Raw genomic sequence first — 144,179 nt, 5'->3', positions numbered from 1 at the left:
TATCCTGACCACTCACGTCAGGAAGGTTTTTTTTTCCCTGAACGTTAGAGAATGTGTGGAGCCTATAAGGTCACACCGACAGTCGAAATTACTGACATTCGGTGATTACCGTGGAGCTGGTCAGTGAGGGACATTGTCAGTGATGGGACTCTGCTCAGTGATTGACTGAAGGGTTTAATGTTTCCTGAAATATCCGAGTGAGAGTAATACCCCCCAGACCCGCGGTTTGAATCACTTTGTTCATCAATTTGTCTGTTTGTGTTTAGAATTGTGGGCAATAAACTGGGAGATTCAGGAGTGAAACTGGCGTCTGCGGCTCTGATGAACCCGGAGTGTAAAATACTGAAACTGGAGTAAGTACCAGAATGTGGCAGATTGTGTTTACAGTCGCTGGGTGTCTGACACTGAACATTAATGTGATCAGTAATTGTGTTACTGATAAACACTGGGGATTTGTGCCATCTCCTGTCTCTCTTTTGTCCTTCGCCCTCACTCTCTCTCATCTCCAGGCTGACCAATGTCGGTCTCACAGATTCTGGGGCCGATGATCTCGTCTCCGCTCTCAGTACAAACCCATCACTAACGGATCTGAGACTGGAATCAAACTCTCTGTCAGACTGATCTGTCCCCGCTCTCCGCCGCCTCATACTGACCCGCCCGAGTCTGGAGTGGATCCAGTGAGTGTTCGTGTTAATGTTCAATGTGCTATAATATCAGCGGATCCGCAGGTTTTCTGGTGATATTTGTCTGTGAGTGTTGTTGAAACATTAACCCTGGTCCCCTGTTACTGACACTGTTGTCTGAACTGTTTATTTCATCTTTGTTCTTCCATCTGTTTCAGACTTGACGAGTAATCAATTCAGTGAGACTGGGAAGGAGGAACTGAAGTTTTGCCCGGATACCAGAGCCGGAGGTCTTTTGTGACTGTGAACTTCCGAATGTGTGAAAAATTCTCATCGACGGGACGGGGACATTTTGGCCGACTTCCTGGCATCGCCTTTAATGGCCGCCTTACCCTTTAAGGGCCACGCTTCAGGTAATTCCCAACTTCTGAAACGACGCCGGCTGCGGCTGAGCACTCTGTGACGTAAGAGGAGGTCCCGCACCTACGTGACTCCGCCGCCTGTCCGGTGACGCTGCATCCGCCGTGTTGTTTGCTCTCGGGAGATCAGGCGGAATTTCACACACAGGAAGAGCCCGGGGGGCCGGTGCTCAGACTGAGAAACCAGTATCCGGTTGTGGGATTATCCGGGGAGAGAATCTTTTTGCGCACTTTGGGCAGAGGACGCTGCATTCGACAGTCTGGCCAATATAATGACGTTAAATTGGCAAATCCCTCGGCAGTGACCCTGGATCAGCAGCGATCTCGGACACGGCCCTGAAGTCTGATTTTCTGACCGCCGGTTCCCGGATGCGGAGTGTCGGTGAGAAATGGGACTGAGGATTCAAACTATCACTCGTTGTCGCCGGACAGTTAATTGTGTGTGACTGTGGGGGAATCGGGGGCAGTTTATTCATTCCCGCTCGTCCACGCGCTCTCCTTGCTCCCTCGCTCACTCTCCTTTCTCCCTCGCCCTCTCTCCTTTCTCTCTCGCCCACTCTCCTTGCTCCCTCGCCCACTCTCCTTGCTCCCTCGCCCACTCTCCTTGCTCCCTCGCCCACTCTTCTTGCTCCCTAGCCCACTGTCCTTTCTCCCTCGCCCACTCTCCTTGCTCCCTCGCCCACTCTCCTTTCTCTCTCGCCCACTCTCCTTGCTCCCTCGCCCACTCTCCTTGCTCCCTCGCCCACTCTCCTTTATCCCTCGCCCACTCTCCTTTCTACCTCGCCCACTGTCCTTTCTCCCTCGCCCACTCTCCTTTCTCTCTCGCCCACTCTCCTTGCTCCCTCGCCCACTCTCCTTTCTCCCTCGCCCACTCTCCTTGCTCCCTCGCCCACTGTCCTTTCTCCCTCGCCCACTCTCCTTTCTCTCTCGCCCACTCTCCTTGCTCCCTCGCCCACTCTCCTTGCTCCCTCGCCCACTGTCCTTTCTCCCTCGCCCACTCTCCTTGCTCCCTCGCCCACTCTCCTTTCTCCCTCGCCCACTCTCCTTTCTCCCTCGCCCACTCTCCTTTCTCCCTCGTCCACTCTCCTTTCTCCCTCGCCCACTCTCCTTTCTCCCTCGCCCACTCTCCTTTCTCCCTCGCCCACTCTCCTTGCTCCCTCGCCCACTCTCTTTGCTACCTCGCCCACTCTCCTTGCTCCCTCGTCCACTCTCCTTGCTCCCTCGCCCACACCTTGCTCCCTCGCCCACTCTCCTTGCTCCCTCGCCCACTCTCCTTGCTCCCTCGCCCACTCTCCTTGCTCCCTCGCCCACTGTCCTTTCTCCCTCGCCCACTCTCCTTGCTCCCTCGCCCACTCTCCTTTCTCCCTCGCCCACTCTCCTTGCTCCCTCGCCCACTCTCCTTTCTCCCTCGCCCACTCTCCTTTCTCCCTCGCCCACTCTCCTTTCTCCCTCGTCCACTCTCCTTTCTCCCTCGCCCACTCTCCTTTCTCTCTCGCCCACTCTCCTTGCTCCCTCGCCCACTCTCCTTGCTCCCTCGCCCACTCTCCTTTATCCCTCGCCCACTCTCCTTTCTACCTCGCCCACTGTCCTTTCTCCCTCGCCCACTCTCCTTTCTCTCTCGCCCACTCTCCTTGCTCCCTCGCCCACTCTCCTTGCTCCCTCGCCCACTCTCCTTGCTCCCTCGCCCACTGTCCTTTCTCCCTCGCCCACTGTCCTTTCTCCCTCGCCCACTCTCCTTGCTCCCTCGCCCACTCTCCTTGTTCCCTCGCCCACTCTCCTTGCTCCCTCGCCCACTGTCCTTTCTCCCTCGCCCACTGTCCTTTCTCCCTCGCCCACTCTCCTTGCTCCCTCGCCCACTCTCCTTGCTCCCTCGCCCACTCTCCTTGCTCCCTCGCCCACTGTCCTTTCTCCCTCGCCCACTCTCCTTGCTCCCTCGCCCACTCTCCTTTCTCCCTCGCCCACTCTCCTTTCTCCCTCGCCCACTCTCCTTTCTCCCTCGTCCACTCTCCTTTCTCCCTCGCCCACTCTCCTTTCTCCCTCGCCCACTCTCCTTTCTCCCTCGTCCACTCTCCTTGCTCCCTCGCCCACACCTTGCTCCCTCGCCCACTCTCTTTGCTACCTCGTCCACTCTCCTTGCTCCCTCGCCCACTCTCCTTGCTCCCTCGCCCACTCTCCTTTCTCTCTCGCCCACTCTCCTTGCTCCCTCGCCCACTCTCCTTGCTCCCTCGCCCACTCTCCTTTATCCCTCGCCCACTCTCCTTTCTACCTCGCCCACTGTCCTTTCTCCCTCGCCCACTCTCCTTTCTCTCTCGCCCACTCTCCTTGCTCCCTCGCCCACTCTCCTTGCTCCCTCGCCCACTCTCCTTGCTCCCTCGCCCACTGTCCTTTCTCCCTCGCCCACTCTCCTTGCTCCCTCGCCCACTCTCCTTTCTCCCTCGCCCACTCTCCTTGCTCCCTCGCCCACTGTCCTTTCTCCCTCGCCCACTCTCCTTGCTCCCTCGCCCACTCTCCTTTCTCCCTCGCCCACTCTCCTTTCTCCCTCGCCCACTCTCCTTTCTCCCTCGTCCACTCTCCTTTCTCCCTCGCCCACTCTCCTTTCTCTCTCGCCCACTCTCCTTGCTCCCTCGCCCACTCTCCTTGCTCCCTCGCCCACTCTCCTTTATCCCTCGCCCACTCTCCTTTCTACCTCGCCCACTGTCCTTTCTCCCTCGCCCACTCTCCTTTCTCTCTCGCCCACTCTCCTTGCTCCCTCGCCCACTCTCCTTGCTCCCTCGCCCACTCTCCTTGCTCCCTCGCCCACTGTCCTTTCTCCCTCGCCCACTGTCCTTTCTCCCTCGCCCACTCTCCTTGCTCCCTCGCCCACTCTCCTTGCTCCCTCGCCCACTCTCCTTGCTCCCTCGCCCACTGTCCTTTCTCCCTCGCCCACTCTCCTTGCTCCCTCGCCCACTCTCCTTTCTCCCTCGCCCACTCTCCTTTCTCCCTCGCCCACTCTCCTTTCTCCCTCGTCCACTCTCCTTTCTCCCTCGCCCACTCTCCTTTCTCCCTCGCCCACTCTCCTTTCTCCCTCGCCCACTCTCCTTGCTCCCTCGCCCACTCTCTTTGCTACCTCGCCCACTCTCCTTGCTCCCTCGTCCACTCTCCTTGCTCCCTCGCCCACACCTTGCTCCCTCGCCCACTCTCTTTGCTACCTCGTCCACTCTCCTTGCTCCCTCGCCCACTCTCCTTGCTCCCTCGCCCACTCTCCTTGCTCCCTCGCCCACTCTCCTTTCTCCCTCGCCCACTCTCCTTGCTCCCTCGCCCACTCTCCTTTCTCCCTCGCCCACTCTCCTTTCTCTCTCACCCACTCTCCTTGCTCTCTCGCCCACTCTCCTTGCTCCCTCGCCGACTCTCCTTGCTCCCTCGCCCACACCTTGCTCCCTCGCCCACTCTCTTTGCTACCTCGTCCACTCTCCTTGCTCCCTCGCCCACTCTCCTTGCTCCCTCGTCCACTCTCCTTTCTCGCTCGCCCACTCTCCTTTCTTCTTCGCCCATCCTCCTTGCTCCCTCGCCCACTCTCCTTACCCGCCTCATCCAAGCGCATCTGTGCGCCGACCCTCCGGTTCCACCCCGGCCCCTCCATGTTCCATCTAAACATCTCTAAGATTGCCCACATGCATCTGTCTCAACCGACATCCCCTGCAGTGAATCCGAGGCACCCACCGCAGTCTGTTTTGAAAAAAATACGCAAACTGTCACATCTCCTTTGAATAATTCCATTTTATCTTAAATTTCTGACCCCTGCTATTTGACATTGCAAAAGATATACCCACCGTCCACTCCAGGTGTGCCTGAAAACCCTCTATTAGATCAACCCTCCAAGCTTGCCCGAAGCTCTCGTTATAGCGCATGCACTTTGATCCAAGGCTGTATCCTGCTAAATTTCGTCTGCATCCTCCGCAAAGTCGCGACATCTTTCCTGCATCTCCTCCTTCCGCAGCCGGTCTTGGGACCGTCCATGACGGAATTGTTTAAAATCAGCTCCTGAGCAGCGACGGTGCCTGGGCCCTCAGATGAGAAGTCCGGTGTTCCGCGGTGTGAGCTCGCCCATCTCTGCAAAAACAACGGACACGAGCGCCACCCACTGGCCGAACAGCGATGGTGCGTCTGCAATCGAAGTCCTGAGCGCCCATTACTGTCAGGCTGGGAGAGAAATTAGCGAACTGGTCTTCACCGCAAGAAACCGAGCGTTTAATGCTTTCCTTTCCCTCTAAGCTCTGTTCGCTTGAATGTTTGGGAACTACCGACCTACTTCAGAGTCTCTCTCTCCGCGCTTGGCCATATTCGAAGGAAGTGATAGGTGACGCCATTTTTAAGCTCTGACCTGAGAATCACCTTTCTGAGATAGCGGCCACATCCGGATTTCAGCCACACCGGTTAGTCTCCCGATACGGTGACACCATCCGAACTCCGAGACACTGCAGGCCAGTCATGATATGTGCACTACTGCGACCCCTAGCGCGTCAAGCGAGGGTGACAGCGATAAAACAAAAAGACGGACAGATATGCCATGTGAAGGGAGTGAATTCACCCAGGATTGAAGGTGAAACTGTTGGTGGATTGGTGGATAACTGTTTGTCAGGTTGGAGGTTGGTGACTAGCGGGGTGCCTCAGGGATCCGTATTGGGTCCAATGTTGTTTGTCATATACATTAATGATCTGGATGATGGGTTGGTAAATTGGATTAGTAAGTATGGAGATGATTCTAAGATATGTGGCGCTGTGGATAATGAAGTAGGTTTTCAAAGCTTGCAGGGAGATTTAGGCCATTTAGAAGAGTGGGCTGAAAGATGGCAGATGGAGTCTAATGCTAATAAGTGTGAGTTGCTACATTTTGGTATGAATAAACCAAATAGGACATACTTCGTAAAAGGTGCATTGAGGAATGCAGCAAAACAGAGTGATCTCGGAATAATGGTGCATAGTTCCCTGAATGTGGAATCTCACGTGGACCTGGTGATGAAGAAAGCTGTTGGTATGCTGGCCTTTGTAAAACACAACATTGAGTTTAAGAGTTGGGATGTAACGTTAAGATTCTACAAGGCATTGGTAAGGCCATATTTGGAGTATTGTGTACAGATCTGGTCACCGAATTATAGGAAAAATAACAACAAAATAGACAGAGAAGATTTACTAGAATGTTACCTGGGTTTCACCACCCAGTTACAGGGAAAGACCTAACAAAGTACGGCTTTATTCTTTGGAGCGTAGAAGGTTGAGGGGGACTTGATCGAGGTGTTTAAAATAATGGGAAGATAGATCGAGTTGACGTGGATAGGTTTTTTCCATTGAGAGTAGGGGAGATTCAATCAAGAGGACATGATATGAGAGTTAGGAGGCAAAAGTTTAAGGGTAACACGAGGGGGAATTTCTTTACTCAGAGACTGGTCGCTGTGTGGAACGAGCTTCCAGTAGAAGTGGTAGAGGCAGGTTCGGTATTGTCATTTAAAGGAAAATTGGATAGGTATATGGACAGGAAAGGAATGGAGGGTTATGCGCTGAGTACAGGTCTGTGGGACTAGGTGTGAGTGAGCATTCGGCATGGATTAGAAGGGCCGAGATGGCCTGTTTCCATACTGTAATTGTTATATGGTTATCGATATTGTTAATCAATACATTAGCAAGCTAACACCAATGGTGGCAGTTCCAACAACAATTGATCAGTTGATTGGCAATCTCCTGAGAGACATTCAGTGCTCAGCCGACTCTGTCGCTGTAAATGAAGAACTGAAAGTGTTTCAAACATTTAAATCGTCATTGTCTACACCTGAATTAAGATTCACTGCTACAGATAAACCACTTATCCGAGACGTTAACGATAAACACAGGATGGAAGTGACACAGGAAAATATAGTCTGAGACCCTGTTTCCATTTATGTTGCGGAAATCTACAATCCAACACAATACAGCTTGATATCTTCCTGAATGAACACTAGGGGGCAGCATCAACCCCTCCTTGGACGCCGCAGCACATATTCTCCCGAGGTAGCGCACCAAATCTATGGCAGTTTCTTCTTCTGCCAGAGATTTCATTCTGCACAGTGATGGCCCCTCAATGATTGAAAGAGTAATTTCAATGGCTGGAGTGGGCTGCTGTTTCCGGATGTGAAATAGTGACTTCAGGAAACATGGTTCCCGTTACCTCAGTGCAACGGGCAGAACTAAAGACAGGGTCGGAACTCCAATCAAGAACGGCCAAGCAGAACAAGAACTCATAAGTGACACAAAACTGCCGTCAGAAATTGACAGTCAAAAGCCACTCCAAAAAGAATAATGCGGAGTGGCGTGGAAATGACTCCGCGGGTAAGGGTGAGAAACGTGTAGCACGGGGAGGGGTAAACGATGGTAGGGTCCTCATTATTAACTGTATGTTAACTGCATATATAAAATGGCTTCTCTGCAGGGTTATAATGAAGTGTTTTTTTTTGTGGGTAACTGATGAGGTAATGCTCTGTTTAGTCGGAATGTTTGGGTTATAATTGATAACGCAGCAACGAACCGACGGTACCAAAGTTGTTCCATTGCCAACACCCCATAAGCTTTCTTAACTACCCTGTCTACCTGGGAGGTAACTTTCAGGGATCTGTGGGCATGTCCCCTGCCGCTTCTCCACACTACCTGGTAGCCCGCCATTTACTTTGTACTCTGCCTTGGAGTTTGTCCTTCCGAAGTGCACACCTCACACTTCCCCGGGTTGAACTCGGGTCCCCCTTTGATCAGCTACTGTTGGTGAAGCTGCGTGCGAGGATTCGCAGGACAGCGGGAAGATCGACGACACCTGTTTACTGGCGTTCCCCCTGTCGTGGATTTCGCCTTGGGTTACAAATATCTCCCTCAACACAACAGAAACAGCTCTGCATTGGAACTGAACCGAACTTTCTAACATCCCATCGTCAGACTGTAACTTTTACCAGCTGAGCTTGTCTTTGTTTGGCGAACTTTATCTGTACTCCTATGTCCGCATAATGCTGCTAACCTTTGATTACCTGGTTAATTTACTATATTTAGCAGTTACTAATAAAATAGTGACTGTTAACCGCAAACTAAAGTGCGTCCTATTGCTGCTGATAGTTTTACAGGGTTGCGAGCATGTAACAGGTACTCTCCCCAGGGTTGCGTGTACCTAACACCACGCAAACGACCGCCGCCGCGCTTGGCACAGCCTTCCTTTAACTTGCTCCAGCTAACCAATCCCAGAGGCCGGCTGGTCGCTGGTCGGAGCTCTTCTTCGTGAATTGCCCCGAAACTCTGGCTTTGAAAATCTCCATCGCCGCCCCTCTTAGGCGCTCCCTGCCGCAGATTGTACAACACGAACCGCTCTCTCCACTCGCCCCCTCTCTCCACTGAGCCCGACCTCTCCTCCCGCAAACTCCGCCCCTCGTCCCTAACGCGCCCCCTCCTCCCACGAACCCCGCCCTCTATTTCCTCTCATCCCGCCCACCTCACACACCCCGCCCTCTCATCCCACTGACACCATCCACACCTCGCAGTGATTCCCCTCCACACGCCACCTCGAACCGCGCCCCCTCCCCTTGTCTCCGTGTCCGCCTCCCTCCGATTGGATCTCCGTCAGACTGTAGTTCAGCGGCCCGCGGACTTCCGAAATTATACATTCCCCCTCCGACATCCGCACTAGCTGCCCCGCAGCGTTGCCCCCGCCCCCAGCATCCGAAAGAGGGGATGGTTATAGACGACCAGACGACCAATCGGATCAATGCGTTTTATTAGCGAAAAGATTCTGCGTCGAGCAGCTGACGGTTCAGGTGGCCTCAGCGAGCTGGAGAGGTGGGACTGATGGTATTCCGGGAGCGCGGGACGTGTCGGTGAGTTGGCGGGGGGGAGGTGGGTGTGTAGGGTCTCGGGGAGGTGGGAGTGTGTCTGGGATCTGTGGACAGGAAGAACCAAACCCCGCATTAAACAGTGGGTAGCTGAAGGGTGTCCCAACTACCCCGTGACGAGCTTTGTAGGGAGGGAGGGGAATATTCCCGAGGGGTGGGCCGCAAGCACAGCGAGGGGTTGGCATCGGTCAGGAAACTCTCGTTTCTCAGACCAAAGGTTCCAGCGGAGCACAGTTACTGAAGTTTTCCTGGATCGCCACCAGAACTGGCAGTTTGTTACTGGGTACGAACACCTCCATGTGGACGAAGTTGTTGGGGTTTCCAATATCGAACTGTGGGCAGGGTCACTCGGTTAGTCATGGGAGTCCCGTCCGCTAACCCCCTTCCCACTGCCACCTCCGTGATCCGCGCTCTCGCGAGACTTCCCTCCACATCCCCGCCACTTCATCCCTCGCTGCTCCCCTCTCCGACTCCTTCAAGCCCTCCTCCACTACACACCTCCCCGACTCCTTCAACCCTCCCTCCCCTACACACCTCCCCGACTCCATCACCGCTTCCTCCCCTACACCCCTCCCCGTCTCTATCACCCCTCCCTACCCTACACTACCGTCCCGTTTTAATCGTCCCTCCCTCCTCCACATCCCTCACCGTCTTTGATAATCCTAACCTCCCTTACACCTCTCCCCGTCTCCGTCACCCCCTCCCTCCCCTAAACCCCTCTCCCACACCGTCACACGCTCCGTCCCCTGCACTTCTCCCCGTCTCTGACCCACCCCGTCCACTTCACTGTCATCCCCCTCTCTCCCCTCTAACCCTCCCGGTCTCCGTCACCTCCTACCTCCCCTGAACCACTCCTCGTCTCGTCACCCCCTCCAGCTCCTACATCTCCTGAAATCTCCGTCATGCACTCGCTCCGCTACGTCCGTCCCCATCTACATCTTACTCTCTCTCCCCAACCCCATCTACGTCCCTGGCAGACCTCCTGGTCTCCATTCCCCTCCCACCCCTCCCCGTCTCCATTCCCCTCCCACACCCTCCTGGTCTCCATTCTCTTCCCACCCCTCCCCGTCTCCATTCCCCTGCCACACACTCCTGGTCTCCATTCCCCTCCCACCCTTCCCCGTCTCCATTCCCCTGCCACACGCTCCTGGTCTCCATTCTCCTCCCACACCTCCCCGTCTCCAATCCCCTCCTACACCCTTCCGATTTCTATTCCCCTCCCACCCCTCCCCGTCTCCATTCCCCTCCCACCCCTCCCGTCTCCATTCCCCTGCCAGAGCTGCTCCCTTCCCGTCTATGTTAATCCTAACCTGCCCTACACCTCTCCCCTCCCACCCCCTCCCGGACTCCATTCCTCTCCCAGCTCCTCCGGGTCTCCATTTCCCTCCCAGCCCCTCCTGGTCTCCAATCCCCTCCCGTCCTCATTCCACTCCCACCCTCTCCTGGTCTCCATTCCCCTCCCACCGTCTCCCGGTCTCCTTTCCCCTCCCACACCCTGCCGGTCTCCTTTCCCCTCCCACCCTCTCCCGGTCTCCATTCCCCTCTCACCCTCTCCCGGTCTCCTTTCCCCTCCCACCCTCTCCCGGTCTCCATTCCCCGCCGACCCTCTCCCGGTCTCCATTCCCCTCTCATCCTCTCCCGGTCTCCATTCCCCTCCCACCCTCTCCCGGTCTCCTTTCCCCTCACACCCTCTCCCAGACTCCATTCCCCTCCCACCCTCTCCCGGTCTCCTTTCCCCTCCTACCCCCTCCCGGTCTCCACTCCCCTCCCACATTCTCCCGGTCTGCATTCCCCTCCCACTCTCTCCCGGTCTCCATTCCCCTCCCACCCCCTGCCGGTCTCCATTCCCCTCCCACCCCCTCCCGATCTCCATTCTCCTCTCACCCCTCCCCGTCTCCAATCCCCTCCTATACCCTTCCGATTTCTATTCCCCTCCCACCCCTCCCCGTCTCCATTCCCCTCCGACCCTCTCCCGGTCTCCTTTCCCCTCCCACCCCCTCCCGGTCTCCATTCCCCTCCCACATTCTCCCGGTCATTCCCCTCCCACTCGCTCCCGGTCTTCTTTCCCCTCCCACCCCCTCCCGGTCTCCATTCCCCTCCCACCCTCTCCCGGTCTCCATTCCCATCCCACCCCCTCCCGGTCTCCTTTCCCCTCCCACCCCCTCCCGGTCTCCATTCCCCTCCCACACTCTCCCAGTCTCCATTCCCCTCCCACCCCCTCCCGGTCTCCATTCCCCTCCCACCCCCTCCCGGTCTCCTTTCCCCTCCCACCCCCTCCCGGTCTTCATTCCCATCCCACCCTCTCCCAGTTTCCTTTCCCCTCCACACACTCACGGTCTTCATTCCCCTCCCACCCTCTCCCGGTCTTCTTTCCCCTCCCACCCCCTCCCGGTCTCCATTCCCCTCCCACCCCCTCCCGGTCTCCATTCCCCTCCCACCCTCTCCCGGTCTCCTTTCCCCTCCCACATTCTCCCGGTCTCCATTCCCCTCCCACTCGCACCCGGTCTCCATTTCCCTCCCACCCTCTCCGGGTCTCCTTTCCCCTCCCACCCCCTCCCGGTCTCCATTCCCCTCCCACACTCTCCCGGTCTCCATTCCCCTCCCACCCCCTCCCGGTCTCCATTCCCCTCCCACCCCCTCCCGGTCTCCTTTCCCCTCCCACCCCCTCCCGGTCTTCATTCCCCTCCCACCCTCTCCCGGTCTCCTTTCCCCTCCCACCCTCTCCCGGTATCCTTTCCCCTCCCACCCACTCACGGTCTTCATTCCCGTCCCACCCTCTCCCGGTCTCCATTCCCCTCCCACCCCCTCCCGGTCACCATTCCACTCCCACCCTCTCCCGGTCTCCTTTCCCCTCCCACCCCCTCCTGGTCTTCATTCCCCTCCCACCCTCTCCCGGTCTGCATTCCCCTCCCACTCTCTCCCGGTCTCCATTCCCCTCCCACCCTCTCCCGGTCTCATTTACCCTCCCACCCCCTGCCGGTCTCCATTCCCCTCCCACCCCCTCCCGGTCTCCATTCCCCTCCCACCCCCTCCCGGTCTCCATTCTCCTCTCACCCCTCCCCGTCTCCAATCCCCTCCTATACACTTCCGATTTCTATTCCCCTCCCACCCCTCCCCGTCTCCATTCCCCTCCCACCCACTCCCGGTCTCCATTCCCCTCCGACCCTCTCCCGGTCTCCTTTCCCCTCCCACCCCCTCCCGGTCTCCATTCCCCTCCCACCCCCTCCCGGTCTCCTTTCCCCTCCCACCCCCTCCCGGTCTCCATTCCCCTCCCACACTCTCCCAGTCTCCATTCCCCTCCCACCCCCTCCCGGTCTCCATTCCCCTCCCACCCCCTCCCGGTCTCCTTTCCCCTCCCACCCCCTCCCGGTCTTCATTCCCCTCCCACCCTCTCCCGGTTTCCTTTCCCCTCCCACCCACTCACGGTCTTCATTCCCCTCCCACCCTCTCCCGGTCTTCTTTCCCCTCCCACCCCCTCCCGGTTTCCTTTCCCCTCCCACATTCTCCCGGTCTCCATTCCCCTCCCACTCGCTCCCGGTCTCCATTTCCCTCCCACCCTCTCCCGGTCTCCTTTCCCCTCCCACCCCCTCCCGGTCTCCATTCCCCTCCCACCCAATCCCGGTCTCCATTCCCCGCCCACCCCCTCCCTGTCTCCTTTCCCCTCCCACCCCCTCCCGGTCTCCATTCCCCTCCCACACTCTCCCGGTCGCCATTCCCCTCCCACCCCCTCCCGGTCTCCATTCCCCTCCCACCCCTTCCCGGTCTCCTTTCCCCTCCCACCCCCTCCCGGTCTTCATTCCCCTCCCACCCTCTCCCGGTCTCCTTTCCCCTCCCACCCTCTCCCGGTCTCCTTTCCCCTCCCACCCACTCACGGTCTTCATTCCCCTCCCACCCTCTCCCGGACTCCATTCCCCTCCCACCCCCTCCCGGTCTCCATTCCACTGCCACCCTCTCCCGGTCTCCTTTCCCCTCCCACCCCCTCCTGGTCTTCATTCCCCTCCCACCCACTCCCGGTCTCCATTCCCCTCACAGCCCCTCCCGGTCTTCATTCCCCTCCCACCCCCACCCGGTCTCCATTCCCCTCCCAGCCCCTCCCGGTCTCCTTTCCCCTCCCACCCTCTCCTGGTCTCCATTCCCCTCCCACTCTCTCCCGGTCTCCATTCCCCTCCCACCCTCTCCCGGTCTCATTTACCCTCCCACCCCCTGCCGGTCTCCATTCCCCTCCCACCCTCTCCCGGTCTCCATTCCCCTCCCACCCACTCCCGGTCTCCATTCTCCTCTCACCCCTCCCCGTCTCCAATCCCCTCCTATACCCTTCCGATTTCTATTCCCGTCCCATCCCTCCCCGTCTCCATTCCCCTCCCACCCACTCCCGGTCTCCATTCCCCTCCGACCCTCTCCCGGTCTCCTTTCCCCTCCCACCCCCTCCCGGTCTCCATTCCCCTCCCACATTCTCCCGGTCTCCATTCCCCTCCCACTCGCTCCCGGTCTCCATTTCCCTCCCACCCTCTCCCGGTCTCCTTTCCCCTCCCACCCCCTCCCGGTCTTCATTCCCCTCCCACCCTCTCCCGGTCTCCTTTCCCCTCCCACCCACTCACGGTCTTCATTCCCCTCCCAACCTCTCCCGGTCTTCTTTCCCCTCCCACCCCCTCCCGGTCTCCATTCCCCTCCCCCCCCCCCTCCCGGTCTCCATTCCCCTCCCATCCCTCCCCGTCTCCATTCCCCTCCCACCCACTCCCGGTCTCCATTCCCCTCCGACCCTCTCCCGGTCTCCTTTCCCCTCCCACCCCCTCCCGGTCTCCATTCCCCTCCCACATTCTCCCGGTCTCCATTCCCCTCCCACTCGCTCCCGGTCTCCATTTCCCTCCCACCCTCTCCCGGTCTCCTTTCCCCTCCCACCCCCTCCCGGTCTTCATTCCCCTCCCACCCTCTCCCGGTCTCCTTTCCCCTCCCACCCACTCACGGTCTTCATTCCCCTCCCAACCTCTCCCGGTCTTCTTTCCCCTCCCACCCCCTCCCGGTCTCCATTCCCCTCCCCCCCCCCTCCCGGTCTCCATTCCCCTCCCACCCCGTCCCGGTCTCCATTCCCCTCCCACCCTCTCCCGGTCTCCTTTCCCCTCCCACCCCCTCCCGGTCTCCATTCCTCTCCCACCCTCTCCCGGTATCCATTCCCCTCCCACCCCCTACCGGTCTCCATTCCTCTCCCACCCTCTCCCGGTCTCCATTCCCCTCCCACCCCATCCCGTTCTCCTTTCCCCTCCCACCCCCTCCCGGTCTCCATTCCCCTCCCACACTCTCCCGGTCTCCATTCCCCTCCCACCCCTTCCCGGTCTCCATTCCCCTCCCACCCCCTCCCGGTCTCCATTCCTCTCCCACCCTCTCCCGGTCTCCATTCCCCTCCCACACCCTCCCGGTCTCCTTTCCCCTCCCACCCCCTCCCGGTCTCCATTCCCCTCCCACACTCTCCCGGTCTCCATTCCCCTCCCACCCCCTCCCGGTCTCCATTCCCCTCCCACCCCCTCCCGGTCTCCTTTCCCCTCCCACCCCCTCCCGGTCTCCATTCCCCTCCCACACTCTCCCGGTCTCCATTCCCCTCCCACCCCCTCCCGGTCTCCATTCCCCTCCCACCCCCTCCCGGTCTCCTTTCCCCTCCCACCCTCTCCCGGTCTCCTTTCCCCTCCCACACCCTCCCGGTCTTCATTCCCCTCCCACCCTCTCCCGGTCTTCTTTCCCCTCCCACCCCCTCCCGGTCTCCATTCCCCTCCCACCCCCTCCCGGTCTCCATTCCCCTACCACCCTCTCCCGGTCTCCATTCCCCTCCCACCCTCTCCCGGTCTCCTATCCCCTCCCACCCTCTCCCGGTCTCCATTCCCCTCCCACCCTCTCCCTGTCTCCATACCCCTCCCACCCTCTCCCGGTTTCCATTCCCCTCCCACCCTCTCCCGGTTTCCATTCCCCTCCCACCCCCTCCCGGTCTCCATTCCTCTCCCACCCCCTCCCGGTCTCCATTAGCCTCCCACCCTCATCCGGTCTCCATTCCCCTCCCACCCTCTCCCGGTCTCCTTTCCCCTCACACCCTCTACCAGTCTCCATTCCCCTCCCACCCTCTCCCGGTCTCCATTCCCCTCCCACCCCCTCCCGGTCTCCATTCCTCTCCCACCCTCTCCCGGTCTCCATTCCCCTCCCACCCCCTCCCGGTCTCCTTTCCCCTCCCACCCCCTCCCGGTCTCCATTCCCCTCCCACACTCTCCCGGTCTCCATTCCCCTCCCACCCCCTCCCGGTCTCCATTCCCCTCCCACCCCCTCCCGGTCTCCTTTCCCCTCCCACCCCCTCCCGGTCTCCATTCCCCTCCCACACCCTCCCGGTCTTCTTTCCCCTCCCACCCCCTCCCGGTCTCCATTCCCCTCCCACCCCCTCCCGGTCTCCATTCCCCTACCACCCTCTCCCGGTCTCCATTCCCCTCCCACCCTCTCCCGGTCTCCTTTCCCCTCCCACCCCCTCCCGGTCTCCATTCCCCTCCCACCCTCTCCCGGTCTCCTATCCCCTCCCACCCTCTCCCGGTTTCCATTCCCCTCCCACCCCCTCCCGGTCTCCATTAGCCTCCCACCCTCATCCGGTCTCCATTCCCCTCCCACCCTCTCCCGGTCTCCTTTCCCCTCACACCCTCTACCAGTCTCCATTCCCCTCCCACCCTCTCCCGGTCTCCATTCCCCTCCCACCCTCTCCCGGTCTCTATTCCCCTCCCAGCCTCTCCCGGTCTCCTTTCCCCTCACACCCTCTACCAGTCTCCATTCCCCTCCCACCCTCTCCCGGTCTCCATTCCCCTCCCACCCTCTCCCGGTCTCCATTCCCCTCCCACCCCTGCTCCCTTCCGGCTTCTGTGTGAATACTCGACCTTGATCAGCAGAAGTTTCCCCAGCATGATGGTCTGGTCCTGCTCACGGTACTTTTTCGCGACGAATATCTGCTCTGAGGCGTGGATGTGACTCTCCGCGTCGGATTTCACCTGGACAGGAACAACACAATCTTCTGTATCTCCCGGGGAGGACAGAGCGGGACGAGGAAGGGTGTCCGGAAGCGAGTGGCGGTACCATTTCTTTTTTACTTCTCCCCACCCAAAATTTCTCCGCTTTTCCTCGTTCCGTCTCTCGCATTTCCCCACCTCGTACCCGTACTCCCCACTCTTCCTCGTCTCTCTCTGATCTATCATTTTATCGTCACTCCATCTCCCTCTTCCCCCCTCTCAGCCTCCCCTGCTCTCTCACCCCCTCACCGTCTCTCTCTTCCTCCTCTCTCCACCTCCCCTGCTCTCTCACCCCCCTCACCGTCTCCCTTTTCCCTCTCCGATTCCGCTGCTCTCTCACCCCCTCACCGTCTCCCTCTTCCCCCTCTCTTCGATTTCCCTGCTTTCTCACCACGCTTCAACGTCTCTCTCTCCTACCGCTCTCTCCCCCACCCCTGCTCTTTCCCCCTCTTTCTGTGTGCCTCTATAATCGTTACCCTGGCCGGGCTTTTCTACATCTCTGTCGCTTCGTCACTGATCTTTCTCCCCTTCTCCTGCCCTGTCCTTCGCCTCACTCTCTGTTCCCTCATTCCACGTTCCCTGCTCGTTCTCACACTTTTCCCGTCTCGCTCTCGCTCTTCTCCCGCTCCCCGTCTGTATCCGTCTACAATCTCTCCAATTCCCCTGCTGGAACTCTCACCTTTTATCCGTGTCTCTACCTTCTCTCTCTCCCTCTCACTCTCTCTCTCTCTCTCGCTCGCGCACTCTACTTCTCGCTCTTTCCTTCTCTCTCCCTCTCCGTGCTCGAAAATTCCTCTGCCCTCCCTCCCCTATCTCGCCTGGCTCCCTGGCTCTCTGCCTCTCACGTTTCTCTGTTTTCCCTGCTCTTTCTCCCCGTATCGCTGTCTCTCTCCCGCATGTCCCCACTTCCCCTACTCTTTCTCCACCCTCCCACCTCTCCCCACTTCCCCTGATCTATCCCCTCCCTCTCCCCGTCTCTCTCTCCCTCCCCCTCTCTCTCTACCTCCCCCCCTCTCTCTCCCCCACTCTGTTCGATCTCCAATTACCCCGCTATTCTCCCTCTCTCCACTCCTGGCTCCTCCTCCTTCCACCTCCCTTTCTCCTATATGCCCCCCGCATTCCGTTTCGTTCTCCAATTTTCCTCCCGCCCTCTAATCCAAACACTCACTCTCCCCCTTCTCCTCCTCCTTCCTTCCCTCTCTCGTCCCCCTCCCTTTCCCATCCTCCTTTCTTCCGTCTCCCTCTACCTCCCTCCCCACCCCTGTACCGACGCCCTCCCCTCTCCTCTCCCATATATCGCCCCTTCACAATTTTCCCGCACTCTTCCCCTTCATCCAGCCTCCGCCCTGTCACTGTCGCCATTATCCCCCCCCCGGTCCTACGCTCAATCCTCTCCTCTCCCTGCTCCAAATGGACTTCCACTGTCTATTCCGTACCTCTACTTCTCTACCCGTCTCTCGCACACATATATATATCTACTTCCCGCTCTTTCCTTCTCTCTCCCTCTCCGTGCTCGAAAATTCCTCTGCCCTCCTTCCCCTATCTCGCCTGGAGATATATATATATATATCACTATTTTGTTCACTTTCTCACCCCGCCTCTCTCTTCCTTCCCCCCGAGGAGGGCAGTTTAAGGGGTGTGGGAGTGGGGAGGACTGTGCTCCTGGTTCTGGAAGAGTTTGGAACAAGCCTCATCTGCGACCTTATGGACCTCTGTCGTGGCCGGCTGTTCTTTTGTCCACACTGGTGCCATCTCTCTCTCTCTCTGTTGCACTTGTTCGTTCGCTGACACTCTCTCTCTCACTCTCTCTCTCGCCACGTCAGGGCCGCTTTTAAAGATCTGGCCCCTCCCTCCACCCCTCCGACATGTCCCTCCCCCCGCTCAGCTATTCCCCGCCCCGTTTTGCCCTCTCTCGGGCTCTTGCCCTCCGCTTGGGGCATGGAACCTGACCCCGGCCCCTTACGGATGTGACCTACTTACGGGAAAGGTGTGCAGAGCATAGGGAACATTCACAGAGATGCTCCTGGGTCTGCGGGGCCTCTGGTTTCAGGAAACATTGAATGGGACAGGATTCTAATGAACGTAGAAGATTGAGAGGGGATTTGATGGAGGTTCACTGGCTTTATCCGCTGTGGTTGGGTGGGACTGCAAACAGTGATCAAAGGTTAAGGGTGAAAGGTGAGAAGTTTAAGGGAATTATGAAGGGGAACGCCTTCACTCAGAAGGTCGTGAGAGTGTGGAATGATCTGCGAGCACGACTGGTCCGTGCGAGCTCGATTCCAACGTTTAGGCGATGTTTGCACAGGTACACGGATAGGAGGCTTCTGGGGGCCTATGATCCAGCTGCAGCGGGCTGGGAAAATGGTTTCCGCATGGGCCAGATGGGCCGAAGGGCGTCCCTGTAAGTCGTGTTTCTCTGTGACTCTATGAGTAGAGTCCCAGAGCCACCAAGCGCCTCTCCTCTGCAAACTTTGCATCAAAGCCATCGATCCCGTCATCCAAATCACTGGCATTATAACGTGAAACGAATCGGTCCCAACAGAGACCCCCCTGGAACAACCCGAGTCACCGGCAGCCAACTAGAAGAAGTTCCCTTTCTCCCCCACACTCTGCCTCCTGCCAATCAGCCAGTATTTGTCCCGTGCCAGTACCTTTCCTGTAAAACCACCGGGTCTTAACTTGTTATGCAGCCTCCTGTGCGGCACCTTGTCAAGGGCCTTCTGAAAATTCAACCACACAACATCCGCCGACTCCCCAATGTCTATCATGCTTGTTATTTCTTCAAATAATTCCAAAAGATACGTCAGGCAGGGTTTTCCCTCGAGGAAACCATGCTGACAGAGACCTATTATATCACGCGCCCCCAAGTACACGGAGACCAGCTACTCCGAAACCACCTACTTAACAACAGAGTCATAGAACACAGAACACAGAATAGTACAGCACATTACAATGTTGTGCCCACTCTCAAACCCTGCCTCCCATATAACCAACCGCCTTAAATTCTTCCAGATACCTGTCCAGTAGTCTCTTAAACTTCACTAGTGTATCTGCCTCCACCACTGAATCAGGCAGTGCAGTCCATGCAACAACCACTCTCTGAGTGAAAAACCTTCCTCTAATATCCCCCTTGAACTTCCCTCCCCTTACCTTAAAGCCACGTCCTCTTGTACTGAGCAGTGGTGCCCTGGGGAAGAGGCGCTGACTGTCCACTCTGTGTATTCCTCATAATATCTTGTACACCTCTATCATGTCTCCTCTCATCCTCCTTCTCTCCAAAGAGTAAAGCCCGTGCTCCCTTCATCTCTGATCATAATCCATACTCTCTAAACCAGGCAAAATCCTGGTAAATCTCCTCTGTACCCTTTCCAATGCTTCCACATCCTTCCTATAGTGAGGCGACCAGAACTGGACACAGTACTCCACCTGTGGCCTAACCAGAGTTTTATGGAGCTGCAATATTACAGCGCGTCTCTTAAACTCTATCCCTTGACTTATGAAAGCTAACACCCCATCAGCTTTCTTAACAGGCCCTTCGGCCCACAATGTTGTGCCGACCCTCAAACCCTGCCTCCCATATAAACCCCCACCTTAAGGTCCTCCAGATACCTGTCCAGTAGTCCAAACACTGAGGTCAAACTAAATAGCCTGTAATTTTCTTTCTTCAATATCACCAAAGTGTGCTCACCGAAGGAGGGTGCAGAGGGTGTAGATAGATGCCTGAAGGTTTTTATTCTCCACTCGGTGAGGGTCAGCCCAGAAGCAGAGGAAACGGCTAAAGGGGAAGATTGGAAGATATACGGGCAACGTGACTTGGGAATTCCCCATTAAAAGGGCAGGACGGGCTGCCGGGGCGAAGTGGTGACTCTGGGCTCGGTGTCGATCGTTCACGGACACGGATGGTTCAGCCGAAGAATCTTTGATATCCTTTTTTTTAAAAAAAAGGTAACCAAAACTGAAACTAGGAATACGTTGGTTCATCACAAGCTGGAATGCAGAACACGATATCTGCCGGAAAGATAAGTGCAGGTGAAACAGTTTGAAGAAGTTGCGGGTCATTTCCACAGTGGGATGCTAAAGGGGGCACTGAATTTCCGTTCTACAGACCGACAAACACAAGGCGGATAATTTTACCACTGACCACCTATTAACGCCGCCACTCTATCATAGTCCCAAACCGAACTACACATCGACAATTCCCAACCTCATGCCCCTACACCGCCCCCCACCCCAATTCCGGGCAACGCACCCGGTTATACTGAACTTCCCCGCCCCTGACCCTCAGCAACACCGAATGATCTTCAGGACCCTGACCCACTCCGCAAATGTTCCAACACATATGTAATTCCAACACAAAGCCAGACCCGATCCCTCCCCCACCCTCGCCTTGTACACACAAGCCTATGACGGCACCTGGCACCCCGCACACTCTTAATCATTTTAAGAATTAATGAGGAGAGGTCACAGGAAAGGCAAATGGGTTTGAACTATGTACTCAGATCGACACGCACGCGAGGGCTAATTTCCCCCACTGACCAGGAAACAGAAATGTCCAGAATTGACCCAGTAACTCCGTGTACAAAAATGCATATGGTAAAATATCTGCACACAACGGGTAGTGCGGAGCGTTACATTCTGCGTAGCGGGAATGATATTCCGAAGGAACATTTCATTCCGTGCACCGGAGATCGCGGCGTAATAAGGCAATTGGCAAGGGACAAGAAGGAGAAGTTCGGTTCAAAGTTCAAAGTACATTTTGGTATCAGAGTGCATACATGACATCACAGGCAAGCTTAAGATTCTCTCCTCTTGGGCATATAACCATATAACAATTACAGCTCAGAAACAAGCCATCTCGGCCCTTCTAGTCCGTGCCGAACGCTTACTCTCACCTAGTCCCACCGACCTGCACTCAGACAATAACCTCCATTCCTTTCCTGTCCATATGCCTATCCAATTTTACTTAAAATGACAATACCGAACCTGCCTCTACCACTTCTACTGGAAGCTCATTTCACACAGCTACCACTCTCTGAGTAAAGAAGTTCCACCTCGTGTTACCCTTAAACTTTTGCCCTCTAACTTTCAACACATGTCCTCTTGTTTGAATCTCCCCTACGCTCAAAGGAAAAAGCCTATTCATCCAACTCTATCTATCACGCTTATAATTTTAAATATCTCTATCAAATCCCCCCTCAACCTTCTGCGCTCCAAAGAATAAAGACCTAACTTGTTCAACCTTTCCCAATAACTTCGGTGCTGAAACCCAGGTAACATTCTAGTAAATATTCGCTGTACTCAGTCTATTTTGTTGACATCTTTCCTATAATTCGGTGACCAGAACTGTACACAATTCTCCAAATCCGGCCTTACCAATGCCTTCTAGAATTTCTCTTCCTCTCTCTCTCTCTCTCTCTCTCTCTCTCTCTCTCTCTCTCTCTCCCTCCCTCTCTCTCTCTCTCTCTCTCTCTCTCTCTCTCCCTCTCTCTCTCTCCTTTACTGTCTCTCCCTCTCTCCTCTCTCCCTCTCTCCCCCCTCTCTCCCTCTCTCCCTCTCTCTCTCCCCTCTCCCTCTCTTTCTCTCTCTCTCTCTCTCTCAGTCTACAACCTGTTCCTTGTTGTAGTTGTTACACCACTCTGGCAGATTCTCAGCCCGCAACGGTGGTGTCATCAGCGATCTTGTCTCTAGTGTTGGTGTTGTACTTAGCCGCACAGTTGTTGTTTCCTGGCAAACGTGCTCTTGATAACTGAGGAACTTTCGAAAGCAGGAACAGACCATAAGACCGTAACACAAAGGAGCAAAAGTCGGCCATTCGGCCCATCGACTCTGATTCGCCATTTGACCATGCGCTGATCCAATCTCCCCTTCAGTCCCATTCTCCCCGCCATCTCACCATAACCTTTGATGCCCTAGAGCGTGTACATATTTATCTCAGAATAAATACGAAAGGTAGCGGGTTCAGAGAACCATGGTCTACGACGGGCGTTTAGGGACCAGGTGAGGACGATGAAGGAGGCGCAGAGGAATCATGGGTAGAAAGAAGTGGAAGAGGCGCTTCGGCTGGAGTAGTGAGAGCGGTTTGGAGCCTCTTATACAAGAAAGGTTGTATCGACACTGGAGAGGGTTCAAAGGGCGTCTCCGAAATTGATTCAGGGTTTGTCAGGCTTAAGATATGATGGCAGTTGTTTTTTTTTGTTGTGGGCCTGTACTTACTGGAATACAGAAGGAGGGCGGCGTCTCATTGAAACACATCGGATGTTGAAAGACAAAAAAAGAGTAGAACAGTTGAGGATGTGGGTACAGCACATGCCTGATCTGCAACTGCTCTCAAAATTTCACATTTGAATGCCTCTCTCCCACAAAGCACAACTTTGCTAAGGAACAGCACACCCCATTCCACACACCAGCCAGGTCCTTACTGACCTGAAATGAGATGAGTCGAGGGATAGCTTTTCAGAGTCGCGGGGTAATGATGCTGCTCAATAAAACTCTGGTCAGGCCACACTTGGAGTAATGTGTCTGGTTCTGGTCGCCTCACTAGAGGAAGAATGTGGAAGCATTGGAAAGGGTACAGAGGAGATTTACCAGGATGCTACCTGGTTCAGAGAGTATGGATTATGATCAGAGATTAAGGGAGCCAGGGTTTACTCTTTGGAGAGAAGGAGGCTGAGAGGAGACATGATTGAGGTGTACAAGATATTAAGAGGAATAGACAGAGTGGACAGCCAGCGCCTCTTCCCCAGGGCACCACTGCTCAGTACAAGAGGACATGGCTTTCAGGTAACGGGAGGGAAGTTCAAGGGGGATATTAGAGGAAGGTTTTTCACTCAGAGAGTGGTTGGTGCGTGGAATGGACAGCCTCAGTCAGTGATGGAGGCAGACACACTAGTGAAGTTTAAGAGACTACTAGACAGGTATATGGAGGAATTTAAGATGGAGTGTTACATGGGAGGCCGGGTTTGAGGGTCGGCACAACATTGTGGGCCGAAGGGCCTGTAATGAGCTGTACTATTCTATGTTCTATGACCCCCATCAAAACTGGCCTTTGTCCTAATTGGAATCTCAATCCGAGGACTAGACCTGCCTTTTTCGCATATTATTATTATTGCAACTAATGGTATCGAAATTACTGGATGCAAGGAGTCCCTCTGCATCAACTTCCGTCACCAGCCCTGTCGTATTACCGAAAAGCAGATCAAGTCAGCACGCTCCCTCCTTGGAACTTCTGTGTTCTAATTAAGAAAGTTTCCCTAAATTCATCTGACAAACTCTGTCCCAGCTAGGTAGTTTACAAGTTGGGAGTCCCAATCAATTTGTGGAAAGTCAAAATCATCCCCTACCACGAACTTATTTTTTCCCGTAACACTCTGAGATCCCTCCCCCTAATTGTTCTCCTAAATAAAGCGGACTGCCGGTTGACGGAGTGTGTGATGGGACGGTGTGGAGGGAGATTCACTCTCTGTCTGACCCTGGGAGCGTGTTAAGGGACGGTGAGGAGTGAGATTCGCTCTGTGTCTGACCCCGGGAGTGTGTGATCGGACGGTGTGGAGGGAGACTCACTCTGTGTCTGACCCCGGGAGTGTGTGATGGGACGGTGTGGAGGGAGATTCACGCTGTGCCTGACCCCGGGAGTGTGTGTTGGGACGGTGAGGAGGGAGCTTCACTCTGTGTCTGACCCCGGGAGAGTGTGATGGGACGGTGTGGAGGGAGATTCACTCTGTGTCTGACCCCGGGAGTGTGTGTTGGGACGGTGAGGAGGGAGCTTCACTCTGTGTCTGACCCCGGGAGAGTGTGATGGGACGGTGTGGAGGGAGATTCACGCTGTGCCTGACCCCGGGAGTGTGTGATGGGACGGTGCGGAGGGAGATTCACTCTGGGTCTGACCCCGGGAGTGTGTGATTGGACGGTGTGGAGGGAGATTCACTCGGTGACTGAACCCGGGAGTGTGTGATGGGACGGTGTGGAGGGAGATTCACCCTGGGTCTGACCCCGGGAGTGTGTGATGGGACGGTGTGGAGGGAGATTCACTCTGTGTCTGACCCCTGGAGTGTGTGCTGGGACGTTGTGAAGGGAGATTCACTCTGTGTCCGACCCCGGGAGTGTGTGATGGGACGGTGCAAGGGAGATTCACTCCGTGTCTGACCCCGGGAGTGTATGATTGGACGGTGTGGAGGGAGATTCGCTCTATGTCTGACCCCGGGAGTGTGTGATGGGACGGTGTGGAGGGAGGTTCACACTGTGTCTGACCCCTTCTTTATTCCTGACCCTTTTTTTTAATTACAAAATCCTTTATTACAAATTTCTGTGCTATACAATATATACAAAACAGTGGGAAACACAACTACTGCACTACAAATAGACAATAGACATTACACCAGAATGTTGCCATCCCTATCTACGATGGCATTTACACCCCCCGGAGCCCAACGGTCTCGAAACTCCTCCAAGGCCGCTGTGGACTGCGCGTGTTCCTTTTCAATAGTTACCCGGGCACGAACATACCCCCTAAACATCGCCAGCCAGCCTGCCCGGGGAGATCCTCCCGCCACCCCTTTCCAAGACCCTCGGATGGCGGATTTCGCCAGCCCCAGGAGCAAGTTGACTAGGACATCCTCATCCCTCCATGCCCCCTTCCTTACTGGATGACCATATATAAACAGGGTTGGACTAAAATGCAGCCAGAAGGCGAGAAGCAGCCCACGCAAATATGCAAAAAGAGGCTGCAGCCTCTCACACTCCATGTACATGTGGTACACGGTCTCCTCCAGCCCGCAGAAGTGGCATGTGGGTGGGAAGTCCATGTACAAACTGAAAAACTTACTGCAGGGCACCGCCCTATGCAGTACCCTCCAGCCGAGATCCCCCAGGTGCATGGGAAGAACCCCGGCGTAAAGGGACTTCCAGTGGGGACCCTCCTCACCTCTGGGTGGAAGGACTGACCGCCATGGCGTGTCGGGACGGTGCACAAGGGCAAGGAAGTGGAGAATGTGGAGTAGCAGCCCATACAGATACCTCCTACTTGCATCCCTGAATGGGACAGTGGGTATCGATGAGAGACGGCTCAATTTGTGTGGACACGGCTCCCGGAGAAGATTGCGGGGTCTGGGCCCGACCAGCAGCTCGGCCTGAGTCGGTCCACACAACTGAGCCGCACCGACAGCCACTGAGGTAGGGCAAGGGCCGGCCAGGACCCCGCCCTCCGCCTGAGGAGGGAATTCCCGGCCTGAGGCGACCATGTTCCAGACTCTCAGTAGGTCCTGATAGAAGCCGGGCAGACTCCGCAAAGCAGCACGGCTGACGCCCGCCAGTGGTAGCCTCATGTCTTCCGGAGGAAGAAAGTCGCCAACACGTGCCACCTGGGAGGGTGCTCGGCGTACAGGAATCTCTGCAGAGTCCTGAGGCGGAGTGCCGCCAGCTGCGTTCGGACGCACACCAGCGACTGTCCGCCCTCTCCCACTGGGAGACTCAAGACCGCTGCAGAGACCCAGTGTTTCCTGTTGCCCCAGAAGAAGTCCACTAATTTCCTCTGCACTCTTGCAACAAACGGGGCAGGAGGGGCCAAGGTGACCATCCGATACCACAACATGGAGGCCACCAGCTGGTTTATGACCACAACCCTCCCTCCATAGGAAAGCACCCTGAGAAGGCCTGACCAGCGCCCCAGCAGGGCCATGACTTTCATCTCCAGGTCCTGCCAGTTCACCAGCCAGGTTTCCCCAGAAGGACTCAGGTAGACTCCCAGATAGAGGAGACGCCTAGTACTCCACTCAAAAGCTCTCATCTCCTCCGGCAGGGAGTCCACCTGCCACTGACCCACTAAGAGTCCGGAACATTTCGCCCAGTTGATCCTGGCGGAGGATGCCGCCAAGAAATCATCTTGGCACTCGCGCATCCTCCGCAGGTCATTGGGATCTGTCATCATGAGGAGTACATCATCGGCGTAGGCCGAGAGGACGACCTCCATGTCCGGTTCACGCAGAACCAGACCTGTCAGTCTTCGCCGTAGGAGGCTCAGGAATGGCTCGACACAGATCGCATACATTTGACAGGACATGGGGCATCCCTGACGTACTCCTCTCCTGAAGGCAATGGGTAATGCCAGTGATCCATTGACCTTAACGAGGCACTCTACGACAGAGTAGAGGAGCCGAACTCGGGCCACAAAGTGTGGTCCGAGCCCAAAGGCCTGCAGAGTGCCCACCAGGAAACTGTGGTCTACCCGGTCAAACGCCTTCTCCTGGTCAAGAGAAAGAAACGCTGCCGGGGTCCCAGTCTCCTGGTACAGGTGGATCAGGTCCCGTACTAGGTGGACATTGTCCTGGATGGAGCGGCCCGGGACTGTGTAAGATTGGTCAGGATGAATCACCTGTCTCAGTACTGAACCAAGACGGTTGGCCATTGCCCGGGCGAAGATCTTGTAGTCCGCGCACAAGAGGGAGACCGGGCGCCAGTTCTTTAGCAGGCGAAGGTCTCCCTTCTTGGGCAGCAGGACCACGACAGCTCTCCGCCATGAAAGGGGCAATTCCCCGGTGGCTAGGCTCTCCCCTAGAACAAGGCTGTAATCGACCCACAGGACATCCCAAAAAGCCTGATAAAACTCCACACTCAGACCATCTAAGCCAGGGGATTGACCCCGGGAGTGTGTTATGGGACGGTGTGGAGGGAGATTCACTCTATGTCTGACCCCGGGAGTGTGTTATGGGACGGTGTGGAGGGAGATTCACTCTATGTCTGACCCCGGGAGTGTGTGATCGGACGGTGTGGAGGGAGATTCACTCTATGTCTGACCCCGGGAGTGTGTGCTTGGACAGTGTGGAGGGAGATTCACTCTATGTCTGACCCCGGGAGTGTGTTATGGGACGGTGTGGAGGGAGATTCACTCTATGTCTGACCCCGGGAGTGTGTTATGGGACGGTGTGGAGGGAGATTCACTCTGTCTGACCCCTTTTTTTTTATTACAAAATCCTTTATTACAAATTTCGGTGCTATACAATATATACAAAACAGTGGCAAACACAATTACTGCACTGCAAATAGACAATAGACATTACACCAGAATGTTGCCATCTCTATCCACGATGGCATTTACACCCCGCGGAGTCCAACGGTCTCGAAACTCCTCCAAGGCCACTGTGGACTGCGCGTGTTCCTTTTCAATAGTTACCCGAGCACGAACATACCCCCTAAACATTGCCAGGCAGTCTGCCCGGAGAGATCCTCCCGCCACCCGTTTCCAAGACCCTCGGATGGCGGATTTCGCCAGCCCCAGGAGCAAGTTGACTAGGACATCCTCATCCCTCCATGCCCCCTTCCTTACTGGATGACCATATATAAACAGGGTGGGACTAAAATGCAGCCAGAAGGCGAGAAGCAGCCCACGCAAATATGCAAAAAGAGGCTGCAGCCTCACACAGTCCATGTACATGTGGTACACGGTCTCCTCCAGCCCGCAGAAGTGGCATGCGGGTGGGAAGTCCATGTACAAACTGAAAAACTTATTGCAGGGCACTGCCCTATGCAGTACCCTCCAGCCGAGATCCCCCAGGTGCATGGGAAGAACCACGGCGTAAAGGGACTTCCAGTGGGGACCCTCCTCACCTCTGGGTGGAAGGACCGACCGCCATGGCGTGTCGGGACGGTGTACAAGGGCAAGGAAGTGGAGGATGTGGAGTAGCAGCCCATACAGATACCTCCTACTTGCATCCCTGAATGGGACTGTGGGTATCGATGAGAGACGGCTCAAGTTGTGCGGACACGGCTCCCGGAGAAGATTGCGGGGTCTGGGCCCGACCAGCAGCTCGGCCTGAGTCGGTCCACACAACTGAGCCGCACCGACAGCCACTGAGGTAGGGCAAGGGCCGGCCAGGACCCCGCCCTCCGCCTGAGGAGGGGATTCCCGGCCTGAGGTGACCATGTTCCAGACTCTCAGTAGGTCCTGATAGAAGCCGGGCAGACTCCGCAAAGCAGTACGGCTGACACCCGCCGGTGGTAGCCGCATGTCTTCATGAAGACAGCAGCCCCTCCGGAGGAAGAAAGTCGCCAACACGTGCCACCTGGGAGGGTGCTCGGCGTACAGGAATCTCTGCAGAGTCCTGAGGCGGAGAGCCGCCAGCTGCGTTCGGACGCGCACCAGCGACTGTCCGCCCTCTCCCACTGGGAGACTCAAGACCGCTGCAGAGACCCAGTGTTTCCTGTTGCCCCAGAAGAAGTCCACTAATTTCCTCTGCAGTCTTGCAACAAACGGGGCAGGAGGGGCCAAGGTGACCATCCGATACCACAACATGGAGGCCACCATCTGGTTTATGACCACCACCCTGCCTCGATAGGAAAGCACCCTGAGAAGGCCTGACCAGCGCCCCAGCCGGGCCATGACTTTCATTTCCAGGTCCTGCCAGTTCGCCAGCCAGGTCTCCCCAGAAGGACTCAGGTAGACTCCCAGATAGAGGAGACGCCGAGTACTCCACTCAAAAGCTCTCATCTCCTCCGGCAGGGAGTCCACCTGCCACTGACCCACTAAGAGTCCGGAACATTTCGCCCAGTGGATCCTGGCGGAGGATGCTGCCGAGAAAATGTCTTGGCACTCGCGCATCCTCCGCAGGTCATTGGGATCTGTCATCATGAGGAGTACATCATCGGCGTAGGCCGAGAGGACGACCTCCATGTCCGGTTCACGCAGAACCAGACCTGTCAGCCTTCGCCGTAGGAGGCTCAGGAATGGCTCGACACAGATCGCGTACAATTGACAGGACATGGGGCATCCCTGACGTACTCCTCTCCTGAAGGGAATGGGTGCTGCCAGTGATCCATTGACCTTAACAAGGCACTCTGCGGCAGAGTAGAGGAGCCGAACTCGGGCCACAAAGTGTGGTCCGAGCCCAAAGGCCTGCAGAGTGCCCACCAGGAAACTGTGGTCTACCCGGTCAAACGCCTTCTCCTGGTCAAGAGAAAGAAACGCTGCCGGGGTCCCAGTCTCCTGGTACAGGTGGATCAGGTCCCGTACTAGGTGGACATTGTCCTGGATGGAGCGGCCCGGGACTGTGTAAGATTGGTCAGGATGAATCACCTGTCTCAGTACTGAACCAAGACGGTTGGCCATTGCCCGGGCGAAGATCTTGTAGTCCGCGCACAAGAGGGAGACCGGGCGCCAGTTCTTTAGCAGGCGAAGGTCTCCCTTCTTGGGCAGCAGGACCACGACAGCTCTCCGCCATGAAAGGGGCAATTCCCCGTTGGCTAGGCTCTCCCCTAGAACAAGGCTGTAATCGACCCACAGGACATCCCAAAAAGCCTGATAAAACTCCACACTCAGACCATCTAAGCCAGGGGATTGACCCCGGGAGTGTGTTATGGGACGGTGTGGAGGGAGATTAACTCTGTCTGACACCGGGAGTGTGAGATGGAACAGAAACCTCAAATAAAACTCGAGTCTGACACAAGTCAGGAAGATACGGTGGTTTATTGATTTTTTATGAGATATATCAATGAAACAATGTGTGAGCTGCTAACGTGCGGGAATAAATAATCTGCTGACAGTCACACACAATTAACTGACCGGCGACAAGGGGTGACCGGTTGAATAATAACCAGTCCCGTTTCTCACCGTCACTCTGCATCGGGGAACTGATTATAAAATTATAAAACTGATAATAAAATCACACTTCGGGGCCGTGTCCGGGATCGCTGCAGATCCAGGGTCACTGCCGAGGGATTTGTCCATTTAACATCATTATATCGGCCAGGCTGCCGAATGCACCGTCCTCAGCAAAGGGGGCAAAAGGATTCTCTCCCGGGACCATCCCCCCCCCCCACCCCGGGACACCGGTGTCCCAGACTGAGCCCCGGACCCCGGGCTCTTCCTGTCCGGGTAATTCCCCGGGGAGTCACGTGGGGAGTCTCCAACACGCACTTCCGGCGGAAGCTGCCCCGCCGGACAACAGGCGGAAACACGTCACTGCAGGACCGCTGCGAGCGACGCACACAGCGCGAGGCCCGAGCCGGTTCCGTTAAAACCGTTGGGAATCAGTCCCGGCGCGCGGCCGTTAAAGGTAAGGGCGGGAGTTAAAGGGGAGGGCGGGGAGTCGGCCAAATGTCCCCATCCCGCGGGCGGGGATGTTCACACATTCAGATCCACTGTCAGTCCGGGTCTGGGTTCCTGTAGAGATCTCAGTTCCTTCAACCCGGTCTCACTGAACCGATTCCCCACATTCAGATGTTCACAGATCCACCATCAGTCCGGGTCTGGGTTCCTGTAGAGATCTCAGTTCCTTCATCCCGGTCTCACTGAACCGATTCACCACATTCAGATGTTCACAGATCCACTCTCAGTCCGGGTCTGGGTTCCTCCAGAGATCTCAGTTCCTTCATCCCGGTCTCACTGAACCGATTCACCACATTCAGATGTTCACAGATCCACTCTCAGTCCGGGTCTGGGTTCCTGTAGAGATCTCAGTTCCTTCATCCCGGTCTCACTGAACCGATTCCCCACATTCAGATGTTCACAGATCCACCATCAGTCCGGGTCTGGGTTCCTGTAGAGATCTCAGTTCCTTCATCCCGGTCTCACTGAACCGATTCACCACATTCAGATGTTCACAGATCCACCATCAGTCCGGGTCTGGGTTCCTGTAGAGATCTCAGTTCCTTCATCCCGGTCTCACTGAACCGATTCACCACATTCAGATGTTCACAGATCCACTCTCAGTCCGGGTCTGGGTTCCTGTAGAGATCTCAGTTCCTTCATCCCGGTCTCACTGAACCGATTCCCCACATTCAGATGTTCACAGATCCACCATCAGTCCGGGTCTGGGTTCCTGTAGAGATCTCAGTTCCTTCATCCCGGTCTCACTGAACCGATTCACCACATTCAGATGTTCACAGATCCACTCTCAGTCCGGGTCTGGGTTCCTGTAGAGATCTCAGTTCCTTCCTCCCGGTCTCACTGAACCGATTCACCACATTCAGATGTTCACAGATCCACTCTCAGTCCGGGTCTGGGTTCCTGTAGAGATCTCAGTTCCTTCATCCCGGTCTCACTGAACCGATTCACCACATTCAGATGTTCACAGATCCACTCTCAGTCCGGGTCTGGGTTCCTGTAGAGATCTCAGTTCCTTCATCCCGGTCTCACTGAACCGATTCACCACATTCAGATGTTCACAGATCCACTCTCAGTCCGGGTCTGGGTTCCTGTAGAGATCTCAGTTCCTTCATCCCGGTCTCACTGAACCGATTCACCACATTCAGATGTTCACAGATCCACTCTCAGTCCGGGTCTGGGTTCCTGTAGAGATCTCAGTTCCTTCATCCCGGTCTCACTGAACCGATTCACCACATTCAGATGTTCACAGATCTACTCCCTGTCCGGGTCTGGGTTCCTGTAGAGATCCCAGTTCCTTCATCCGGGTCCAACTGAACCGATTCACCACATTCAGATGTTCACAGATCCACCATCAGTCCGGGTCTGGGTTCCTGTAGAGATCTCAGTTCCTTCTCCCCGGTCTCACTGAACGGATTCCCCGCCAGCCTGAAACAGATGGGAGAATAAAGATGAAATAAACAGATCACACAACAGTGTCAGTAACAGGGGACCGGGGTTAATGTTTCAACAACACTCACAGACAAATATCACCAGAAAACCCACGGATCCGCTGATATTTTATCACATTGAACATTAACACAAACACTCACCGGATCAGCTTCAGACTCGGGTGGGTCAGTATGAGGCGGCGGAGAGCGGGGACAGATCGGTCTGTCAGAGAGTTTGATCCCAGGTTCAGTTCCGTCAGTGATGGTTTTGTACTGAGAGCGGAGACGAGATCCTCGGCACCAGAATCTGTGAGACCGACATACCTCAGCCTGGAGATGAGAGAGAGTGAGGGTGAAGGACACAGAGAGACAGGAGACGGTACAAATCCCCAGTGTTTATCAGTAACACAATTACTGATCACATTAATGTTCAGTGTCAGACACCCAGTGACTGTAAACACAATCTCCCACAGTCTGGTACTTACCACAGTTTCTGTATTTTACACTCCGGGTTCCTCAGAGCCGCAGACACCAGTTTCACTCCTGAATCCCCCAGTTTATTACGACTCAGGTTCAGATCAGTCAGTGATGGGTTTGTACTGAGAGCGGAGACGAGATCCTCGGCACCAGAATCTGTGAGACCGACACGGATCAGCCTGGAGATGAGAGAGAGTGAGGGTGAAGGACACAGAGAGACAGGAGACGGTACAAATCCCCAGTGTTTATCAGTAACACAATTACTGATCACATTAATGTTCAGTGTCAGACACCCAGTGACTGTAAACACAATCTCCCACAGTCTGGTACTTACCACAGTCTCTGTATTTTACACTCCGGGTTCCTCAGAGCCGCAGACACCAGTTTCACTCCTGAATCCCCCAGTTTATTATCGTTCAGTCTAAACACAAACAGACAAATTGATGAACATTGTGATTAAAATCGTCCGTCTGAGGGCATTTCTCTCACCCGGATATTTCAGGGAACATTAAACCCTTCAGTAATTCACTGATCATAGATCCCATCACTGTCAATGTCCCTCACTGCCCAGCTCCAATGAATTCACCGAATGTCAGTAATTTCGTCTGTCGGTGTGACCCTGTAAACTCCACATATTCTCTCTCATTCCCTAATGGTTAGAAAAGTGTTCCTGACGTGAGACAGTCGGAAAGGGCAGGTGTGAAGGGGAGAAGTCAAACAGTGAGGAAGATTTGAGAATCGGGAAATGTCGATGGGAGATGGAGGAAGAGACATCACCTAAGGTAAAGGATGGAAAGACACAGAAGGAAGCGGATGTGGAAGAAAGATCCCAGTAGAGGAGGGGGATGAGGAAGAGAAATCCCACAAGAGGAAGGGGGATGGGTCAGAGAGATCCCACACGAGGAAGGGGGATGAGGAAGAGAAATCCAACAGGAGGAAGGGGGATGGGTCAGAGAGATCCCACACGAGGAAGGGGGATGAGGAAGAGAAATCCCACAGGAGGAAGGGGCACGGGGGAGGGAGATACCACAGGAGGAAGGGGGATAGGTCAGAGAGATCCCACAGGAGAAAGGGGGACGGGGGAGGGGGATCCCACAGGGGGAAGGGGGACGGGGCAGAGAGATCCCACAGGAGAAAGGGGAACGGGGTAGAGGGATCCCACAGGAGGAAGGGGGACGGGGGAGGGGGATCCCACAGGGGGAAGGGGGACGGGGCAGAGAGATCCCACAGGAGAAAGGGGAACGGGGTAGAGGGATCCCACAGGAGAAAGGGGGACGGGGGAGGGAGATACAACAGGAGGAAGGGGGACGGGGGAGGGGGAACCCACAGGGGAAGGGGGACGGAGCAGAGAGATCCCACAGGAGGAAGGGGGATGGGGGAGGGAGATCCCACAGGAGGAAGGGGGATGGGGGAGGGAGATCCCACAGGAGGAAGTGGGACGGGGGAGTGAGATCCCACAGGAGGAAGGGGGACGGGGGAGAAAAATCCCACAGGGGGGAAGGTGGACGTGGCAGAGAGATCCAACAGGTGGACGGATGACGGGGCAGAGAGATCCCACAGGAAGAAGGGGGACGGTAGAGAGGGATCCCACAGGGGGGAAGGGGACGGGGGAGAGAGATCCCACAAGGGTGAAGGGGGACACGGGAGGGGGATCCCACAGGGAGAAGGGGGACGGGGCAGAGAGATCCCACAGGAGAAAGGGGAACTGGGGAGGGGGATACCACAGGAGGAAGGGGGACGGGGGAGGGGGATCCCACAGGGGGAAGGGGGACGGAGCAGGGAGATCCCACAGGAGGAAGGGGGATGGGTCAGAGATATCCCACAGGAGAAAGGGGGACGGGGGAGGGAGATACCACAGGAGGAAGGGGGACGGGGGTGGGGGATCCCACAGGGAGGAAGGGGGACGGAGCAGAGAGATCCCACAGGAGGAAGGGGGATGGCGGAAGGAGATACCACAGGAGGAAAGGGGACGGGGGGGGGGGTGAGATACCACAGGAGAAAGGGGGACGGGGGAGGGGGATCCCACAGGAGGAAGGGGGATGGGGGAGGGAGATACCACAGGAGGAAGGGGGACGGGGGAGGGAGATACCACAGGAGAAAGGGGGACGGGGGAGGGGATCCCACAGGAGGAAGGGGGACGAGGAAGGGAGATACCACAGGAGAAAGGGGGACTGGGGAGTGAAATCCCACAGGGGGAAGGGGGACGGGGGAGGGAGATACCACACGAGGAAGGGAGATGGGGGAGGGGGATCCCACACGAGGTAGGGGGACGGGGGAGAGTGATCCCACAGGAGGAAGGGGGACGGGGGAGGCAAAACCCACAGGAGGAAGGGGGACACGGGAGTCAGATCCCACAGGGGGAAGGAGGACGGTAGAGAGGGATCCCACAGGGGGGAAGGGGGAGGCGGGTTGGCGAACCCATAGTGGTGAAGGGGACGGGGGTGCGAGATCCCACAGGGGAAGGTGAACGGGGGAGGATCCAACAGGTGGACGGACGGGGCAGAGAGATCCCATAGGAGGAAGGGGGACGGGTAAGAGAGATCCCACAGGAGGAAGGGGGACGGTGTAGAGAGATCCCACAGGAGGAAGTGGGACGGGGGAGAGAGATCCCACAGGAGGAAGGGGGACGGGGGAGAGAAATCCCACAGGGGGGAAGGTGGACGTGGCAGAGAGATCCAACAGGTGGACGGATGACGGGGCAGAGAGATCCCACAGGAAGAAGGGGGACGTGGGAGGGAGATCCCACAGGGGGAATGAGGACGGTAGAGAGGGATCCCACAGGGGGGAAGGGGGACACGGGAGGGAGATCCCACAGGTGGGAAGGTGGACAGGAGAATGAGATCCCACAGGGGGAAGGGGAGAGTGGAGAGGGATCCCACAGGGGTGAAGAGGGACGCGGGAGGGAGATTCCACTGGGGGGAAGGGGGTCCCAAAAGCGGGAAGTGAGATGGGGAAGAGTGATCCCACAGGGGTGAAGGGGGACGGGGGAGGTAGATCCGACAGGAGGAAGGGGGACGGAGCAGAGAGATCCCACAGGAGGAAGGGGGATGGGGGAGGGATTTACCACAGGAGGAAGGGGGACGGGGGGGGTGAGATACCACAGGAGAAAGGGGGATGGGGGAGGGGGATCCCACAGGAGGAAGGGGGACGGGGGAGGGAGATACCACAGGAGGAAGGGGGACGGGGGAGGGAGATACCACAGGAGAAAGGGGGACGGGGGAGGTAGATCCGACAGGAGGAAGGGGGACGGGGGAGGGTGATCCCACAGGAGGACGGGGGAGAGGGATCCCACAGGGTGGAAGGGGGACGGGGAGAGGGATCCCAAAGGAAAAAGGGGCACGGGGGAGGAAGTTGCCACAAGAGGAACGGGGACGGGGGAGGGGGATCCCACAGGTGGACGGGAGACAGGGCAGAGAGATCCCACACGAGGAAGGGGGACGGGGAAGAGAGATCCCACAGGAGGAAGGGGGACTGAGAAGAGAGATCCCTAAGGAGTAAGGGGGACGGGGGAGGGTGATCCCACTGGAGGAAGGGGGGCGGGGGAGAGGGATCCCACAGGGGGGTAGGTGGACGGGGAAGGGGATCCCACACGGTGGAAGGGGGAGGCGGGAGGGAGAACCCACAGGGAGGAAGAGGGACGGGGGAGCAGGATCCCACAGGGGGAAGGGGGACTGTGGAGCGGGATTCCACAGGGGTGAAGGGGGACACGGGAGGGAGAACCCACAGGGGGGAAGGGGGACGGGGATCCCAAAATGTGGAAGGGGGAAGGGGAGGGGGATCCCACACGGGGGAATTGGGACGGGGCAGAGAGATCCCACAGGAGGAAGGGGGGACTGGGAAGAGAGATCCCACAGGGGGAAGGGGGACGGGGGAGAGGGATCCCACTGGGGGAAGGGGGACGGGGGGAGGGTGATCCCACAGGGGGAAGGGGGACTGGGCAGAGAGATCCCACAGGAGAAAGGGAAACGGGGGAGGGAGATACCACAGGAGGAAGGGGGACGGAGGAGGGGGATCCCACAGGAGGACGGGGGAGAGGGATCCCACAGGGTGGAAGGGGGACGGGGAGAGGGATCGCAAAGGAAAAAGGGGCACGGGGGAGGAAGTTGCCACAAGAGGAAGGGGACGGGGACGGGAGGGGGATCCCACAGGTGGACGGGAGACAGGGCAGAGATATCCCACACGAGGAAGGGGGACGGGGAGGAGTGATCCCACAGGAGGAAGGGGGACTGGGAAGAGAGATCCCTAAGGAGAAGGGGGACGGGGGAGGGTGATCCCACTGGAGGAAGGGGGGGCGGGGGAGAGGGATCCCACAGGGGGCTTGGTGGACGGGGAAGGGGATCCCACACGGTGGAAGGGGGAGGCGGGAGGGAGAACCCACAGGGAGGAAGAGGGACGGGGGAGCAGGATCCCACAGGGGGAAGGGGGACTGTGGAGAGGGATTCCACAGGGGTGAAGGGGGACACGGGAGGGAGATCCCACAGGGGGGGAAGGGGGACGGGGATCCCAAAATGTGGAAGGGGGAAGGGGAGGGGGATCCCACAGGGGGGAAGGTGGACGGGGGAGGGGGATCCCACACGGGGGAAGTGGGACGGGGCAGAGAGATCCCACAGGAGGAAGGGGGACTGGGAAGAGAGATCCCACAGGGGGGACGGGGGAGAGGGATCCCAAAGGGGGATGGGGGAGAGGGATCACACAGGAGGAAGTGGGACGGGGGAGTGAGAACCCACAGGTGGACGGGGGACAGGGCAGAGAGATCCCACTGGAGGAAGGGGGACGTGGGAGGGCGATCCCACAGGTGAACAGGGGGCTCGGGGGTCAGATCCCACAGAGGGCTGGGGGACGGTGGAGAGGGATCCCAGTGGGGGGAGGGGGAGGCGGGAGGTAGAACCCACAGGGGGAAGGGGGACGTTGGAGAGGGATTCCACAGGGGTGAAGGGGGACACTGGGGGGAGATCCCACAGGGGGGAAGGGGGACAGGGATCCCAAAAGGGGGAAGGGGAGGGGGATCCTACATGGGGGAAGGGGGACGGGGCAGAGAGATCCCACAGGAGGTTGGGGGACGGGGACAAGAGATCCCACAGCAGGTTGGGAGACGGGGACGAGAGATCCCACGGTAGGAACGGAGACGGGGCAGAGAGATCCCACAGGAGGATGGGTGACGGGGCAGAGAGATCCCACAGGATGTTGGGGGACGGGGACGATAGATCCCACAGGAGAATGGGGGACGGGGAAGAGAGATCCCACGGTAGGAAGGGGGATGTGGCAGAGAGATATCACAGGAGGAAGGGGGACAAGGGTGTCAGATCCCAAAGGGGGAAGGTGGACGTGGCAGAGAGATCCAACAGGTGGACGGATGACGGGGCAGAGAGATCCCACAGGAAGAAGGGGGACTTGGGAGGGAGATCCCACAGGGGGGAAGGGGACGGGGGAGAGAGATCCCACAGGGCGGAAGGGGACGGGGGAGCGAGATCCCACAAGGGTGAAGGGGGACACGGGAGGGAGATCCCACAGGGGGGAAGGTGGACGGGAGAATGAGATCCCACAGGGGGAAGGGGAGAGTGGAGAGGGATCCCACAGGGGTGAAGAGGGACGCGGGAGGGAGATTCCACTGGGGGGAAGGGGGTCCCAAAAGCGGGAAGTGAGATGGGGAAGAGTGATCCCACAGGGGTGAAGGGGGACGGGGGAGGTAGATCCGGCAGGAGGAAGGGGGACGGAGCAGACAGATCCTACAGGAAGGGGGATGGGGGAGGGATTTACCACAGGAGGAAGGGGGACGGGGGGGGTGAGATACCACAGGAGAAAGGGGGACGGGGGAGGGGGATCCCACAGGAGGAAGGGGGACGGGGGAGGGAGATACCACAGGAGAAAGGGGGACGGGGGAGGTAGATCCGACAGGAGGAAGGGGGACGGGGGAGGGTGATCCCACAGGAGGACGGGGGAGAGGGATCCCACAGGGTGGAAGGGGGACGGGGAGAGGGATCCCAAAGGAAAAAGGGGCACGGGGGAGGAAGTTGCCACAAGAGGAAGGGGGACGGGGGAGGGGGATCCCACAGGTGGACGGGAGACAGGGCAGAGAGATCCCACACGAGGAAGGGGGACGGGGAAGAGAGATCCCACAGGAGGAAGGGGGACTGAGAAGAGAGATCCCTAAGGAGGAAGGGGGACGGGGGAGGGTGATCCCACTGGAGGAAGGGGGGCGGGGGAGAGGGATCCCACAGGGGGGTTGGTGGACGGGGAAGGGGATCCCACACGGTGGAAGGGGGAGGCGGGAGGGAGAACCCACAGGGAGTATGAGGGACGGGGGAGCAGGATCCCACAGGGGGAAGGGGGACTGTGGAGAGGGATTCCACAGGGGTGAAGGGGGACACGGGAGGGAGATCCCACAGGGGGGGAAGGGGGACGGGGATCCCAAAATGTGGAAGGGGGAAGGGGAGGGGCTCCCACAGGGGGGAAGGTGGACGGGGGAGGGGGATCCCACACGGGGGAAGTGGGACGGGGCAGAGAGATCCCACAGGAGGAAGGGGGACTGGGAAGAGAGATCCCACAGGGGGGACGGGGGAGAGGGATCCCACAGGAGGAAGGGGGACGGGGGAGAGAGATCCCACAGGAGGAAGGGGGACGGGGGAGGGGAGATACCACAGGATAAAGGGGGACGGGGCAGAGAGATCCCACTGGAGGAAGGGGGACGTGGGAGGGCGATACCACAGGAGGAAGGGGGACGGGGGAGGGGGATCCCACAGGAGGAAGGGGGACGGGGGAGGGGGATCAAACAGGAGGAAGGGGGACGGGGGAGGGAGATCCCACAGGAGGAAGGGGGACGGGGGAGGGAGATCCCACAGGAGGAAGGTGGACGGGGTGGGAGATACCACAGGAGAAAGGGGGACGGGGGAGAGGGATCCCACAGGAGGAAGGGGGACGGGGGAGGGAGATACCACAGGAGGAAGGGGGACGGGGGAGGGAGATACCACAGGAGGAAGGGGGACGGGTGAGGGGGATCCCACAGCGGGAAGGGGGACGGGGGAGTGAGATCCCACAGGAAGAAGGGGGACGGTGTAGAGAGATCCCACAGGAGGAAGGGGGACTGGGGAGTGAAATCCCACAGGGGGAAGGGGGACGGGGGAGGGAGATACCACACGAGGAAGGGGGACGGGGTGTGAGATCCCCCAGGAGGAAGGGGGACGGGGAAGAGAAATCCCACAGGAGGAAGGGGGACGTGGGAGGCAAAACCCACAGGAGGAAGGGGGACACGGGAGTCAGATCCCACAGGGGGAAGGAGGACGGTAGAGAGGGATCCCACAGGGGGGAAGGGGGAGGCGGGTTGGAGAACCCATAGTGGTGAAGGGGACGGGGGTGCGAGATCCCACAGGGGAAGGTGAACGGGGGAGGATCCAACAGGTGGACGGACGGGGTAGAGAGATCCCATAGGAGGAAGGGGGACGGGTAAGAGAGATCCCACAGGAGGAAGGGGGACGGTGTAGAGAGATCCCACAGGAGGAAGTGGGACGGGGGAGAGAGATCCCACAGGAGGAAGGGGGACGGGGAGAGAAATCCCACAGGGGGGAAGGTGGACGTGGCAGAGAGATCAAACAGGTGGACGGATGACGGGGCAGAGAGATCCCACGGGAAGAAGGGGGACGTGGGAGGGAGATCCCACAGGGGGAATGAGGACGGTAGAGAGGGATCCCACAGGGGGGAAGGGGACGGGGGAGAGAGATCCCACAGGGCGGAAGGGGACGGGAGAGCGAGATCCCACAAGGGTGAAGGGGGACACGGGAGGGAGATCCCACAGGTGGGAAGGTGGACGGGAGAATGAGATCCCACAGGGGGAAGGGGAGAGTGGAGAGGGATCCCACAGGGGTGAAGAGGGACGCGGGAGGGAGATTCCACTGGGGGGAAGGGGGTCCCAAAAGCGGGAAGTGAGATGGGGAAGAGTGATCCCACAGGGGTGAAGGGGGACGGGGGAGGTAGATCCGACAGGAGGAAGGGGGACGGAGCAGAGAGATCCCACAGGAGGAAGGGGGATGGGGGAGGGATTTACCACAGGAGAAAGGGGGACGGGGGAGGGGGATCCCACAGGAGGAAGGGGGACGGGGGAGGGAGATACCACAGGAGGAAGGGGGACGGGGGAGGGAGATACCACAGGAGAAAGGGGGACGGGGGAGGTAGATCCGACAGGAGGAAGGGGGACGGGGGAGGGTGATCCCACAGGAGGACGGGGGAGAGTGATCCCACAGGGTGGAAGGGGGACGGGGAGAGGGATCCCAAAGGAAAAAGGGGCACGGGGGAGGAAGTTGCCACAAGAGGAACGGGGACGGGGGAGGGGGATCCCACAGGTGGACGGGAGACAGGGCAGAGAGATCCCACACGAGGAAGTGGGACGGGGAAGAGAGATCCCACAGGAGGAAGGGGGACTGAGAAGAGAGATCCCTAAGGAGGAAGGGGGACGGGGGAGGGTGATCCCACTGGAGGAAGGGGGGCGGGGGAGAGGGATCCCACAGGGGGGTAGGTGGACGGGGAAGGGGATCCCACACGGTGGAAGGGGGAGGCGGGAGGGAGAACCCACAGGGAGGAAGAGGGACGGGGGAGCAGGATCCCACAGGGGGAAGGGGGACTGTGGAGCGGGATTCCACAGGGGTGAAGGGGGACACGGGAGGGAGAACCCACAGGGGGGAAGGGGGACGGGGATCCCAAAATGTGGAAGGGGGAAGGGGAGGGGGATCCCACAGGGGGGAAGGTGGACGGCGGAGGGGGATCCCACACGGGGGAATTGGGACGGGGCAGAGAAATCCCACAGGAGGAAGGGGGACTGGGAAGAGAGATCCCACAGGGGGAAGGGGGACGGGGGAGAGGGATCCCACTGGGGGAAGGGGGACGGGGGAGAGGGATCCCACAGGAGGAAGTGGGACAGGGGAGGGAGATACCACAGGAGGAAGGGGGACGGGGGAGGGGGATCCCACAGGGGGAAGGGGGACGGGGCAGAGAGATCCCACAGGAGAAAGGGAAACGGGGGAGGGAGATACCACAGGAGGAAGGGGGACGGGGGAGGGGGATCCCACAGGAGGACGGGGGAGAGGGATCCCACAGGGTGGAAGGGGTACGGGGAGAGGGATCGCAAAGGAAAAAGGGGCACGGGGGAGGAAGTTGCCACAAGAGGAAGGGGGACGGTGGAGGGGGGATCCCACAGGTGGACGGGAGACAGGGCAGAGATATCCCACACGAGGAAGGGGGACGGGGAGGAGTGATCCCACAGGAGGAAGGGGGACTGGGAAGAGAGATCCCTAAGGAGAAGGGGGACGGGGGAGGGTGATCCCACTGGAGGAAGGGGGGCGGGGGAGAGGGATCCCACAGGGGGGTTGGTGGACGGGGAAGGGGATCCCACACGGTGGAAGGGGGAGGCGGGAGGGAGAACCCGCAGGGTGGAAGAGGGACGGGGGAGCAGGATCCCACAGGGGGAAGGGGGACTGTGGAGAGGGATTCCACAGGGGTGAAGGGGGACACGGGAGGGAGATCCCACAGGGGGGGAAGGGGGACGGGGATCCCAAAATGTGGAAGGGGGAAGGGGAGGGGGATCCCACAGGGGGGAAGCTGGACGGGGGAGGGGGATCCCACACGGGGGAAGTGGGACGGGGCAGAGAGATCCCACAGGAGGAAGGGGGACTGAGAAGAGAGATCCCACAGGAGGGACGGGGGAGAGGGATCCCAAAGGGGGAAGGGGGACGGGGGAGAGGGATCACACAGGAGGAAGCGGGACGGGGGAGTGAGAACCCACAGGTGGACGGGGGACAGGGCAGAGAGATCCCACTGGAGGAAGGGGGACGTGGGAGGGCGATCCCACAGGTGAACAGGGGGCTCGGGGGTCAGATCCCACCGAGGGCTGGGGGACGGTGGAGAGGGATCCCAGTGGGGGGAGGGGGAGGCGGGAGGTAGAACCCACAGGGGGAAGGGGGACGTTGGAGAGGGATTCCACAGGGGTGAAGGGGGACACTGGGGGGAGATCCCACAGGGGGGAAGGGGGACAGGGATCCCAAAAGGGGGAAGGGGAGGGGGATCCTACATGGGGGAAGGGGGACGGGGCAGAGAGATCCCACAGGAGGTTGGGGGACGGGGACAAGAGATCCCACAGCAGGTTGGGAGACGGGGACGAGAGATCCCACGGTAGGAACGGAGACGGGGCAGAGAGATCCCACAGGAGGATGGGTGACGGGGCAGAGAGATCCCACAGGATGTTGGGGGACGGGGACGATAGATTCCCACAGGAGAATGGGGGACGGGGAAGAGAGATCCCACGGTAGGAAAGGGGATGTGGCAGAGAGATATCACAGGAGGAAGGGGGACAAGGGTGTCAGATCCCAAAGGGGAAGGGGGACGAGGGAGAGGGACCCCACAGGAGGAAGGGGGATGGGGGAGGAAGATCTCACAGTCGGAAGGGGGACGGGGGATGGAGATCCCACAGGAGGAAGGGGGACACGGGAGTCAGATCCCACACGGGGATGGGGATGGGGGAGGAAGATCTCACAGTCGGAAGGGGGACGGGGGAGGGAGATCCCACAGGAGGAAGGGGGACATGGGAGGACGATCCCACAGGAGGAAGGGGGACACTGGAGTCAGATCCCACACGGGGATTGGGACGGGGGAGAGGGATTCCACAGGGGTGAAGGGGGACACAGGTGGGAGATCCCACAGGGGGGAATGGGGAGGCGGGAGTGAGAACCCAGAGGGGGGAAGTGGGACGGGGGAGCAAGATCCCACAGGGGAAGGGGGACAGTAGAGATGGATTCCACAGGGGTGATTGGGGACGGGGAAGACAAAACGGGAAAGGGGAAAGGGGGAGGAATATCCCACGGGGGGAAGGTGGACGGTGCAGAGAGATCCCACAGGAGGAAGGGGGTCGGGGCAGAGAGATCCCACAGGAGGATGTGGGACGGGGGGGCAAGATCCCACAGGGGGAAGGGGGACAGTAGAGATGGATTCAACAGGGGTGATTGGGGACGGGGATCACAAAATGGGAAAGGGGAAAGGGGGAGGGATATCCCACGGGGGGAAGGTGGACGTGGGAGGGGGATCCCACAGGGGGAAGGGGGACGGGGCAGAGAGATCCCACAGGAGAAAGGGAAACGGGGGAGGGAGATACCACAGGAGGAAGGGGGACGGGGGAGGGGGATCCCACAGGAGGACGGGGGAGAGGGATCCCATAGGGTGGAAGGGGTACGGGGAGAGGGATCGCAAAGGAAAAAGGGGCACGGGGGAGGAAGTTGCCACAAGAGGAAGGGGGACGGGGGAGGGGGATCCCACAGGTGGACGGGAGACAGGGCAGAGATATCCCACACGAGGAAGGGGGACGGGGAGGAGTGATCCCACAGGAGGAAGGGGGACTGGGAAGAGAGATCCCTAAGGAGAAGGGGGACGGGGGAGGGTGATCCCACTGGAGGAAGGGGGGCAGGGGAGAGGGATCCCACAGGGGGGTTGGTGGACGGGGAAGGGGATCCCACACGGTGGAAGGGGGAGGCGGGAGGGAGAACCCGCAGGGTGGAAGAGGGACGGGGGAGCAGGATCCCACAGGGGAAGGGGGACTGTGGAGAGGGATTCCACAGGGGTGAAGGGGGACACGGGAGGGAGATCCCACAGGGGGGGAAGGGGGACGGGGATCCCAAAATGTGGAAGGGGGAAGGGGAGGGGGATCCCACAGGGGGGAAGCTGGACGGGGGAGGGGGATCCCACACGGGGGAAGTGGGACGGGGCAGAGAGATCCCACAGGAGGAAGGGGGACTGAGAAGAGAGATCCCACAGGAGGGACGGGGGAGAGGGATCCCAAAGGGGGAAGGGGGACGGGGGAGAGGGATCACACAGGAGGAAGTGGGACGGGGGAGTGAGAACCCACAGGTGGACGGGGGACAGGGCAGAGAGATCCCACTGGAGGAAGGGGGACGTGGGAGGGCGATCCCACAGGTGAACAGGGGGCTCGGGGGTCAGATCCCACCGAGGGCTGGGGGACGGTGGAGAGGGATCCCAGTGGGGGGAGGGGGAGGCGGGAGGTAGAACCCACAGGGGGAAGGGGGACGTTGGAGAGGGATTCCACAGGGGTGAAGGGGGACACTGGGGGGAGATCCCACAGGGGGGAAGGGGGACAGGGATCCCAAAAGGGGGAAGGGGAGGGGGATCCTACATGGGGGAAGGGGGACGGGGCAGAGAGATCCCACAGGAGGTTGGGGGACGGGGACAAGAGATCCCACAGCAGGTTGGGAGACGGGGACGAGAGATCCCACGGTAGGAACGGAGACGGGGCAGAGAGATCCCACAGGAGGATGGGTGACGGGGCAGAGAGATCCCACAGGATGTTGGGGGACGGGGACGATAGATCCCACAGGAGAATGGGGGACGGGGAAGAGAGATCCCACGGTAGGAAGGGGGATGTGGCAGAGAGATATCACAGGAGGAAGGGGGACAAGGGTGTCAGATCCCAAAGGGGGAAGGGGGACGAGGGAGAGGGATCCCACAGGAGGAAGGGGGATGGGGGAGGAAGATCTCACAGTCGGAAGGGGGACGGGGGATGGAGATCCCACAGGAGGAAGGGGGACACGGGAGTCAGATCCCACACGGGGATGGGGATGGGGGAGGAAGATCTCACAGTCGGAAGGGGGACGGGGGAGGGAGATCCCACAGGAGGAAGGGGGACATGGGAGGACGATCCCACAGGAGGAAGGGGGACACTGGAGTCAGATCCCACACGGGGATTGGGACGGGGGAGAGGGATTCCACAGGGGTGAAGGGGGACACAGGTGGGAGATCCCACAGGGGGGAATGGGGAGGCGGGAGTGAGAACCCAGAGGGGGGAAGTGGGACGGGGGAGCAAGATCCCACAGGGGGAAGGGGGACAGTAGAGATGGATTCCACAGGGGTGATTGGGGACGGGGAAGACAAAACGGGAAAGGGGAAAGGGGGAGGAATATCCCACGGGGGGAAGGTGGACGGTGCAGAGAGATCCCACAGGAGGAAGGGGGACGGGGCAGAGAGATCCCACAGGAGGATGTGGGACGGGGGGGCAAGATCCCACAGGGGGAAGGGGGACAGTAGAGATGGATTCAACAGGGGTGATTGGGGACGGGGATCACAAAATGGGAAAGGGGAAAGGGGGAGGGATATCCCACGGGGGGAAGGTGGACGTGGGAGGGGGATCCCACAGGGGGGAAGGGGGACGGGGCAGAGAGATCCCACAGGAGGATTGGGGACGGGGAAGAGAGATCCCACGGTAGGAAGGGGGATGTGGCAGAGAGATATCACAGGAGGAAGGGGGACAGGAGAGGCAGATCCCACAGGGGGTAAGGTGGACGGGGCACGAAGAGCACGCAGGTGGAAAGGGGGAGAGAGATCCCACAGGAGGGAAGGGGGAAAGTGGCAGAGAGATCCCACAGGGGAATGAGGGAGGGGGATCCCACGGGAGTAAAGGGGTCGGGGGTGGGAGATCCCACAGCTGGACGGGGGACGTGGCAGAGAGTTCCCACAGGAGGAAGGGGGACGTGGGAGGGAGATCCCACAGGGGGGAAGAGGGACGGGATCCGAAAATGGGGAAGGGGGAAGGGGAGGGGGATCCCACAGTGGGGAAGGTGGACGGGGGAGGGGGATCCCACAGCGGGGAAGGGGTACGGGGCAGAGAGATCCCACAGGAAGAAGGGGGACGGTGAAGATAGATCCCACAGGAGGAAGGGAGATGGGGCAGAGAGATCCCACAGGTGGATGTGGGACGGGGATGAGAGATCCCACGGTAGGAATGGGAATGTGGCAGAGAGATCCCACAGGAGGAAGGGGGACTTTGGTAGGGAGATCCCACAGGAGGGAAGGGGGACGGGGGAGAGGGATCCCACAGGGGGAAGAGGGATGGTGGAAGGGGATCCCACATGGGGGAAGTTGGACGGGGGAGGGGGGATCCCACAGGGTGGAAGGGGGACGGGGAAGAGAGATCCCACAGGAGGAAGGGGGACAGGGGAGGGAGATCCCACAGGAGGAAGGGGGACTTTGGTAGGGATATCCCACAGGAGGGAAGGGGGAATGTGGGAGAGAGATCCCACAGGAGGGAAAGGGGTACCGGGGAGGGAGATCCCCCAGGTAGGAAGAGGGACGGGGGAGGGGGATCCCACAGGTGGGAAGGGGGACAGCCGAGGGAGATCCCACAGTTGTGAAGGGAGACGGGTTAGGAAGATCCCACTGGAGGGGTGACCGGGGAGGGAGAGCCCACAGGAGGGAATGGGTACGGGGGAGAGAGTCCCACAGGATGGGATATGGGGGAGAGTGAGCCCCCAGGAGGGAAGGGGCACAGGGGTCAGAGATCCCACAGGGGGGAAGCGGCGCGGGGAAGAGAGATGCCACAGGAGAATGGGGGACGGGGAAGAGATATCCCACGGTAGGAAGGGGGATGTGGCAGTGAGATATCACAGGAGGAAGGGGGACAGGGTAGGCAGATCCCACAGGGGGAAGGGGAACGGGGGAGAGGGATCCCACAGGGGGAAGGGGGACGGGGGATGGAGATCCCACAGGAGGAAGGGGGACACGGGAGTCAGATCCCACACGGGGATGGGGATGGGGGAGGAAGATCTCACAGTCGGAAGGGGGACGGGGGAGGGAGATCCCACAGGAGGAAGGGGGACATGGGAGGACGATCCCACAGGAGGAAGGGGGACACTGGAGTCACATCCCACACGGGGATTGGGACGGGGGAGAGGGATTCCACAGGGGTGAAGGGGGACACAGGAGGGAGATCCCACAGGGGGGAATGGGGAGGCGGGAGTGAGAACCCAGAGGGGGGAAGTGGGACGGGGGAGCAAGATCCCACAGGGGGAAGGGGGACAGTAGAGATGGATTCCACAGGGGTGATTGGGGACGGGGAAGACAAAACGGGAAAGGGGAAAGGGGGAGGAATATCCCACGGGGGGAAGGTGGACGGTGCAGAGAGATCCCACAGGAGGAAGGGGGACGGGGCAGAGAGATCCCACAGGAGGATGTGGGACGGGGGGGCAAGATCCCACAGGGGGAAGGGGGACAGTAGAGATGGATTCAACAGGGGTGATTGGGGACGGGGATCACAAAATGGGAAAGGGGAAAGGGGGAGGGATATCCCACGGGGGGAAGGTGGACGTGGGAGGGGGATCCCACAGGGGGGAAGGGGGACGGGGCAGAGAGATCCCACAGGAGGATTGGGGACGGGGAAGAGAGATCCCACGGTAGGAAGGGGGATGTGGCAGAGAGATATCACAGGAGGAAGGGGGACAGGAGAGGCAGATCCCACAGGGGGTAAGGTGGACGGGGCACGAAGAGCACGCAGGTGGAAAGGGGGAGAGAGATCCCACAGGAGGGAAGGGGGAAAGTGGCAGAGAGATCCCACAGGGGAATGAGGGAGGGGGATCCCACGGGAGTAAAGGGGTCGGGGGTGGGAGATCCCACAGCTGGACGGGGGACGTGGCAGAGAGTTCCCACAGGAGGAAGGGGGACGTGGGAGGGAGATCCCACAGGGGGGAAGAGGGACGGGATCCGAAAATGGGGAAGGGGGAAGGGGAGGGGGATCCCACAGTGGGGAAGGTGGACGGGGGAGGGGGATCCCACAGCGGGGAAGGGGTACGGGGCAGAGAGATCCCACAGGAAGAAGGGGGACGGTGAAGATAGATCCCACAGGAGGAAGGGAGATGGGGCAGAGAGATCCCACAGGTGGATGTGGGACGGGGATGAGAGATCCCACGGTAGGAATGGGAATGTGGGAGAGAGATCCCACAGGAGAGAAGGGGGACTGGTAGGGAGATCCCACAGGAGGGAAGGGGGACGGGGGAGAGGGATCCCACAGGGGGAAGAGGGATGGTGGAAGGGGATCCCACATGGGGGAAGTTGGACGGGGGAGGGGGATCCCACAGGTTGGAAGGGGGACGGGGAAGAGAGATCCCACAGGAGGAAGGGGGACAGGGGAGGGAGATCCCACAGGAGGAAGGGGGACTTTGGTAGGGATATCCCACAGGAGGGAAGGGGGAATGTGGGAGAGAGATCCCACAGGAGGGAAAGGGGGTACCGGGGAGGGAGATCCCCCAGGTAGGAAGAGGGACGGGGGAGGGGGATCCCACAGGTGGGAAGGGGGACAGCCGAGGGAGATCCCACAGTTGTGAAGGGAGACGGGTTAGGAAGATCCCACTGGAGGGGTGACCGGGGAGGGAGAGCCCACAGGAGGGAATGGGTACGGGGGAGAGAGTCCCACAGGATGGGATATGGGGGAGAGTGAGCCCCCAGGAGGGAAGGGGCACAGGGGTCAGAGATCCCACAGGGGGGAAGCGGCGCGGGGAAGAGAGATGCCACAGGAGAATGGGGGACGGGGAAGAGATATCCCACGGTAGGAAGGGGGATGTGGCAGTGAGATATCACAGGAGGAAGGGGGACAGGGTAGGCAGATCCCAGAGGGGGAAGGGGAACGGGGGAGAGGGATCCCACAGGGGGAAGGGGGACGGGGGATGGAGATCTCACAGAGGGGAAGGGGGACGGGCGAGAGGGATCCCACAGGAGGAAGGGGGACGGGGGTGTGGGATCCCACAGGAGTAAGGGGGACGGGGGAGGAAGATCCCAAAGGAAAAAGGGGCACGGGGGAGGAAGATCCCACAGGAGGAAGGGCGACGGGGGAGGAAGATCCCACAGGAGGAAGGGGGACGGGGGAGGGAGATCCAACAGGTGGACGGGGGACGGAGCAGAGAGATCCCACAGGAGGAAGTAGGACGTGGGAGGGAGATCCCAAAGGAGGAAGGGGGACACGGGAGTCAGATCCCACAGGGGGAAGGAGGACGGTAGAGAGGGATTCCACAGGGCGGAAGGGGGAGGCAGGAGGGAGAACCCACAGGGGGGAAGGGGGACGGGGGAGGGAGATCACACAGGAGGAAGGGGTACGGGGAAAAGTGATCCCACAGGAGGAAGGCGGACGGGGAAGAGAAATCCCACAGGGGGGAAAGTGGATGGGGGAGGGGGATCCCACAGGAGGAAGGGGGACGTGGCAGAGAGATCCCACAAGAAGAAGTTGGACGTGGGAGGGAGATCCCTCAGGAGAAAGGGGGACACGGGAGTCAGATCCCACAGGGGAGAAGGGGGCAGGAGGGAGAACCCACAAGTGGGAAGGGGGACGGGGGAGAGAGATCCCACAGGGGGGAACGGGACGGGGGAGCGAGATCCCACAGGGGGGAAGGGGTATCCCAAAAGGGGGAAGTGAGATGGGGAAGAGTGATCTCACAGGGGGAAAGGGGGACAGGGGAGCAAGATCCCACAGGGGGAAGGGGGACGGTGGAGAGGGATTCCACAGGGGTGAAGGGGGACACGGGAGGGAGATCCCACAGGGGTGAAGGGGGACGGGATCGCAAGTGATCGCAAGGGAGGTTGGTGTACGGGGACGAGAGATTCCACAGGAGAAAGGGGGACGGGGCAGAGAGATGCCACAGGAGACTGGGGGACGTGGAAGAGAGATCCCACGGTAGGGAGGGAGATGTGGCAGAGAGTTCCCACAGGAGGAAGGGGGACAGGGGAGAGGGATCCCACAGGGTTGAAGGTGGACGGGGGACGGAGAGCCCGCAGGTGAGAAGTGGGAGAGTGATCCCACAGGAGGAAGGGGGACGAGGGAGAGGGGTCCCACAGGGGGGAAGGGGGACGGGTGAGTGGGATACCTCAGGGGGAAGGGGAACGAGGGAGGTGGGTCCCACAGGGGGAAGGGGGACGGCGCCGAGGGATCCCACAGGGTTAAGAGGGACGGAGCAGAGAGTTCCCGCAGGAGGAAGGGGGGCGGGGGACGAAGATCGCACAGTCGGAAGGGGGACGGTGGAGAGGGATCCCACAGGGGGGAAGGGGGAGGCGGAGGCAAGATTCCACAGGGGGAAGGGGGGGCGGGAGGGAGAACCCACAGGGAGGAAGAGGGACAGGGGAGCAAGATCCCACAGGGGGAAGGGGGACAGTAGAGAGGGATTCCACAGGGGTGAAGGGGGATGGGGGAGGGAGATACCACAGGAGGAAGGGGGACGGGACAGAGAAATCCCACAGGAGGATGGGGGACGGGGAAGTGAGATCCCACGGTAGGAAGGGGGATGTGGCAGAGAGATCCCACAGGAGGAAGGGGGACAGAGAAGAATGCTCCCACAGGGTTGAAGGTGGACGGGGGACGGAGAGAAAGTGGAGAGTGATCCCACAGGAAGGGGGATGTGGGATGGAGATCCCACAGGAGGAAGGGGGACGGGGGAGGGAGATACCCGCAGGAGGAAGGGGGACGGGGGGAGGGAGATACCACAGGAGGAAGGGGGACGGGGGAGGGTGATCCCACAGGGAGGAAGGGGGACGAGGGAGATGGGTCCCACAGGGGGAAGGGGGACGGCGCCGAGGATCCCACAGGGTTATGAGGGACGGAGCAGAGAGTTCCCGCAGGAGGAAGGGGGGCGGGGGACGAAGATCGCACAGTCGGAAGGGGGACGGTGGAGAGGGATCCCACAGGGGGGAAGGGGGAGGCGGAGGCAAGATTCCACAGGGGGAAGGGGGGGCGGGAGGGAGAACCCACAGGGAGGAAGAGGGACAGGGGAGCAAGATCCCACAGGGGGAAGGGGGACAGTAGAGAGGGATTCCACAGGGGTGAAGGGGGATGGGGGAGGGAGATACCACAGGAGGAAGGGGGACGGGACAGAGAAATCCCACAGGAGGATGGGGGACGGGGAAGTGAGATCCCACGGTAGGAAGGGGGACGGTGGAGAGGGATCCCACAGGGGGGAAGGGGGGAGGCGGAGGCAAGATTCCACAGGGGGAAGGGGGGGCGGGAGGGAGAACCCACAGGGAGGAAGAGGGACAGGGGAGCAAGATCCCCACAGGGGGAAGGGGGACAGTAGAGAGGGATTCCACAGGGTTGAAGGTGGACGGGGGACGGAGAGAAAGTGGAGAGTGATCCCACAGGAAGGGGGATGTGGGATGGAGATCCCACAGGAGGAAGGGGGACGGGGGAGGGAGATACCGCAGGAGGAAGGGGGACGGGGGAGGGAGATACCACAGGAGGAAGGGGGACGGGGGAGGGTGATCCCACAGGGAGGAAGGGGGACGAGGGAGATGGGTCCCACAGGGGGAAGGGGGACGGCGCCGAGGGATCCCACAGGGTTAAGAGGGACGGAGCAGAGAGTTCCCACAGGAGGAAGGGGGACACAGGAGTCAGATTCCACACCGCGAAGAGGGGACGGTGGAGAGGGATCCCACAGGGGGGGGAAGGGGGAGGCGGTAAGGAGATCCCACAGGGGGGAAGGGGGACGGCGGAGGCAAGATTCCACAGGGGAAGGGGACAGTAGAGAGGATTCCACAGGGGTGAAGGGGGACGGGTATCCCTAAATGGGGAAGGGAGAAGGGGGAGGGGGATCCCACAGGGGGGGAAGGGGGACGGGACAGAGAAATCCCACAGGAGGATGGGGGGACGGGGAAGTGAGATCCCATGGTATGAAGGGGGATGTGGCAGAGAGATCCCACAGGAGGAAGGGGGGACAGGGGAGGCAGATCCCACAGGGGAAGGGGGACGGGGGACGGAGAGCACGCAGGAGGGAAGGGGGAGAGAGATCCCACTGGAGGAAGGGGGACGAGGGAGAGTGATCCCACAGGGGGGAAGGTGGACGGGGGAGTGGGATCACACAGGGGTGAAGGTGATCGGGGGAGGGGGATCCCACAGGTGGACGGGGGACGGGGCAGAGAGATCCCACAGGAGGAAGGGGGACACGGGGTTTAGATCCCACAGGGGGATGGGCGGCGGTGGGGAGGTATCCCACAGGGCGAAGGGGGAGTCGGGAGGGAGAACCCACAGGGGGGAAGGTGGACGGGGGGAGCAGGATCCTACGGGGGAAGGGGGACGGTGGAGAGGGATTCCACAGGGGTGAAGGGGGACACGGAAGGGAGATCCACAGGGAGCAAGGGGGACGGGGATCCCAAAATGGGGAAGGGGGAAGGAGGAGGGTGATCCCACAGGGGGGAATCGGTACGTGGCAGAGAGATCCCACTGGAAGAAGGGGGACGGGGAAGAGTGATCCCATAGGAGGAAGGGAGATGGGGCAGAGAGATCCACAGGAGGATTTGGGACGGGGATGAGAGATCCCACGGTAGGAAGGGGGATGTGGCAGAGAGATCCCACAGGAGAGAAGGGGGACTTTGGTAGGGAGATCCCAGAGGAGGGAAGGGGGAATGTGGGAGAGAGATCCCACAGGAGGGAAAGGGGGTACCGGGGAGGGAGATACCCCCAGGTGGGAAGAGGGACGGGGGAGGGGGATCCCACAGGTGGGAAGGGGGACAGCCGAGGGAGATCCCACAGTTGTGAAGGGAGACGGGTTAGGAAGATCCCACTGGAGGGGTGACCGGGGAGGGAGAGCCCACAGGAGGGAATGGGTACGGGGGAGAGAGTCCCACAGGATGGGATATGGGGGAGAGGTGAGCCCCCAGGAGGGAAGGGGCACAGGGGTCAGAGATCCCACAGGGGGGAAGCGGCGCGGGGAAGAGAGATGCCACAGGAGAATGGGGGACGGGGGAAGAGATATCCCACGGTAGGAAGGGGATGTGGCAGTGAGATATCACAGGAGGAAGGGGGACAGGGTAGGCAGATCCCACAGGGGGAAGGGGGAACGGGGGAGAGGGATCCCACAGGGGGAAGGGGGACGGGGGAGGGAGATCTCACTGAGGGGAAGGGGGACGGGCGAGAGGGATCCCACAGGAGGAAGGGGGACGGGGGTGTGGGATCCCACAGGAGTAAGGGGGACGGGGGAGGAAGATCCCAAAGGAAAAAGGGGCACGGGGGAGGAAGATCCCACAGGAGGAAGGGCGACGGGGGAGGGAGATCCAACAGGTGGACGGGGGACGGAGCAGAGAGATCCCACAGGAGGAAGTAGGACGTGGGAGGGAGATCCCAAAGGAGGAAGGGGGACACGGGAGTCAGATCCCACAGGGGGAAGGAGGACGGTAGAGAGGGATTCCACAGGGCGGAAGGGGGAGGCAGGAGGGAGAACCCACAGGGGGGAAGGGGGACGGGGGGAGGGAGATCACACAGGAGGAAGGGGTACGAGGAAAAGTGATCCCACAGGAGGAAGGCGGACGGGGAAGAGAAATCCCACAGGGGGGAAAGTGGATGGGGGAGGGGGATCCCACAGGAGGAAGGGGGACGTGGCAGAGAGATCCCACAAGAAGAAGTTGGACGTGGGAGGGAGATCCCTCAGGAGAAAGGGGGACACGGGAGTCAGATCCCACAGGGGAGAAGGGGGGCAGGAGGGAGAACCCACAAGGGGGAAGGGGGACGGGGGAGAGAGATCCCACAGGGGGGAACGGGACGGGGGAGCGAGATCCCACAGGGGGGAAGGGGTATCCCAAAAGGGGGAAGTGAGATGGGGAAGAGTGATCTCACAGGGGGAAAGGGGGGACAGGGGAGCAAGATCCCACAGGGGGAAGGGGGACGGTGGAGAGGGATTCCACAGGGGTGAAGGGGGGACACGGGAGGGAGATCCCACAGGGGTGAAGGGGGACGGGATCGCAAGTGATCGCAAGGGAGGTTGGTGTACGGGGACGAGAGATTCCACAGGAGAAAGGGGGACGGGGCAGAGAGATGTCACAGGAGACTGGGGGACGTGGAAGAGAGATCCCACGGTAGGGAGGGAGATGTGGCAGAGAGTTCCCACAGGAGGAGGAAGGGGGACAGGGGAGAGGGATCCCACAGGGTTGAAGGTGGACGGGGGACGGAGAGCCCGCAGGTGAGAAGTGGGAGAGTGATCCCACAGGAGGAAGGGGGACGAGGGAGAGGGGTCCCACAGGGGGGAAGGGGACGGGTGATTGGGATACCTCAGGGGGGGGAAGGGGAACGAGGGAGGTGGGTCCCACAGGGGGAAGGGGGGACGGCGCCGAGGGATCCCACAGGGTTAAGAGGGACGGAGCAGAGAGTTCCCGCAGGAGGAAGGGGGGCGGGGGACGAAGATCGCACAGTCGGAAGGGGGACGGTGGAGAGGGATCCCACAGGGGGGAAGGGGGAGGCGGAGGCAAGATTCCACAGGGGGAAGGGGGGGGCGGGAGGGAGAACCCACAGGAGGAAGAGGGACAGGGGAGCAAGATCCCACAGGGGGAAGGGGGACAGTAGAGAGGGATTCCACAGGGGTGAAGGGGGATGGGGGAGGGAGATACCACAGGAGGAAGGGGGACGGGACAGAGAAATCCCACAGGAGGATGGGGGACGGGGAAGTGAGATCCCACGGTAGGAAGGGGGACGGTGGAGAGGGATCCCACAGGGGGGAAGGGGGAGGCGGAGGCAAGATTCCACAGGGGGAAGGGGGGGCGGGAGGGAGAACCCACAGGGAGGAAGAGGGACAGGGGAGCAAGATCCCACAGGGGGAAGGGGGACAGTAGAGAGGGATTCCACAGGGTTGAAGGTGGACGGGGGACGGAGAGAAAGTGGAGAGTGATCCCACAGGAAGGGGGATGTGGGATGGAGATCCCACAGGAGGAAGGGGGACGGGGGAGGGAGATACCGCAGGAGGAAGGGGGACGGGGGAGGGAGATACCACAGGAGGAAGGGGGGACGGGGGAGGGTGATCCCACAGGGAGGAAGGGGGACGAGGGAGATGGGTCCCACAGGGGGAAGGGGGACGGCGCCGAGGGATCCCACAGGGTTAAGAGGGGACGGAGCAGAGAGTTCCCACAGGAGGAAGGGGGGACACAGGAGTCAGATTCCACACCGCGAAGGGGGACGGTGGAGAGGGATCCCACAGGGGGGAAGGGGGAGGCGGTAGGGAGATCCCACAGGGGGGAAGGGGGACGGCGGAGGCAAGATTCCACAGGGGGAAGGGGACAGTAGAGAGGGATTCCACAGGGGTGAAGGGGGACGGGTATCCCTAAATGGGGAAGGGAGAAGGGGGAGGGGGATCCCACAGGGGGGAAGGGGGACGGGACAGAGAAATCCCACAGGAGGATGGGGGGACGGGGAAGTGAGATCCCATGGTAGGAAGGGGGATGTGGCAGAGAGATCCCACAGGAGGAAGGGGGACAGGGGAGGCAGATCCCACAGGGGAAGGGGGGACGGGGGACGGAGAGCACGCAGGAGGGAAGGGGGAGAGAGATCCCACTGGAGGAAGGGGGACGAGGGAGAGTGATCCCACAGGGGGGAATGTGGACGGGGGAGTGGGATCACACAGGGGTGAAGGTGATCGGGGGAGGGGGATCCCACAGGTGGACGGGGGACGGGGCAGAGAGATCCCACAGGAGGAAGGGGGACACGGGGTTTAGATCCCACAGGGGGATGGGCGGCGGTGGGGAGGGATCCCACAGGGGCGAAGGGGGAGTCGGGAGGGAGAACCCACAGGGGGGAAGGTGGACGGGGGGAGCAGGATCCTACGGGGGAAGGGGGGACGGTGGAGAGGGATTCCACAGGGGTGAAGGGGGACACGGAAGGGAGATCCCACAGGGGGCAAGGGGGACGGGGATCCCAAAATGGGGAAGGGGGGAAGGAGGAGGGGGATCCCACAGGGGGGAATCGGTACGTGGCAGAGAGATCCCACTGGAAGAAGGGGGACGGGGAAGAGTGATCCCATAGGAGGAAGGGAGATGGGGCAGAGAGATCCCACAGGAGGATTTGGGACGGGGATGAGAGATCCCACGGTAGAAGGGGGATGTGGCAGAGAGATCCCACAGGAGAGAAGGGGGACTTTGGTAGGGAGATCCCAGAGGAGGGAAGGGGGAATGTGGGAGAGAGATCCCACAGGAGGGAAAGGGGTACCGGGGAGGGAGATACCCCCAGGTGGGAAGAGGGACGGGGGAGGGGGATCCCACAGTTGGGAAGGGGGGGCGGCCGAGGGAGATCCCACAGGAAGGAAGGGGGATGGCCGAGGAAGATCCCACAGTTGGGAAGGGGGACGGGTTAGGAAGATCCCACTGGAGGGACGTGTGACCGGGGAGGAGAGCCCACAGGAGGGAAGGGGTACGGGGGAGAGAGATCCCACAGGAAGGAAGGGATATGAGGGAGGGTGAGCCCCCAGGAGGGAAGAGACACAGGGTTGAGAGATCCCACAGGGGGGGGAAGGTGGACGGGGGAGAGGGTCCCCACAGGGGGGAAGGTGGACGGGCGAGGGCGATCCCAAGGGATGAAGGGGGACTCGGGTGGAGATCCCACGGGAGGGAAGGGGGACGGGGGAGTGTGAGCCCTCAGGAGGGTAGCCGGACGGGGAAGGGAGATCCCACGGTAGGAAGGGGGATGTGGCAGAGAGATCCCACAGGAGGAAGGGGGACGGGGAAGAGAGATCCCATGGTAGGAAGGGGGATGTGCCAGAGAGATATCACAGCAGGAAGGGGGACAGGGGAGGCAGATCCCACAGGGGTGAAGGTGGACGGGGGAGAGGGATCCCACAGGGGGGAAGGGGGACGGGGGAGGGAGATCCCACAAGAAGGAAGTGGGACGGGGTGGGAGTGCCCATAGGAGTGAAGGGGGACGGTGTAGGGAGATCCCACAGGGGGAAGGGGGGACGGGGGAGGGAGATCCCACAAGAAGGAAGGGGGACGATGTAGGGAGATCCCACAGGAGGGATGGGGGACGGTGTAGGAGATCCCACAGGAGGACGGGGAACGGGGGAGGGGGAGACCACAGGAGGGAAGAGGACAGGGGTGGGAGACCCACAGGAGGGAAGGGGGACTGGGAGGGAGAGCCCACAGGAGGGAAGGGACACGGGGGAGGGAGAGCCCACAGGAGGGACGGGGGATGGGGCAGAGACAACCCTCAGGAGGAATGAAGACGGGGAACGGAGATCCCACAGGAGGAAGACGGAAGGGGGAGCGAGATCGCGCAGGAGGAAGGGGGATGGGGGAGAGAGTTCCCGCAGGAGGAATGGAGAAGGGCGAAAGAGATAACACAGGAGGAAGGGGGATGAGGGTGCGAGATCCCACAGGAGGAAGGGGGGACGGGGGAGAGGCATCCCACAGGGGGGATGGTGGACGGAGCAGAGAGATCCCACAGGAGGAAGGGAACGGGGGCCGAGGGATCCCACAGGGTTAAGGGGGACCGGGCACAGAGATCCCACAGGAGGAAGAGGGACGGAGCAGAGAGATCCACAGGAGGAAGGGGGACGGAGCAAAGAGATCCTACAGGAGGAAGGGAACGGGGCCGAGGGATCCCACAGGGTTAAGGGGGACGGGGCACAGAGATCCCACAGGAGGAAGAGGGACGGAGCAGAGAGATCCCACAGGAGGAAGGGGGATGGTGGAGGGTGATCACACAGGAGGAAGGGGGACGGGGGAGCGGGATCCCACAGGAGGAAGGGGGATGGGGAAGAAAGGTCCCACAGGGGGGAATGGGGAAGTGAGATCCAACAGGAGGAATGGAGTTGGTGAAGAGAGATATCTCAGAATTAATGCGGATGGAAAATACAGATCCCACAGGAGGAATGGAGTTGGTGAAGAGAGATATCTCAGAATTAATGCGGATGGAAAATACAGATCCCACAGGAGGTCTGATGATGGGAACAGAGGCCCAACAGGAGGTATGTGGATGAAGAGAGATGGTACATTTTGAATGGGGCATAGGGTAGAGATCGCACGGGAGGATGTGGGAAGGGGAAGAGATATCCCACAGGAGGAAGGGGGACGGGGGAGGCAGATCCCACAGTGGGAAGGGGGATGGGGGAGGGTTACCACGGGGGGAAGGGGGACGGGGGAGGGAGAGCCCACAGGAGGGAAGGTGACGGGGGAGGGAGATCCCACAGGAGGGAAGGTGACGGGGGAGGGAGATCCCACAGGTGGGAAGGGGAACGGGGTAGGGAGATCCCACAGGGAAGGGGGATGGGGGAGTGGGATCCCACAGGTGGGAAGGGGGACACGGGTTGGAGACACACAGGTGGGAAGGTGGACCGGGGGAGGGAGAGCCCACAGGAAGGAAGGGGGACGGCCGAGGGGAGATCCCACAGTTGGGAAGGGGAACGGGTTAGGAAGATCCCACAGGAGGGACGGGTGACCGGGGAGGGAGAGCCCACAGAAGGGAAGGGGTACGGGGGAGAGAGATCCCACCAGAGGGAAGGGATACGGGGGAGGGTGAGCCCCCAGGAGGGAAGTGGCACGAGGGAGAGAGATCCCACAGGGGGGAAGAGGTACGGGGGTGGGGTATCCCACAGGAGGAAGCGGGGGCGGGGGAGGGGGATCCCACGGGGGGGGAGGGGCGCGGGAGGTGGATCCCACATGAGGAAGGGAGAGGGGGGTGGGAGATCACACAGGAGGGAATTGGGACGGGGGAAGGAGATCCCACAGGAGGACGGGGAACGGGGGAGGGAGAGACCACAGGAAGGAAGGAGGACACGGATGGGAGACCCACAGGAGGAAAGTGGGACCGGGGAGGGAGAGTCCATAGGAGGGAAGGGGGAGGGGGGTGGGAGAGCCCATAGGAGGGACGGGGGAAGGGGCAGAGAGAACCCTCAGGAGGAATGAAGAGGGTGTACGGAGATCCCACAGGAGGAAGGGGGATGGTGGAGAGAGATTCCGCAGGGGGAAGGGGGAGCGAGGTCCCGCAGGAGGAAGAGGGATGGGGGAGAGAGATCCCACTGGAGGAAGGGGGATTGGGAACAGAGGCCCAACAGCAGGAAGCGGGATGCGGAAGAGAGATACCTCAGGATGAATGTGTATGGAAAAGACAGATCCCACAGGAGGAAGGGGGATGCGGCAGAGAGATCCCACAGGAGGAAGGGGGATGGGGGAGAGAGATTCCACAGGAGGAAGGAGCATGGGGAAGTGAGATCCGACAGGAAGAGAGGGCAAAGGAGCTGAGGACTCACAGGAGGAAGGGGTTAGGAAAGAGAGATCTCTCGGAAGGAAGGGGGATCGGGAAGAGAGATCCCACTAGAGGAAGGGGGATTGGGAACAGAGGCCCAACAGCAGGAAGCAGGATGCAGAAGAGAGATACCTCAGGATACCTCAGGAAAAGACAGATCCCAAAGGAGGAAGGGGGATGTGGAAGAGAGATCCCACGAAAGGAAGGGGGATTGGGGAGGGAGATCCCACAGGAGGAAGGGGGATGCTGAGGAGAGATCCAACAGCAGAAAGGGGGAGTGGAAACAGAGAGCCCAGAGAATGAATGGGGGATGGGAACGTGAGATCCCACAGGTGGTTTGCTACCCGTGCCACGTGCTGGTGAGGCTAGAAATAATGCAGCTAAATACGTGGCTGAGGGGATGGTACATGATGGAGGGGTTCATGTTTCTGGACAATTGGGCTTTTTCCAGGGGAGGTGAGACCAGTTCGAATTGGGCAGTTTGCACCTGAACTGGAGGGGAACTAACATCCTTATCGGTAGGCTAGCAAGTTCTGCTCTGGGGGTTTTAAACAAGGTAGCAGGGGGACGGGCAGAGTTTTAGAGCAGATAGTGATGTGGAGGAGGATAATGGTCATGCGAGGACTGCCTGTTTCGACAGATATCAATGGTTTGTACGTGATAGAAATGTTCTCAGGTGCATCTATTTCAATGCAAGGAGTATAGTGTGTAAGGCAGATGAGTTTAGGGCGTGGATTGGCACATGATGATCTCGACATTATTGCTATTAGTAAGACTTGGTTTGCAGGAGGGGCAGGACTGGCAGCTTCATGTTCCGAGGTTATGTTGTTTCAGACGTGATAGAGGGGGAGGGATGAAAGGGGGAGGAGTGGCATTACTCGTCAGGGGAATCTCACAGCTGTGTGCAGACGGGACAGCCCGGAGGGCTCGTCTACAGAAGCCGTATGGGTGGAGCTGAGGAACGGGAAAGCTGTGACCACACTAATAGGGTATTATTATATACGGCCCAATCGGAGGAGCAAGTCTGTTGAGAGTTAGCACACCAATGTAAGAAACAGAAATTTGTAATCGTAGGGGATTTTAACTTCCCACATATTGACCTGGACTCCCACTCTGTGAAAGGGTTAGATGGCGTGGAGTTTGTCAAATGTGTTCAGGAAAGTTTTCTAAATCAATATATTGAGGTACCAACAAGAGAGGGTGCAGTACCTGATCTATTAGGGAATCAGACAGGTCAGGTGACAGAAGTATGTGTCAGCGAACATTTTGGGTCCAGTGACCATAATGTCATTAGTTTCAAGATAATTATGGATAAGGATAGGACTGGTCTACCAGTTAAGGTTTTGAATTGGAGAAGGGTCAATTTGGTGGAAATGAGAGAGGATCTGGGAAGAGTGGATTGAGATAAGTTTTTTTCTGGCAGTGATGTATTCAGTAAGTGGAGTTACTGAACTGCGCTTACATCCTGAGTTTGCATGTTACTGCCAGGATTAAAGGCAAAGTTAACAGGGATAGGGAACCTTGTTTTTCAAGGGATATTGGCGATCTGGTTAAGTAGGTGTTTAGCAGGTACAGGCAACAAGGAACAAATGAGATACTTGAAGAGTATAGAGAATGTAAGGGAATACTAAAGAAGGAAATCAGGAAGGCAAAAAGAAGACATGAGGTTGTGTTGGCAGATAATGTGAAGGTAAACCCGAAGGGTTTCTACAAGTATATTAAGAGTAAAAGGATAGTAAAGGACAAAATTGGTCCCCTAGAAGATCAGAGTGGTTGTCTATGTGTGGAGCATCATGAGATGGGGAAGATCTTAAACAGTTTTTTGCATCAGTGTCTACTTAGAAAACTGGCATAGTGGATATGGAATTAAAGGAAACAAACAGTAGTGTCATGGAATGCGGCCAGTGAGTGAGTGGGCCAGTGAAGGAGTGGAAATATGAGGCTTTGACTTGAGAGATTCTGGCAGTTTTGGCAATTGGACTGTGCAAATCAAGACAACCAAGATTTGAATAGCTCAGACTCAGCAGAAAACAGCTGATTATCCAAGCAGTTTGAAAAGCTCGAACAAATAAATAGAGGGGTAGCTCAAGCTGAGCGGCCCGTGGAAAGTGGTCAGTGAGTGAGTGGAGATTTGAGGCTTTGACAGGTCTTTACAATGCCTCCTGAGACGGTGATGTGCCTCTCCTGTGAGATGAGGCAGTCTTGGGGGAAATCCCCTCTCCTGCAGAGTCACATCTGCCAGAAGTGCTTGCGGCTGGGCGATCTGGAAGACCGTGTGAGGAATCCGGAGCCGTAGCTGGATGACCTTCGACTCATAAGGGAGAATGAGGCTGCCATAGATGAGAGCTACAGGGGGGGTAGTCACACCTAGGCTGCCGGAAGCAGGTCGTTGGGTGACAGTCCCAGGCGGGAAAGCGAAGGAGAGTAGACAGGTAGTGCAGAGCACCCGTGTAGCCATTCCCCTGAATAATAAGTTTACCGTCCTGGATACTGTTGGTGAGGACGACCGACCAGGTGTGAGCCACGGTGGCAGGGCCTCTGGCACTGAGTCTGACCCTGTGGTGTAGAAGGGTGGGACGGAGTGGAGGAGAGCTGTCGTCATTGGAGACTCTATAGTCAGGGGAGCAGAGAGGAGATTTTTTGGATGTGAGAAGGAAACCCGCGTGGTTTGTTGCCTCCCGGGTACCAGGGTCCAGGTTGTCTCTAACAGGGTGCGTGACATCCTGGTACGAGAGGGAAAGCAACAAGAAGTCGTGATACATATTTGTACCAACGACATAGGCAGGAAGAGGGATGAGGTCCTGAAGTGTGAGTTTCGGGAACTAGGCAGAAGGCCGAAGAAGAGGACCTCAAGGGTGGTGTTCTCAGGATTGTTGCCAGTACTACGTGATAGTGAGGGTAAGAATTGGATGAGATGGCAGTTGAATGCGTGGCTGAGGAGTTGCTGCAGGGGACGGGGTTTTAGATTTTTGGACAACTGGGATCTCTTCTGGGGAAGGTGGGACCTGTTGCACCTGAACTCTAGGGGGAGCAATATCCTTGCTGGTAGGTTTGCTAGCATGGTTCGGGAGGGTGTAAACTAATTTGCAAGGGGGATGGGACCCAGAGCGATAGAGCAGTGAAAAAAGTGCATGGAGTAAAGCCAGATCTGACACAGAGAGAGGTTTTGAGGAAAGGGCAGCAGAATAAAGGGTATAAATGCAGTAAGGTTGAAGGGCTAAAGTGCGTGTACTTCAATGCAAGAAGAATCAGGAACAAAGGTGATGAACTGAGAGCTTGGATACATATGGAATTATGATGTAGTGGCCATTACGGAGACTTGGTGGCACCAGGACAGGAATGGATTCTCAATATTCCTGGATTTCAGTGCTTTCAAAGGGATAGAGAGGGGGGGAAAAGGGCAGGACGGGTGGCATTACTGGTCAGGAATACTATTACAGCTACAGAAAGGGTGGGTAATATAGCAGGATCCTCTTTTGATTCAGTATGGGTGGAAGTCAGGTACAGGAAGCAAGCAGTTATTCTACCAGGGTATTCTACAGGCCCCCAGGTTGCAGCAGAGATACCGAGGAGCAGATTGGGAGGCAGATTTTGGAAAGGTGCAAAAATAACAGGGTTGTTATCATGGGTGACTTTAACTTCCCTAATATTGATTGGCACTTGATTAGTTCCAAGGGTTTAGATGGGGCAGAGTTTGTTAAGTGTGTCCTAGATGGATTCCTGTCTCAGTATGTTGACAAGCCGACGAGGGGGAATGCCATACCAGATCTAGTATTAGGTAACGAACCGGGTCAGGTCAGAGATCTGTCAGTGGGTGAGCGTCTGGGGGACAGTGACCACCGCTCCCTGGCCTTTAGCATTATCATGAAAAAGGATAGAATCAGAGAGGACAGGACAATTTTTAATTGGGGAAGGGCAAATTATGAGGCTATAAGACTAGAACTTGCGGGTGTGAATTGGGATGATGGTTTTGCAGGGAAATGTACTCTGAACATGTGGTCGATGTTTAAGGATCTCTTGCAGGATGTTAGGGATTAATTTGTCCAGCTGAGGAAGATAACGAATGGTAGGGTGAAGAAACCATGGGTTACAAGTGAAGTGGAAAATCTAGTCAGGTGGAAGAAGGCAGCGTACACGAGGTTTAGGATGCAAGGATCAGATGGGTCTATTGAGGAATATAGGGTAGCAAGAAAGGAGTTTAAGAAGGGGCTGATAAGAGCAAGAAGGGGGCATGAGAAGGCCTTGGCGAGTAGGGTAAAGGAAAACCCCGAGGCATTCTTCAATTATGTGAGGAACAATAGGATGACAGGAATGATGGTAGGACCGATTAGAGATAAAAGTGGGAAGATGTGCCTGGAGGCTTAGGAAGTGAGCGAGGTTCTCAATGAATACTTCGCTTTGGTATTCACCAATGAAAGGGAACTTGATGACGGTGAGGACAATATGAGTGAGGTTGATGTTCTGGAGCATGTTGATATTAAAGGAGAGGAGGTGTTGGAGTTGTTAAAATACATTAGGACGGATAAGTCCCCGGGGCCTGCCGGAATATTCCCCAGGCTGATCCACGAGGCAAGGGAAGAGATTGCTGAACCTCTGGCTAGGATCTTTATGTTCTCGTTGTCCAGGGGAATGGTACGGGAGGATTGGAGGGAGGCGAATGCTGTCCCCTTGTTCAAAAAAGGTAGTATGGATAGTCCAGGTAATTATAGATCAGTGAGCCTTACATCTGTGGTGGGAAAGCTGTTGAAAAGGATTCTTAGAGATAGGATCTATTGGCATTCAGAGAATCATGGTCTGATCAGGGACAGTCAGCATGGCTTTGTGAAGGGCAGATCGTGCCTAAGAAGCCTGATAGAGTTTTTTGAGGAGGTGACCAGGCTTATAGATGAGGGTAGTGCAGTGGATGTGATCTATAAGGATTTTAGTAAGCATTTGACAAGGTTCCACACGGTAGGCTTATTCAGAAAGTCAGAAGGCATTGGATCCAGGGAAGTTTGGCCAGGTTGATTCAGAATTGGCTTGCCTGCAGAAGGCAGATGGTCATGGTGGAGGTAGAACAATCAGATTGGAGGGTTGTGGCTAGTGGAGTCCCGCAAGGATCTGTTCTGGGACCTCTTCTTTTTGTGATTTTTATTAACGACATGGATGTGGGGGTAGAAGGGTGGGTTGGCAAGTTTGCAGACAACACAAAGGTTGGTGGTGTTGTAGACAGTGTAGGCGATTGTCGAAGATTGCAGAGAGACATTGATAGGATGCAGAAGTGGGCTGAGAAGTGGCAGATGGAGTTCAACCCAGAGAAGTGTGAGGTGGTACACTTCCGAAGGACAAACTCCAAGGCAAAGTACAAAGTAAATGGCAGGATAGTTGGTAGTGTGGAGGAGCAGAGAGATCAGGGGATACATGTCCACAGATCCCTGAAAGTTGCCTCACAGGTAGATCGGGTAGTTAAAAAAGTTTATGGGGTGTTAGCTTTCATAAGTCAAGGGATAGAGTTTTAGAGACGCGATGTAATGATGCAGCTCTATAAAACTCTAGTTAGGCCACACTTGGAGTACTGTGTCCAGTTCTGGTCACCTCGCTATAGGAAGGATGTGGAAGCATTGGAAAGGGTACAGAGGACATTTTTCAGGATGCTGCCTGGTTTAGAGAGTATGGATTATGATCAGAGATTAAGGGAGCCAGGGTTTACTCTTTGTAGAGAAGGAGGATGAGAGGAGACATGATTGTGGTGTGCAAGATATTAAGAGGAATAGACAGAGTGGACAGCCAGCGCTTCTTCTCCAGGGCACCACTGCTCAGTACAAGAGGACATGGCTTTAGGGTAAGGGGAGGGAAGTTCAAAGAGGATATTAGAGGAAGGTTTTTCACTCAGAGAGTGGTTGGTGCGTGGAATGCACTGCCTGAGTCAGTGGTGGAGGCAGATACACTAGTGAAGATTAAGAGACAACTAGACAGGCATATGGAGGAATTTAAGGAGGGGGGTTATATGGCAGGCAGGTTTTGAGGGTCGGCACAACATTGTGGGCCGAAGGGCCTGTAATGTGCTGTACTATTCTATGTTTTATGGAACATATAGAGATTAAAGAGGAGGAGGTGCTTACTGCCTTACAGCAAATAAAGGTAAATAAATCCCCCAGGCCTGACATGATATTTTCTCAGACCTTGAGACAGACTAGTGCAGAAATTGCAGGCGTCCTGGCAGAAATAATTAAAATGTCCTTCGCCACAAGAGCGGTGCCGGAGGATTGGAGGGTAGCTCATGTTGTTCCGTTGTTTGAAAAAGTCTCCAAAAGTGCACCAGGTAATTACAGGCCAGTGAGCCTAACATCGGTGTTAGGTAAATTATTGGAAGGTGTTCTGAGAGATCGGATATACAAGGATTTGGACAACCAAGGGCTGATTAAAGATAGTCAGCATGGCTTTGTTCATGGCAGATCGTGTTTAATGAATCCTGTAGTGTTTTTCGAGGAGGTTACCAAGAATGCACATGAAGGAATGGCTGTGGATGTTGTCTACATGAACTTTAGTAAGGCTTTTGACAAGTCCCACATGGGAGGTTAGTTCAGAAGGTTCAGACAGTAGGTATCCATGGAAAGGTTGTAGATTGGATTCCAAATTGGCTGTGTGTGAGAAGACAGAGTCTTAGTGGATCATTGCTTCTCAGACTGGAGGCCTGTGACTAGTGGTGTGTCTCAGGGATCTGTGCTGGGACCATTGTTGTTTGTTGTCTATTTCAATGATCTAGATGATAGTGTGATAAATTGGATCAGCAAGTTTGCTGATGACACTAAGATGGAGGCGTTGTGGACAGCGAGGAAAACTTTCAAAGCTTGCAGAGAGATCTGGACCAATTGGCAAAATGGTCCAGAAAATGGCAGATGGAAATGAATGCAGACAAGTGTGTGGTGTTCCATTTTGTAAGGACAAATCAAGGTAGGACATAGACAGTAAATGGTAGGACACTGAGGAATGCGCAGGAAGAAAGGGATCTGGGAGTTCAGATACATAATTCCCTGAAAGTGGCGTCACTGGGAGACAGGGTTGTAAAGAAGGCTTTTGGCATCCGGGCATTCATAAATCAAAGTTGAGTATAGGAGTTGGAAAGTTATGGTGAGGTTGTATAAGACATTGGTGAGGCCAAATTTGGAGCATTGTGTGCAGTTCTGGTCACTGAACTATAGGACCGATATCGGTAAGACTGAAAGTGTGCAGAAAAGATCTGCGAGGATGTTGCCGGCTCTTCAGGAGTTGAGTTACAAGGAAAGATTGAACAGGTTAGGACTTTATTCCTTCGAGCGCAGAAGAGTGAGGGGAGATTTGATAGAAGTTTACAGAATTACGAGGGTTATAGACAGGGTAGATGCGAATGGGCTCTTTCCACACGGATTAGGAGAGATAAATTACAAAAGGACTTTGCTTCGGGGTGAAAGGGGAAATGTTTAGGGGGAACGTCCTCACTCAGAGAGTTGTGAGAATGCGGAACGAGCTGCCATCTGATGTGGAAAAAGCGGACACACTCTTTGGTTTTAAGAATAAATCTGATAGATGCATGGATGGGAGAGGTCTGAAGGGTTATGGACAGTGTGTAGGTCAATGGGAATAGCGGATTAAAGTTTTGGCACAGAGCAGATGGGCCGAATGGCTTGTTTTCTGTGCTGTAGTGTTCTATGATTTTACGATTCTATGAAGGAATATGGAGAGGTCAGTTCCCACAGGAGGAAGGGGGGTGGGGAAGAGAGATCCCACAGGAGGAAGGGGGAAGGGGGAGAGAGATCCCACAGGAGGAAGGGGGATGGGGAAGAGAGACCCCATAGGAGGAAGCGGAATGGGGAAGAGAGATCCGACAGGAGGAAGGGGCATGGGGAAGAAAGATCCCACAGAAAGGGGGGGGGGGAAGACATTCCACTGGAGGATGAAGAAAGGGTAATAGAGAGCCCACAGGAGGATTGGGGATGGGGAAGAGATCCCTAAGAATCGAAGGGGGATTGGGATGAAAAGTCCCAAGGGTAAACGATAATCCTACAAGACGAGAGGATGCAGAACATTTTTGTACGTGTGTGTTGTGTCTGAACAGAGACCCAGAGGAGATGCGGCCTCGCTCTCTGTGTATCTGGTAGCGAGCAAAGTCACAAACAGGAAAGGACAGGGAGGACAATCTCACAATGGCATTTCTTTCCTTCTCACTGGGACAGTCTGCAGACGGCCTCTTGTCCCTCACCGGGAAGGGGATGTGAATCTTTGACCCACCTCCTGCAGTCAGTGTCGGTCTGGGTGACAGTAACAGTGAGAAGGAACATTGTCAATGGACGTGTCACAGGCAGCAGGAAACACGGCCATTCCTGTGATTTACTACCATTAAACCAATGGCCGTTGTTCACTGATCTAATGAAGTCTGCAACATCCCTTCACAAGGAACCACAGTACCCTCCTGTCCTTGGGGAATTACTGACTGATCCCCTGGGCATTTGTCACAATTCTTCACAATCTGATTTATCACAGTTTAACCCAAATCTCTTTACATTGAAATTAAACAACAGAACAGTTTCACAGTTCAGAGTGAGAGATAAATCAAGTTACCTCAGCTCCTGGCACTTGTGCAGCCCGGGACCCAGCCGCTGGATTCCTTCACACTGAATGTGGCAGCCCTCCAGGTCGAGATGTTTTATTGTATCGCAGTGTCCGATGACATGAGACAGGACCGCGCAGTCAATCGGGTTCACCGTCATTCCACGGAATGAAAGTGTTTTCACAGATCCCAGTGCGTCCTGAGCCAGTCCACGATTCTGAGACTCAAACAGGTAGTGCAATGTGTTCAGGAGGCTCCTTTTACCAGCTTCACTCCCCGTGTTTCCACTCTGGCGTTTAACTTCCTCCTTCACCCAGTCAATCACCCGGCAGGTTGTTTCATGAGGAAATGGACCCAGAATCTCCTCCAGGCCCCGAGCTGTCATTGGGTTGGAGAGACCAGCAACAAAACGGAAAAATACCTCAAATTGTCCATCTCTCCTGTTGTGTGTATCAGTCAGGAATTTCTGGATTTCCCTGGGATGTATAGTCAGGAATTGTGCGACTGCAGCTACAAACTCTTGGATGGTGAGGTGTGGGAATGTGTACACCACGCTCCAGGCAGAATCCTCTCTCTCCAAAAGCTCCATCAGGAACCCGGACAGGAACTGGGAAGGCTGCAGACTGTAGCTGACCAAATCTCCATCTGTAAACACAATCTTCTTCTCGGACACTCCTCTGAAGGCCATCTGACCAACCCTGAGAAACACATCACGGGGTCTCTCAATCTCACGGCCGTGGTTTTTCAGGATGTTATAAATATAGTAGGAGTACAGTTGGGTGATGGTCTTGGGAACTCGCTGTGGGTCCCTGACTCTTTGTGTGAAGAAGGGGCCCAGTGCCAGAGCGAGGATCCAGCAGTAGGAGGGGTTGTAGCTCATGGTGTACAGGATCTCGTTCTCCTTCACATAATTGAAAACAACTTCCGCCACCGTCTGATCTTCAAAATGTCTGATGAAATATTCCTTCCGTTCCTCATCAACAAATCCCAGGATTTCAGCCCAGACACTGATATTCGCCTTTTCCAACAAATGTAACTCAGTGGGACGGGTGGTCACCAGCACTGAACACCCTGGGAGCAGCTTGCCCTGGATTAAACTGTACACAATGTCAGACACTTCACACCACCACTCGGGATCTGGGCACTGGTGCTTTGGTTCTGTATCTCTCCGACTGTCCGCAAAATCGATTTTGTGTTTGAATTCATCCAAACCATCAAATATAAACAGTAATCCCTCTGGGTTCTTCCAGACTTCTCTCAGGATATTCCCAAAGTAAGGATACTGATCCAGAATCAGTTCCTTCAGGTTTATTCGACAGTCAATACTGTTTAAATCTCGGAATTTGAAACTGAAGACAAACTGGAATTGTTGGTATATTTTCCCCGTGGCCCAGTCATAAACAATCTTTTGTACCATCGTAGTTTTCCCGATCCCCGGGACTCCGGCCACTGCTGCTGAACTCCCAGATTTGGATTTACTCCGGGAAAAGCTGCTCTGGAATAACTGATCAGTCCGGATTTTTTCCAGCTGTCTGCGGAGTTGTTCCTCTCTATAATCCTCATGGTCTCTGCCTCTTGCCAGCAGCTCATGTTCCACCAGTGTCCGATCTCGAACAGTAGAAATGACCGTGAGCTCAGCGTATCGATCAGCCAGCTGGAAAACCTTCACCTTCTCCGTCATCAGGATCCTGTTCACTCTCAGTGTTTCAGTTTGTGCCCGCAGAGTCTCCTTGTGTTTCTGTTGAACATCTTCCATGGGAACAGAGAACATATTCAAAACGTTAAATGGCTTATCTGACAAAGAACTTTATAACGGTATTTCAGCATTCAGTGTTTGAGATTACATGAATAAATTCACTGCTTCCATGGATATTAGGACAGAAAGTTAAATTCTGTTCACAGACACGGAACTGACAGCAATGGATGTCCCTGAAAATGTCCAATCCTCATGTTCTGGTTCTAGTAATTTGTGAAGGTGAACATTCCCCTGATTGCACTTTCTGAGGAAGCTTAAGCAAGCATCACTTCCCAATAACATCTTAACTACATTCTACAGAGGCGTGGTGAGAGTGTGCTGACCTTTTGCATCACAACCTGGTACTCCAGCTGCAGTGCTGCCGACATAAAAGCCTTGCAGGGGGTGGTTAGGGGAGTGGAGAAGGTTATTAGGGTCTCCCTACCTTCTTCCAAGACCTCTTTCAACGTCGATGCCTCCAGAAGTCACGGTACATCATTAAAAACCTCTCACACCCTCTCCATGAACTGTTTGTTCTTCCGCCATCAGGTAAACGTTACAGGAGCATCTAAACTAAAACCACAAGGCTACTAAACAGCTTCCTCCCACAGGCAGTCAGACTGCTAAATAGCTGCTCTATCTGACTCTGCTTTCTCCACTTTTAACTTGCACCGGACACTTATAACTTGATTTAAAGCAACATGTGGCTGTTGTGTTTTATTATTTATTGTTGTGTTTATTATTTAGTGTTGTGTTTGTTATGTTATGATTGCACTGCTTCTGGGAACCGCTGTCTCATTCTACCCTGCAGAGCTGATGTACGGTTGGAACGACAATAAAGTTTTTGAATCTTGAATATCCTATTGCAATCCTGACTGCACCTCCCGTTATAACAACATTTCACTATATTTAAAGCATTGTTTGACTCATTAACAGACGATGTTAATGTTGATCTGGTGTGGAACTATGGAGAGCAGGTCACTGTGCATTTTGGCAAGGCTGCACACTGGGGAGTCACAGGTGTCCACTGCTCGCATCAAAACAGGAGCAGAATACGCGGGAAATACTCAAGTCGGGCAGCGTCTGGGGGAGAATCACAGTGAAGTTGCGGATCGATAACCCATCGGAATGACAGAGATGAAAATGGGTAGTTTTCAATCGCAGTGATGGAGGATTGGTGGAAAGGAATCTCTGTTAATGGAAGAAGCCACAAGGGTCTGTCTCAGTGATGCACATTGTGTCTGTGGGAGAGGGCGGTGAAGTCTTGGCAACTGCTACTCATCAATCTTGCTGTGGGGGTATGGGGCTCTGTCTAATGAGGCCTCCGTCTGTCAGAGTCGACCATGGATGTCCTGCCCCTGCAAGCCGGGACTCTCCGATATGGAGAGGAAGCTTCTGCCGAAGTAGCAAGCTCCCTCTCTCCATGCATCTGATGTGCACAGAAGACTGACACAGCTTGGCACCAGAGGTGTCGCAGGAGATGCCAGTCTGCGTTGAACACCATTTAACACTGACTCAGGAACTCCAGCTCCAGGCTTTCCCACTGGGTTTACTCCCAAACTCTTCCCCATGAGGGGTTACAGTTACAAGGCAGTGGAGTTTTGAGATCAGAGTTTTCTTGTTCCTGGGTGAGCTGTCAATCACAGCCAACAAGCCCCATCTGCCCAAAGTGACTGGTTGTAAGGCACCAGTAACCCACCTCTGCCTCTTCTCCTGTCAGAACAAACGCTTCCACCGGGATTAGTGGCTAAATCTCACGTGAAGACCAGGAGCTGGACAGAGGCTACTCGCCACTGGGAGCATTTAATAGGTCCTGGCAGCTCATCCGCACTGTCACCCCCCCTACCCCCCGGTTATAACAATCTTAAGCAACCGAGGGGCGATGTATTATTGACAATGAATCGGTAAATTGGTTTATTATTGTGACATGCACCACTGTAAAATGGAAAACTTTTCTGCATGCGATCCAAATAGATCATTACATCACATCGGTGCAATGAGGTTGTACAAGGAAAAATGGAACAGAATAGTTCAGGGAAACAGTGTTTCAGTTGCCGAGAAAATGCAGTGCAGGCAGACGATAAGGTAGAAGGCCAAAGCATCATTGGGAGGTCAGCGTTGAGTTTTTTTGGGACTATGTTCCTAAACTGTAGAATTCAACAGCTTAAACTACAGTACTGTGCAGAAGTCTGAGGTGTATATTAGGACTGACACATTCTGTCTTTTGTTTTCTAGTTTGCACTTTATCCCGTTGTGATGCGGTTTGAACGGCATCGTCTGGATGAAAGGTGCTTTATAAATAAGTCATTATTATTATTATTATTATTATTATTATTATTATCATCATCATCATCTTAGCCTAAACTGGTAAAACTTGAGGTACAGGCATAGCCAAGCACACTCATGTCTCAATTGATAGGAGATTTCAGACTATTCTCGTGGTGTATAGTGTTATGGCTTTTCGAAGATTTACACGAGTATCGCCGTGTGGGCCTAATTTATTAACACTATTCTGTAAAGCCTTTAGGATGATACCAGTTATCGATATTACGATTGGGATAAATAATACCCTGTTCGTGTTCCAGTCTTTCATTTTGCCCTTTCAATTCAATATATTTCTGGTATATTTTTTTTTACTAATTCATTTCTGTAAGTTATGTGTGTTTGGAATGGCTATATATATTTAAAAGGTTGCTTTTGCTTGTTTATCCTATCTGAAATAATGTTCGGATGCAGTATGATATGAAGGACTCTAACTCCAAAAGTGGAAGAGGCTTGTATATTTAGTAAATTATGGGGTTTTTCATCAGTTGTAGTTTAAGCAATGTTTTTGTGAATGTTGTTCGCCATTTTATTTTGCTTGTGCAAGTGATGAGATTCAGTTGAACTGCAGGATCTTTTAAAGTCGGATTGTTTGTAGTTTCTCTTATAATTTTCAGCATATACGGTCTTGGACCTATTGGTCGTTTATTCTGTATTATTGATAACTACGTGTGTCAACAACCTTGTCCTGTATTGCTACAATGATCCCTTCTATTTCTGGGAAGAAGTCTCCAACTGTGAGACAGGAGCTCGACACTTCCTTGTCGACATCTATGTCAATAGAGCTAATTGTGGATTTCAGAAAAGGCAAGATGAGGGAGCACGACACACCAGTCCTCACAGAGGGATCTGATGTGGAAAGAGTGAGCAATTCCAAATTCCTGGCTGTCAATATCTCCGACTATCTAACCTGGACCCAATATATCGATGCAGCTACAGAGAAGGCACAACAGTGGCAATATTTCATCAGGAGTTCTCAACATCACTTGAATATTTCTACAGGTGTAACTTGCAGAGCATTGTAACTGTCTGCATCACCGTCTGGTTCATGGGGAACGGAGTAAGGTGCACACTCAACGATTCAGGAGCAACTTCTCCTCTACCATGCAGTTTCCGAATGGACATTGAACCCATCGATACTGCCTCACTAATCTCTTTTTAAATTTCTATTTCTGCACTACTTATTTAGTTTAATATTTCATATAATCACACAGACATGCACAGCTATATATGTTCAACTTCCAGGCCCTGAAGCCACTTCGCTGCTCAGCCAGATCCACCGTCTGACAGGCCACATGTCTCGCATGGATAACTCCAGGTTACCGAAAGCAGTACACTACGGAGAACTCTCTCAGGGCAAGAGAGATCGTGGTGCCCCGCGCAGGAGGTACAAGGGCCAAATTAAGCAGAGGCTCTCTCAGGCAAATATGGAGGTCAACGAGTGGCAGCCGCTGATCCACGGAAAAGCCAAGAATTTTGAGGAACCCCGAAGAGCGAGTGCTGAAAAGAAGAGGGGATACAAGAAGATTCCAACTACCCAAGCGCCTGCATCCCAGCTGTCCCTCTGTCCCAACTGCTCACGAGTCCACAGATCCAGAATTGGCCCCTACCGTCACCAACAATCGTGTCGTCATCCAGTACCACCCCACCCCCTCACACACACACACACACACACACACACACACACACACACACACACACACACACACACACACACACACACACACACACGCACGCACACACACACACACACACCTATTTGGGAAGAGAACAGGATTTAGGGTATGCTTCATGATCATTAATGCTTGGTGGAACCCCGGAATGTCCATGCCCTCAAACCCTTTTGTTCCCCGGATCTGGAGTACCTGGTGCTGCTGTGTAAACCTTTCCGGCTGCCAAGGGAGTTCCCGGCTGTTATTATCACAGCTGTGTAATAACAACATCCCCCGGTTGTGTGTTATTGTCACAAAGGGGAGATGATTTCCTTCAGGAATCGGTCAGGACTTCCCAAACCACAAAATTTGTAACAACAGTTCCGTGTGAACAGCACTTGCCGTGTGACCGACTGCTTACATTGCCGGTGATCAGCAGGAGCTCAAGAAATTCAGCTCCGATCTGTGCAAAGTCATCCAGGCAGCGAAACGACAATACAGAGATCGTATTCAGGCACAGCTCTCCACCAACAACACACACAGCTTATGGCAAGCTCTGCACCCCAATGCAGACTTCAGAGCTAAGTGCAGTGGTGCTGCCAACATCGCTGCCTGTCTCCCAGAGGATCTAAGTCTCTTTACGCTCGGTTCGATATCGCCAACACTGAGACCCCGAGGAGAGCCGACAAAGCGACCTGCACATTGGTCATCTCTGAGGCTGAAGTTCGCAGGTGTTTCCAACGAGTGGACAGTCGCAAGCCTGCGGGACCGGACGGCGTCCCAGGGCGGGTACTCAGGATGCGCGCGGCACAACTGGCAGGTGTATTTACGGATATTTTTAATCTCACCCTCTCCTAGTGTAGAGTTCCCTCCTGCTTCAAATCATCCACCATTGTTCCTGTACCTAAAACAACTAAGGCAACATGTCTGAACGTCTGGCGTCCTGTCGCACTCACCTCAATAATAAGCAAATGCTTTGAGAGACTGGTCAACGACTACATCTGCAGCTTGTTACCACCCACACTGGACCCCCTACAATTCCCCTACCGACACAACCGATCAACAGATGACACAACAGCCACTGCTCTGCACACCTCCTTAAACATCTGGAGAAGAGGGATGCTTGTGTGAGAATGATGTTATTAGACTACAGTTCAGCATTCAATACCATCATTCCCTCCAGGCTTGACAAGAAGCTCAGAGACCTCGGCCTTCACCCTGCCGTGTGCAGCTGGGTCCTGGACTTCCTGTCAGATCACCAGCAAGTGGTAAGAGTGGGCTCCCTCACCTCTGCCCCTCTGACCCTCAACACAGGAGCCGCTCAGGGCTGTGTCCTAAGCTCCCTCCTTTACTCTCTGTATGCGCATGACTGTGTCGCTACCCACAGCTCCAAACTGCTAATTAAATTTGCTGAGGATACTATATTTATTGGCCAAATCTCAAATAATAACGAGGCAGCCTACACAGAAGAAGTCATCACCCTGACACAGTGGTGTCAAGAAAACAACTTCTCCCTCAATGTCGCAAAAACAAAGGAGCTGGATGCAATGTTGCAAAGACAAGAGGAATGGAGACGGGCCAACCCCTATTGACATCAATGGATCTGGGGTTGAGAGAGTGAACAGCTTCAAATACCTCGGCATTCACATCACTGAGGACCTCACATGGTCTGTACACATCAATTGTGTGGTGAAAAAAGGCACAACAGCACCTCTTTCACCTCAGATAGAACCATAGAACATTACAGCACAGAAACAGGCCTTTTGGCCCTTCTTGGCTGTGCTGAGCCATTTTCCTGCTTAGTCCCACTGACCTGCACCTGGCCCATATCCCTCCATACACCTCTCATCCATATACCTGTCCGAGTTTTTCTTAAATGTCAGAAGTCAGCCCGCATCCACAACTTCATCTGGCAGCTCGTTCCACACTCCCACTACTCTCTGTGTGAAGAAGGAACTTCCCCAACGTTCCCTTTAAACTTTTCTCCCTTCACCCTTAACCCATGACCTCTGGGTTTTTTTTCTCCCCTAGCCTCAGTTGAAAAAGCCTGCTTGTATTCCCTCTATCTATACCCATCATATCTATACACCTCTATCAAATCACCTCTCATTCTCCTACGTGCCAGGGAATAAAGTCCTAACCTATTCAAACTTTCCCTGTAACTCAGTTTCTCAAGTCCCGGCAACATCTTTGTAAACCTTCTCTGCACTCTTTCAACCTTATTAATATCCTTCCTGTAATTAGGTGACCAAAACTGCATACAATACTCCGCATTCGGTCTCAACAATGTCTTATACAACCTCACTATTACATTCCAACTCTTATACTCAGTACTTTGATTTATAAAGGCCAATGTACCAAAAGCTCTCTTTACGACCCCATCTACTTGTGAAGCCACTTTTAGGGAATTATGTATCTACTCCCAGTTCCCTCTGTTCTACTGCCCTCCCCAGTGTCCTAATATTTACCTTGTATGTTCTCACTTGGTTTGACCTTCCGAAGTGCAATACCTCACTCTTGTCTGCATTAAACTCCATCTGCCGTTTTTCAGCCCATTTTTCCAGCAGGTCGAAATCCCCTGCAAGCTTTGAAAACTTCCCTCACTGTCCACTACACCTCCAATCTTTGTATCATCAGTGAATTTGCTGATCCAATTTGCCACATTCTCATCCAGATCATTGAGATAGATGACAAATAACAATGGACCCAGCACTGATCCCTGTGGCACACCACTAGTCACAGGCCTCCACTCAGAGTAGCAATCCTCCACTACCACTCTCTGGCTTCTTCCACTGAACCAATGTCTAATCCAATTTACTACCTCTCCATGTATACCTAGCGACTGAATCTTCCTAACTAACCTCCCATGCGGGACCTTGTCAAAGGCCTTACTGAAGTCCATGTATACAACATCCACTGCCTTCCCTTCATCCACTTTCCTGATAACTTCCTCGATAAACTCTAATAGATTGGTTAAACATGACCTACCATGCACAAAGCCATACTGACATTTTCGAATAAGTCCCTGCCTATCCAAATACCTGGAGACCCTATCTTTTAGTATTCCTTCCAATAATTTACCTACTACGGATGTCAAACTTACCGGCCTATAAATTCACTGCCTACATTTTGAGCCTTTTTTAAACAACGGAACTACATGAGATATCCTCCAATCTTTTGGCACCTGACCCATGGATTTCGACATTTTAAATATTTCTGCCAAGGCCACTGAAATTTCAACATTAGTCTCCTTCATAGTCCAAGGGAATACCCTGGCAAATCCTGGGGATTTATCTGCTCTGATTTGCCTCAAGACAGCAAGCAGCTCCTCCTCTGTAATCTGTATAAGTTCCATGACCTCCCAACTTGTTTGCCTTGTTTCTTTAGACTCCATTCCAGTTTCCTTAGTAATTACGGATGCAAAATACCCATTTAATATCTCTCCCATTTCTTCCGGTTCCATTCATAGCCGACAACTCTGATCTTCAAGAGGATCAATTTTATCCCTTACTATCCTTTTGCTCTTAAAATACCTGTAGAAGCTCTTAGGATTATCCTTCACCCTGACTGCCAAAGCAACCTCATGTCTTCTTTTAGCCCTCCTGATTTCTTTCTTAATTATTTTCTTACTCTGTTTATACTCCTCAAGCATCTTATTTCCTCCCTGTTTCCTATACATGTCATACATCTCTCTCTTCTTCTTTATCAGAGTTCCAATATCCCTCGATGGCCAAGGCTCCTTATCCTTATTCATGTTGCCTTTAACCCTGACAGGAACATGCAAACTCTTAACTCTCAAAATGTCTCCTTTGAAGGTCTCCCACTTACCAATCACAATCTTGCCAGAGAACATCCTGTCCCAATCTACGATTTTTAGATCTCTTCTCATTTCTTCAAATTTGGCCCTTTTCAGGTTTAGAACGTCAACCTGAGGACCAGATCTATCTTTATCCATGATCAATTTGAAACTAATGACGTTATGATCACTGGAACGAAAGTGTTCCCCTACACTCACTTCTGTCACCTGCCCTAACCCATTTCCTAATAGGAGATCTAATATTGCATTCTCCCTAGTTGGTACATCTATATATTGATTTAGAAAACTTTCCTGAACCCATTTTACAAACTCTAACCCATCTAGATGTTTAACAGTATGGGAGTCCCAATCAATGTGTGGAAAATCAAAATCCCCTACAATCACAAATTTCTGTCTCCTGCAGTTGTCTGTTATCTCTTTGCAGATTTGCTCCTCCAATGCTCGATGACTATTGGGTAGCCCATAATACAACCCTATTAATGTGGTCATGCCTTCCTGTTTCTCAGCTCCACCCATATGGCCTCAGTAGACAAGCCCTCTAATCTGTCCTGCCGAAGCACTGCTGTAATATTTTCCCTGACTAGCAAAGCCACCACTCACCCTTCATCTCTCTGCCTCTATCACGTCTGAAACATCAGAACCCTGGAACACTGAGCTGCCAGTCCTGCCCCTCCTGTAGCCAAGTTTCAGTAATGGCTATGATGTCATAACTCCATGTGTCAATCCAGGCCCTCAGCTCGTCTGCCTTTCCCACAATACTCCACGCTTTGAAATAGACACACCTCAGAAGATTATTACCAGCACACACAACCTTGCTATTTGTGACTTTGCATGAACTACCAACATCATTTATTTTTACCCCTGTTGCACTATCTACCTTGGCACTCTAGTTCCCATCTAGTTTAAACCCTCCCCAATAAAACTAGCAAACTAGTATATTGGTGTCCTTGTAGTTCAGGTGTAACCCGTCTCTCTTGTACAGGTCCCACCTGCCCCTGAAGAGGTCCTGATGATCTAGAAATCTGAAACCCTGCCCCCGACACCAGTTTCTCAGCCACGTGTTCATCTGCCAGAGCATCGCACTCTTACCCTCACTGGCACGTGGCACAGGCAGCAATCCGGAGATTACTACCCTCTATGTCCTGTTTTTCAACTTCCTACCAAGCTCTCTGTCCTCACTCTTCAGGACATCCTGACTATTTCTACCTATGTCATTGGTACCGATGTGTACCAAGACATCTGGCTGATCACCCTCCCACCTCAGAATGCTGTGCAGGCGATCAGGGACATCCCTGACCATGGCACCCGGGAGGCAACAAACCATCCGGGAGTCTCTGTCACAACCACAGTATCTCCAGTCTGTACCCCTGACTATGGAGTCCCCTATCACTACCTCTCTCCTCTTCCTCCTCCCTCCATTCTGCACTGCAGAACCAGACTCAGAGCCAGAGATCCAGCTGCCGCAGCTTGTCCCAGGTAAGCCTCCCCCCCAACAGTATCCAAATTGGTATACCTATTTTGGAGGGGAATGGCCACATAAGAACCCTGCATTAACTGCCCTTTCCCCTTCACTCGCCTGACGGTAACACAATTATCTGTGCCCTGTTTCTTAGGTGTAACTACCTCCTGGAAGCTACTATCTATAATCTGCTCAGTCTTTCGAATGATCCGGAGGTCATCCAGCTCCTGCTCCAGTTCCCTAACGCGGTCTGTTAGGAGCTGCAGCTGGATGCGCTTCTTGCAGGTATCGTTGTCAGGGACACTGGAGGTCTCCCTGACTTCCCACATCCTGCAAGAGGAGCATTCCAACATCCTGCCTGGCATATTCTCTAGTCTGAACAAAACAAAAGAAGAAAAACAGAAAAACAGATCGTTGAGATGGTTGAGGACGTTTGGGATGGGCTCCTAAATGCTAACGATTTTCTATAGGGGCATAATTTTGTGCATCCTGACTGGCTGCATCACTGCCTGGTATGGGAACTGTACTTCTGTCAATCGCAGGACTCTGCAGAGAGTGGTGCGGACAGCCCAGTGCATCTATAGATGTGAACCTCCTACTATTCAGGTCATTTCAGAGAGAAGGGGTAAAAAGTGCCCGAAGGATCATTCTGAACCCAAGTCTCACCAAGCACAAACTGTTCCAGCTGCTACCATCCGAGAAATGGTACCGCAGCGTAAAAGCCAGGACCAACAGGCTTCGTGACAGCTTCTTCCACCAGGCCATCAGACTGATTAATTCATGCTGAATCAGTTCTATTTCCACAATTGTATACATAAATACAGACTCACTGCACACACTATACCGTAATCGTGCTGCTGGAGCAGAAAAACAATTTTCACGACATGTGTCCATGATATTAACCCTGATCCAGAAAATTTTTATCTGGCTGCTGTTTCATTTTTTTAGATCTGTTATTCATCATCCTCAAACTGTCCTCGTTCATATCAATCTGAGTGCGCTCCAGTGCACATGGCGTTTTCCAGTAATTATTATTTAAGTTCTTATTTTTTTGCATATTTTCCAGATCTGTTTCAGACCAGGATAATTTACCAAAATTACACATCAATATGGGCACAGTGAGTGTTTCCTACCTTCGTTATATTTTTACTGTTCAGCTCTGTTTGGCAGATTTTCTTGATCCTTGATGTAAATTCAAAGTTTGTTCAGCCTAGCAGTAAATTCAGATTTTCTTCAGCCTTGAAGTAAATTTTGTTGGAAGGTTTTCCTTTATCACACGATGATCTATCTTCTTTGCTTATTGATATCCTAAATATCCGTTTCATATTCTGTTGCATTGCATCCTGATGCTCTGTTTGATATTCTACCGGCTCGATTGCACCATTCTTTATGTTAGATGTTCTGTACTTTTCTAGTCTAAAGTTCATGCTTATATATTTGGAAATTAGTTCCAGTATTTGAATTGTTTGTTTCAGCCTTACTGATGCAAGAGCAAATAATTTCAAATCCTCAATGTATAGCTGTGTCAAGGTATAATTCATATTTTTTTCTGATTAGATACCTGATTTTTGTCTGTTTCAGTAAATTATGAGTGGGCTTAAAGCTAGACAAAACCGCAGTGGGCTTAGTGAGTCGCTCTGGAAAATCCCTCCATTTATTTTGATAGTGGTCGTTGTTCCTCTGTGGTTGTTAATAGGACGATTATTTTACGCGAATGCTTCATCAGTTGCAGAAATTTCACAAGCATTGTATGAATTTTATATATATTTGGAACTTCTCTTAAACACACGAGGAACAGAACCAGATGTGTTTTTTTTCTGATTGACAATATAACACTGAAAGTTTTCTGCTTTCCACAGCGTTTGAAATAGAATTACATAATCTGCTATCTGTTGTTCAAACCCGAACGGTATTCTGTCTGCTCTCCTGTGAGTATATTGTGGTTATCTAAGTTGTTATCTGAGTTGATATTAGTTACGAGATGTACGATGCTATAATTTTAGATATAAAATTATCTTATTATTATTAAGAGCCAATACAGAGGCTCATACAGAATATTAACATGCTTGAGAACTGTGGGGAATTGTCCTGTCTGCCGGGGACACAAACTGGGAGAAATGTCTTGGCTGGCGGGTGGTGAATCTGTGAAATTATTGTCATAGACGGCTGAGGAAGACACTTCATTGGATATATTTAAAATGCAGGTCGATATGTTCCTGATTAGGAAGAGCGTCAACGTTTACTGGGATAATGGGGTAGAGAGGAATTGAAGAGCAAATCACTGAGCCGAATGGCTTAATTCTGCTACTAGGTCTTATGGTTTTAGGGAGCATCTGGAGTATTGTGTTCACTTCTGATTGTCCAGCTCTTGGAAGGGTTGGAGAGGGTGCAGAACAGGTTCTTCAGGGTGTTGCCTGGGTTCGGTGACATGTGCTACAAGGAGAGGTTTGAGAAACTTGGTTTGTTTATTCTGGAGTTAGAATAGAAATCTGACTGAGGTGTACAAGTTTGAGAGATAAGAGTTTGGGTTGACAGCCTGTATTTTGTTTTTTTTTACATATGACTGGTGTCTAATACCAGAGGGCATTTGGTTAAGGTGAGATGGGGTAAATTTACAGCAGTTGTGGGTAGATTTTTAACAGAGTTCTGGGTGCCTGGAATTTACTGTCTGGGTCAACATGGCTTTGTGAAGGGAAGGTCGTGCCTCACGAGGCTAATTGAGTTTTTGAAGAGGTAACAAAAAACAATTGATGAAGGTACGGTAGTAGATGTGGTCTACATGGATTTTGGCAAGGCACTTGACAAGGTCCCTCATGAGAGACTCATCCAGAAAGTCATGAGGCACGGGATAAGTGGAACCTTGGCTGTTTGGATAAATAGTTGGCTTACAGGAAGAAAGCAGAGGGTAGTAGTGGAAGGAAAGTATTCTGCCTGGAGGTCGGTGACTAGTGGAGTGCCGCAGGGATCTGTCCTGGGACCCCTGCTATTTGTGATTTTTATAAATGACCTGGATGTAGAGGTGGAAGAATGGGTGAGCGAATTTGTGGATGACATGAAGGTTGGAGGAGTTGTGGATGGAGCTGCAGGTTGTCGAAGGTTACAAGAGGATATAGACAGGGTGCAGATTTGGGCAGAAAAGTGGCAGATGGGGTTCAATCCGGATAAGTGTGAGGTGATGCATTTTGGAAGGACAAACCAGAATGTTGAGTACAAGTTTAATTGTTGGTTACTTAAGAGTGTGGATGAACAGAGTGACCTTGGGGTTCAAATCCATACATCCCTTAAGGTCGCTGCACGGGTTGATAGGATAGTTAAGAACTCTTATGGGATGCTAGGCTTTATTAATAGGGGGATTGATTTCAAGAATAGAGAGGCCAAGTTGCAAATCTACAAATCTCTGGTGAGACCGCACTTAGTATTGTGTTCAATTCCAGTCACCTCATTATAGGAAGGATGTGGAAGCTATGGAGAGGGTGCAGAGGAGATTTACCAGGATGTCGCCTGGTTTGGAGAACAGGTCATGTGAAGCAAGGTTAGCAGAGCTGGGACTTTTCTCTTTGGAGCGTAGAAGGATGAGAGGGCACTTGATAGAGGTCTAAAGAGTTATGAGAGGCATAGATGGGGTGGATTGCTAGAACCTGTTTCCCAGGGCACCAATAGCAAACACTAGAGGGCATATGTACAAAGTTAAGGGAGGAAAGTTTAGGGGAGACATCAGGGGTAAGTTTTTTACAAAGGGTTGTGGGTGCCTGGAACAACGTGCCAGGGATGGTGGTGGAGGCTAAAACATTAAGGGTATTTAAGAACCTCTTGGACAGACTCATGGATAAAAGAAAAATAGAGGGTCACGGGGTAGTGTGGGTTTAGTACCCTTTTTAAAGGAATACATGGGTCGGCACAACATCCGGGGTGGAAGAGCCTGTACTATGCTGTAGTATTCTAGTGTCTAGAGTGTAGTGACTAGGGTCATGTCGGAGGCAACTATGTTATAGATGCTTCTAGTTAAACATGAATGTGCAGGAAATGCAAGGAAATGGTCAATAATATAAGAAAGGATACCAAAGTATTTTTCCTTTCTTTCCCGGATATATAAAGAGTGGAAAATGGGAGAGGGTCGATATCGGACCACTAGAAACTGCTGTTGTAGTTGCAGTAACGGGTGAAAAAGAAATGCCAGACAAACTCTGTGCAAGGCACTGGCAGAATTCCAAAAGGTAAAGAACATCAGCGAACAGAATTGCGTGTAGGCCTATTACAAAGGAAAAGGGGCTTGGAAGATGAAAGGTCTGAAGATAGAAAAGTCACCTGGACTGGGTCATACAGTGTATCAGGAGCCTGTCTGGGGTGTGTTGGGATTCCCAGAGCGTGAGGGCCTGGAGTGAAGGCTTCAGCAGAACCAACAGCTGGATTAATAGAAAAGTATATTGTAGAATATTCAGGCTGCAAAGAGACACTCGTTGAACTGTTACTAAAATCCAGAGATCAGTGAATGATTAATGGCGAATTTTGATTCCCAGGTTTTGCCAAGTCACAGACTAACACTTGAGATGTGGTTTGAACTGTGCATTTGATCACTCACCTATCAGCTGAGTGGGTAATTCAGATAAACCTTGGCCGATGTTCATGTATTCTTGTGGATCAGGACCTGTTTAAATATGAAAAAAAAATCCATGGAAACAGAGCTAAAATAATTAAAATAACTAAAATGTTTATCTCAATGTGCCTTTGTGTTCAGAGCGTGGTTTTAACATACCGAGTTCCTGTATTTCCCTCAGTATTTTGTCCAACTTCGGTAACTCAGTCCTCCACATCAGAAAGGATTCCCACATCGCCCTCCGGGCCCGGGAGCCTTTGCCATTCACCAGACTGAGGAAGAGTCTGGAACTCTCTGCCCGGTTTCCCTTCTCTGTCAGTTCAGTGACTTTCTACAAAAGGGAACAATGGACTTACTGTGGAGCAGACAGACAGACATGGAGAATGTGCAGGAAAGTATCTGTTCATGGCACCAGTAGCTTCAGAACAGATGCAGTCACTGGGCTGCTGCCTCATCCTCTCTGGGTTCAGTCATTAACAGAGAAACAGTAACTGAAGGAAATTCTAAATCAATATTGTGTAAGAATAAGGATTTACTGACACTCTGCAGTAGATGCAATGTGATTAATTTCCTTGATCTGTCAATGTGCAGCATTACATCAACAAGATGTGACAACAAGAACGGAAGAGAGGGGAGAGAGAGAGTGCAAAAACAAATGGATGGCGGGCATCACCGAATCGTGGCTGACAAAATTTTATAGTTGGGTGCTTAAACCCAAGGATAAATATTGAATCGAAAGGATACACAGGTAGGTGAAAGTGTTGGGTCGAAGCTGCTGTCATTAAAAATGAAAAGTTCTGAGAAAGAGGTGATATCGGATTAGACGATGAGGATGTTAAGAAACTGCGTAGGTAAAATGACCCTGATGGAAATTATATATAGGCATGTTAACAGTAGCCAGGATGTGGGCTACAAATTACAACGGGGGAGAGAAGTGGCATGGAAAATAGTCAATGCTAAAATTGTCACGGGGAGTTTCAATATCCAGGTAGCTTTGGAAAATCAGGTCGGTGCTGAATCCCAAGTGAGGGAATTTATAGAATGCCTATGAGATGGCTTTTGTGAGAAGCCTGTGGTTGACCCCACTATAGGAAAGGCAGATCTGGACTGTGTTGTGTATTGAACCAGATTTGATCAGGGAGCTTCAGCTAAATAAACCCTTCAGAGGCACTGATCATAAAATAGCAGAATTCAAGCCAGCAGTTTGAAAGGGAGAAGGTAAAGTTAGAGGTATCAGTGCTACAGTAGAATAAAGGAATTACCTCGGCATGAGAGAGGAGCTGAGCAATAATTCATTCGAAAATGACACTAACAGGGACAACGGCAGAGCAGGAATGGCTGAAGTTTCTCGGAGGACAAGTGTTCACAAAGAGGAAGAATTATTCTAAATGGAGGATGATCAACCGTGGCTGACGAGGTAGTCAAAGCAGCACAAAAGCAAAGGAGAGGGTACAGAATATTACAAAATATAGCAGAAAGCTGGAGGACTGGGATGTTTTTACAAATCAACAGAAGACAGTTCAAAAGCCGTAAATAGAGAAAATATGAAATAGGAAGGCAGGCTAGAGAATGATGTAAAATAGCTTACCAAAACGTCCGTCTAATATATGAAGATTGAAAGAGAGGAGAGTGGCTATTGGACCACTGGAAAATGACAGTGGAGAGGTACTGTCAGGGGACAAGGAAATGCCGGAAGATATTGGTCGGCATTTTGCGTCAGTCCTCACTGTAAAAACACTGGAACGTGCCAGGTATTTGAGAATGTCAGGTGGCAGAAATGAGTGTATTTGCAATTATTGCGGAGAAGGCGTTTGGTAAGCTGAAAGTTGTGAAGATAGATGAGTCCAGATCAACTCACCCGATTGCTTCTGGAAGAGGAGGCTGAAGAGATTGTGGAGACATTAGTAATGATCACTCAAGAATCACTAGATTTTGGAATGGTTCCGGAGGACTGATCATTTCAAACTATAGGCCAGTTAGTCTGATCAGCGTTTGGGAAGATGTCAGCAGTCGATAATCGAGGATAAGGTTTCGGGGTATTTGGATGCACTTGATAAGAAAAAGGCTAACATCCATGGAAGGGAATCCTGCCTGACAGAACTGTTGGAATTTTTTGAGAGAACAGCATGCTGGGTCGACAACAGAGAGTCAGTGCAAGATGTTTACTTGGACTTCCCGAGGACCTTTGACCAGGTGTCCCACATGACGCCGTTTAACAAGGGCCCACAGTAGGACAAGAAAGACACTGGCATGGATAGAGGATCCAAGATTTTCTCCAGACAGATTTGTCTGACTGCCAGGAAGCACAGAATGGGAACAAATAGGGCTTTCTCTGGTTGAATGTTGGTGACCAGAGGTGTTCTGCAGTGGTTGGTTTTGGGACAGTTTCTTTTTCCGTTATGTCAATGATTTGTAGGCTTTATGGCCGTTATTGTAGGTGTTACGAAGATATGGGGAGGGAGGGGAAGTGTTGAGGAAGCAGGGATTTCGCGGGAGGACATGGACCTATGAAGAAATGGACACGTCAGTGGCAATTGGTATGTAGTATAGTGAGGTACATGGCCATATACTTTAGCAGAAATAATGAAGACGTAGGCTATTTTTGAATCTGGGAGAAAATTCAGAAATCGGAGTTGTAAAGAGTCTCTGGAGACCTGGTGCATGATTCCGTGCAGTTTGAGTCGGTGTTATGAAAGGCAAATACAATGCTAGCATTCACTTCGAGAGGATCAGAATATAAGAACAAGCACTGGCCAGACCGCACTCGCATATTTTGATTCCCTGATCAGAGAAAGTTTGTGATGGCATTGTGAAAAGTCCAGAGAGGAATCTAAACGAACAGAACCAGTGATATTAAACCAGATTTTGATGGGAATGGATCCTGGATGCACCTGTACTGGCCGGAGTGTGAGAGGATGAGGGGGAATCTAATTGTAACCTGTGGAATATCGAAAGACATTGAGAGGATGTGGAGATGTTACAGCCTCAGATTAGAGGGACGTCCATTTGGAACAGAAATGATGATAATATTTAGCCGAGGAGTAGTGAAACTGCAGAATCCATTGGAACTGACAGCTGTGGAGACCAGGTCATTGAGTATATTTAAAACAGAGGCTGGTATCTTCTTGACTAGTCTGGTCAGCAAAGTTCACTGCGAGAAGGCAGGAGAATGGGGTTGAGAGGGATAGTACATCACCCATGATGTCATGGTGGAGCAGAATCGATGGGCCTAATGGCCAATTGTGCTCTGATGCCTTATGGTCTCATGATGTGTAAAGACAAAAGAAGATTCAGTATCAGTGCGGCTATCTTATAATGGAGGTGGTTACTGCCTGGCGCTCATACCGTAAAATGGTAATGACTTCCTGAATGCAGGCATGGGTTTCCTGATTAACTCAGGAATTATGAACAAAACGTTGACTAGTCTTCAAGCAACATACACCGATGATGGAATTAAGGTAACAGAATATGGATGGGCTTAGGACATTGTTCTGAGAAATAAGAGAGGCAGGGTTTAAGGGGAAGCACAACATTGTGGGCCAAAGTGCCCGTACTGTGCTGTACTGAAATAAATCATCATAATTCCCTGATGGTCCACTGCACTGTAAAATAATCCTTCAGTTTCACTGCTACCAGGTCTGATGAGTTACCGTTGTGAAAGAGATTTAACCAGTAAAGCAGACGTCTCCAGATGATATTCCTGGATTTAGTTGCTTCAGGTGTGATAGAGTAGGAGGGGCCAGAGGAGGAGGTGTTGCATTGCTTGTCCGAGAAAATCTTATGGCGGTGCTTTGGATGGATAGATTAGAGAGCTCTTCTAGGGAGACTATTTGGGTGGAATTGAGGAATGGGAAAGGTGTAGTAACACTGATAGGAGTGTATTATAGGACCTAAGGGGGAGCGTGAATTGGAAGAGCAAATGTGTAAGGAGATTGCAGATATTTGTAGTAAACACAAGGTGGTGATTGTGGGAGATTTTAATTTTCCACACGTAGACTGGGAAGCTCATTCTGTTAAAGGGGTGGATGGTTTAGAGTTTGTGAAATGTGTGCAGGATAGTTGTTTGCAACAATACATAGAATTACCGACGAGAGATGGGGCAGTGTTGGATCTCCTGTTAGGGAATGCGATAGGTCAGCTGACAGATGTATGTGTTGGGGAGCACTTCAGGTCCAGTGATCACAATAGCATTAGCTTCAATATAATTATGGAGAAGGACAGGACAGGACCTAGAGTTGAGATTTTTGATTGGAGAAAGGCTAACTTTGAGGAGATGCGAAGGAATTTAGAGAGAGTGGATTGGGTCAAGTTGTTTTATGGGAAGGATGTAATAGAGAAATGGATGTCATTTAAGGGTGTAATTATGAGGGTACAGAATCTTTATGTTCCTGTTAGGTTGAAAGGAAAGGTTAAAGGTTTGAAAGCACCATGGTTTTCAAGCGATATTAGAAATTTGGTTCGGAAAAAGAGGGATGTCTACAATAGATATAGGCAGCATGGAGTAAAGGAATTGCTCGAGGAATATAAAGAATGTAAAAGGAATCTTAAGAAAGAGATTAGAAAAGCTAAAAGAAGATACAAGGTTGGTTTGGCAAATAAGGTGACAGTAAATCCGAAAGGTTTCTACAGTTATACTAAAAGCAAGAGGATAGTGAGGAATGAAATTGGCCCCTTAGAGAATCAGAGTGGTCAGTTATGTGTGGAGCCGAGAGAGATGGGAGAGATTTTGAACGATTTCTTCTCTTCGGTATTCACTAAGGAGAAGGATATTGAATTGTGTAAGGTGTGGGAAACAAGTAAGGAAGTTATGGAACCTATGACAATTAAAGAGGTGGAAGTACTGGCGCTTTTAAGAAATTTAAAAGTGGATAAATCTCTGGGTCCTGACAGGATATTCCCCAGGACCTTGAGGGAAGTGTAGAGATAGCAGGAGCTCTGACTGAGATCTTTAAGATGTCATTAGAAACGTGGATTGTGCCGGAGGATTGGCGTATTGCTCATGTGGTTCCATTGTTTAAAAAGGGTTCTAGAAGTAAGCCTAGCAATTATAGACCTGTCAGTTTGACATCAGTGGTGGGTAAATTAATGGAAAGTATTCTTAGAGATAGTATTAATAATTATCTGGATAGACAGGATCTGATTAGGAGTAGCCAGCATGGATTTGTGCGTGGAAGGTCATGTTTGACAAGCCTTATTGAGTTTTTGAAGATGTTACGAGGAATGTTGACGAGGGTATGGCAGTGGATGTAGTCTATATGGACTTCAGCAAAGCCTTTGACAAAGTTCCACATGGAAGGTTGGTTAAGAAGGTTCAGTCGTTAGGTACTAATGCTGAGTAATAAAATGGATTCAACAGTGGCTAGTTGGGAGATGCCAGAGAGTAGTGGTGGATAATTGTTTATCGGGATGGAGGCCGGTGACTAGCAGGGATCTGTTTTGGGCCCAATGTGGTTTGTAATATACATAAATGATCTGGATGATGGGGTGGTAAATTGGATTAGTAAGTATGCCGATGATACTATGGTAGGAGGTGTTGTGGATAATGAGGTGGGTTTTCAAAGCTTGCAGGGAGATTTATGCCAGTTAGAAGAATGGGCTGAACGTTGGCAGATGGAGTTTAATGCTGAGAAGTGTGAGGTTCTACATTTTGGCAGGAATAATCCAAATAGAACATACAGGGTAAATGGTAGGGCATTGAGGAAGGCAGAGGAACAGAGAGATCTAGGAATAACAGTGCATAGTTCCCTGAAGGTGGAGTCTCATGTAGATATGGTGGTCAAGAAGGCTTTTGGAACGCTAGCCTTTATAAATCAAAGCATTGAGTAAAGAAGTTGGGATGTAATTTTAAAATTGTACAAGGCATTGGTAAGGCTAATTTTAGAATATTGTGTGCAGTTCTGGTCACCGAATTATAGGAAAGATATCAATAAATTAGAGAGAGTGCAGAGACGATTTACTAGGATGTTACCTGGGTTTCAGCACTTAAGTTACAGAGAAAGGTTGAACAAGTTAGGTCTCTATTCATTGGAGCGTAGAAGGTTGGGGGGGGGGGGGATTTGATCGAGGTATTTAAAATTTTGAGAGGGATAGATAGAGTTGACGTGAATAGGCTGTTTCCATTGAGAGTAGGGGAGATTCAAACGAGAGGACATGATTTGAGAGTTAGGGGGCAGTAATTTAAGGGAAACGAGGGGGTATTTCTTTACTCAAAGAGTGATAGCTGTGTGGAATGAGCTTCCTGTAGAAGTAGTAGAGGCCAGTTCAGTTGTGTCATTTAAGGTAAAGTTGGATAGGTATATGGACAGGAAAGGAGTGGAGGGTTATGGGCTGAGTGCGGGTAGGTGGGACGAGGTGAGATTAAGAGTTCGGCACGGACTAGGAGGGCCGAGATGGCCTGTTTCCGTGCTGTGATTGTTATATGGTTATATGATGAATTTATAGATCAGCATCATATTTACAGATTATCTCTTGCCTTTGGATAATGCCTGTGTGATTCATTACAGACAGAGCCAATGAATCCCAACGAGAACAAAGTTACTCACGGGTGTAACACACTTGATTTTCTAATACCACTCATGGCTGAATAGGTCAGATCTAGGACAAGACAATCATTGTTTTTGAGCTCCAAAGAGAGTGACCTGAAATGGTGTGTCCCTGTCTCTCATTAGTCAGATATTCAGCAAGTTAGCAGTTCTTTTTGTTTGCCCCTTCCCTTTCAGGAAATCCTATTGATCTTCTTCCCTTTCAGGACAACCTGTTGATTTTTTGGGATCATGGGATATCAGCAAGTCACCAGATTTATTTTATGTTTTGTGCTTTCTTCCGCCCTTTCAGATCAAACTATTGATGTTTGTGGTCATGAGATATCAGCTTTGTGCGTGATCTTTCACATCCAATCAATCTCGGAGTATTTCGCGGAAGTTACCAGGAAAGTTGATGAAGGCAAGGTTGTGGATATTGTCTACATGGACTTCAGCATGGTATTTTATAAGGTCCCGTATAGGAGGTCGGTCTAGAAGATTCAGTTGCTTCGCATTCAAGATAAAGTAGTAAACTGGATGAGACACTAACTTTTTGGAAAGAATCCAGAGTGTAACTATAGACTGCTGCATTTCTGTTTGGCGCCTGTATCTCGTGCAGTGTCACGGGGATCGGTGCTGTGCCTGTTGTTGTTTGTCATCCATACCAATGATCTGGATGAAATTATGGTTAAGAGCATCAGCAAATTTGCTGATAACTCCAACATTGGGAAGGAGCAGTTGACAAAGAGGAAGATTACACGAGATTGCAGTGAGGTCTGGACCAACTGCAGAATGGACTTAAAAGGGGCCAATGCAATTTAATGCAGACAGGTGCAAGATGTTGCACTTTGGATGGACCGATCAGGGTAGATCTTACACAGCGACCGGTAGAACAAAGTGATCGGGAATACAGGTACATAAGCCATTGAAAGTGGCAGCAAATGTTGCTAGGCTCTGAAAGAAAGTTTGTTAGCGCATTAACCTTGGTAAATGAAAATATCGTGTACGATATGATGTTATATAAGACGCTGGAAAGGCCTCATTTGGATATTATGTGCAGTTCTGGACACCTAACTGCAGGACAGATGGAAATAAGTTTGAAAGAGTACAGAAAAAAAAAAACATTACAAGGATGTTACCTGGACTGGAAGACCTAAATTATAAGAAAAGAGTGAACTGATTAGGACTTTATTCGTTGGAACATGAAAGATTGAGCAGAGATTTGATAGAAGTGTACACAATTACATTGGGATATAGATCGGATAAATGCAAGCAGGCATTTTGTACTGAGGTAAAGAGGTACTACAACAAGAGGTTATCACTAAAGGGTGAAAAGTGAAAAGTTCAAAGGGTACAAAGGTGAAACCGGTTTACTCAGAGGGTGGTGAGAGTGCAAAACTAGCTAGCAGGGCAAGTAGTGCAAGTGCTGAAGAGAATTCTGAATAGATGCTTGCGTAATGAGTGTATCGAGCGCCATGGCCCGGTGCAGGTCAGTGGGAATAAGTAGATTCTGTAGTCTGGCATGGAATAGATGGGCCAAAAGGCCTGTTTCTGTACTGTACTTTGCTGTGACTATGACAAGTCAGCCACACATTGTTTGGGATCTCACGGAGCCAAGACAAGCTGTGGTTAGCTGGTTTCCCTCCCTCAGGTACCGCAGTGAAGCCGGTTGGCCCAATTGACAGATTAATACTCATCCTGGATTAATGAGATGAGGTGAAGCTACCCGTCGGTTCAGCCAAGATTTGAAATGTTTCAGACCGAATGCCTTTTGGAAGTCCAGATATGCAGCCACTGCTCTTACTTCACACTGATAAATACAGCAGGTGATACAGGAAAAGGTGATGCGAAACCTGCAGTTCCCAGTGCTCCCCACCTTAAAAACTGAAACCAGATCTGCGAGAGACAAGTCAGAGATCAAAGTCTCCATTCCCAAGTCGATCTCCTAAAACGTGCAGGAGATTAATGTTGATCACTATTCCCTCTGATACCAGCAGATCAGTGACAATACACGAACTGCACTCACCTCATTTTCTTCTCTACTGAAATGTCCCTCCTTTGTCAACATCCAACCCAGTCTCTCAACCTTTTCTTCAATTGCTTGTTTGAGTCTGTCCCTGTAGAACTTTGTCAGGTGGTACAGTCGATATTCCTCCCCCTGTGCCAGGAGGTCGGAGATTGTAAACTCTGGCTCTGTGAATATAAAAAGGAAAATGTAGGCTTGAACTCAGATATCCCTCGTCTCCACCGCTCTCACCCAACTCAACAAAAAAACCGTGTCTCGAACCTGCCTCCAGATACAAAATTGGATTAATTCTCCATCTCCAACACCATTACACTGAGCACGGATTCCCCCTACGGCTGTGTGCACAGACCACTGCTGTTCACTCTGCTGACCCACGACTGTGCTGCAAGACACAGCAAGAACGACGAGTCAGCTTACAGAGAGGAGGTGCAGCAGCTAACGGACTGGTGCAGAGCCAGCAGCCTGGCTCTGAATGTGAACAAAACAAATTTCTTGGTGTTCATCTCGTGGAGAATCTCACCTGGTCCCTCAACACCAGCTCCATAGCAAAGAAAGCCCAGCAGTGTCTCCACTTTCTGCGAAGGCTGAGAAAAGTCCATCTCCAACACCCCCCATCCTCATCACATTCTAAGGTGGTTGTATTGAGAGCATCCTGAGCAGCTGCACCACTGCCTGGTTCAAAAATTGCACTATTTTAGATCGCAAGACCCTGCAGCGTATAGTGAGGTCAGCTGAGAAGACCATCGGGGTCTCTCTTCCCGCCATCATGGATATTTACACTACACACTGCATCCGTAAAGCCAGCAGCATTATAAAGGATCCATGCACCCCTCAAACAATCTCTTCTCCCTCCTGCCATCTGGGAAAAGGCTCCGAAGCATTCGGGCTCTCACGGCCAGACTATGTAACAGTTTCTTCCCCCAAGCTATCAGACAATACCCAGAGCCTGGCATGACACCTTACTGCCCTATTGTCACGTATATTATTTATTGTAATGTCTGCACTGTTTTGTGAACTTTATGCAGTCCCAGATAGGTGTGTAGTTTAGTGTAGTTGTTGTGTGTTTTTCTTCTTTTCCTCTGTTGTTTTTTTTACGTAGTTCAGTCTAGTTTTTGTAACGTGTCATGTAACACCGTGGTCCTGAAAAACGACTCATTTTTACTATGTACTGTATCAACAGTAATGGTCGAAATGGCAATATAAAAGTGACTTGACTTGACTTGAATCTAACACTTGCCTTAAAGCCTAACCAACAATGTTCTAGGCATTACGTAATAGAAGGACCACATTTAATATAAACCAGTCCATCCCCCATCCGACCCATTCACCTGTTTAAATTTGGATGGGCATAAATGTTGGGATGGTTGGTAATATTTGCTTCCCAGAGATACTCTCTCCATCCTGGCGAATACATTTCTCCTGATACACATCCCGGAAACACTCTCCTCATCTGGACAGCTGCATTTCCTCCAATTCACATCCTGGAAATCCTCAGAGCAGGTAGTACATTTCCTGTAGTGGGGTAACGGCTGCTCAGTGCACCACATGTACCACACCCACACATTTTCCCTCTCCTCTGACCAACCCTCCAACAGGGCTCCACCCTGTTTACCCTCCACCCTGCCGCATTCTGTGAGCACGTCACCCTCATATTTCACTCACCCGATCCTTCTTTGGGACTTGGCAGTCCTGTGTTCAATGAGCTTCCGAGCTGACAGGCAGTCGCCTCACTTGTGCCGGTTCCAGGGTCCTGATCGGTGTCTCTGACGTCACTGTCTCTGGGCTGACAGATAGTCGCCTCACTTGTGCCGGTTCCAGGGTCCGGATCAGTGTCCCTGACGTCACTGTCTCTGGGCTGAATTTTCTCCTCCTTCTCTGCGGCCGGACCGGATTCCATTGGGACACCGCTCTCAATCTGACCCTGCTTTGGTACCTTGCTTCCCTTGTCCCGATCATCTTCCCTCGATGATCTGCCTGGTAAAATCCTCTTCAATACGTTCCATACTAGTTTCAATTTTCCACATGAAATAAGTGATGAATTTCAGGTTATACAAGTGTGATTTAGATCTGAGCAAAACTGATTCAGACTGCAATGGAGCAGAGTCTCTGGCTGACCAGATTGGGAGTGGAACTGAGCTGGTTAATGTGACTCGTATATCCTGTCAGGTGCCCATCCCGATAAGCCGGTGACTGGACACATTTACTCCCAGTAAAATAGCACGATCGGGACAGTAATACCAATCACAGCAGCTGAATGCACGGATGACCACGGGATCATAATGCACCGGTGTCCGGTGATACTGGGAAATATCACTGTGATTATCTTCCACAAGCTAAAATCTCCCTCGGTCACTAACTGTCCAGTAGTCTGTGTCACACAAAGACCAGCAACGGGATTACACATGGTCCAGTCTGCTGGATCACACATTCTCCACTTGCTTTGTCACACGAGGGGCTGGAGACTGGACAAGGGAACTGAAGTTGCTTTCTCCAGTCCCCTTGGTCACCGACTGACCATTCCCTTGAGACGCACGTCCTCCGGTCCCCTGGGTCGCAGGCTGACCATTCCCTTGAGATCTATGCTGTCCTCTCCCCTGGTTCCCATCTTATCCCCCACCTGCTGATCATCATGTAACAACTATGCATGTCATTGGCAAAGTCTTGGTTATAGAGCTTTGTGTGTAGTTGCAGTTGCTAATCTATAGGATGGAGGTGATGAAGCTGGAAAGTGTGAAGTGAAGAATGAACACTACGGTACTGGGCTAGGGTGTTGTTTTTTGTGTTATATGGTTGGGCTGGGACAGCTTGCCCTGGAGCTCAGGAGCTTGAAGGGTGATCTTACACACACACACACACACACGCACACACACACATACAGACACACACACGCACACATGCACGCACACACACACACACACACGCACATACGCACACACACACACACACACACACACACACACACACACACAGTAATCAGGTGTGCAGATAGGATAGATGGTCACAGTCTTTTTCCCTGGGTAGGGGAGTCTGAGACTCGAGGGCAGAGATTTAAAAGGGACCAAAGGGGCATTTTTTCACGTGGTGGCTAATGGGTATAAATTACATGCATCCGGAAGAGGCCGCAAACACAAATAAAATTACAAAATTGAGAGCATGTGGGCAGGAAAAATGGGAGATACTAGGGAAATTTGGGAAAACTGCAGGAAAATGGGACATTTAGATCAGCATGAATTATATGGGCCGAAGGACCCGTTTCCAGGCTGGAGCATCGTTTTTATTCCAGCTGGAATCTCAGATTTGAGCACAATCACAATGTCTACAGGTGACAGAGATATTTGGTCATTGCTTGTGCCGGGTTTCCCAGCCAAGATCCTGGGAGTTTAAATTCAGGTAGAAGATCATATCAAGAAGGAAATATTTAGAAACTCAGGTTCACCATTTCTCCACAGCCCAGACATTCACTGGGGTGTTAACACTCCGAAGCAGATCACAAATGTATCTACAATGAGCTGCCTCCTGATCCTCAGCCATTCCCAGCACCGGCAATGATCTCCGCTCCGCTGCAGAAAACAGATTTCGGTGACACCCCTCCTCCTTTGCGTAGCAGGAAAGAAAAACCAGGGGGGAGTTGGCAGCTTTCCTTCCAAAACCTGAAATGCTGTGTTATCATAGAAGCTCTGAAATCCCGGAAATGCTCCTATCATCTGGTTCTGAATTTTACAAATGAAAGTTGAGGATGTCTTACATATCAGGGCCTGTCTGGAGGTGAAATGGACACTGACCCTGAACATTCACATAAACCACAAGATCGCTGTCACATTCCTGTCTCTGTTTCACTCACGACCACCTGATTCAGGAGTCCCTGCTCCTTTCACTCAGCTGAAGCTTTGTATGATGAGCGGAGTGATTCGACCATTACTAGTGTCAGTTCCCTGCGCTGGAACTGTTGGATTGATCAATTACTCAAGGCCGCTTTACCAGTGGGATAAATGACACGGCTTGATGAAACTTTTCTATGCACTGTTAACACCCCTGTCAGGTTTTTTTTTCATCTGAACTATTGTGTACAAACGCGATAAAAGTTTAATTCAAAGACCCCTGTGATCATACCTTTGTCCATTCTGATTCTGACTGGCGATTGTTGATTGGCGTCGTCTTGTTTACACTTTGGTCGCTCTGCAGGACAGCTCCACCTGCTGGTGAGGCTCTAAATTTCACAACAAGCAGACAGTGAGTCAGAGAGTACGACTACTTTGCAAATATGACAGTATTTCTATCCCTTGTAGCATTTGGCATGGGGACCAAACATTCCCTGTTAGTAACCACTTCCACACCATATCTGTCCACTGATACCTGGCGCATCTGCTGACAGAGTCACAGAGCAATAAAATGCAAATTCAGAGCGTTCAGCCCAACGACACAATGCCAACCACAGTGCCCACTGAGATGGTCAGAATTTCCTGTGATAGGGCCATCTCCCTTCTGACCTCTTCACTCCATCTACACACCCCAACTGCTTTTTGATTTATGGAACTGCAACTGCCTCATCCACTTCCTCTGGCTGTTTCCTCCACATGATCCCCAACATCTGCATGAATCCGCTGCTGATCAGATTGGGTTTGCAATCTCTTTACCAGACCCTGTCCATTTAGATCCCCTAGATGCTATGATAATCTTCTCTGTGAACAACAAATACTAATGTTGTGCATTCTGCGAACTTACCAGTCAAGTAATCCTTGTGCAACCGCATCCAAATCATTGCTATAAAATAACGAATTTCAAAGGTCACAACTTGTAGCCCCACGGCACACCGCTAATTACACGCCTCCATTGCGAGGAGAAATCTTCAACCACCACTCTTTGCTTGCTACCTTGAAGCTAATTTTGAATACATCCAATTTGCTCTCTCCGGACAGCATGGAACCTGATCATCGAGACCAAGCTGCCACGTGACACCTTGTCAAAGGCTTTACTGAAGTCCCTTGCACAACATCCATGGGAGCATAACTTTGAATTTCCACCTCTGCTTAATGTCGCCTTCACAGGTTTTGACAATGCAATTAGCAGAAAAGTACTTGATGAGGCCAAGGTCTGTCAAGCTAAATTATGGGTTGCCATGTGCTAGTTTGGACTGAATAAAATGCAGTGTTGGGATATTTTCCTTTATAAATGGTCTGTTCTCTGCAGAAGCCTACGCGACGATATATTCGAGGGTAAGTATATCACTGCAGATTGCAATAGCCATTGGGATCAAGGGCATGTTGCTGCAGTTCATGGTAATTCCACATTTCTGCAATCACTACAACATGACACAGTTGGGGCTTCTTATAAAGCGAGGAAATTGTCAATGCATTTTAAGCTGATTATAACGTAACAAGGAAACATCAGAACTAACCAAAAGCTTCTTCAGATGATGCAGCACCTTCAAATGAGCAAACACTCAGAGAATGTGAGTGACTTTAAAGAGCTGGGCTTCTGAAAGCACATTACCAGACCTGGAGTGATTGCAACTTGCTCTGACCGAGGCATTCCACCTATTTCGTACCTTCCTTTGTAAAGGTCTGTAATGTTTACAGGACCAGTGTTCGAGTGAATGAGACTCACCAAACTTTCTCCTGACTGAATCAATGAAAACTCTGAGTCAGAGGGTTCTCTTCAGTTGGTACTCTCAGTCCTCGGGCTGGTTCACTTGTCGCTGTTCCCTCGTTCTCATTCGTGACTTTCCAGCTGTCGGCTTTTCTTCCAATAAATCTCTCACCGCAGGTCTAACTTTAACCAGAGAGATAATGAAGCTCATTAACAATACAAAGGAGAAAAAATATTTCTGCTCAATTTTTTCAAAAGCGAATCTCACTGAAATTTAAACGCTGAAGACAAATAAAAAGATCTCATGGAACAAATCATTAATTTTCCCTCACACGTCACAAATCCTGATACGGGATACGAAGGACTCATCATTCAGTCATGATGAGATATCAGAGCAGAATGAAGTGATTCATTCCATCGAGTCTCCTCCATCATTCAAACATGGTTGATTTTGTTTTGCCCCAATGCCATATTCCTGCGTCCCCTTATAGTGCTGGAAACTCGGTGCAGCAGATTGCATCTGTGGAAAAAGACACTGTGGAAGACCCAGTATCAGAACTGGGATTATGCAGGATGATGCGTGATATGCTGAACTCTTAATTGCGCAATTTGGCCCAGATCGCATCCTTGCTCATACCTATAATGGGGGAGGTACAACACACAGTGTTCTGAAAAAATAGTAAAAGTGATTATCGGGGCATTAATAGTGATCTTTAGAGAAACGAAAACAAAAAGCTCTTGAATTTATAGTAAATGGACCGTCTAGTTATTTGCTGTTCAGAATTAGTTCTATATTGTTAAGCACCTGAGCATCATTGCCTTAAAGTAGGCTCCTATGGACAAGGAGAAATTATTATTAATTTTTCTTGCGTTATTCATTACTATTTCCTGGATACCAGAGAGGCTCCCGGTGAAACTGTTTTGTCCACTCTATTGACTTTTAACATCTCCTCTATAACAGGAAGCACGATAATGTACCATATTCAATCGTGATTAATATGCATAGAATGTAATGTGGGTCGGTCTCCAATGTTCCATCTAATGACTATTTTTGCAGCTACATGGATCAACCATTGCTCTGAGACGGAAATTTTCACACGGACCGAGAAAAGCACCACATCATAGATGTGTCCTCTTTTGTAAAATGCATCTATGAATATTTTAGGATGAAGACAGACAAGAGAAAAAAAATTCTATTGATTTTAATTACTAATTAAAGGACAGGATAAAAATGCAGTACAACAAAGAAAAACGTTCAGGTTTCATAAACGTTTATCCTGCAGTATTTACTTCCATCTGCGCTGCAACAAAGGCTCCGTTTGTGGAAGCATTTTGGTTACGCAGACGAAAGGCTAACAATTACACCAGTGCCCAAGAAGAGCAGTGTGAGTTGCATTAATGACTATCATCCATAGCAATAACAGTTACTGTGAGGAAATGCTTTGAGAGGTTTGTGATGGCTAGAATTAGCTCTTCTCTCAGCAAGGAGCTGGGCCCACTGTAATTTCCCTGTATCCACAGTAGGTCACAATGCAATCTCATCGGCTCCTCACGCGGCTTTGGATTACCTTGACAATATGAATACTTACATCAGAATGCTGTTTCTCAACCAGAGCTCAGCATATAATGCAATTATTCCAACAGTTCTGATCAAAAGGCTCGAACCGCTGGGCCTTTCTACCTCCCTCTGCAACCGGATCCTCAATTTCCTTAACGGAAAACCACAATCTGTGCGGTTTGGATGTAACGCCTGCACATCACCATCGATACTGTTGCGCCTCAAGGATATGTGCTTTGCCCACTGCCCTACTCTCTTTGCACCCATGGCTGTGCGGCTTGGCACTGCTCAAGTGCCAGTGACAAATTTGCTAATGACACCACTATTGTTGGCAGATTTTCAGATGGTGAGGGGAAGGCAAACAGGAGCGAGATATATCACCGGGATGAGTGGTGTTGCAGCAACAAACTTGCCCTCAATGTCGGTAAGACCAATGTTCTAATTGTGGACTTCTGAATGGGTAAAATGAGGTCACACTCACACAACAATCATCATTGTTTGGTCAGCAGTGGAAAAGTGAGCAACTTCATGTCCCTGTGTGTCAGCATCTCTGAGGATCTATCCAGGGCCCAGCATATCGATGCAGTTACAAAGAATGCACGGCAGCCGTTATAGTTCATTAGGAGTTTGATGGGATTTGGGATGTGACCAAAGACTAGTGGATTTCTACAGTTGTACCGTAAAAATTGTTCTAACTGTCTGCACGTTGCTTCATATGGTAGGGTGGGGGAAGTGATGAAGCTACTGCACAGGATCGAAATACTCTGAGGAAAGTTGTCAATACAGTCAGCTCCATCATGGGCAGTAGCCTTCGTAGCATCCAGGACATCGTCATGGAGCGATGCCTCAAATTGGCGGCATCAGTCATAAGGGATCTGCTTCACCAAGGAGATGCCCTCTTCTCATTGGTATCACTAGGAAGGTGGTACAGGAGATTGAAGGCACACACTCAACTAGTTCGGAACCACTTCCTTCCCTCTGTCTGAATTGACATGGAACCCATGAACCTACTTCACTGAATTCATTTTTGCAATAATTATTTAACTTTTAGTAACAGATATTTACTGTAATGCAGTTTTTTCTCTACTATTATATATTGCATTGTACTGCTGCCACAAAGCCAACAACATTCAGTACGTATGCCTGTGATATGACACATCCTCCTGATGACTCTTCGGGGATTAATTCCGATTGAGTCCATCGGGCTGAAGATCCATTTCCCGTGTTCTTCTCTGTTCCCCATTAGCAAACGGTGCAGCTGGACGGCCAAAGATCACATCCTCATCCCTGGGACAATAACAGCCATCGTGAGCCAGTAATACCGCTGCTCCACTTGTCAGTGATGGGAAACCATCTTTATCGTTTCACTTTCCAGAGAGCCGGACTCTGGGCATTGACGATTTGAGGCTGTGTTCACAGGGATATCCCAGGCTTTTTGAAACAGACTCGTTCCTACTGCCCTGAGAGGACACTTGCAGTGTGGATGGTCCTGCAGCAGCCCTGGGGTCATCAGATCCTAGACTCAGACAATGGGCAACAACACAGCTACACAAAGTCTCTACACACCCCCCCCCCCCCCCCATTTCCTAACTTTTATGGTTCGTTTCTCCCCAGAGCAGTGAAAGTATGATGTGCAAGAATGTTGTTGGTCAGTTATCAGACTGGAACAACGTGACACTTACTGCTCTGGGAGAGAGAACAGTTAATTTACTGAATTAAAAATATATAGTTCAGTACAATGTAGCAAGACATTTGGCAGAGTCCCACCTGGGAGATTAGTCAAGAAGGTTTGGCATTCAGAATGAGGTGGTAAATTGGTTTGGACATTGGTTTTGCGGGAGAAGCCTGTAAGTGGTGGAAGATGGTTTGACTCTCTGACTGGAGACCAGTGACTCGTGGGGTGCAGTGGGGGTCGGTGCTAGGTTCAATGTTGCTTATCATCTCAGTCAATGTTCTGGATGATTTAATTACTGCAATAGTTGTTTTTTGTTCAACAGTAGGTTATTTGCCGAGGTCCGTACTTAATAACTTAGTTTACAGTAACACTGTAGTCAGAGATTTTCTTGTGCACAGACCAGGCAGAAATTGGCCACTCAGCCCATCGAGCCTGCTGCCCCACACAGTGAAATCATGGTGTTCGCTCTGCAATGCCACCTGTCGCTTTCTGTAACTGGTCACCACCCCACCCACAATGTTTGTTATGTATCGAGACCTTGAACAGAATCAACGTCTTTTCTTTTAAAGGACGTCGAGGAAATCAGCTCGAAACACCAACAATAAACACAGTCACGAGAAAAACGACATGCATTCATCTGAAGTCACAAGTTTTGGAAACAGAAGCTGTGTTGACTAAACATCTTTTTGCACACTTGCTTTGGAATCGTAACCCTTGATTCAGGAACTGTTTTTAACCTTGACATGAATTGTGGAGAATCTCAACCGTGCAGACAGGATAATGCAAGAACACAAATACCACAACCGCCAGAAGAGACAAAATAAAGCGAATAACTTCTTCCAACACACACAAAATGCCGGAAGAGCTCAGCAGGCCAGGCAGCATCTGGGAAAGGAGTCTTGCCGAAGGGTTTCGGCCCAAAACGTCATCTGTTCACTCTCTTCCTAGATGCTGTCTGGCCTGCTGAGTTTCTCCAACATTCTGTGTGTGTTGCTCCAGCATCTGCAAATGTTCTCTTGTTTGCAAGTAACTTCTTGATCACTGATCCAAAACACGGGTAACGTGTCAACTGGAAGTAAAGATCAGAAGTAAAGAACAGAAGCTGAATTCACCTTAATTCACTAAGAACGTTTAGTCTCCCTGTGGGTATATTTTCAAGTCGTTTTCTTCTAGTTTTACATCAGACCATCAGACGAGGGCCATTTAGTAACTATGGGGGAGGGGCCGATGTTGCTGCTCTGTGAGATTCACAGTGCAATTTTCTGTGTGCAAGCTGCTGCCTGCCTGCAGGGCAAATTCTGACACGCAGGCATTCCTCGGAGCAGGGAGCGGCTTCTCTGCTGAAAACAAACAAACTACTTCAACATTTCATGCTCGCCTTCAACTGTGAACAAAGCTAATTTAACACTGAATTTAAATATTTCTGGAACAGGGAAAAAACATTAAAACACCGACGATATAGAAAAGAAAGTTCACCAGTGCCTGCAAACTGAATGTCTACTTATTACAATTGCTATTAGACGTTGAGAGTTTCCAGTAGTTTATTTTACTTCAAACACCCAATATCTGTAGTTTTAATATATGTATATTTGCGACTTAATTAAATGAATCGATGTGTGGCATAGTCCACGGCGATGTTCCGAATGCCAATATCTTACAGTAGTTCTGTATTCTCAATATGTTTTCCTGTGTATGTGAGTGAGTGTGTGTCAGGGAGGGCGAAGAGGGAGAGAGACTCTTTCACTGCCCTGTGGGGACATCTTGCATATCACTGCAGAAAGGTTTTTCTACAGCGCCTCAGCAGAAACCAACTGGAGAATGTTTGTAGTTGAAGGTAATTGTTTCTTTTAATCCACTTGGTCAATAACTAATTGTTAATTTGAGGATTCCGGAGTTCCCTTCTCCCACTGACTTCCCTCCCGAGCCCGACAAAAGCCAAACCCCATTGTAAATGCTCCCTGGTTCTGAAGAATCGGAGACAACACTTACTGTGATGTTGAAACCGGACGGAGTTCAGTGAGGTGCCGGGTGAGCAGTGTGCTCACCATACACAGAGATGTCAGTCTGAGCCGCTAAACCCGAGGTTATTCGGTTATATAGTGTCTGTCGCTCATTACAAAACACTCGCTTTCCTTCCCGCGCTATCCTCCCACTTGCCCCCTTCCCGCTGCGCTCTTCTCCCACCCCCCGTCCACTTTTCCTCCCACCCTCTCCTTCCCCACCTACCCCGAGCTCTCTCCATCATGAAAAGAATATTTTAGAAACAAATATAGACAATGTGAGTCTGAAGGAAGAAATGATAAAATTCCAGAAAGTCACAGCAAGCAGAGCATCAACTGTAATTGGTAACGTTGTGGTTTCGAAATCATCGCTAGTGTTCTTTATATCAGCTTTCACATTCATTGACCCACCCTGCAGCAGAAATAGTGAAGCAGACTAATAATGTGAATGTTTTCAAACCCAAATGAGAGGGAAACTTCAAACCAGTTGGATATGGTTTTAGCAGAATGGCCTAAAGTTCTGCTTCGGAAGAACTGCCTATGGTTCTGTGGAATGTGCAGGGCCAAACAGCTGCTTACACCAGACCCTGAGCTTGGAATCTCCCAGAAAAACAACCGGCACCTTTTCCCAGTACCCTTTCAACCTTACTTATTTCTCTTCTATAGATAGATGACCAAAACTGCAGTCAATACTCCAAATTCGAACTCAGCAATGTCTTTTATTCCACCGCACTCTTTAGTGCGCTATCGTTTACTGTGTAAGACCTACACAGTGCAACACTTCGCACTTACCTGCATCTGCAATTTGCAGCTCAGTATTTGCAGCTGCGCCAGATCCCACTGTAGCCTGTCTCTCTGCCGACCACACGTCTATCCACTCTGTCCCTCTCGTAATCTTATAAACGTCCGTCCAGTCTCTGGAGAAAACAACACAAGTTTGTCCAGCCTCTCGTTATAGCTCATGCCCTCTAATCCAGGCAGTGTCCTGGTAAACCTGTTCTGCGCCCTCTCCAAAGCCCTGACATCCTTCCGAGAATGGGTGCGACCAGAACTGTATGAAACACTCCCGATGTGGATTAACTAGTTTTACAAAGCTGCAACACAACTTCCCGACTTTTGAACTCAGTGCTTCAACTAATAAAGACAACCACGCCATTTGCCTTCTTAACCACCCGATCAATCTGTGCAGTCTCTTTCAGGGAGCGATGAACTTGGAGTCTAAGATCCCTCGGATCATCGACACTGTTCAGGGTTTTGCATTTATCGGTGTACCGTCTCATACATTCGACCTACCGAGCTGCCAAAATGATCATCACTAATCAAATCTCACTGAGATTTCTCAGGTCCTGTTGAATTTATTGCCAATTGCACAAGTACGGGAAGGTACAGGGACAGAGAAACACTGACTTGTGGCAGCATCACAGGCAAGTACATTCCGATAACACACGGAACACAAATTGTACAATTCTCTGTCAGTAACAAGATAGAAACATGTTTTACTTCATCCGGCTAACAGGACCAGAAAAACAGGGGCTGAGCGGCGGCTCATCTCAGACGGTTCGGTGTGAAGGTCTCACAACCCGGACCGACCCCGGCAGATTCTGTGAAGGAAGCGAGGCGAGCCCGCCAGTTCGGGCAAGTTCATCCCCTGCCCCTTCAGGCTTCACCGATCATCTTGTGTTTCTCTCTCCCTCCCCACCCCCACCTTTTGTTCTCCAGTTCTCCTGTTTGAATCCGGGAAAGTTAATGGGTTTCTCGGCCTAACGTCAGACCTCCCCGCTCCGGACCTGCTTCAATACTCACCGAAAGGAAATTCTTGGTGTCGCCCCGCAGAGAATAATCCGTCCCCGGCTCCCGGCCCCAAGGGGCGAGGGTGAGGACCCCTCCCGATCCCGATCCCGATCCACCGCCGGCCCGCTTCAATAAAGAACGAAAAACAACACCGCCCTTCCGTACTGAGCATGCGCGATGTCGTCAGCACGTCACCAGGTGAGTGGGCGGGGCCTCGGACAGGTAGACCCAGTGTCTCAGATCGCTCCTGCCCCACCGAACTCGTTTCTGCAAACCTCGACACTGTCTTGTTCAATCCCTAATGTCCGTCACCAGGTGAGTGGGCGGGGCCTCGGACAGGTGGACCCAGTGTCTCAGATCGCTCCTGCCCCATCGAACTCGTTTCTGCAAACCTCGACACTGTCTTGTTCAATCCCTAATGTCCGTCACCAGGTGAGTGGGCGGGGCCTCGGACAGGTGGACCCAGTGTCTCAGATCGCTCCTGCCCCACCGAACTCGTTTCTGCAAACCTCGACACTGTCTTGTTCAATCCCTAATGTTCGTCACCAGGTGAGTGGGCGGGGCCTCGGACAGGTAGGTCCAGTGTCTCAGATCGCTCCTGCCCCATCGAACTCGTTTCTGCAAACCTCGACACTGTCTTGTTCAATCCCTAATGTTCGTCACCAGGTGAGTGGGCGGGGCCTCGGACAGGTAGACCCAGTGTCTCAGATCGCTCCTGCCCCACCGAACTCGTTTCTGCAAACCTCGACACTGTCTTGTTCAATCCCTAATGTTCGTCACCAGGTGAGTGGGCGGGGCCTCGGACAGGTAGACCCAGTGTCACAGATCGCTCCTGCCTCACCGAGCTCGTTTCTGCAAACCTCGACACTGTCTTGTTCAATCCCTAATGTCCGTCACCAGGTGAGTGGGCGGGGCCTCGGACAGGTGGACCCAGTGTCTCAGATCGCTCCTGCCCCACCGAACTCGTTTCTGCAAACCTCGACACTGTCTTGTTCAATCCCTAATGTCCGTCACCAGGTGAGTGGGCGGGGCCTCGGACAGGTGGACCCAGTGTCTCAGATCGCTCCTGCCCCACCGAACTCGTTTCTGCAAACCTCGACACTGTCTTGTTCAATCCCTAATGTTCGTCACCAGGTGAGTGGGCGGGGCCTCGGACAGGTAAGCCCAGTGTCTCAGATCGCTCCTGCCCCACCGAGCTCGTTTCTGCAAACCTCGACACTGTCTTGTTCAATCCCTAATGTTCGTCACCAGGTGAGTGGGCGGGGCCTCGGACAGGTAGACCCAGTGTCTCAGATCGCTCCTGCCCCACCGAACTCGTTTCTGCAAACCTCGACACTGTCTTGTTCAATCCCTAATGTCCGTCACCAGGTGAGTGGGCGGGGCCTCGGACAGGTAGACCCAGTGTCTCAGATCGCTCCTGCCCCACCGAACTCGTTTCTGCAAACCTCGACACTGTCTTGTTCAATCCCTAATGTCCGTCACCAGGTGAGTGGGCGGGGCCTCGGACAGGTAGACCCATTGTCTCAGATCGCTCCTGCCTCACCGAGCTCGTTTCTGCAAACCTCGACACTGTCTTGTTCAATCCCTAATGTTCGTCACCAGGTGAGTGGGCGGGGCCTCGGACAGGTAGACCCATTGTCTCAGAACGCTCCTGCCCCACCGAACTCGTTTCTGCAAACCTCGACACTGTCTTGTTCAATCCCTAATGTCCGTCACCAGGTGAGTGGGCGGGGCCTCGGACAGGTGGACCCAGTGTCTCAGATCGTTCCTGCCCCACCGAACTCGTTTCTGCAAACCTCGACACTGTCTTGTTCAAACCCTAATGTTCGTCACCAGGTGAGTGGGCGGGGCCTCGGACAGGTAGACCCAGTGTCTCAGATCGCTCCTGCCCCACCGAACTCGTTTCTGCAAACCTTGACACTGTCTTGTTCAATCCCGAATGTCCGTCACCAGGTGAGTGGGCGTGGCCTCGGACAGGTGGACCCATTGTCTCAGATCGCTTCTGCCCCACCGAACTCGTTCCTGCAAACCTCGACACTGTCTTGTTCAATCCCTAATGTCCGTCACCAGGTGAGTGGGCGGGGCCTCGGACAGGTGGACCCAGTGTCTCAGATCGCTCCTGCCTCACCGAACTCGTTTCTGCAAACCTCGACACTGTCTTGTTCAATCCCTAATGTTCGTCACCAGGTGAGTGGGCGGGGCCTCGGACAGGTGGACCCAGTGTCTCAGATCGCTCCTGCCCCACCGAACTCGTTTCTGCAAACCTCGACACTGTCTTGTTCAATCCCTAATGTTCGTCACCAGGTGAGTGGGCGGGGCCTCGGACAGGTGGACCCAGTGTCTCAGATCGCTCCTGCCCCACCGAACTCGTTTCTGCAAACCTCGACACTGTCTTGTTCAATCCCTAATGTTCGTCACCAGGTGAGTGGGCGGGGCCTCGGACAGGTGGACCCAGTGTCTCAGATCGCTCCTGCCCCACCGAACTCGTTTCTGCAAACCTCGACACTGTCTTGTTCAATCCCTAATGTCCGTCACCAGGTGAGTGGGCGGGGCCTCGGACAGGTGGACCCAGTGTCTCAGATCGCTCCTGCCCCACCGAACTCGTTTCTGCAAACCTCGACACTGTCTTGTTCAATCCCTAATGTTCGTCACCAGGTGAGTGGGCGGGGCCTCGGACAGGTGGACCCAGTGTCTCAGATCGCTCCTGCCCCACCGAACTCGTTTCTGCAAACCTCGACACTGTCTTGTTCAATCCCTAATGTCCGTCACCAGGTGAGTGGGCGGGGCCTCGGACAGGTAGACCCATTGTCTCAGATCGCTCCTGCCCCACCGAACTCGTTTCTGCAAACCTTGACACTGTCTTGTTCAATCCCTAATGTCCGTCACCAGGTGAGTGGGCGGGGCCTCGGACAGGTAGACCCATTGTCTCAGATCGCTCCTGCCCCACCGAACTCGTTTCTGCAAACCTCGACACTGTCTTGTTCAATCCCTAATGTCCGTCACCAGGTGAGTGGGCGGGGCCTCGGACAGGTAGACCCATTGTCTCAGATCGCTCCTGCCCCACCGAACTCGTTTCTGCAAACCTTGACACTGTCTTGTTCAATCCCTAATGTCCGTCACCAGGTGAGTGGGCGGGGCCTCGGACAGGTAGACCCAGTGTCTCAGATCGCTCCTGCCCCACCGAACTCGTTTCTGCAAACCTCGACACTGTCTTGTTCAATCCCTAATGTCCGTCACCAGGTGAGTGGGCGGGGCCTCGGACAGGTAGGCCCAGTGTCTCAGATCGCTCCTGCCCCACCGAACTCGTTTCTGCAAACCTTGACACTGTCTTGTTCAATCCCTAATGTTCGTCACCAGGTGAGTGGGCGGGGCCTCGGACAGGTAGACCCAGTGTCTCAGATCGCTCCTGCCCCACCGAACTCGTTTCTGCAAACCTCGACACTGTCTTGTTCAATCCCTAATGTTCGTCACCAGGTGAGTGGGCGGGGCCTCGGACAGGTAGACCCAGTGTCTTAGATCGCTCCTGCCCCACCGAACTCGTTTCTGCAAACCTTGACACTGTCTTGTTCAATCCCTAATGTCCGTCACCAGGTGAGTGGGCGGGGCCTCGGACAGGTAGACCCAGTGTCTCAGATCGCTCCTGCCCCACCGAACTCGTTTCTGCAAACCTTGACACTGTCTTGTTCAATCCCTAATGTTCGTCACACTTCTCACGCTTTGAACTTCTTCAATGATTTAAAGTTCCCTCGCCCCCACCGCCTTATTTTCTCCATGGACGTCCAGACCCTCTATACCTCCACCCCCGACCTGGAAGGTCTCAAAGCTCTCCGCTTCTTTTTGGATTCCAGACCTAAACAATTCCCCTCTACAACCACTCTCCTCCGTCTAGCGGAATTAGTTCTTACTCTCAATCATTACTCCTTTGTCTCCTCCCACTTCCTCCAAACCAAGGGTGTAGCCATGGGCACCCGCATGCCTGCCTTTTTGTTGGTTATGTGGAACAGTCCATGTTCCAAGTCTATACGTGTATCCATCCCCCTCTTTTCCTTTGCTACATCGGCGACTGCATTGGGTCTGCCTCCTGCACGCATGCTGAGCTCGTCGACTTCATTAACTTTGCCTCCAACTTTCACCCTGCCCTTAAATTTACCTGGTTCATTTCCGACACCTCCCTGCCCTTTCTTGATCTGTCTGTTTCCATCTCTGGAGACGGCCTATCTACTGATATCGACTATAAGCTTACAGACTCTCACAGCTACCTGGACTATTATTCTTTCCACCCTGTCTCTTGCAACAATGCTATCCCCTTCTCGCAATTCCTCCGTCTCCGCCGCATCTGCTCTCAGGATGAGGCTTTTCATTCCAGGACGAAGGAGATGTCTTCCTTTTTAAAACAAAGGGGCTCTGACGGTGGTGTTGGAAAAGAGGATGCTGTCCAAGTTGCATGCCATCTTGGACAATGACTCCCATCCACTCCATAATGTACTGGTTAGGCACTGGAGTACATTCAGCCAGAGACTCATTCCACCGAGATGTAACACTGAGCGTCATAGGAAGTCATTCCTGCCCGTGGCCATCAAACTTTACAACTCCTCCCTCGGAGTGTCAGACCCCTGAGCCAATAGGCGGGCCCTGGACTTATTTCCACTTGGCATGATTAACTTATTATTATTTAATTATTTATGGTTTTATATTGCAATATTTCTTCACTATTCTTGGTGGTGCTTCTGTAACGAAACCCAGTTTCCCTCGGGGTCAATAAAGTATGTCTGTCTGTCTGTCATCACCTCTGCTCTGAAACGCATCTCTCCCATTTCCCGCACATCTGCCCACCACCCGACTCGGGATAGGGTTCCCCTTGTCCTCACCTACCACCCCACCAGACTCCGGGTCCAATGTATAATTCTCCGTAACTTCCGCCACCTCCGACAGGATCCCACTACGAAGCACAACTTTCCCTCCACATTCCCTTTCTGCTTTCCGCAGGGATCGCTCCCGATGCGACTCCCTTGTCCCCCCCATCCCTCCCCACCGATCTCCCTCCTGGCACTTATCCTTGTAAGCAGAACAAGTGCTACACCTGCCCTTACACTTCCTCCCTCACCACCATTCAGGGCCCCAGAAAGTCCTTCCAGTTGAGGCGACACTTCACCTGTGAGTCGGCTGGTGTGGTGTACTGCGTCTGGTGCTCCCGGTGTGGCCTTTGGTGAGACCTGACGCAGACTGGGAGACCGTTTCGCTGAACACCTGCGCTCGGTCTGCCAGTGAAAGCAGGATCTCCCAGAGGCCACACATTTTAATTCCACGTCCCATTCCCATTCTGATATGTCTACCCATGGCCTCCTCTACTGTCAAGATGAAGCCACACTCAGGTTGCAGGAACAATAACATATACCGGCTGGGTAGCCTCCAACCTGATGGCATGAACATTGAATTCTCTAACTTCAGTTAATGCCCCTCCTCCCCTTCTTCCCCCATCCCTAATATATTTAGTTTTTTTCCTCCTCCTTTTTTTCTCTCTTTCTGCCCGTCACTCTACCTGTTCTCCATCTCCCTCAGGTGCTCCCTCCCTCTTTCTTTCTCCTGAGGCCTCCCGTCCCATGATCCTTTCCCTTCTCCAGCTCTGTATCCCTTTTGCCAATCACCTTTCTGGCTCTCAGCTTCATCCCACCCCCTCTGGTCTTCTCCTATCATTTCGCATTTTCCCCTCCCCAATCTACTTTCAAATCTCTTACTATATTTCCTTTCAGTCAGACCTGACGAAGGGTCTCGGCCCGAAACATCGACAGAGCTTCTCCCTGTGGATGCTGCCTGGCCTGCTGCATCCCACCAGTGTTGTGTGTGTGTGTTGTCTGGAGAAGGGAAGGTCTGATTGGGGAAAGAGGTAAAAAGCTGGAGAACAACACACACAAAATGCTGGTGGACGTCCTGACGAAGGGTCTCGGCCTGAAACGTCGACAGAGCTTCTCCCTGTAGATGCTGCCTGGCCTGCTGTGTTCCGCCGGCATTTTGTGTGTGCTGCAGACGCTGCGGATCCGCGGTAAAACGGGATCACGTGACGGGTGGAGGGTCTCCCACGTGACCCGGTGACTCCACTCCTCGCCCCTCACACGCTGCCCGACCTCCCCACCGCATCTCCCACATTATCCCATATTTACACCGGGTACATGTTTAACATTTCCCCTCCGTATATTCCCGTCCCATCCCCCCACCTCCCTGGGTCACTGTTACGGGTTCGAATCCCATGCCGGTCCGACGAACATTTTAGATCCAAAACAGAATTGTGCAGGTTTCATGTAAATCAGTCTATGTTTATAAACACTAATTCCTACTCACATTCCTCCTGCCTCACTGGACAGGAACACTGAAACATCAAGTGAGAAACAGCAGGAGGTGGCCATTCAGCCCCTCTAACTATCAACAAGATGGCAGCTGCTCTCCCCTCTCAGCCACGTGTTTCTGCCCGATCCTCATTTCCTCGATCGCTTCGGTCTCCACCCATCTGCCGGCCTCTGTTTTACGTGGGGCCGATCACTGAGTCTTCACCGCCCTCTGTGGTGGGGATTTACAGACATTCAACACCCTCGGAGTGGAGGCAATTCCCCTCATCTCAGTCCCGGACAATCCACTCCTTTTTCCAGAGTCTGGGATCCCTGGTTCAGCCGGTAATGATTTTGTGAATTTCAATGTGGTCACCTCTCAGTCCCCGATTCTCTAAATGAAAGGGTTATCACATTTGATCTTTCTTCATCTGATGACCCCACCACCCCAGGGATCAGTCTGGTGAATCTTCATCGCACTCTCTACAACAAATACTCTCTCACCTCTTTGTTAATCTTCTGCAGCCCCGTGTTGCCCAACCACTCCCCTCCCACCCCTGTCACTATTTGCCCCTTCCCACCTCCCCCCTCACCTGGATCCATTTCTCACTCCCCAGCTCTTGCCCCATCCTCACCCCTCAACTCTTTTCTCTGACTATTTCCCGTCCACTCTCAGTCCAGAGGGAGGGTCTCGGCCCGAAATGTTGACGGTCCATTTCCCTCCACAGATGCTGCCCGACCCACTGAGTTCCTCCGGCAGTTTGTTCTTTGGTCTGTGTAACCCGTGTTAGTATGGGGAGCGGGATATTACACCGTATTCCAGGTACAGTCTCAACAAAACCCAAATAATTGTCATTTTGTCCGGATCACTGGCCCCGCTTGCAGGGCAACAGTCTGCCGGTGTTTGCCCCCAATGTGGTGAATCCCTCTGCTCGACACCACCGTGGGCCCAGACATTTCCACAGATGAGCCCCTCCTGTCCCCACCGGGACAAACATCCTGTCCGCCCCATCTCGCCATCTTCATCCTGTCGATAAAATCCCCCTCTCCCTCCCTCCCCGGGGAACCGGCATCGAACCGACGGGCCGAGCGGTCTCCTCCTACCTCTCAGCCATACATCAGACTCGGGCCGCGGGAGACGCTTCACAAACGCCCCGACTTCCCTCGGAGGGAAATGGAAATAAATCAGAAAGCGGACATTTACTTTGAGGTTTTCTCCGCCCTGAGGAGCGGGAGACGGACTCAGCGGGGTAACGCCCACTCGGCCTGTCCGCCTCCGCGACTGGTTGTAACCGGTGACTGACATCGCTTCGCACCAATGGGAATAGCGCAGCCCCTGAATCCTCTGTTGACAGCGGTGCGGGAGGGGTTGGTCACGTGATTATTAGTCCAGCCGTTCAACCGATAAAGCTCGAGCATAGCAGCGCGTGGGTGACGTAAGACACCGCGCACGTGAGGGCAGATCCCGGCGTGGGAAGCCCATGTGTGACGTCAGGCGCATGGGAGGAGGAGCTGTGTGACGTCACCTGTGGGAGAGCGCTGGCATTTAAAAGCACCTTAACGGACCTTTCAGTGGGTCAACAACATTAATGACGGGTTTCATCACTGGATCCAGTGTTGTGGGATGTAAAGTCCCCTGTTATGTGTCCGGCTGTGCCGTGTTGTTGGTGGAGTGGGCAGCGTGGTGTTTGTCTCGATTCGGGTCACAACACCAGAATTGCCAGCGGGTCCACACACAGTGTATTAATCAACAGAAAACCTCTCGTCCCTGCAGTCTTTGTCTCCTGGTAAACTCAACACCCTGTCAGTGTGGACCACAGATACCCCTTCCTCTCAGAGTCAGGGGATCACTCAGACAGCTGATCGCTGAGAGGAATTCTATTTATTGGTCATTAAAGTTCACCCGGATTCGTTTGGACGGATTTGATGTGGAGTTCGGGGTGTCACAGTGAAAGGGCCGGACGGCCGAACTCTCTCCGTTGTCCAAACATCCTTCCAGGTGAGGCGACACTTCACCTGTGAATCTTCCGGGGTCGCCCGTTGTGTCCCCTGCTCCCGATGCGGCCTCCTCCACACTCGTGACACCGGCTCCTCCGCAGTTATGCGGGGTGGGGTTGTTTTTTTATTTTGGGGGGGGGGGCATCAATATTATAGTTCCGTTTTGTCTGGAGGGGTGGGTTTGGGAGTTGATGATCAGGGTGACGTTCTGTTTTATGCGGGGGGTGGGGTGGGAGTTTGATTTTTCTCCCTGAGCGACTTTCATGCTCTTTCTTTGTTTCGTGGTTCTCCGGAGAAGAACAAAAAAACTAAGAGTTGTTTATGGATACCTGCTTTATAATAAATTAAGCTTTGAACTATCCGCTCCGAGCGGGAGTTCCCGGTGTCCAAACATTTTCATTCCGATTCCCATACTCGTTCCGACGTGTCAAACCATCGCCTCCTCTTGTGCCAAGATGAGGCTACCTTCATATTCCGTCTATGTACCCCCACCCCCACCCCCAGAACCTGATGGCATGAAAATCGATTTCTCCTTCCGGTGAACAAATTTCCCTCTCACCCCTCCCTCCCTCTCCCTCTCTTCCTCTCTGACTTTTCACGTCCTCTCACCTGCGTATCACTTCTCTCTGGGTCCACTGCTCCATATCTTTCTCCTGTTCTCCACTCCCCTCTCCTATTAGACTCTATTTTCTTCTGCTCTTGAGCTTTCCCACCAAACTGGCTTCACTTATCACCTTCCAGCGAGACATTTCCTCACCCGCCCCGATTTTATTCAGATATTTCTCCCATCCCATCTCAGTCCTGAAGGAGGGTTCAACTGAAACTCTTTTCGATAGAGGCTGCCCGGCCTGCTGAGTTCCGCCAGCATTTTGTTTGTGTTGCTCTGAATGTCCAGCATCTGCAGACTTTGTGTTTGTGATTTACCTCTCCGTTGTCCCTCCCGCCTCCAGCCACTAGTGGCGCTGCATGGACCTCCAGGCTTGGACCTCTGGCCCCAGGTGGCGCTGTGCGGCCCTCCGGCCACGGGTGGCGCTGCGGAGAAACGCCTGCTATACGCATGCGCAGTGCTCTCTACAGCTGTTTGCGGATCTCCGATTCGAGCGGGGGTGAGTCCGGATTGATCCCGAAATTGTGCAAATGTGGGCCGGTTGCATAGGGAAAGGGCCGGGCCCGAGCTCTGCCGGACGGCTGGAGCAGCGGTGCAGTGGCAATTTTTTAGGTGCCGGAGCTGTACGGGGGGGGGGGGGGGGTGGTTGATAAGTTCGTGGCCTAAGTTAGAAGGCTGAAAGTTATACTACTCTCGGTACCTGCACGTGGTTCAACTCTTTGAGCGATTATGCGTAAAGTTTGAAATTAATAACTTTTGCGGTATTTCTGTTTCAGATAATTGAAAATTGCTCGGTTTTGTAAAATTGACTCGTTCCACCTTAGGACACGAAGTTATCAATCACCACTCGTGTGAGACACCCAATTTGTCTATCTGTTCATTTCATGTACTGGGCATCTTCCTTGCCCCATTCGTGTAATGAGCAGGTACCCAAATTGGGTGTGACATGTCAAGCAGTAATGTCTTGTAATGTCAAGCAGTAAACCAAGATGAAAGAAATATGTGAATTCCAGAGCTCCACAGAAATATAGTGATAGCTAACACATTAACAAGATTACAGCCTCTCACTACATTTCAGTGTATAACTGGTACAATTAAACATAATACTTAATTTAATAATATGATAAAGTATTATGCAGTTGCACTTAACTGATTATCATAAAATATAATTATCAAGCAAGTAAAATAACTTTGTTTGCTTAGAAGCCAAAGGGTTGTTAGTGAGAAAAATTTACTTTAGGATTAGCGAGTAATCCACAGACCACCACAGATGTAGCCTCACTAATACGACTGAGTCAGAGCAGACGGCAGGGCCCGCAGCGCTTAGCAGTGTTCCTCAGAGGTATAAAAATAACAGAAATAAAGCAATTCATTTTTTTTTACACTTTTAGCCACCTAAATTGGAACCAAGTAATCAAGTATGAAAAAAGAATGTCTGATGAACTGTTTCTAAGGCCAGGAATATTGCTGAATATTCGTCTCAAAAGTGGTAGGTTGGCGACTCTGCCTCATACCGTTTCTCTCGCAGAAATGGTTGGTCGGGAAGTGTACCTGTGAGTGTCGATGCTCACAATATTCTCACACGTCGGGTGTTACATGGTTCGACCTTTACAGATTCTGTTTAGTCTTTAAATATATAAAAAGTTAAAGAAGCTTGAATCTTTACATGAAATATTATCGCATTTATACAAATAGAAAATATCGTAGTTTGCAAGTGACAAATGTTAACAGGGGAGCACAGCAACCATTTGGGAGTTTTGGAAATGCATTTCATCTCGTTCATTGCCTCACTAAATTACTCTTTTTCCTATCAACACGAAGAGAAAAAGAGTATTTTTCCCATCAGCTACAGTTGGTGGAGCGAGGCAAAGGGGTTGATCTGCTATTAATGATAGTTGAAATGATGTAAAATTAGCTTATAGCCCAGAAATGCTTTTTTTCCATTTAGCTTGTAAAACAAAACTAAATTTATCCTGGTGTAGAAGAGGATTTTGGATGATTAGCTTGTGTATTTGATCAAAATCAGGAAGCAGTGAATTTTTCTTTCATTGTTTTCGACTTTTAAACTTGGGTTTCTATGTTCATTCCTTGCTTAATATAGCTCCTTCCTGGAATCCAGTGGTACCCATTGGAAAGAGCGGAAAAATGCTCGCACTTATGTGCAGGTATTTCCCAGCTTCCTTGGACAATGGGTCGAGCGAGAAGGAATTTGACCAATACCTAAATAAAAAAGAGTCACAGCTCCAGGATTTCACAAAAAACGATCAAATATCCTAATGTTATTAGTGGCATTTTTCCCCACCAGCCAACACCCCCCCTTTGGTAACATTCCCTCTATTTAATATGCGGCGGCTGTTAAATTCCGTGCTTGTTTATTTTGACTGTTTCTCAGAGGTGTCGGAGCGGCTCTCCGGTGAGCTCTGGTAACACTGCACCCCTGAATGTATGAGACAGTACACTGTTAAATGCAAAACCCTGAACAGTGTCGATGATCAGAGGGATCTTAGACTCCAAGTTCATCGCTCCCTGAAAGAGACTGCACAGATTGATCGGGTGGTTAAGAAGGCAAATGGCGTGGTTGTCTTTATTAGTTGAAGCACTGAGTTCAAAAGTCATGAAGTTGTGTTGCAGCTTTGTAAAACTAGTTAATCCACATCTGGAGTGTTTCACAGAGTTCTGGTCACACCCATTCTTGGAAGGATGTCGGGGCTTTGGAGAGGGCGCAGAAGAGGTTTACCAGGACACTGCCTGGATTAGAGGGCATGAGCTATAACGAGAGGCTGGACAAACTTGTGTTGTTTTCTCCAGAGCGGCGCAGGCCGGGGTGAGACTGGATGGACGTTTATACGATTATGAGAGGAATAGGTAGAGTGGACAGACGTTATGTTTTGAAATGTCTGACACATTTAAGGTGAGAGGAGATGTGATGGGCAATTTTGTTTATTTCCACAGAGTGCTGGGAAGCTGGAGACTCTGCCTGGGGTTTTAGACCCCACCGGTCACGTGATCCCATTTGTCCCTCCCATTTAACCGCAGATGTAACGATCTCTTTGTGCATGTTCACAATCTCCAGATTGGTGGTCATGCATCCTCCATGTTGTGTTGGGAAATCTGATGTCGGCCACTGAGACACGTTAACTTCCCCAGAACTCGCCTCGCTTCCTGAGGCTCCTCACATTTGTCCTGGAGCTTTATGGCTGTTGTGTCTTCTCCCGGACTGGGGTGGGTGAGCAAGGAGAAAGTCCCAGGTTGTGGGGATCTTTGATTTCACTGCCTGCTTTACCGAGGGACTGGGAAGTCGAGGGGGGAGAATGGTTTCTGTGATGTGCTGATCTGGATCCAAAGGTCTCTGCCGTTCCTCACAGTCACGGGCAGAGTAGTTACCGTGCAAAGCGTGAAGTGTCCGGATGGGAAACTTTCTATGTTGTGTTGATAAAAAGTTTGGTGAGGGTCAAAGTATATCTGGCAAAGTTCCTGTTATTTTTGCCAATTCTGTCATTTTAGAATCTTTTGAACAATAGTATGCACTATTCATTCAGTACCTATGAGTTGATGGAGGACCATCAGTGATCCCTTCTCCCACCTTGTTCCATCTGCTCATCTTGTTCAACCTCTGTCCAGTCTCCTCACACTTCCCAACCCCGCTTCAGTGATATACATCAACCATCTGGGTCATCCTCAGTCCGCCTTGTATCCAACCTCCTCAATGTTATATATCAGCAAACTTTCTTCCAACCCTTGTCTTCATTGTGAAGTGTTCTTTTGTACCTTTGGCCTTGCTGACTCATTTCCAGAATCGGTTATTGTCAGCTGGAATGCCGGAGGGTCATCAGGTCCCAGTTCTGTTGTGCATTGGTGTGGAGGTGCTAGTTTATGAACAGTGACAGGCTGACACACTGCAGCATTTTACTGGCAGCAAAGAGTACTGGGAGAGTTGGTGCTTGGGCTCCAATCCTGTGATCGGCATTCCAGGCAAATGGAACTATTGGTGTTTTGGCTTTGACTTTGGTTTGAGCTTCTACAGATGGGACTGGATGCTCGTTCTGCAATAAAGCAGAAATTTTGAGCAGCTGGACATTGGTTGTGGTGAAATCTTAGATTGCACGACCCAGTGTGAGATGTGGGGACGATGTGTGAGACTCTCAGTGTCGGTGAGTGGCAGATTCAGTTGTGAGGTTGGGTCCTGGGAGATCACGGTTTTTGATCCAGGTTAAGTGGACCTGGGATTGAGCTGTTTGGGCTTGTGAGGTGTTGATCGAGTATTTCTGGTCTGGGATCAGATGTTTGTTTCTGGAGTTCCTTTGGAAGCAATGACTGCCAATCTGAGGAGAGGATGAGTTCCCATTTCATCCTCACAGGGAGAGGCTGTGAGTAAATGGGCTGTTCTGTGTTTGCAACAGTAGAAATAGACCCTGAGACTGGTGTTCAAACTGTGTTTGGAAATCCCACTGTCACATAGTGGAAATCAGGCAGCTGTGCTGGAGATCTGCACTAAAAACTGAAAATGTTTGAACTCAATCTGATGAAATGTTATTGATTGAATTGTATTGTAAGCTGTTCCTTACCTGCTGAGTGGTTCTGGTAATTACAGTTTCTTTTTATTTCTTGGTTTATATTTCATGAAATGGACCTGTTTTAACCTGGAAATGAAAATGGCTGTGATAGTTTGTAGAGTCTCTGCAAGTCTCCCCTCTCCACGCCAGCGATGTTGTCCAAGGGAAGGGCTTTAGGACCCATACAGCTTGGCACCGGTGTCGTTGCTCAAGGACAGACACGCAGCCTCTGCCAAGGCTCGAACTAGCAACCTTCAGATCACTAGACCAACGCCTTAACCACTTGGCCACGAGCCAGCACATGTGATAGTAGAACAGTAAAGAAAGCACAACGTTTCCCTTTAAATTATCCTGGTACCGATTTGTCTGTTTTCCTGGAAATGTGTTCAGTACAGTTGTTGCTAACAAGGTTTACATGAATAATCGGCGTTATGTATGAGGAGCATTTGATGGTTCTGGACCTGTGCTCGATGGAGTTCAGAGGGACGGTGGGGGTGGTGGAGGGATGTATGGTTAAGTAAACTTACCGAATGCTGAAAAGCCTGGTTACAGTGGACATGGAGAGGATGTTTCCATTAGACCAGAGGTCGGCAACCTGCAGCTCCAGAGCCACATGCGGCTCTTTGATCTCTGTGATGCGGCTCCCCGTGGTTTGTTAGCTTTTGAAATGTAATTCGAAATTTGAAGATTATGGTGATCTTGTACAATATGAAAACTTTGCGGAGACACCGTTTCCTGGCAGATCCGAACCGGCTCACAATTAGCCACCGTTCCGACTAAGGGAGATAGCCTACGGGGGTTTGTGAGTACGTGTCTTTTGGAGCATCCGCGCCCACGGGGACGGGTTGAGGGAGGCTGTAAAGCAAGGCTGTTTAGTTCGAATAAAGTTACCTTTGACTGCAGTCTTTATTTTAGCGCTGCGTGTAGCGCTACACCGCTACAACGTGTTTTTTATCGCTATTAATATACATCACAACTGCCAATGCCTGACACCCGCCAGTGCGCGCATTCTTTTAATTCTTCAATCCAAGGTAGGCTACCTACGGAGTAACCTTCAACCCAACGTCTTTTTTTCGGAGTTCAAAATGTTTTTGTTGCATGCAGAAATGTAATTTCGTTTTCTCTGCAGGAGTTCATCAATTTCATAAATGCAACACATTATAGTTTGTTTATACATAGCATAAAGGCAAAAAAAACCCGTTGTATGCAGTGTTGTTTCATTTTGTGGCTCCCAGTGTTTTCTTTTCTGTGGGAAATGGGTCCATATTGGCTCTTTCAGTGGTAAACGTTGCCGACCCCTGCATTAGACGCAGAGTCTGTGATCTGACAGCACAGTCTCAGAACAAAGATGCTTCCTGTTAAAATCCAGTTGAGAAATTTTTTTTGCCAAAATATGTCTGATCTATGGAATTTGTTGCCACGGAGTCTGATTGAGGCTGCCATTTGGGTATATTTATGACAGAGATTAATATATTCATGATTGCTAAGCAGCTTCAGGGTTACAGGAGGAAGGCAGGAATATGGTGTTGGAATAAAAATCAGCCCTGGTTGAGTGGTGGGACAGACCAGATGGATCGAATCATCTAATTCTGTTCCTGTGTCTTATGTCTTACCATGACTGAATGATGGCTCCTTCTTATCCCATATTGTTTTGTGACATGTGAGAGGCAATAAAAGATTGTTCACTGAGATAATTATATTTGCCTTCAACGTTTAAATTTCAGTGAGTTTTGTTCCTAGTAAGCAGAAATGTTTGGTCCTCCTTTGTAATGTTAATGTGCTTCATTATCTTTCATGTTAGTTAGACCTGCAGTGAGAGATTTATTGGAAGAAAAACCACGACTGAAGACGAGGGAACAGCGACAAGTGAACCAGCCTGAGGACTGAGAACACCGACTGGAGAGAACCCATCTGACTCAGGGTTTCCTTTGATTCAGTCAGGAGAAAGTTTGGTGAGTCTCGTTTACTCAAACACTGGTCCTTTAGACATTACGGACCTGCACAAAGGAAGGTAGGGAATAGTTGGGAGTGAGACAGAATGTGCCCAGAAGAACCAGTTAGGCCTCTGTCAGAACCAATTGTGAAGAAGCCCCCCCCCCCAATGTTCCCTTTAAACTTTTTGCCCTTCACCCTTAACCCGTGTCCTCTGTTTTTTTTCTCCCCTAGCCTCAGTGGATAAAGCCTGCTTGCGCTCACTCTATCTATACCCATCATAATACCTCTATGAAGTCTCTGCTCCAAGGAATGAAGTCCTAAACTATTCAACCTTTCTCTGTAACTCAGTTTCTCAAGTCCCGGCAACATCCTTGTAAACCTTCTCTGCACTCTTTCAACCTTATTAATATCCTTCCTGTAATTCGGTGACCAGAGCTGCACACATTACTCCAAATTCAGCCTCACCAATGCCTTACACAACCTCACCATAACATTCCAAATCTTATACTCAGTACTTTGATTCATAAAGGCCAATGTACCAAAAGCTCTCTTTACTACCCTATCTACCCGTGACGCCACTTTTAGGGAATTTTGTATCAGTATTCCCAGATCCCTCTGTTCTACTGCCCTCCTCAGTGTCTGACCATTTACCTTATCTGTTCTACATTGGTTTTACCTTCCGAAGTGCAATACCTCACACTTGTCTGTATTAAACTCCATTTGCCATTTTTCAGCCCATTTTTCTAGCTGGTCCAGATCCCTTTGCAAGCTTTGAAAACCTTCCTCACTGTCCACTATACCTCCGATCTTTGTACCATCAGCAAATTTGCTGATCCAATTTACCAAATTATTATCCAGATCATTGATATAGATGACAAATAACAATGGACCCTGCACTGATCCCTGTAGCACATCACTAGTCACAGGCCTCCACTCAGAGAAACAACCATATAACCATATAACAATCATAGCACGGAAACAGGCCATCTTGGCCCTCCTAGTCCGTGCCGAACCCTTAATCTCACCTAGTCCCACCTACCCGCACTCAGCCCATAACCCTCCACTCCTTTCCTGTCCATATACCTATCCAATTTTACCTTAAATGACACAACTGAACTGGCCTCTACTACTTCTACAGGAAGCTCATTCCACACAGCTATCACTCTTTGAGTAAAGAAATACCCTCCTCGTGTTTCCCTTAAACTTCTGCCCCCCAACTCTCAAATCATGTCCTCTAGTTTGAATCTCCCCTACTCTCAATGGAAACAGTCTGTTCACGTCAACTCTATCTATCCCTCTCAAAATTTTAAATACCTCGATCAAATCCCCCCTCAACCTTCTACGCTCCAATGAATAGAGACCTAACTTGTTCAACCTTTCTCTGTAACTTAATTGCTGAAACCCAGGTAACATCCTAGTAAATCGTCTCTGCACTCTCTCTAATTTATTGATATCTTTCCTATAATTCGGTGACCAGAACTGCACACAATATTCCAAATTTGGCCTTACCAATGCCTTGTACAACTTTAGCATTACATCCCAACTTCTGTACTCAATGCTTTGATTTATAAAGGCCAGCGTTCCAAAAGCCCTCTTCACCACCCTATCTACATGAGACTCTACTTTCAGGGAACTATGCACAGTTATTCCTAGATCTCTCTGTTCCTCTGCATTCCTCAATGCCCTACCATTTACTCTGTATGTTCTATTTGGATTATTCCTGCCAAAATGTAGAACCTCACACTTCTCAGCATTAAACTCCATCTGCCAACGTTCAGCCCATTCTTCTAACCGGCATAAATCTCCCTGCAAGCTTTGAAAATCCACCTCATTATCCACAACACCTCCTACCTTAGTATCATCGGCATACTTACTAATCCAATTTACCACCCCATCATCCAGATCATTTATGTATATTACAAACAACATTGGGCCCAAAACAGATCCCTGAGGCACCCCGCTAGTCACCGGCCTCCATCCCGATAAACAATTATCCACCACTACTCTCTGGCATCTCCCATCTAGCCACTGTTGAATCCATTTTATTACTCCAGCATTAATACCTGAACCTTCGTAACTAACCTTCCATGAGGAACTTTGTCAAAGGCTTTGCTGAAGTTCATATAGACAACATCCACTGCCTTACCCTCGTCAACATTCCTCGTAACTTCTTCAAAAAATTCAATAAGGTTTGTCAAACATGACCTTCCACGCACAAATCCATGCTGGCTACTTCTAATCAGATCCCGTCTATCCAGATAGTTATTAATACTATCTCTAAGAATACTTTCCATTAATTTACCCACCACTGATGTCAAACTGATAGGTCTATAATTGCTAGGCTTCCTTCTGGAACCCTTTTTAAACAATGGAACCACATGAGCAATACGCCAATCCTCCGGCACAATCCCCGTTTCTAATGACATATTAAAGATCTCCGTCAGAGCTCCTGCTATTTCTACACAAACTTCCCTCAAGGTCCTGGGGAATATCCTGTCAGGACCCGGAGATTTATCCACTTTTAAATTTCTTAAAAGCGCCAGTACCTCCACCTCCTTAATTGTCATAGGTTCCATAACTTCCTTACTTGTTTCCCACACCTTAGACAATTCAATATCCTTCTCCTTAGTTAATACCGAAGAGAAGAAATCATTCAAAATCTCTCCCATCTCTTTCGGTTCCACACATAGCTGACCACTCTGATTCTCTAAGGGGCCAATTTTATCCCTCATTATCCTCTTGCTTTTAATATAACTGTAGAAACCTTTCGGATTTACTGTCACCTTATTTGCCAAACCAACCTCGTATCTTCTTTTAGCTTTTCTAATCTCTTTTTTAAGATTCCTTTTACATTCTTTATATTCCTCGAGCAATTCCTTTACTCCATGCTGGCTATATCTATTGCAGACATCCCTCTTTTTCTGAACCAAATTTCTAATATCCCTTGAAAACCATGGTGCTGTCAAACCTTTAACCTTTCCTTTCACCCTAACAGGAACATAAAGATTCTGTACCCTCATAATTTCACCCTTAAATGACCTCCATTTCTCTATTACATCCTTCCCATAAAACAACTTGACCCAATCCACTCTCCCTAAATCCCTTCGCATCCCCTCAAAGTTAGCCTTTCTCCAATCAAAAATCTCAACTCTAGGTCCAGTCCTGTCCTTCTCCATAATTATATTGAAGCTAATGCTATTGTGATCACTGGACTCGAAGTGCTCCCCAACACATACATCTGTCAGCTGACCTATCGTATTCCCTAACAGGAGATCCAACACTGCCCCATCTCTAGTCGGTACTTCCATGTATTGTTGCAAAAAACTATCCTGCACACATTTCACAAACTCTAAACCATCCAGCCCTTTTACAGAATGAGCTTCCCAGTCTACGTGTGGAAAATTAAAATCTCCCACAATCACCACCTTGTGTTTACTACAAATATCTGCTATCTCCTTACACATTTGCTCTTCCAACTCACGCGCCCCATTAGGTGGCCTATAATACACTCCTATCAGTATTACTGCACCTTTCCCATTCTTCAATTCCACCCAAATGGTCTCCCTAGAGGAGCTCTCTAATCTATCCTTCCAAAGCACCGCCATAAGATTTTCTCGGACAAGCAATGCAACACCTCCTCCTCTGGCCCCTCCTACTCTGTCACACCTGAAGCAACTAAATCCAGGAATATTTAGTTGCCAATCACACCCTTCCTGCAACCATGTTTCACTAATAGCTACAACATCATAATTCCAGGTATCAATCCATGCTTTAAGCTCATCCACCTTTCTTACAATGCTCCTAGCATTAAAATAGATACATTTAAGATTCTCTCCATCTCCTCCTCTCTTTCCATCCCTAACAATGCATTGAAATTTATTATCCTTTTCTTTCTTCTCCCCTACATCTTCGGGCTCCACTACCTCCACTACCAATCTCTGGCTTCTCCCATTGAGCCAATGTCTGATCCAATTTACTACCTTACCATCTATACCTAGCGACTGAATCTTCCTAACTAACCTCCCATGCGGGACTTTATCAAAGGCCTTACTGAAGTCCATGTAGACAACATTCACTTCCTTGCTTTCATCCACTTTCCTTGTAACCTCCTCAAAACACTCTTAATATATTTGTTAAACATGAACAACTGCACACAAAGCCATGTTAACTCTCCATAATAAGACCCTGTCTATCTAAATAGTTGTCGATCCTGTCTCTTAGTACTCCTCCAATATTTTACCCACTACCGACATCAAACTTACCAGCCTATAATTTCAGGAATTGCTTTTAGAGCCTGCTTTAAACAACGGAACAACATGAGCTGTCCTCCACATCTCTGGCACCTCACCCGTAGATAACGACATTTAAATATATCTGCCAGGGCCCCTGCAATTTCAACACTCGTCTCCTTCAAGGTCTGAGGGAATACCCTGTCAGCTCCTGGATATTTATCTACTCGCCTCAAGATAGCAAGCACCTCCTCTTCTTCTATCTGTATAGGTTCCATGACCTCAATACTTGTTTGCCTTATTTCCATTGACTCCATGCCAGTTTCCTTATTAAATACAGACGCAAAAAGAACATTTAAGATCTCCCCCATTTCTTTTGGTTCCATACATAGCCGACCACTCTGATCTTCAAGAGGACCAATTTTATCCCTTACTATCCTTTTGCTCTTAAAATACCTGATGTAGCTGTTCTGATTATCGTTCACCCTGACTGCCAAAGCAACCTCATGACTTCTTTTCGCCCTCCTGATTTTTTTCTTAAGTATTTTCTTACTCTTTTTATACTCCTCTAGTACCTTATTTGCTCCCAGTTTCTTATACATGTCATACGTCTCTCTTTTTCTTTATCAGAGTTCCCTCGAGAACCAAGGTTCCTTATTCTTATTCATTTAGCCTTTAATCCTGAGACTTTGTTCCCAGGGTGTCCTGTTGGGCCATCCGGAAATGATTTCAGCTGGTGACAACCCTGTTTTCCCCTGTGGGGTAACCCTCATGTGGAATCGGGCTAATGGTCGGACCTTCAACCAAGTGAGTCCAGTCTCCGCTGTTAGTCTGGCCAGTTTACTCTTCAGAGTGCCATTGGCTCTCTCCACTCTGCCAGCGGCCCGTGGGTGGTGTACACAGTGGAATTGTTGCTTGATAGCTAGTTCGTTACATACCCCTTCGTTTGCTTTCACCACAAAGTGTGGACCATTGTCAGAGCTCAGCATCTCTGGCAGGCCGTACATGGGAATTATTTCCCGTAATAATACCTTCACAACAGTCAGCAGTATTAATGGTAGTTCGAAAAGCTTCAACCCATCTACTAAGCACGTCTACAATAACTAAGCAGTATCTATAGTAATGTACTCGAGGCAATTCAATGAAATCAAATTGTAGACACGAAAAAGTTTCACCTGTCAAGGGAGTCGTACCCGGTGTGCAGGGTACAGGTTACCAACCATTCCCTCCTTTTCCAAGTGTGTACAGTTATGTACATAATTGACCAATGTTGGTAAAAACTGTGTAGGAAGACAAACCTGTCCCACTGGGTGATCCAAAAACTTAGGTCGGGGTCTTTCCGGCATCCCATCTGGGACTACAGTTTGCGCTCATTCTCAGAGACGTCCCCCTGAAAAGTACGTACCTCCCTCATGTCTGGCAAACCCGTTCTGCTTGAGTCATGGAGGATTGCTTGACGGGAACCCGAGCGGACTACAACTACCGAGGATTGTGCCGCACTTTTCGCTGTCTCATCTGCTAAAGCATTGCCTGTAGTGACCAGGTTAGACATGCGGGCGTGGGCTGCACACTTAATAATAGCCGAAACTCGAGGTAGCTGCAGAGCGGTGAGTAAGTTGTTTACAAAGGTGGCATTACTAATGGGGTGGCCAGAGGAAGTCAGGAATCCCCCTGTTCCCAGAGAGCCCCGTAGTCATGTACCATTCCAAACGCATAACGGGAGTCTGTGTAAACATTCCCATTTCTGTCTGTTGCTGGGATACAGACATGAGTCAGAGCAAACAGCTCAGCCTTCTGGACGGAGACAGCTGCTTCAAAAGAGGCCTGCTCAGTTACTTCACTGTCCGTCACTATCGCATAGTCAGAATCTCGTTTTCCTGATGGATCCGCAAAAGAGCTTCCATCCTCGTAAAACGTTGCCTCAGGCTTGAGGGGGTATTGCAGAATGGATGGGATGTCCTTCTTTCACTGTGATCCAGACAGGGGGCAGTTGGTGCGGCCGACTTCATGGCCTGAAATTGCCCAGAGATGTGGTGCAACATCTTGGGTTTGGTCAATATTAAAAGAGAGTTTTACTAGATGTCCCGTCTTCACTTCCGACTCCTTCCAGTATCGGAGTTGGCACACGGGAAATCTCACCAGTCTCCTTCCGTGCTGGAGGCTTGTTTTGTCAGGGTGTAGGCAGGGAACCCAGGGCAAACCTTGATGCTGGTATGGGCAGCCACCAGTCCTGTCTGTCGCAAAAGGAAATCCAGAACTTCAGACAGTAATGAACTGCCCTCTCTTCCTTTGACCTGTCCAATCACCCTGAATGGGAACTTCTGTCCCTCGAGGGCTGCATAAATATGACTTTCCTCAGTTGAGCACCCCGTAGGGTCAAAGTACAGAGTCACATGAGAGTCGGCCGCTGGCAGAAGGGGTTCAAACTCAGTGGAGTCCAAGTTAAGTGCCCACCACTGGGGGGGTTCAGAAATTGGGGAAGCTGTCGGTTGATCGCTAGTTGCAGGGTGATACCAGTGTCTCTGCATAGGATCTCGACTTCCGACAGACAGAGTAAGTCTCTCCCTGCTAGTTTACACCCCCGACTGGTGGTGACTGTAAATGAATCCTCACACTGGTTCCCCTGGAATTCCACCTGCAGTGGCTGGTTATGTGAACACGTACATCCTATGCCTTCAAAGCCAGACAGAGTGACTGCGGCGTCTGTTAGCTGGAATCCCTTTTCTGATACTGTTTCCTGATCGAGAGTGGTTGTGGTTGCTCGCATATCAATCATAAACGGAATTGGAATTCCAGAAACTTGCAATATTGCAGTGGAAATCACATCCTTGCTTGTCCGTTTCTAAACGGGTTGTTTTCCCCCACCTGTCCCGTGGTAGCTTTCTGTTCTTCTGTTCCCATTTCTGATCCCCAGATGTAGCGCGCTCGCATCCTTCTTTCCACTGAACATATTCTCCTTTAATATTAGTTCCCTTCAGGGTTGATCGGGATTCGAAAGTGGGGTCGCAATGATCTGTCAAAGCTCGACCTATTCCATTTCGGTCATTGTCAGGCCAATCCATATTACTTTTATATATTTTATATTTTTGCAATACTTTAACATGAAATAATAAAGAGCAGTCCAGAGCAAGACAACATACACATTCACAGGTACGGACCGGTATAACGATCTTGCAGAACAGGTGGAAGTGAAAGATGTTTACTTTGTAAGTGAAGCAGTTACCTGTCGCATGTGGAACGGTGAAGACAATGCTGCACGAGAGTGGGTAAACCGCTCAAGAACACAGAGTGCTGTCGAACAACATTGCAGCAAGCAGTAAATAGAGAGCAGCGAGGTGATTGAAAGTTGGGGCTGGGTGATTCTGTTTCGAGGCTGACAACGCGCCACTCCGTATCACTCAAGGAAGCGTGGTTTCCTAGTGCAAATATACTGTAATCGATTCCCATACGGGTGAATGAGACCATGTAGAGCTGAGACGTGAATATTCTGACTGATCACGTGAACCCAGAGTGTCGAACATGACCACCAGCTCGTTGAGCAGGGTCTGGATCTGAACAGTTATTTTATTCCTGACACGGCGGTCGTCAATCGCCCAAAATGTATTCAGATTAAAATTGGGCTTTCCCCTTGCCCTATCAATCGCCTCTGTATAGATTGCCACACAGTTAGCCCGGGTTACGGCGACAGTATAGAAAGCTATCGACAGCAGCACTGATAGCGCGTGGTATAACCGGGCGCTGTTGGCCTCAGGGTGGAATAGACAGAGGGGCCCCATCGGTGCGGTACCGCACTTCTGCCTCGACTACTACTGGTTTGGATGCCACTGCGGGTGAGACGCGATGAATGATACTGGCATTCCTCTTAACTTCTTCCCACTGTTCATCCTGGTATATCCGTTCTATATTAGGTGGCCCACATCTCTCACTGTCAGCGTCCTGTCTTTCTACAGATGACGAGGAGGGGACACTGTCCGCTGTGGCGTCGGTGCTCGGCCTGGGCCTGATTAGGTCCTGAAGCATACCCTCTCTAATTGCGGTGTTCGGGTCAGCGGTGGGGGACAAAGCCGTGGTTTGGTGATACAGGAATTTGAATAGTGACACCTTACCACGGGAGGCACAGGAATTTGAGAGATGACACCCTATTACGGGTTGCCTTTTATATGACAGTGTGAGGGAGGGTATCATGAGTTCTGGGGGTCCGGGTGCAAATTACTGTCAGAGTAAACCCATTATTTGGATGCGTAGGATTAGATATATTGCGTCCATCATCACAGGTGATTATCAATAAACACAATACTGAGACAGATAGTAACAACATAACACATTGTTATTTTCGAGGAATGACCGAAATCGAAAGCGTCTATTAGGGAAAAACCCTTTAGGTAAACAATAGAATATATGAAATATAAGACAATAGAAACCTGATGCATCACTCAGAAAAGCCAGTTTGAAGGGACGGTGCTTGGAGAAAGATCTTGTGTAACCATAGTGTATCACATTGAAAAGCGTGTCTAAAGGGACTGTGATATCGGAGAACCTGCACGTACCTTTTTTGTGATGAAAGCCTTTCCTTTGGTAATGCGGTGATGCAGTTTGCTCTGTGACAGATTGCAGTTTTGCCGAACAGATGAAAGGAAATCACACCGCGTATACACCTCTTTTTTAAATGCCACGATGGACGGGATATGGCTGAAAGGTCTCTATTGGCCAATCACTTATTGGAGGTATCTTGATGATGGTGACCTGGCAGTTTTAGGAGAGGAGCTAACAGGTGTATTTCATGTCAAAACACGCCTTCTGTTTTTTTCATCCAGTGGAATAATGAGTTAACTGCACCAACCCCCTCAACTTGTTTCCATACCTATTCTCCTGAAGCCATAACTAGCCCCGGAGCAGAATTATGTAAGGTTGATTTATTATCTCTGTACCGGGTGTACTCAACCTCCAACCTCCCATACCAGTTTGTCCTTTATGTATCACCTGATCCTCATCTACGCAAGCTCCTTTGTCTGAAATTGCACGCTATCCTGGTCGCTGGGGAGGGTCAGTAGCATTATCTAACTTGTTTTTCAGGAGCCCTATGCCCACATGGGAGAAACATCAATGCGCGCTCTGTGTCACGAGCGCTTACCCATATTGCAAACTCATTATTCCTCAGTTATATTTAGCTATGGCTTACACACCCTACTCGTTTTCATGTTAGAACAGTCGAGAAAGAGATAGACAGTTGTCATACCGGGCACAGGACTTGGAGCAAAGCAAAGTCAATGGGGTGATTTGACAGTATTTGCTACGTGCTGTCCATATCTGTCACTGCCATCTATTACCCCTATACTTTCTTTGTCCCCTGTCACAGATCTGTCACAATGCTGAAAGCAAAAACGTAGGTCACTCCTTTATTTTTGTATGAATCCATCGGATGATGGCAAAGCTGCCAAAACACCTGGTCGATATCCACGCACTCGGATGACCGACCGTGGCTCGGGTCGCAGAAAGCAGATCTGATCAGGAGAGTCGTTGTAGGAGAAGAGATGACCGACCGTGGCTCGGGTCGCAGAAAGCAGATCTGATCAGGAGAGTCGTTGTAGGAGAAGAGATGACCGACCGTGGCTCGGGTCGCAGAAAGCAGATCTGATCAGGAGAGTCGTTGTAGGAGAAGAGATGACCGACCGTGGCTCGGGTCGCAGAAAGCAGATCTGATCAGGAGAGTCGTTGTAGGAGAAGAGATGACCGACCGTGGCTCGGGTCGCAGAAAGCAGATCTGATCAGGAGAGTCGTTGTAGGAGAAGAGATGACCGACCGTGGCTCGGGTCGCAGAAAGCAGATCTGATCAGGAGAGTCGTTGTAGGAGAAGAGATGACCGACCGTGGCTCGGGTCGCAGAAAGCAGATCTGATCAGGAGAGTCGTTGTAGGAGAAGAGATGACCGTCCGTGGCTCGGGTCGCGGAAAGCAGATCTGATCAGGAGAGTCGTTGTAGGAGAAGAGATGACCGACCGTGGCTCGGGTCGCAGAAAGCAGATCTGATCAGGAGAGTCGTTGTAGGAGAAGAGATGGAGGAAGAAGAAGAGGAGATGGAAGTAGAACAGGCGAGGCAGGAATGCGGCGTCGGTAGCGGTAATGGAAGCGCAGGGAAGGCCGATGGCGGGTGGGCAGGGCAGCGACGCTGTAAACGTTGCCACCGCCATCGCTGCGGCAGACCTACCGCCCCTAAAACGCTTTGACGAGAGCAGGGACGAGAGTGACCCTAAACCAGGACCATCGGGTGAGTATAAGACATAATTTATATTAACAAAGATTGTAACTCTACTGTAGTTTACCCGCATCTCGCGGTAGGTGAATTATATATTCAGTTCATACATGTAACAGTTAATTGTGTGATGTGTAAGAGCGGTCGATACCAATCTATCACAGGTAGGTTTTATATTCTTTAAATAGTCAATTGTTTAGACCGGAGTATTATTAATTAACCTGTTCACCCTGCCCTTAAAGATAAGTAAGGTTCATATACGGGACCGTATATCGTAGTTTAAATGTCTGCGCGCGTATGTTTTCTGATGTCCGTCGGTTCGTAATGTCGCTATGTTATTTATTATTAATTGGTTCGTAGCAGCCGCAAACCTGTCATGTAATAGGGACACGGGGTCATAGTCCTTTCCACCAAACTGTTCAGGGGAATTTCACAGTGCATCCTAACTCAATTTCCTTTTTAAAGTTCAGAATCTCATCTGTATAATATGGACAATAGCCACGTCTATTGGCGAAGATGTTACGCGTGATATGTAACTTTTCCCTGTGCCTCACCCGTGAACAAACGACGTACGCTGATGGTTTAACTGGAGAAAAAAGATAATTAAGGGTGGGAGGTAAATGACATCACAGTCGAAAGTTTGTCCTTGGGCGGAGTAGGTGTTGATTCCTGCCGCTGGGGCTAAAGGGTAAAATGTCACATAAAGACCACTATACATCTGACATTCAACTGTTTCTCTCGTGATTTCCTGATGTGTACCATCATTATACCGAATGGTCACGACCCCATCCTCTATACGGTCGACAACAGCAAGTCTGCTGCAAGTTGGTATCTGCTTGCCCTGTACCACCCAAACGTTACCTTTCTCATAAATACTTTGCCCCCTCCTCGGTAAAGATGAAACTATATCTCTGTTGGAGATACCTTAGAAACTGCTGTTGCATCTGTCTCGCTTCCAAATTTGGGTTCCGACAGGAGATCTTATATGACAGCTGTAGGCTCCGCCCCCTGGCTGCCCTGAAACAACTATCAGTGTATTCACTCCTACCGCTGTTACTGTCGAATATCCGCAATGTACAGGGGGTCTGTGGGGTCGCACCCCGTCCGGTAGGACCCTTGAATTTAGAATATCAACCGTTAACCTTGTCACAACATTGAATTGCATAGATCCAATAGCCTCAGAAAATAAAGGGTCCTCCATCTGTCTTTGATTAAACCACAATATCTGAGTATGAAACATCCTTTTCTTCACGTCCCTCCTGGCCAGGTGTATAGAAGAGTCCGATCTGGGATCCACGTGTGGTGCAAACTGGGAGACGCTGCCCGATAGGATAATGATCCTCTTATCGCGCTCGGTCGCATCCGTTTCCTCTGGTGATCGAAATAACTTTCGCATAGCCTGGGCTGACGAGATGCCATATTCATCAACGACTACAACCGCGCTCCGGATGCACGAAGGAGCAAAACTGCACCTCGACGTCACGGCAAATTTTATGCGGGTGGCACGCTTTCTACATCTCAAAGAGAGACGTATACAATGATGGTGCATTGATGCCAGTCAGCACGATATCCCATTGTATCTAACGTATGATATCCCGATATTTACTTTTATATTTCTGTATCTAGATCCTGCTCGGTATTTAATAACTCACTGTCATTTATTCCGAATATGTTGTGACGTCATGGAACGGTATCTGATTATTCAGCGCGCCGGCGGCAGCCCTGGTAGTTGTAGTTAGAGTTGTACAATCATGCAATCCAACATCGTGCATTAGCGAAACAAGAAGACGGATCGAGTAGGACTTCCCGGTCCCAGCGTCACCGGTTAGTAATAACATCATAGACGTGTCCCTGGTGAGAAAGAATAAATCTAATACTCCATAAGCCCACTCCGTCTGCATCTGATGAGCAAACGTCTGTAAGCGGCGCCCCGCTGGGTCACACACGGTGTGTTCATGCTCATAGCTAGCTGACTTAACTGATCGTTAAGTGGTCGTCCAGACACTAGCCAGATGAGAACGGTTGCCACACCATAGAGATCTAATAGTGGGCCGACTACAGAGACGCCTTCCCTTGGATTCGTCAAATTGCAGGTTGATTATGATATCAGAATTGCACAAATGGCATAGATATACAAACTATCATAACTAGGTATAACCTGTATACACCGATGTATATTATATATACCACCTATTTGTCACCAGGTGTAAACAATAGTTTGGTATTATAACACCTATAATTTACGCGCTGTATTTGACAAACTATTGTCAGGTCTACCACGTCGGAGCTCGGCAGTATTGGGACAGGTCGATTCGTCAAATTGCAGGTCGTGAAGTAAAGCAAGTGTTTGATCAGCAGATTAATGTAGAAGTCTGAGAATAGCGATGAACTGTCTGGAATCGCACAGCATCGGCCGTTGTCTAAAAGGAACAGGTGGAAGCAGATAGATGGTCGGGACAATTGATATATTTCCCCACATCGGTGAGTGTCACGTAGGCGTATGGAACCACCTGCATCAGTACGAACCACGAAATGAATTCGCAAAAGATATTAGGGTACCAAACTGTAATGATATCTTTCGTTACATGTATTAGATCTCCACTGAGCCCGATTGCCGCAGAGGGGTCGGGGTCCGTCTGAAAGAGCTGAAATATGTAACGAATTAGCAATTGTTCGCCATCGAACGAGTTAGTCGTGTGTTCCAACGTTTGACGAAACATTTCATCAGATGTAGATATTGAACACATGTTGGAATAGAATTCATTACGGGTCAAGAGGATAAATGTATATTCAGCTGTATTTTTGTATCGATGCCGTAGATGTTCGGGTAGCCGTTCCCGGCGCGCCCGTACAACATCGTTTTCATTCAGTCGTCTATTCTGCATCAGTGAATCTATTAAAACTGCATTCTGCATTTGAATCGGGAGCAAGTTACAGCTTGAGATTCAGCTGGGAGCTCAGAGAATTCGACCGTTGTAGGTAGAATTTAAGCCGACCTGGTCAATACCTGTGGACGAGGGGGAACTGCGCAGGCGCGAGTGAATTCAGCTTCGAGCGCGCACTTTAAAATGCAGGACTTCTTGTCAGAGTGGTCATTTGAATCGGGAACAAGTTACAGCTTGTGATTCAGCTGGGAGCTCAGAGAATTCGACCGTGAAGGTAGGATTTAAGCCTACCTGGTCAATACTTGTGGAGGAGGGGGAACTGCGCAGGCGCGAGTGACGTCAGCGTCGAGCGCGCACTTTAAAAGGCAGGACTTCTTGTCAGAGCGGGCAGCGGAGTCCGTAGGAGCAGAGTCCTGGGCTTTGGCAAAGTGGGCTTCGGCGTAAGGGGACTTCGGTAAGCTTGTGTGATTGCTCGCTGAGGGGAAGAAGGTAAGGTCGCTAGGTGCTTTTTAGACTTATTCTATCAATCCAGTTCAGGTATGGGGGAGACAGTCAGAGCAGTGGTGTGCTCCGTATGCAGTATGTGGGAAGTCAGGGTCAACAGTGTTGTCCCCGATGACCACACCTGCAAGAGGTGCGTCCAGCTGCAGCTCCTATCAGCCCGAGTTAGGGAGTTGGAGCTGGAGCTGGATGAACTACGGATCATTCGGGAGGCAGAGATAGATAGGAGTTATCAGGAGGTAGTCACACCAAAAAACCAAGAAGTAGGCAGATGGGTGACGGTCCAGAGAGGCAGGGGGAGCAGGCAGAGAGAGCAGAGCACCCCTGCGGCCATTCCCATTAACAATAAGTATACCGTACTGGATACTGTTGATGGGGATGACCTACCAGGAATGAGTTGTAGTGGTCCTGCCTCTGGCACAGAGGTTGAACCCTCAACTAGAAAGGGGAGGAGGGAAGAGAAGAGAGCGATAGTTTTAGGGGATTCTATAGTTAGGGGGGCAGATAGGAGATTTTGTGGGGCAGATCGGGAGTCTCGGATGGTATGTTGCCTCCCTGGTGCCAGGGTCCGGGACATCTCAGATCGGGTGCAGGCTATTCTTGAGAACGAGGGCATGAACCCAGATGTAGTGGACCATGTAGGGACCAACGATGTAGGTAAGGTGAGTGAGGGGGTCCTGCTTAGAGAGTTCAGGGAGTTAGGAGTGAAGCTGAAAGGCAGGACCTCCAGGGTGACAATCTCGGGATTGCTACCTGTGCCACGTGCGAGTGAGGCGAAGAATAGAATGATTATGCACATTAATACGAGGCTGAGAGCATGGTGCAGGAAGGAAGGGTTCAGGTTTTTGGATAATTGGTCTTTGTTCCAGGGACATTGGGATCTGTTTCGAAGGGACGGTCTACATCTGAACTGGAGGGGTACTAACATTCTTGCAGGAATGTTTGCCAGTGCTGCTCGGGGGGGTTGAAACTAGATGTGCAGGGGGCAGGGATCCAGATCCAGAGGGTTGGTCAGAAGGAGCATGGGGTTAAATGTGTAGAAGGTTTGGGTGATCTTGAGAAGGTCATCAAAATTCAGGGTGCAATTAGCCCGATGGAAGTTCAAGGAGCTGGGTTAGGTACAGTAGACAGTGTTTTAAGCAAAGAGAGGAGGAATGGGCTAAGAATTCTATACTTGAATGCGCGTAGTGTCAGAAATAAGACAGATGAGCTTGAAGCTCAGATGAAAATGGGGAACTACGATATTGTTGGGATAACGGAGACATGGCTGCAAGGGGATCAGGCCTGGGAATTGAGTGTACCAGGGTATACGTGCTATCGTAGAGACAGAAATATCGGAAGAGGGGGTGGGGTGGCCCTGTTGGTGAGGAATGAGATTCAGTCCTTAGCAAGAGGTGACTTGGGAACAGGGGAAGTAGAGTCTGTGTGGATTGAGCTGAGGAACAGTAAGGGTAAAAATACCCTAATGGGTGTTGTGTGCAGGCCCCCAAACAGTAGCGTGGATATTGGGTACAAGTTGATTAGGGAGTTAACATTGGCGTGTGCTAAAGGTAATGTAGTCGTTATGGGAGATTTCAACATGCAGGTGAACTGGGAGAATCAGGTAGGTGCTGGACCCCAGGATAGGGAGTTTGTGGAGTGTCTAAGGGATGTATTTTTGGAATAGCTTGTGATTGAGCCAACCAGGAACGAGGCTATTTTGGACTTGGTGATGTGTAATGAACAGGAATTGATAAGTGATCTTGAATTAAAGGAGCCATTAGGAAGTAGTGATCATAACATGACAAGTTTTTATCTACAATTTGAGAGGGATAAGGGCAGATCAGAGGTGTCAGTGTTGCAATTAAATAAAGGAGACTACGGGCCATGAGGGAAGAGCTGGCCAAAGTTAAATGGGCGGATGCCCTGGCAGGAAAGACAGTCGATCAGCAGTGTCAGATATTCTTGGGCATAATACAAAAGATGCGAAAGCAGTTCATTCCAATGAGAAGGAAGGATTCAAAGAGGGGGAAGGGACCACAGTGGTTGACAAAAGAAGTCAGAGATTGTATAGCATTAAAGAAAAAGAAGAATGACAGGGCTAAGATGAGTGGGAATACAGATGATTGGGAAAGTTTTAAGGAACAGCAGATCTTAACTAAAAAAAAGCAATACGGAGAGAAAAAATCAGGTATGAGCTCAGTCCAGCCAGGAATATAAAAGGGGATAGCAAAAGCTTTTTTTAGCTATGTGAAGAGAAAGAAGATAGTTAAGAACAATGTTGGCCCCTTGAAGAATGAATTGGGAGAAATTGTTCTGGGAAACAGGGAAATGGCAACAGAATTTAATGCGTACTTTAGATCTGTCTTCACCAGGGAGGACACAAGCAATCTCCCAGATGTATGGATGGGCCAGGGTCATAAGATATCAGAGGAATTGAGACAGATTGACATTAGGAAAGAAACTGTGATGAGTAGACTGGTAGGACTGAAGGCTAATAAATCCCCGGGTCCAGATGGTCTGCATCCAAGGGTTCTAAAAGAGGTGGCTCAGGAAATTGCGGATGCATTGGTAATCATTTTTCAATGTTCCTTAGATTCAGGATCAGTTCCTGAAGGTTGGAGAGTGGCTACTGTTATCCCACTTTTCAAGAAGGGAGGGAAGGAGAAAACGGAGAACTATCGCCCTGTTAGCCTAACGTCAGTCGAGGGGAAGATGCTTGAGTTCATTATTAAGGACGAAATAGTGGCACATCTAGATGGCAGAAATAGGATTAGGCCGAGCCAGCATGGATTTACCAAGGGCAAATCATGCTTGACTAATCTGTTGGAGTTTTTTGAGGGTGTAACAAGGATGTTAGACGAGGGTAAGCCAGTGGATGTTGTATACATAGATTTTCAGAAGGCATTCGATAAGGTGCCACATAGGAGATTGGTGAGTAAAATCAGAGCTCATGGCATTGGGGGCAGGGTTTCAACATGGTTAGAAAACTGGTTGGCAGATAGAAAGCAAAGGGTAGCAGTGAATGGGTGTTTCTCGGACTGGCTGGAGGTGACTAGTGAGGTACCACAGGGCTCTGTATTGGGACCACATCTCTCTACGATTTATGTCAATGATTTAGATGAGGGCATTGAAAACTATATCAGCAAGTTTGCTGACGATACTAAACTGGGTGGCAGTGTGACATGCGAAGAGGACGTTAGGAGAATACAGGGAGACTTGGATAGGCTGGGTGAGTGGGCAGATACTTGGCAGATGTCATTCAATGTGAATAAATGTGAAGTTATCCACTTTGGAAGCAGGAACAAGAGTATTGTCTGAACAGTGTCGAGTTAGGTAAGGGAGAAATGCAAAGAGACCTAGGAGTCCTAGTTCACCAGTCAATGAAGGTGAATGAGCAAGGGCAACAGGCAGTGAAGAGGGCAAATGGAATGTTGGCCTTTGTTACAAGGGGAATTGAGTACAAGAGCAAGGATGTCCTTTTGCATTTGTACAGGGCCCTGGTGAGACCACACCTGGAATATTGTGTACAGTTTTGGTCTCCAGGTTTAAGGAACGACATTCTGGCAGTTGAGGAAGTGCAGCGTAGATTCACTAGGTTGATTCCTGGGATGGCAGGGCTGTCTTATACAGAGAGATTGGAGAGATTGGGCTTGTACACGCTGGAATTGAGAAGATTGAGAGGGGATCTGATTGAAACGTTTAAGATAATTAAAGTATTTGATAGGATTGAGGCAGGAAATATGTTCCAGATGTTGGGAGAGTCCAGTACCAGAGGGCATGGATTGAGAATAAGAGGTCAGTTATTTAAAACAGAGTTGAGGAAGAGCTTCTTCTCCCAGAGAGTTGTGCAGGTGTGGAATGCACTACCTCGGAAGACGGTGGAGGCCAATTCTCTGGATGCTTTCAAGAAGGAGCTAGATAGATATCTGATGGATAGGGGAATCAAGGGACATGGGGACAAGGTAGGGACTGGGTATTGATAGTGAATGATCAGCCATGATCTCAGAATGGCGGTGCAGACTCGAGGGGCTGAATGGTCTACTTCTGCACCTATTGTCTATTGTCTATTGTCTATTGTCTATTGTCTAAAACCATTAAAGGCACATCATGAAGGGAGTCATTGATTACGCGCCCATTTAGATCGGTTGGAACCCCTGCCATATCAATGTGCTTTCCCGTATACTTGTGGAGCCTTATTTTCAGAATACGTCAATTCTTTTACAGTCATATTATGACGCTACGAAAAATATCAAAGATTGATAAACGATCCTGAATTCGTTGGGCTTTTGAAATGTAATAGGAGCTAGCAGCTGCAAGCTCTTCTTCCTTTCATTTGTAATACCAGCAACACTTCGCTTTCTGGCAATGATACTTTGTGCAATGGCGGTCGCGTGCACATTCGCAATGATCTGCTTCATAAGAGCTGTATAAACAATAAGCCCACCCGCAGGAGCAGCTGTTATTAGCGTTCCTAATAGTTCCAAGTTCAGCGTCATGATAACTATTAAATTCGTTTAATAGTTTAATCACAGTATCAAGTCATTTTAATATTAATCTGCGGAATACAAGAATGATTGCAACCGAAGTGCCGCAGAAACTGGTCGCCTCGGTCATTTGAAATTTGTGATAATACTAGGAATAGCGATAGGGATAGGACACGGAGTGTCCTTACGAAGAAATAGAGAACACACCCTCTTTACCAACAGGTCGTTTTTTTATTTTTTGCAAGACGAAGAAACCACTGTCATACCACAGCATCTAATGCTTCTTATATAAGATACCATGAAGAAAATGTTTACCTGCCTCACCAACGGGTGGTTTGTGTAACTAACGATATCTCTCTGTAACAAATATGATGTAAATACTAATGGCAATGCATTGTATACAGCAATCTAACTATATACTGGCAACGATTAACTGCCCAGAAACACCTTATAGTTCCGGTTGCGCGGAAAGTTCGTGCATCCCCCCTCTACGGACCCTCCCCCCAGCGGAACACCCCTCGGACGACGGGAATGGCATCCCCAACGCCCAGACCATACACGCTATCCACTGGGCCATTATGCACCCACTCTTCCTCCGCAGACGTCCATGCACCTGCACAGGCTGTAGTGGCCATATTACCCTGCCCGTGGACAGACAACAGACCCCAACACATCATCTCGATACTGTACCAGACGGATGCATTTCAGTAGATGGGTCGTCGACCAAGACATTCGGAATCTATTAAACGATACTACCGGGATACTACAGGAATTAGCCAAGGGGTTAAGGAAAACTATCACATCGCTGATGGATAAGGGGAATGTACATCCATCGTTAGCGGCCTACCGGCGAGGTCAACCTGTTGGACTACCACGGGAACGCCATACTAGATTGCTACAAAAAAGCACTCGTGCGTCGTTACCTCACCGACTAACAGCAACAAAGAGGCAGAAAGCCACACTCGTGTTTTGGGACGAGTCGGACCCACGATGGGGCACCTTACTAGCAGCGGACTTTCTATCACGACCGGGACACAATACCCCCAGTCAGCAATTCGTCAATTGCATCAGAATTAACAGCAAATTCGGTTTTTGTCTCCTCCATAAGTCAGCTATGTATCACTTGACCTGCGCCCGCCGTTTACTGTGTGACATTTTCAACCACCCCGAAACATCTCTATCGGGTCTGTACGCGTGCTTATACCGGATTCACCTAGAAACGGCATTGCTCAATAAGTAATTGTTCAATAGATCGGCTCTCGTTGATAAGCTATTACTGTGTAGATAAAGTATATAGACTAACTTATAAAGACACGGCACCGTGCCGGTTGTACACAACAACAATTCAGCTTGGTATATGAACTGTATCAGACGTATTTATTAACACAATGTACCCGCTAATAGTTATAAGTAAAAATGTCCCATAGACCTATTTATTGAACGTTCTCGACTGTATACTACTCTAAGCGATAACTGTAGCCGTATATAACATCGATAGATGTAATTGTCCTGTATTTCAAATAACTTACTGTCATACCACTCAATAAACAATAGATTCTAGAAACATATCTCAGGGTTTTATATTTGGGAGTATTATCTCCGGTCTGTATATTTGGGAGGACTGTCTCAGGAGTCCCTATCTCGGGTCTCTATATCTCGGGGTACTGTCTCAGGGTGTCTTTATCTCGAGATATAGTTACAGGGTTTATTACCATTTTAAGATCTGTACAAGTCAGAGTTTGTTGACCGTATAATCTAATATATTTCTCTTACACAGGTGTTAAAATGCCAGGAACAGGCCCATCACCTCCCCCGAGAGCCCGACTGCGTTCAGGCGATAGGCCTCCGCTATCACCAAGACTGAAACGCATTTCTTTTAAGACAAAGCACCAACTCCACCGCCAACACCGGATCGACACAGATAATTCAGATGAAGAACCGCCACAATTTAAAACGATACGGCGTCGTAAACGAAAGGCCCCAACAGAAGCAGGCAAAAACGGAAAAAAGGAAGAAAGGGGAAAAAGGTCAGATTAACAGACACAACAGAGCACCAACCCGGGACGAAAGAGCCGCTACCCGAGGAAGAGAGAGAGATGCAAGGAGAGGGACCACCGAGTGAAGGGGGACAGGAAAGGGAAGGGAGAAGGGGAGCGGGGACACTCAAAAGAAAGCGAAACATCCCCGAGGGAAGGAGAGGACGAAAGAGAGAACCACCACCGGAGGAGGGGGAGGGCGGAAGCAGAGACCCGACACAGGGAGTGGGTGAGGGAGAGGAGAAAGGCGGAGGTCTAGAGACACCACAAGGGGAGGGAGAGGAGGAGCAGGACGGAGGGAGACAGCCGCCACCGGGGGAGGACGGAAAGAGAGAACCACCACCGGAGGAGGGGTAGGGCGGAAGCGGAGACCCGACACAGGGAGTGGGTGAGGGGGAGGAGAAAGGCGGAGGTCAAGAGCCACCACAAGGGGAGGGAGAGGAGGAGCAGGACGGAGGGAGACAGCCGCCACCGGGGGAGGACGGAAAGAGAGAACCACCACCGGAGGAGGGGGAGGGCGGAAGCGGAGACCCATCACCGGGGGAGGGGGAGAGAGAGAAGGAAGACGGAGGCGGGGACCCGCCACCAGCGGAGGGGGAGTACGGAAGGGGTGAGTCGCCACCGGGCGAGGCGGAGGATGGAAGGGGAGAGCAGCCAGTGTGGGAGGGGGAGGGGAAGGAGGATGACGGAGGGGGAGACCAACCCCCGGGGGAGGGGGAGTATGACGACGGAGGGGGAGACCAACCCCCGGGGGAGGAGGGGGACGATGGAGGAGAAGCCGAACCCCCAGGAGAGGGGGAGGGCGGAACGAGAGAACCACCATCGAGGGAGGAGGACGGAGGCGGAGACCACCCCCCGGGAGAAGGGAAGAGCCGCCAGCGGGGTACGAACCGGTAGCGAAGTGGGGAACGGGAGCGGTACCTCCTTGGGAGGAAGAGGAAGACCCCACAGAAGGGGAAGGGCAACGGGACGAGGAAGGACCCACAGAAAAGGAGAAGGGAAGAGAAGAGGAATGACCCACGGGAAAGGAGGGTGGGCAAGAAATGGAAAGACACACAGAGGAGAAGAAAGCGGAAACGGCGGGAACAAGCAAGGAATTCGACAACACAGATGACAACGAGGACACTGAAAGGCGGAAGAAAAGAAGAAAAAAGGAAAAGGAAAGGAAATGTATAGAGAGAGAAATAAGGGAACGGACGTCTGAAAGGAAGCAACGGGAACGCGGAAGAAGGAAAGAAAGGACACAAACAGAGAAGGAGGGTCCGGAAAATTGCGATTGTGATGTCACCGTGACAGGCAAACAACAAGCAGTACAGAATACGGGCCGGTATTAAATCCAGAACACGTCCCCGCGCCACTCATAATACGGAAATCCAGGAGACGGAGAGGTCAGACCTCCAATCCTACAATGGCTGAATCTCCAGGACTACCAGAAGGTATTGAACTACACGAGCCCAGCAGCGACAGCGATGGATCTTTTTCTTCAGCAAGAGACACTCACTATAAAGGGTGTGGAATAGATATCAATCCCAATTTAATCATGACAGATAGGTTTAATAGGAGAACTACAATAATAGTCGATAATGTAGACTAACTAAACACGCACAAAACATCACTATCAACTACACAACAATGAATCTTTCCTCGGAGTAATGACTGAATGACATTGAGGACTCTAAATTCCTCATAGGTAAAGACATGGGTCATTGGTTGCAGCGCAAGCTCCTTGAAAGCCGACGCAACACGATCGAACAACAGCAACAGGTAACGGAGGAACCGATTCTGATCGAGTCCGATTCTTCAGCGGAAGAGACAGAGGCCGTAGCTGGACCATCACACCCAACACCCGTACGAACTATCATCAAGAAGGAACCGGACGAGCTAGGACCCGCGGGGGCAACAAGCCATCCATTAGGAGCAACCGAGAAAATCACACCAACTTCCGGTACCAGTAGCGATGACGACAATGATGGAGACAACGGAGGTGAAGAGGAAGATCATGGAGACATGGAACAAGAAGAGCAAGAGTGCCAAGAGGAGACAGATCAGCATCAGGGGGATCCCGAAACAGAACGCAGACGGTGCAGGAAACAGCGGGCACATGAGAAATTTAGCCACTTCACTAGTAAATGGCGCAGAGGCGGAACCGACGACGATACAGACGGGGCCGCAAGACCAGCTCACCGCGACCATTCACCGATCAGAGATGCGAATCGCCGCAAGCAGAAACACAGAATAGCACCTGGTCACGAATATGCAGTAAACAAGGGAAAAGAACTACTTCTAAAATACCAACTCACCGGTATCTCAGGCACCGACTTCCCTGCCCTAAACGGAATGACGGAAACAATGGTAGAAATAAAAGTAAGCCCCGGTAGCAGAGCATCACTGGACATCCGGCGCAGTAATATTCCGAATAAAAGAATGCAAAGAGCAAGGCATACCCCAAGGAGATACGATCCTAACGATATTAGGATCTACGGCTTCAACTTTACATCAAAGGGGATCCGCGATATAGTAAATCCACAGACGATAATACGTTATCTCTCAAAGGAAAGGGACGTAATGACAGCGTTCCAAATGTACGCACTTGGCTTGAAGAATAGAGCTTTCCAACAAAGCGACATCCAAGCCATGTCAGAATGTACAGGTCCCAATCATAAGCGGAGACTGATTGTCATGGCCATCGTTTCCAAAAGCTCCCTAACGTTTAATGAATTTACTGTGAAACATACCTGTCTACCTTCCATGAATTTAAGCTTAGGGCCAGGGAGATTTGCCATGTACAAATTGGTACCCGCTGAACAGAAGAAAAGTCGCGTACTTTTGAATGAAATAAACGGTTTTATCAATTCGGTCAACTGTGGGGAGGACACGGCCTTCTGCGCATACATTTCAACCGGTAGTATACCATTTAGCGACGACAGACAAGGCCACGACGAAGATGATGGGGACGAAGGAGAACCGGAAGCCGACGAGTAGACACAGAACATTCAGTATTTTAACTGACCAAAAATGTTTGTACAAAGAACCAAGGCAATCTCAACCACCAGTAGTTGTTGAACAAAGAGACACCAGTATTGTCAGCGTTTGTAAAGAAGATCGCAATCACCAATAATTGTTGAAACAAAGATGACTAAAACCTAAACGTTAGTATTGTCGGTATCCGAGATAAATTATTTTGTAATGTAAAAACAATCACAATATTTTTACAATTTAAAATATAATTGTTTTATTAAATACATCATATAGTTTACGCACCGTTATTTACATTTTGTACTTTACACTTTACTTATCAATTAGGTGACAGATAGAACTTCGGTCCAATATGAACCGTAATTACCATATGAACTGTGACATTTCACCTGTCAACCAGATATCAAACGTTTGTCCATCTAACACGCATTTATGACTTGTGTTTTACATTTCACTCGTCAATCAGATATCAGCCATTTGTCGCTCTACCATGGCTTCATGCCTCATGTTTTACAATTCAATTGTCAGCTCTTGATGAAGCTTTCCATCCGCGATTCAATAATGGTCGTCGCGAGCCTCATCGGACAGCCGCAAAGCCAAATTGACGAAGCGCCAATTTGAAGACGATACTAATCACCAGGAGGCGGCGCGTCCATCTGGCTAAATATACACCAAACAACGAACAAACCGCTATCGCCTATTATACTATTGACGATGGTCTCCTTGGTAGTTCACTGTCTCGAGCTCGCAGGCCTTCTTTCACTGGCGTTTGTGTGGAATCTCCTCTGTGCGCCCCTGATCGTACCATTGCTAGTCACGTCGGTGTCCTTGTAGATCAGAGTCTTTTGTGCCATTCTTCTGGCTACTATATGGATTGTGCTATGGCTCCCGGAGATTGTACGTACAGGCTACATCTGCTACCACGTATATCGAGATGGAGAATTGCCTGACCTACCCACTGTCCAGGAGCAAAGACTACATTTGGAGGAACGGGAAAAAGCGTGGTCCTGTATACCAGAGCGCACTACCAACCAAAGACATTCGGGAGCATTTTCAATAATGACCAGAGCTCGATGTCATCAATATATCTATGGATCTGTTTATAACAGTGACTGGATTACCATTTTGGATTGCTCACCTCGGAAAAGAACTGCACGTGAAGGATAGATACGTACTGACTGAGGACAGTAGAATCTATGACGGGCCCGAAACGGGAGGCAGGATACGGGCCCGTATATGGATAGACCGGCCACGGGGTGGCGCTCCGGCGTGACGGGCCCGTATATCGATAGACCGGGGTGACGGGCCCGTATATGGATAGACCGGCCACGGGGTGGCGCTCCGGCGTGACGGGCCCGTATACGGGAGGCAGGATATCGGCCCGTATATCGTTAGACC

General features: G+C 51.8%; 1 protein-coding gene and 1 long non-coding RNA gene across 11 annotated transcripts; one reads left to right on the top strand and one right to left on the bottom strand.

Moving 5' to 3' along the window:
• Window positions 1–31,606: 31,606 nt before the first annotated feature.
• Window positions 31,607–104,204, bottom strand: LOC132390024 (NACHT, LRR and PYD domains-containing protein 3-like). Of its 10 annotated transcripts, none has more exons than XM_059962605.1 (13): window positions 104,040–104,204; window positions 103,029–103,153; window positions 101,349–101,576; window positions 97,022–97,186; window positions 95,528–95,624; window positions 93,080–93,421; window positions 91,418–91,584; window positions 83,030–83,201; window positions 82,856–82,921; window positions 67,303–69,040; window positions 32,275–32,361; window positions 31,949–32,119; window positions 31,607–31,793 (listed from the first exon to the last, which is right to left on the bottom strand). In XM_059962605.1, the coding sequence occupies exons 5-13, from the start codon at window positions 95,535–95,537 to the stop codon at window positions 31,622–31,624; spliced, it is 2,925 nt and encodes a 974-aa protein (XP_059818588.1). In that variant the 5' UTR covers window positions 95,538–95,624; window positions 97,022–97,186; window positions 101,349–101,576; window positions 103,029–103,153; window positions 104,040–104,204; the 3' UTR covers window positions 31,607–31,621. The 10 variants fall into 10 exon arrangements, with proteins under 10 accessions (XP_059818588.1, XP_059818590.1, XP_059818591.1 ...); XM_059962607.1 differs by having other exon boundaries at window positions 97,022–97,182; XM_059962608.1 differs by having other exon boundaries at window positions 101,488–101,576.
• Window positions 32,409–83,554, top strand: LOC132390025 (uncharacterized). Its single transcript, XR_009510755.1, has 3 exons — window positions 32,409–32,722; window positions 71,262–71,314; window positions 83,462–83,554. It is a non-coding gene; the product is annotated as an uncharacterized LOC132390025 (long non-coding RNA).
• Window positions 104,205–144,179: the final 39,975 nt, after the last annotated feature.

The sequence above is a fragment of the Hypanus sabinus genome, unplaced genomic scaffold, assembly GCF_030144855.1.
Source record: "Hypanus sabinus isolate sHypSab1 unplaced genomic scaffold, sHypSab1.hap1 scaffold_741, whole genome shotgun sequence".
In the NCBI taxonomy this organism is placed as follows: domain Eukaryota; kingdom Metazoa; phylum Chordata; class Chondrichthyes; order Myliobatiformes; family Dasyatidae; genus Hypanus; species Hypanus sabinus.
The sequence above is the reverse complement of the archived record's forward strand: the minus strand, read 5'-3'. Positions and strand labels throughout refer to the sequence as shown.

Excerpts from the sequence above, each read along its gene's own strand:
- LOC132390024 (XM_059962605.1), bottom strand. Across the intron at positions 32,362-67,302 it reads CACAAGTGCCAGGAGCTGAG|ACTGAACGATAATAAACTGG; the intron begins GTAACTTGATTT and ends GTTTGTGTTTAG. Across the intron at positions 32,120-32,274 it reads TGTAAAATACAGAGACTGTG|GCTGATCCGTGTCGGTCTCA; the intron begins GTAAGTACCAGA and ends TCTCATCTCCAG.